Raw genomic sequence first — 143,686 nt, forward strand, 5'->3', positions numbered from 1 at the left:
AACGCTGAACAGTAGCTATCAGTACTTGGTGATTAACAGCCTTGTGAGACTTTGTGAGAGCAGCAAGAGTTGGCTCTTGCATCCACCATTTAAAAGGGATGCTTGAATATGAGATTCTTGTTTCAAAGAGGTACAGATGGATGGCATTGTGTTTATACCATCTGAATGGGTCACAGAACAAGGGATGTATGGCTCAACGAAGTAGAGAGGGACATGGAAGTCCCTCTTCAGGGCTCTCCCAACATTGCTATGTACCAGAAAACTTTGAAAGTTTGATATAACCTACATTGCTCAAATGTTAATAAATCACTCTATTGTTTAGTGTTAAAATGCTCCCCCTTAGCATTTCAAAGGGTCCTATGATATTCACTCCATTTGTTTTCCTTCTCACACTGATTTCTGTGCAATGCAAACCCTTTCACTCACTCTCCCCTAATTCAGAGTTTCTGATCTCCCTAACCCCCCCCACCAAATTCCCTGAGTCGAAAAAATTTGATGTTCCTGTATGTATGTATGTATGTATGTATGTATGTATGTATGTATGTATGTATATCCATACTAAAGAATAGTCTAGAGTTACACTTAGAAAGCTACTTCTATTCTAAATGGCCTTGAAGGTCTCTAGTTAGGAGGAATTTTGCATGTCAGGATTATGATCCCCACCATCTGGGGCTCTTTGCTTTGCACTGGAGTTGGGCACAGGATTTTAGAAACATGTTTTGAGTCTCGGGGAACTACCAAGTATGTTTGAATTGCACCAGATTTTACAAGCCATGGAGCAAATTGTAAATACTTTTGGATACTGGTGCACATTTTATAAATAATCCTGGCAGAGTTTTAATTCTCTAGGACTTGAGGGGTTTGTTCTATTCAATTTTTCATTATTTGTTCATTTCCATGTGGCCTTATTTCTGCAAACACAATTTCTTGAAAAATAGAATTAGGACCAGATTTAGCAAATACAAAAGGATAATTTGTAACATTTCTCTCATAAACTGGTTCTGAGCAAAGGCAAAATGAACTCATTTATACTTAGTGAAGCATAATTACTAATTTATATAGAAACTTTAAAGGGAAAAAAAAATTGAGATTTTAAATTTCCTCAGTCTTTCCAGCTACTGTCCTACATCTTCAGAATGACGAAGTCTCTCTTGATCAGTCTTGCATCCAGACCCAGAGAGCTAGGACACTCGACTGGAGGCAATAATGACTAAGTGGTCCCAGTAAAAAGTTCCCTTGGAGGGAGCCATTTCTTTCTCGAGCACTTTGTAGTTAACTGCACTGGTTCTGCAGTGGGAGAAAATAGCTCTATTATCTAAGGTTGAAAAAAAATTCTGAGCATTTCATATGATTATGTCTTCTCCTCTGCTTAAAATTATCCTTCAAACAGATGTCACAATGACTCACTCCTTCAATTCTACCAGGTCACTCAGTTGCAACCTGCTCATGAAACTCTTCCTGGCTGCCTGTTGAAAATTATAAGCGCTTTACCCCAAATCCTAATTTTCCTTCTCTACTTCATTTTCCCCATGCCATAATGCACACATGCATGCACACACCATGTGCATGAGCATGTGCATGCATGCATGTACGTGCACACACACACACACAGATAGCACTAGAATATAGGCTACTTCAGGAAAGATAGCTTGTCTTTATTGGTAATCCCTATAATCCCAGGTATTAGGCTAGTACCTAGCACAGGGGAAGTACTATAAGTATTTGTGGGATGGGTGCAAAACCATCAGCGACACACATATACTCACTCTCACAGCCACATCAGCAGTGCAAAGCCCACTGTCTTCCCCTCAATTCTGCTGCATTAGGACTGAACCAATATTTGATGTCTTTTTTACCCCTACTTTATTGCTATAAAAGAATTGAGATATAAGAAAGTGCACTTCCTGAGGTCTACATGTTAAAGGAAGTGATTAGTTGAGCTTCTTCTATGACCTTACCCTGCCTTTCTTTCTTCAACAGGTCCCTTCAACTCCTGCCATCTGGCTCCAGTCTCTACCATGACATTCAGCACCACTGAAATTATCCTGATCCTGTTGCTAAGTCCAAATCCATGCTCATTTCTTTCTTTATTTCCTTCCTTCTTTCCTACCTTTTTTCCTTCCTCCATGACTCTTTCCTTCCCTTTCTCCCCTCCTTTCCTTCCTTTCTTCCTTCTTTCCTTCCATCCTTCCTTCCTTTCTTTCTTGTTCATTGCAACTGCCTTCCCTAGAGAAATAGCAAAGACTTGAAAACTAAAATCAAAATATATCTCAAAACTGAATCTCTCTGAGCCATGCATCACCATTCCTGAACTAATCATTCTGTCAGAAGAAACACGACAGTGACTGACCCAGCCCCAAACCATATCCAGCCCTTGACTTCTATCTCAGGAAGAACATCAAAGGTAAGAGATTGGTGGCTGCTTGATGTCAAATCAGTACCCAATTAGACTAAAGAGGTGAGAAGATATGTAGAACCATGATCACAAAATGCCCCCTGCACCCCTTTCTCCTTTTTCATGCCAGTCCTGGGGCTTAAAATCAAGGCCTTATTTCCCTAAACTTTCATGCTCAAGGCTAGCACTGTACCACTTTGAGCCTCTGCTCAACTTGGCCTTTTGATAGTTAATTGGAGATAAGAGTCTTAGAGAGTTTCCTGCCTGGGCTGCCAGGAACTGAGATCCTCAGATCCGAGCCTCATGAGTATCTAGGATTACAAGCACAAGCCACCAGAAGCTGATACCTCTCCGTGTTTTAAAGACAGTTTGGCAACTAAAGCTCACAGAGGTTAAGCCTCTTGCCTAGGACCAGAGAGGCCATCCCTCTTTCGAATAGGTACTGCTTCTCAATGCCTCTCTGTTCCCTTTGCTGTCTTATCCAATCTCTTAAGCTGTCCAACTCTAAGCTGCGCTATCAAGCTCAACTCCGTGGTGACTTTCCTTTGGAAGCCAATATCCATGAACCTTCTCTCCCGACTCCCCCCAACTGGTAGAGTAATACTCCACAGAATAACCTCCAGCATTTTAACTTCCTGTGTATTCCTCCATAGCCCAGAGCTGTCATATGACAAGATTCTGTCGTAAAACAACAGTAACAACAAAAATCCCTGTGAGAACCAGAATACTATAAAGACACTTGCACATCCATGTTCATTGCTGCATTATTCACAATAGCCACATTGTACCAATAGACAAGTAGACCCAAAAACTGTAGTACCCATACACAATGGAATTTTACACTGCTAATAGAAAGAATATTATGTTATTTACAGGAAAATGGATGGGCCTAGGACAATTCATGTTAAGTGAGGTAAGCCAAGTTCAGCGACAGAGACACAAACACGTTTGTCTCATATGCAGAAACTAGATCTAAGATACACTAGAACACAGTAAACTATACAGGACTCTAGGTATTCACAGACAGTGAGACCAAAGGAGGATATTCTTAGGGGAGGAATACAAAAGCACCATGCCTATGTGCCTCTGACTCATATAAAATAATATTTATGGAAATGAACTCCAGGAAATGTATTTTCTTTGTCGCTGTTTTTGTTCTCTTTTTTCTTTTTGTCTTGCTTGTTTATCTTTCTTTGGGAAAGGAGACACAGAAATGGAGAGACAAAGGGTAAACAAATGCAGCAGTGGTACTCACTAGACACTCTGTTGAAAAAGAACTATACAACTTGTAAGTAGAGATAGGAGGGAGAAACAGAGAGAGTGAGGAGGTGACATTGTCCAAAAAGAAATGTACTTCTTACCTGACTTATGTAACTATAAGCCCTCTGTATATCATCTTTATAATAACAATAAAAATGTAAATCCCTGCATCTAACTACTGTCCTCAGAGGGTCCAAGCTATGGCTGAATACCAAAATAAAGGAAAAAAATAAAAGTAAAGTGAGCTCCAATGGCAGTGTTGAACACAGGTCCTAAAGACTGTTGGAAGTTAAAACGGAAACATGACAGAAAAATTAGGATGCTTGTGCGTGAGCGAGTATCAGTAAGAAAAGGCTCTAAGTGCCAAAGCAAGAGAACTGTTCACAAGCCCAAGATTTACCTTTACATAAAAATGTAATGAAGTGGGGCTGGGGATATGGCCTAGTGGCAAGAGAGCTTTCCTCCCATACATGAAGCCCTCCGTTCGATTCCCCAGCACCACATATACAGAAAATGGCCAGAAGTGGCACTGTGGCTCAAGTGGCAGAGTGCCAGCCTTGAGAAAAAAGAAGCCAGGGACAGTGCTCAGGCCCTGAGTCCAAGGCCCAGGACTGGCCAAAAATAATAATAATAATAATAATAATAATAATAATAATAATAATAATAATGAAGTAACACCATATCCCAAATGGATCTGACAGATCTATACAGAATCTTCCACCCTACAGAGACCCAATACACCTTCTTCTCAGCAGCCCATGGATCATACTCCAAAATAGACCATGTCAGAGCCCACACAAAGAACCTCAGCAAATACAAAAGTATTGACGTCATCCCATGTATTATATCTGACCACAGTGGATTAAAGGTAACCCTCAATAACAACGGTTACCACAGACGCTATACACATTCTTGGAGGCTAAACCCCACACTGTTATCCAACACTTGGGCCACAGACCAAATTAAAGATGAAATCAACAAATTCATAAGCCACAATGACAATGAAAATACATCACAAAGAAACTTATGGGACACAGCTAAGGCAGTACTGAGGGGCAAGATCATTGCCCTCAGAACTCACATTAAAAGAATGGAAGCAGAGCAGGTGAACAACCTCACGATGAAACTAAAACAACTGGAGAAACAAGAAATGATTGAATCTAAAATGATTAGGAGGAGAGAGATCACAAAGATTAAAGAAGAGATAAATTTGATTGAAAATAGAAAGACCATTCAACAAATAAATAAGACTAAAAGTTGGTTCTTTGGGAAAATAAATAAAATTGACAGACCCCTCGCAAGAGTTACAAAAAAAAAGAAGAGACTCATATACATAAAATCAGGGACTCCACCAGAAAAATTACAAGTACACACGATATTCAAACAATCATAAGGAACTATTTCCAGAACCTCTATTCAGTAAAAAACAATAATTTTACAGAAATCGATCAATTCTTACAGAAGTATAAACTGCCCAAACTGAACCAAGAAGAAATAAATCATCTAAACAAACCAAAAACTTACAGTGAGATACAGGGGGTAATCAAGAAACACCCAACAAAGAAAAGCCCAGGCCCAGATGGATTCACCAACAAATTCTATAAAACCTTTAGTGAGGAGCTAATACCAATAATCCTCAAACTCTTCCGCGAAATAGAAACAGAGGGAGAAATTCCAAACTCATTCTATGAAGCTAATATCATACTCATTCCCAAACCAGGCAAAGACCCTACAAAAAATGAGAACGACAGACCAATATCACTAATGAACACAGACACAAAGCTCCTCAATAAAATATTAGCTAACAGGATCCAGAAACTGATCAAGAAAATTATACATCATGACCAAGTAGGTTTCATCCCACAGTCACAAGGATGGTTCAACATCCGTAAATCAATCAACGTAATTCACCACATAAACAGAACTAAAATCAAGAATCACATTGTTATCTCAGTCGATGCCCAAAAAGCCTTTGACAAAATACAACATCCATACTTATTAAAAGCTCTGGAGAGAACAGGAATAGATGGAACATTCCTCAAAACAATAAAAGCCATATACAACAGACCAACTGCTAATATCATATTAAATGGAAAGAAACTTAAATCATTCCCCCTAAACTCAGGAACAAGACAAGGATGCCCACTCTCCCCACTTCTTTTCAACATAGTGCTGGAATCCCTAGCCATAGCAATAAGGCAAGAGGAGGACATCAAAGGGATCCACATCGGCAAGGAAGAAATCAAGTTATCCCTATTCGCAGATGACATGATCTTATACCTGAAGGACCCAAAAAACTCAGTCCCCAAACTCCTACACCTAATAAACCATTTTGGCAAAGTAGCAGTATACAAAATCAATCCACAAAAGTCAGCAGCTTTTCTGTACACACAGAAAAGGAAATTCTGTACAAACAGAAAAGGAAATTATGGAAACAATTGCATTTACAGTAGCCAAAAAGAGAATAAAGTACCTAGGGATCAACTTAACCAAGGACATGTCAGACCTATTTAATGAGATCTATAAAAATCTAATAAAGGAAATCAAAGAAGACACAAGGAGATGGAAAGACCTCCCATGCTCATGGGTAGGCAGAATCAATATAGTGAAAATGGCCATATTGCCCAAATTGTTATACAAATTCAATGCAATCCCTATCAAAATCCCAGGCACATTCTTCACTAAAATAGGCAAAGCAATTCTAGGCAAAAAAAAAGCAGTGCAGGAGATATCACAATACCAGACTTCAAGCTCTACTACAGGGCCATCATAACAAAAACAGCCTGGTATTGGTATAAAAACAGATCAGAAGACCAATGGATTAGAATTGAAGATCCAGAAATAAAACCGCACTCTTACAGTCAGCCGATATTTGACAAAGGAGCTAAAGATGTACAATGGAATAAACATAGCCTCTTCAACTACTGGTGCTGGGAGAACTGGGCAGCCATATGCAGAAAACTCAAAGTAGACCCAAGCCTATCACCATGCACCAAGATCAACTCAAAATGGATCAAGGACCTCAATATCAGACCTGAATCCTTGAAACTACTGAAGGACAGAGTAGGAAAGACACTAGAACTTATAGGCACAGGAAGGAACTTCCTGAATAGAGTCCCAGGGGCACAACAAATAGGGGAGAGACTCGACAAATGGGACTACTACAAATTAAAAAGTTTCTGCACAGCTAAGGACCAAAGCAGAAAGACAGCCAACCATATGGGAAAGGATTTTTACTAGCACAGCAACAGACAAAGGCCTAATATCTGTCATCTACAGAGAACTCAAAAAACTAGCCCCTCCAAGCCTAATAAACCAATTAGGAAATGGGCAAAGGAGCTAAAGAGAGACTTCACAAGAGAAGAAATAAAAATGGCAAAGAAACATGTGAGGAAATGTTCAACATCCCTGGTAGTAAAGGAAATGCAAATAAAAACAACCCTGAGATACCACCTCACTCTACTTAGAATGGCCTATACTCTGAACTCAGGCAACAGCAAATGCTGGAGGGGGTGCGGGGAAAGAGGAACCCTTCTCCATTGTTGGTGGGAGTGCAAACTAGTACAACCACTTTGGAGAACAGTATGGAGGTTTCTCAAAAAGCTCAATATAGACCTACCCTATGACCCAGCCATACCACTCCTAGGCATCTATCCTAAACAGCAGGTCCCAAGATACCAAAGACATTTATTTGTACTTCCATGTTTATCGTGGCACAATTCCCAATAGCCAAAATATGGAAACAACCCAGATGCCCCTCCACAGATGAATGGATCCAAAAACTATGGTACCTATACACAATGGAATACTACATAGCGATTAGGAATGATGAAATATTGGCATTTGCAGGGAAATGGTCAGAACTCGAACAAATAATGTTGAGCGAGACAAGCCTAGAACACAGAAAACAAAGGGGCATGATCTCCCTGATATATGACTGTTAACAAAGGGAGATGGAGAGACAGTAGAGACCAGGTCTGTGAAACCAAAAACTGCTTGTCAAATGGTATTTCCCACAGGATTGGGGCAGCGACCCAACAGTATGTAACTAAAACCAAACAACTACTCAACATATAAAGGTAAAAAATTTACCTCTCAATGGAATACAATAGCTCAAAAGCTATGTATGTACGTTCATATAAGGCTACTGTCGACATATTGTCTAATATCGACATTACATTTAAAGCCCTAGGCAAAATTTTCTTGGGCTTGGCCACGTGGGTACTTTATATGTTCTTGATACATTGTGTATTGTATATATGTCTACCTGACCTAGAGAAGGAAAAGAAAAACAGGGCGTAAGATATCACAAGAAATGTACACACTGCCCTACTATGTAACTGTATCCTTTTTGCACAACACCTTGTCAAAAAAAATTGTGTTCAATTAATAAATAAATTAAATTAAAATATATATAATGGCTGAAGCAAGGTGTGTGTGTGTGGCAATGTGGGGGGTGGGGGGGGCGATCTGCAGTGTTGAAGCTAGGATTCAAACTGAGATCTTCTCTCTCATAGTCAAATGCTGCTTACAGTCTTGTAAGATGTAAAGCATGTGGTTGCCTTAATCAGCTCTGTGAATTATAGATGTCATTCTCATTTTAAGAGCTTAATTAATAACTTTCTCCAGTATAACTCTGTCTTGAAAGAAGATTAGGAATCAATATATGAATACAGTATTTGCTGAAATAAGTTATCTTGATACTTTCTGTTGGCAGCTAAGGGGCCAGGGGTAGGTAGGAGAGAATTAAGGAGTGCACTGCTTCAAAGCCATGAGCTAACAGGGTGCACCTGTGCTCACTGTGCTCCAACAAGGCCATTCCCTGATGCCTTGTCTGGCCATGGGCAGAGCTTGCCAGTACTTGAACAGCTGCTGAAGCTTGTGTTTTGGTCAGCCCTGTTGCTCTTATAGACCCTTCCAGAAAGGCACCACCACTGCTATGGGCAAGAAAACTGTCTTCCTTCCAGGAAGAACAAGTTATGCAGACAGAATGATCCTGTGCTTCCTAAGAAAAGGCAAAAAGTATGTTCACAAGAGGAGAAACACGAATACCTGTGACACAATGACAATATTTTGGCCTCTTAATAATTTGTTAAAGGAGGTTTTTTTTTCTTTAATGACTCCTCTTTAGAAAAACTATTCTCAAATCTTTCACTGGCCAAGGCAGATCAAGTGCTATTAGCTAGACTGATTAATTTTACATCTGTTCCAGCACAAATAGCCAACAGGCATATTATTTCCAGATTCATAAAGGTTAGTGAATAGCAGTGGAATTAATTCTTGAGTACATAGGAGAACATGCTCTTCCCCTATTTATATCTCATTGTGGTTGTTTGTTTTTTCTCTATAGATAACACTCAACCAAGCTATTCACAGTTCTTAGTTTCTAACTAAAGCAACCTGACCCTTTTTTAAAACTAGAGCTAAAAGATTTGGAGTTCTCGAAAATCACTAGAACTATGATCTTACTTTGGGCTTGGATGAGCTCCTAATACCATTAACTATTCCAATTTTACTAACATTTAGTTTCCCTCATAGGATTCAGCCCTAGACTCAATTCCCCATCCAAGTCTAACCTACCCAGGAGAAGGGAATATATATTTTAGGTATTACATTTCATTAGTTACTTTATCATTGAATACTATTCAAATAGAAAGAACAGAAGGCTCCTAAGGCCTTCAGAGAATATAGAGATGGATTAATTATAGGTTTTGCCCCCAAGAAATTTATAATCTAGCAGGAGGATAAGATAGTAAGCTATGATAGCTTACATAAAAGAAATTCAAATAAAATCTAATGTGGATTCAAAAGAAAAAGATGGGTTGACAGATAGAGGTTGCTGCAACTGAGAGGGCTTTGAAAATTTTAACGAGAATCTATCAGTGGGGAGAAGGAAGAATGGAACATTGTAGGAGAAATCCTCAAGAGCAAGAACACATGGGACTCTCAGCCTATTGCTCTATAAGAACTGCATGACTAGAAGCCTTTCTTTCTTTCTTTCTTTCTTTCTTTCATTTCCTCTCTTTTGCAAAGACAAATTGAATACTACAATGGTACCATAAAATTTTTTGAATATTTTGTTTGGCTTTAATCATCACTATTTTTATCACTAATTAGGAAGAATATTTTTAAATCAGTGAGAACAACATTTAGAAAAAAGAAAATAAATAAATCACATTTGGCTCAATGGATAATGTAAGTGTAAATGCATTGGTGTTTCTATTATCTCCCAGTTAAGCCCAAAGATGTGATTCAAAACCAGTTGATGTGTGAGAGCAGCTCAAAGGCAGAACTCACCCTCGATCCATGCAAACCTATCACCATGCGAAGATGCTGCTGCTACCCTGCCAAAGGTTATCCGGCAATCTCTTCCCAGAGAAATGGTTTACAGCAACTTCATTGTGATATTTCCTCACCCAATTTGCATCTTTCTTTTCCCATTGATGTATTTCCTTCAGAAATGTCCTTGCAGAGGAAAAGCAGGCATTAAATAATATGCATGATAGTAACTTGCAGAATTAACTATAGCCATGGATAGGAGCTTCACTCAGTATAGGAAATGCAAGGGCCTTGGATGGGGACCTGGACATCCTCCTGGGACCACTTTCTGTACCTCCCTAGGTTGCTCTTCCTATAAAATAGGGCTAATTCAATTCAGATGGATAACTCAAACATGATGAGAAGATTAATTATTCAGGGTTGGTTGAGTGCTTTCAATATGAAAAGCACAATGTATGTCACAAACAGGCCTGTGACTTCAGGGGAGACAAAAGGAAAGCACAGATGAACTTAAAAAAAAAAGGCCCTATTCTCATGTAAATATGCCATAATAAAGACCACAGAAAGGAAACTGCAGGAAATATAATATATAAACAATATTTTTCCATGAGGAGTCAGCAGATTTTATCAAGTTAATAAATTACTACAATAGAGTATATAAAATCAAACTCATGCAGAATCAGACCAGAGAATATAATGTGTGGCTGCTGGGATTATTGGTAGGTAAAATCTCATTGAAATTTGTAGAACACTGGATCTGGGAGATTTTAAAATCAGGCAAGGATGATGACCCAGTTTGGGTGGGAAAAGCTGAGAGAATCTCAAGGAAGGATACAGCCCAAGGAGAAGTCTCTGGAGGTACAGTTATTTTTAACCTTTCAGACTTACACAACACAAAGAGAATTCTGAAAAGTGAATGCAAAAGGAAACATTTTAAGAACTCCGGTGTCCTCTTCTCATTGTCATGACCTTAGAATAAAATTTCAAAGGAGACACAAAGTTCACATGCAATTAATTTTGGATTTGAAGAAAATAAAATCAGGCTTGCTTTTCTTATCTTTACTAGTATGTGAGTTCACAGTTGATGAATGTTCTCTTAGGACTGTGATTTGACTAAGAAATCTTGGTAGGAAATAAAGGCCACAGCATTAAATACATAACATATTGTAAGTAGATGGGCCAAACTTTTAAAATTAAAATGTGTAGAAGCAGTAAGAACTGTAGGGGGAAATAAATATACATTAGCTATGGCCAAAACAATGCCACCTAAGAACTAACCACAAATCCCATGGCAGATAACAGTGCACACCTGCTTCCACAATCCTACAAATCATTTGGGGTTATTCTGCTTCACAGATGACCCTAGATCAGTTCCCTGGGTCTCATATCCAGCAGGGCAAGCCAGACCATTTCACCTCATGAGTCAGACTAGAAATTACACTCCATTTTTGTCAGTCAAAGAAAGGAATATGACCAAGATGAAAGGAAGTTCACTTCATCCATGCCATTAGGATCCTGGAAGGGTGGAAGTGTAAAAAGAGTGAAGAACTGAGCCCAAGAAGCAACTATACTGTGTTTCAATGTGGCATTTTACAATAGTCACAGTTCGAAGCCAGCCTAGGCAGGAAAGTTCGTGAGATGATTATTTACAATTAGCCATCAATAAAATCAGAAGTGGAGCAGTGACTAAAATGGTAGAGTGCCAGCTTTGAGGGGGAAAAAAAGCTCAGGGAGAGTGCCCAGGCCCTAGGTTCAAGCCCCAGGACAAGCACATACATACACAACACAACACAAAAATGGTCCAGAGTCACAGACTAAGATATTCCTGAGATATAGATACAAACTTTTAACTTAATAGTTATTACAATGGTGATACTGAGAGAGAGTAACTTAAGTCTCACTAAGGCTATTCAGGGAAGAGTGAAGCACTATTAAATACTGTTATGAATCTTTATCAAATCAACAAAACTCACAACAGACTCTCAGAAAAGTTACCTACTGAATAGCTTTTGAGTTCAGCTGCCCAGAGAATATTTTCTGTAATATCAACAATGCTTGTGCCATACTTGTCTTTTATCATGACAATTCTTAACATACAACACAACTATAACCAATCAGATAGAAATAATTATGGTGTTCTATTTTAGTGGAGAACAAGCATTCTTTCACACTGTAGGCTACAAAACAAATTTAAGTTTTTAAGAAAACCTGGCAATATATATCAGGTAGTTAATTGATTTGTGAATATATCAGATCCTTTAACTCAGTAATTCCATTTCTGGACATTTAACTAAATTAGCTATAATAATAAAAAGGCAAAAAATCTACCTATATTTTCATTAATGAAACATTTGTTAAATGAATAGATAATGTTTCTTTCTCTGCCATGGAATATCAGTTAGCTGTAAAAAAAAAAAAAAAGGCAAAGCAATCATTATGATTGATTGATCATGTTAACATATTCAAGATGAGTACATTGACTGAAATGTAGCAGATTAAAAACTAAATTATATAGCATATATGTATTTCCATACTATACATACATTTCCTATATATATAGGAATGTATAAAAAGCAATGTTTGTTAATAATTGCTAATAATGGTAATCTCTCGGAAGAGAGTTTTAGTGGACGGATGATGGTTACTTTTGTTTTTTTCTCCATGCAGTTCTACATTATTTTGGATTAATTATAGAATGTGGATTGCTTTTATTCATTATTTTCTTTTTTTGTTATTTTTTTCCTTTATTGTCAAAGTGAAGTACAGAGGGGTTACAGTTTCATATGTAAAGTAGTGAGTACATTCCTTGTTCAACTTGTTACCTCCTCCCTCATTTCCACCCCCCCGCCTCCTCCCTCCCTTATTATTTTCAACTAATAAAAACCCTTTGCAACTCTTTTTTGCTCTTTCTGTCCTCATACCATTTGAACAAAACTTTGCTGCTTTTATTTGAGACTACAGATAGTTTTAAATAAGGACAGAACTGTCCACCATTTGGTCTGATTTTTAGTTACTACAAGTGCCTGATTGCTAAATTTACCATACTTCTAAACCCCAAATCCTTAGCCAGATTGCTTTCACACTCTTCCCATTATCTTCCACATTCTTCCAGGGAGATTTCCCTCTTCCCTCTCCAAGGCTCTTCATGACTCATTTCACGTGCAGTCTCCTTTATTTAAAAAAAGAGGTGGAGAAATCCTGCTTTGGCTCTGAGAAAGTACTTCCCTCTCCTCAGACTTCCCCACTACTTAACACTCTTTTCATTGCCCTGAGAATGCACTGGCTTTTCCTGTGGTTGCAGTACGAGTGTCTCCCCACCCCAAGGGTAGTGAAAAACTTCAATAACTCTTGCCAACATCCTCAAGATGCTTTCTTCTCAGCTTCATCACCCAGAAAAATTTTGACACTAGGTAGAGACAATAAACTGCCTTTTTTTCTTCCATAGAATAATAAACAGTACAAACTGCTGGGGCTGGGAATATGGCCTAGTGGCAAGAATGCTTGCCTCGTATACATGAAGCCCTGGGTTCAATTCCCCAGCACCACATATATAGAAGAGGCGCTGTGGCTCAAGTGGCAGAGTGCTAGCCTTGAGCAAAAAGAAGCCAGGGACAGTGCTCAGGCCGAGTCCAAGGCCCAGGACTGGCAATAATAATAATAATAATAAATACAAATAAATAAATAAACAATACAAACTGCTGTCCTGATCCACTCCACAGTAACCAACCCTGAGCCCCTTTTCCTTTCATTACCCTCACCAGGCAGCCCTAACTCCTCCCACCTGAGTCAGCAACACTGACAGACCGTTGACTATACATTGAGAAAGCGAAGAACTGTTGGGAATGGTCTGAATTCCTTCTCCCATTTATACTTATCCTCAACCTCTAACTACATCTGCATTCTCCCTACAGTGGGTGCCCTTGGCACAACAGTGGCAGGGGAGTGGCCCTCAGTGCCAGGAGCTCTGTCCTTAGCTGCTAAGAGTGCAGGTTGTTTCAAGTTCACAGCTACTCCCATCCCTTGAGCAAAGCCTCACCTCAGCCACACAGGCCCCACTTAGCCTGTGCCCTATGCCCCACCTCCTTGGAAGGCAAATGAATGGCACAGGGCAAAATGGCCAATTTCCTTCCTGCCTCCATGGCAAAGGCTTGTGCTACTGGTGACAATACAGCATCTCCTTCCAAGATGGGTAGCTTGGCAGTCAAGATCAAACAGGCTGAGTTTGTTAGGTTTTTTTCCTCCTACCTATCCTACTCCTGTTGTCCTCTTCTGAAAGTGTCCCACCACCACCAATAACAACTCTGAACAAGAATCTCTGTCGCTGCTGTCCCAGGAAGCACATCCTAAAGCACACTCCTGTCAGTGTGGAAGAAAGGGTTCTTCTGTCTACAACCAACATCCTCCGGATCCTATCTTGTCTGCTTGTCAGCTGTCCCAGAGCTTCCAAACCGTGTCTTCCCTAAGTTTCTGAGCTGAATGAATATAAACAGGACCAGCTTTTCTTACAACTAAACCCAATGAAAAAAGTCTTACATCTCCCTCTCATTTTCTTTCTGGCCTACATAGATAAGACACAGCTATTGTTTTCACGTGTTTTTAACCTCCTTAGGGTGGTGTAATTCTTCAAGATACACTATGCTGGAAAAGAAAAAAGGATTTCAGGAGAAAAATAAATTCCATCTTTGACATGTCTGAGATGCCTATCATTTTAAACTTAAAATGTCTATTTTGGGAGTTGCTAACGAGGGTCTGAAGAAGTTATGAGGTGGTAAATGTTTACCTGGCTGTCTGTGGGTAGGTGGACTCATGTGTATACATGGACATCGGCTTTTACACATTTTATGCATATTTAGGATATGATTTATTATAATAATAAAATATATAATACTCTATTGTAAATCCCCTCTTACCAATCATCAAAAACCGTTGTTTTTGTTGAATTTTACAAAGCTGTTGTATCTGTGGCAAAACTGTTATTGGAGGTGATGAATGAGTAGAGTTAACATGAATGTTGGTGGATATTGCTATTCACATTAAGAAGTAAGAGAACATGAGACAGCAATGTGGGAAGACCCACCCTGAATGTAGGAGACACTATCACATTGCCAAAGTTTACATGGAATAAGGGTAGATAATGGAAAACACCAGCATCACAGCCATAATCTCTCTCTCCCCTCCTCTCCACTTCTCCTCTCTCCTCTATTTCTCTCCACTGCTCCTCCCTCTCCACCCTCCCCCCCTCCCACCATCTCTTTCTGTGCTTCGTAGCCACCAGGATGTGAGCTGTTCTGCTCTGCCATACCCTCTGGACCATGACAAATGTCACCTCTGAAACTGAGCAAAATCATCCATTGCTCCCTTGCATTTTTAGGCCAGGTATTTTGCCACAGCAACAAAAAGTCTGACTTGCACAATAGATAACAGTATATTACCCCCCCTCAAAAAATGAGGTTTTTATGATAGATTTTCATTACTTAGGTTACTACAGAGTCTAAAGGAACATTAGCCTATTGTGAAAATAAGATGACATACATTTTACAAAGTATAATTCATGCAGTCTAAAGTGCTATTGGGTATGTGTAAGGAACCCCATTACTTCAGATTATGAAGGGGGGAAAGCTCTCCCAATACCTCATATGTTAAAATGTGAACTCAATGGGTTTTTGTGCAGATGAAGTACAATATATTTAGTTCAAATTAGGCCATTTTACTGTACTTCTTTCTGATGATAATGTTTAATCTTAAGTCTCCCAATAGGAAGGGATATAGTATGTCATATCTTTTTCAGCCTGATTTTTCATATAACTTTCCCTACCATTAGTCCCTACCAGAGTATACAAATTTCTTACGTTTACCAAAGGAATTCTTGCTACTTAATTTGCATAGAAGAGAAATCGTTTCTAATAATTACATCTGTCAGGCTAGAAGCCCATCACTCAAATGTTAAGAAAACTGTCTACTGGAAGAACCTGGAAATTCTTAGAAATGCTAAGAAGGAAACAGGTTTAAGGGGCAGCTTGATTGAACATGGTTGAGTGACTGTTATACAGTAAAGAAAGCCATTTGGAATGTAACCAGTGTTTGGGAAGGATTGTACAGGGTGAAGTAGAACTTTGGGAAATAGAGGGAGCATTGTTAAGGTAGTACTGGCATGTAGCCAAGGCTCTGAAAGTGATGTGACAGGAAGACAGAGACAGCCCATGACGGTAAGATCATTATATGTATCATATAGTTGTCTCTATTGGTAAAAGAGCACATGCTTGCCTGGTAAGCAGGATTCTAACGATTTAACTCTGGGCACAGAGTCAGGGAAAGTGAGACCAAGAGAGGAATATTGTCACTAATGTCATCATTCTTCCATCTTCATTCCCACAAAAAGCAAGTCCATCAATATCATATATATATACATCAAATATCATATATACATATATGCATATGTATATGAACAAGGAGAAATAGGACAAAGTTAAGTATGTTTACCATTTTATAACCATTACATTCTTTTTAAAAATCACTGATGTAGTGATCACACTATTCCTGGCCTGCTCAAAACAAAATATATATCATGCTGTTCTATAGCTTAAGTAAATTTATGCAGATTCATAAGCTCTTATCCAAACCTCATAGAGCCCAATAGATATACAACATAGTACCTGGCTCCTCCAGACTCTAAGCCTTATCTTTATTATCTCCTTCAAGATATTTTCTAATGTTTTGTAATTTAATCTGGATTTAATTTTGGCTTCCTTGTCTATATTCCTGAAGTCTTTCTGCTGAAATAAAGGCATTTATAGCTATCATTTCACTTCTAGGAACTATAGTACTAGCATCCCACTTTCCCCACTCCTTTCATTTTGTTTGGTTACAGTGCTGGAGAATAAACCCAGAACCTTGCACATGCTAGGAAAGTGCTCTACTAATAAGCTACATCCCCAGCCCTTCCTTTTCAAAGTTTTGTTCTCTGTAAGTAAACATTTCAATGGAGAACTTTTATTGTAGCTCATCTGTAAAATTTCTAAATTCCTGTTTTTCTTTAACCACAAGTTGCTTATATTTTCAGTTTCATTTTCAAAGCATATGTACAGTTGTCAGAGAAAGTGATTAGTAAGTATATTGGTTCTTTGAATTTTTTTATTCTTTGAATCAGACTTCTTTTGCAAACTAGCAGATCTTTTTTGTTGTCATTGTTTTGCCAGTCCTGGGCCTTGGATTCAGAGCCGTAGCACTGTCCCTGGCTTCTTTTTGCTCAAGTCTAGCACTCTGCCACTTGAGCCACAGCACCACTTCTGGCCATTTTCTGTATGTATGGTGCTGAGGAATCGAACCCAGGGCTTCATGTACATGAGGCAAGCACTCTTGCCACTAGGCCATATTCCCAGCCCCCAGATCATTTTTTTTTAAAGACCACATATAGTTAAAAGTCAGTATAGTGTTAGGACTGGGTTTCTGTACTTATCTATTAGATTTTCTGCATCAGGATATAAATTTCATACATCCCTAGTCAGATGTGTCTATTCCGCCCCTGAAATGTGGAGTTAAAGACTATAGGCATAAAATACAAATGAGATTTCTGACATCTATGAGAAAGGATCTAAAATGTTTTGTGAATTTATATGAGATAGGATCTTGGGTATATTGGGCTAGATGTATTGAATTGGGGCATGGCTCAGGTTAAAAATATAAAATTTCATTTTCTAAAATTTTAATTCTATGGTTTGACAACCTTAAAGACAATATATTTCTGTAAAACTGTTCAATACCTTTAGTAGTGTTTGGCCACTAAGCCCCTTTCTCCTATGATTAAAAACTCCCACTAAAATATCACACACACACACACACACACACACACACACACACACACTCCTAAGATGAGCCTAGTTTTAAATTTTGACTTGCAATTGTTTTTACTTTGTAGGATACGAAGATCTATTTTAATTACATTTTAATGTATTATTACTTAGAGCCCTTCTTTATTCCTTTGAATGTTTTCCCTATGTTAGCACATTAATAGGACAGTACCGTCTCCATGTTTTATTGTTTTAGAAACATCCCTTAGTAAGCTAAAGTTGGGTTTTCCCCAGTTAAGTCAACAAATGAGTTAAATGTATTGACTACTGTGATGCATTTTTATCACCTTTTGTCTTTTACACTGTCTTCCCCCATTTTCCATTGGCTTTCGCTAATTTTTACAGGAGTATGTTTCTCTCATTTACAATTTATTTCTCATCTGCCTGTCTTACTTCACTCCAAATTACTGAATTGCTCCATTTTTTAATATTTCTTGTATTTACTTTAAATATTAACCATATTTTACCAGAAAAAAATATAGCAAGTCTTAAGATTCTTTCTTGTTCTCTTGAACATCAAAAGTCCTTAGCATATTACAATTTATTCAATTATGATTCTCATCTTGTCATATCATTCTACCTTGCTATGGTATCACCTATCCTTTGCTACAATATTGCTGCAAAACAAAGACACACACATACACACATTTGGCAAAGGTGCAGTAACAAAAGTGGAGCTGGAACTACTCAGTCATTACTTTCACAAGCTTCAGCAGGAGTCTGATAGCATCTCATTGGTCAGTTAGTCACATGGCCAAAGGCAGAATGAAGGGGAAAGAAAATAAGCTCTGCCCTCACATAACAAAAGTCATGAACTTAGGGAGTAAAATATTGAGACTTAATACAGTAATCAACCTATTCATTTGCCTTTTCTTGCCTGTTGAGGTATTTTTATATCTTACATTTCCCTTCTAGATGACTTTTTCTTAAGTGTATCTTTTATGGATAAATTCTTAGAAATTCTTGGAAATATTTTATTTTGCTAGCACTTCAGAACTACATTTTAGGCTAAGTATACCATTTAAGTCTTAGGCTGAGTATACATTTACATCCTCTTTACTGTGGCAAAGAATTCTCATGTCTAAATTTTATTTCTTTCCAGGCAGTGTGCTCCTTGAGTCTCTAGAATTTTTTTTCTTTAACATCACTATGATGTCCAGATATTTGTTCCACTATGTAGCCCAGGTTAGTACAGGGTTTGATTTCACAATCCTGCTCAGTCCCCCTCAGTGATGGGATTACACATGTGTGTCACCACACCTGGCTTTGACTTCATTTATTTGATCTAGTTGGACTACAGTGAAATCTATAACCTGTTTCTATAACTCAGTTACTCAGCAGTCAGCTTTTGTTTTAATATTGCTTTCCTATTATTTTCCCTTTTGCTTGAGTTTCCTACTAAAACTCTGCTTCCAACTTGTGCACTCATATGCATGTGTCCTGTTAACATAGTGAGATGATTTTGCATACTATCATTTAATTCAAATTTTCTAATCTGTATGTCCAATCTGAAATTTATACCAATTGAGCATATTCACTAAGCAAATTTTGTGCTCATCAGATTTTGAAGTGGATTTTGTAAGTGAACTCATTACTTTTTATTTGCAACTTCATATCTATTTGAAAATCTATGTAAATTGAATGAGTGTGCTATACATAAGTATTTTTAATTTTCTTGAGTTTCTATAAATTAACTTTACATATTTTGAGTACATGTTCTGCTGAGTTTGAAAATACTGCTCATGGTCATGAACCAGGTTTTGTTTTTCTCTGCCCATCCAACCTTTTCCAATCTTCTAATTTCCTATCTTTCCTTTTATCTCACTGGATCCTAAACCAAGCGCAGAACCAAATCATAAGAGAGAATGTCTTTCTACTCTAATGATCTGAAGAATTATTTTATACTTACTAGGAAGTTTCAGAATCAGTTGGTTCCATTCTAGATCAGGAACTAAAACGCACATTGCTATGTGTTTTCTATCATCATCATGCTGTTTCCTCAAAACAAGGTTCTAGGTAGTTGAAAAGCAGTAATTGCTTTAATGCATCCTTTCACAAGAAGTCACATTCCAGCCCTTGCGTTAAAAGCAGCAGACTTGGCTGTAGTATCTGATCTTTATTAGTATTTTTGTCTACTCCATCAGGGCCAGTTTCTCCAGTGTCATCACTGCTTCTAGACTCAGATACCAGGAATTCCAGGGTATCATTCAGCTTTAACTCACTACATTTTATTCCATTTGAAGCAAGGACATATGAATGTGTAAAATGAATGCCTTCTAATTAAACACCTATATAAAATATTCAAACACATACACACATGTATCCACAACCAAAACACTCATCATATATTTTCTAGCCCTAAATGACAGACCGTCTTCTACTAATTTGTAGCTTAGAATTCAATTTCTTCTTAAGAAACTCCAGTTACAACTTATTAAAACTCAAAATGCTTTTTTGGGGGTATGGAGGATGAATGACTTTCAGAACAGCCCGAGAGTTGCGAATAAAGAAAAACATTGCTGTGTTTATTTAGAGAGTATTACCCCTTGGAGCCAGCGTTAGCACTAATGCATTTTACATTAGTGTGCCGCATCAGGAAATTCTGACTTTTTGGTGCCAAGGGGGTAATTAATATCAGTTCATGTTTTCAAAATGGTTGTGTTTATGTGGGAATGAGGACTGAGAACTAACATGTAGAGCTTGAAGTATGAAAGCTTGCTGTGAAGAGAGTTCTTGGGAAAGAAAGGAATACCAAAATTAATGAACAAGAAATAGGATTTCTTTAGGTAGAATGGTATCAGCTCCCAAAACAAAGCCACACCACACTTCCTTGCTCTTAGTTTACAAAGCATTAGCAGACATAATTCCTTAGTACAAATGACAGAAAAAGTAAAACCATAGTAGACTTAGACAGTATTTTGGTTATCATTGCTAAAAAGTTACTGCTATCATTCCTAAAAAGTTACAAAATGTGATCACATGTATAAGATAGCAAATGAAAAAAGACCTTATTCCAAAAATATCCTTCCATTGCTACTATAACTTTTAGGCAAAATCTCAAAGAACTAAAATGGTAGGTGCCAAGTAAAAGAAAAATCCAAAGATTTTTCAGTTCCTATTTATGTAATTCTCTGTAAAATAGAAAGCATGGTATCCATAAAAGTTTGAAACTAGATGCCAGAAGTTAAAAATATACTTTCCAATTATGAAAATCAATTGCTATTAAATAAAATATTCAATTCATTCAAATGATAAAACAGCATGGATAACCTCAAAAGAAATTACAAAGAAAAAATTGCCTACTTCACTAAGAATATGAACCAGCTGGGCACCGATGGCTCATGCTTAATTCTAGCTACTCAGGAAGCTGAGATCTGAGAATTGCTGTACAAAGCCAGCCCAAGCAGAAAAAAACCCCTTGATTCTTATCTTCAATTAACCACCCCAAAATTGGAAAATTGAGAGTCAAAGGATAAAAAGACAAATGACTCAAAAGCAATACTTACAAAACCATTTGGTGTAAACCAACTGAACAACTCATGGGGGGAGAGGGGAAGGGGGGTAGGGAGGGAAATGAGGGAGGAGGTAACAAATTGTACAAGAAATATACCCACTGCCTTATGTATGAAACTGTAACCCCTCTGTACATCACTTTGACGATAAATAAGCAATTATTCAGAAAAAGAAAAAAAAAACCTGGAAGTGGTGCTGTGGCTCGTGATAAAGCTCTATCCTTGAGCACAAAGAGGCTCAGGGACAGCACCCAGGCCCTGAGTTCAAACCCCACAACCGCCAGCCCCCCGCCCCCCACAGACACACAGTACCAAATGACGATAAAGTATACTACACACTCAATACATTCGTCTGTCATTCCTGAAAACCAATTCCATTGTACCACGGTAAAATTGGCTATCCACTGCTAAGTTTCATAAAGCCTAGTGAGAGACAGAATTGCACTCCTTCCCAGTTTTCTCCTTTTGTTTGTGCTGGTCCTGGGGCTTGAACTCAGTCCTGGGTGCTGCCCAAGTTTCTGTGCTCAAGGCTAGTGCTCTCACTTTTCGACTTTTCGCTTGGGTTGGGGGTTGGGGGGCAAAGGGGAGCTAATTAATGGGAGATGTCTCTCTGGCTTTCCTGCCCAGGATGGCTTCAGCCATCCTCAGGTCTCAGCTAGGATTACAGGCATGAGTCACCAGTGCCTAGCTACTCTTCTTTTTAACTAACTGCAATACTGGGGATTGAATCCAGGAACTTGTTCTTGACATGCAAGACCTATGCCTGCCCTGTACCTTTTACTTTCATTTTGCTTTTAAAGTAAGATCTGGTTAATTTTGCCATACTCGAGATTCTTCTGCCTCAGCCTCTCAAGTAGATGGGATTACGGGCAGGCATCACACCACTGTACCCAAATGGTACAGTATTTTTCTAATCTATACAGCTAAACATTCTAAGATACAATCTTCAAGATCATGGAAAAGAAAAAAAGGAAATAAACCACACTTTTAGGAATGAGTTCTAAAAGCTGCACACATCCATTGCAGTTACATCCTTCTGGCCTTAAAGTCCTAAAACTATACCAAGCTATAAAAAAAGATGTTAAAGTCTCTAGGTGGGCAGCCACATGTCTACCCAAAACACGGGATTGCTTTCAGAAAAAGATAACCAATTTTCCCCATCCCCCAAAACAGAAAATTATGAATCAAAATATTCAAGATTTTATTACAACCTAAATATATACATGTATTATTCATATACCTAAGGTATTAAAACTATGGATCTCTATCAGGACAATAACATTTAAAAATATTTATGCAAATATGACATAACCATGTATTAAATAAGCATGTCTCTCAAAATATAGATAGATATGTTAACACATTTGTCTGCATGTATACATGTATTTATGTAAAATAAAAATGTTGCCACTCCATTCTCAGAAGTTTCCCAATGTGAGCAATAACTTACATGGTCACCCTACTGTAGATCTAAACAGAACTAAGGAAAATTACATTTCACTGTGAATTATATTTCAGTGTTCTTCAGGGCCTTGCACTGGGTCAGCTTGCTTTCCTTGACTCGCTGAGCCATGTCTCCAGTACTTCATTGTCTACTTTTAATGTTTAGTTATATAAACAATTAAGTAAGAGTTTTCCATTAGTTTCTTAATTTTTCCTCCTTACTTATACACAGGTACTAACAGGTAACCTAACTCAACAGTACATAGAAATTAAAGACTTTCTCAATTTTCACTAGAAAAAAAAATTAGGGTCTATTCATTCTACATAAAAATTTATATTAATAGTTTTTACTATTAAGAAGCCAATCGTTGTTTGTATTTTGCAAATCACTTTTATCCAATACGAAAACAAAAATAACAACAAAAAACATGTTAGGAGAAACAAAACAATCACAATTTCATGGCAATTAAGTAGTTAAATGAATCTAGTTATTCTTTCTGATGGATTTTTCCCCTTAATCTATAGTTACATAACATGATTTAACCATAATTAATTTTTACTGAAAGGAATAAGATGGTATCTCAAATCATTAGAAGAAAAACTGTTTATTCAATAAATGTTTAAACAATTGGTTATCCATATATGGAAAAAGCTAATGCATTCAATTATATCATGTACAATAAACTTTTAAAAATGACAGCAAATATGAGGAATACTTTTTATAAATTTGCAAGTTAGGGAGGTTGCAAGCCAGATTCTTTTCTATATAACATTATAAAACTATAATACAATGAAAGACATAATAACCAAAGTTTAAAAATTGAGAGACCTGAAGCACAAAGGATTAGTATGTACATACAGAACCGCAGTGTTATATATGTGTATATCTGTGTGTGAACATGTTCTGTGTGTGTATATATATATATGTGTATAACACATAGTACATATAAGATATTGAAAGGCATATCAGAAAAATTATCAATTAAGCACGTGGTATTATGGTCAACTTACAAATAAATCAAATAATCAAAATCAAGTTTAGAGATAACATTTTAAAAAAATCTACAAAAACAATGCCAATAAATGAGTGCTGTGGAGGATATATTTTTAAGGGTGATATTTCTGTCAATGTTCATAGTCTTATACTTAGCATATAAAAATGTACTGTATAGGAATATCCCAAACCATAGAAAAAATCTGACAGAAAATTTATGGGAACTATTTTTAATACTGATTGAAATAATAAAAAAAATTAAAGGATGCACAGAAATAGGTATTATTCAAGGTTTCTTTTCTAAAGAAAAGTTTCTAAATGGTATAGAATTTTACTTTAAACCACAATATTTGGTGGTTATGTGAATAAAATAAGTTGCAAGAAGTGCATTTTAAAAATTATTACAACAAATGATACACTTTTAGGGTATTTCTGTTAATCTTTCATTTAACATGAATTAGTTCAAAAGGAAAAAAGGGAGTATTTTACAGGACAGTGTCTCAGTTTCTGTGATGGTGTCCAGAAAGAGAAGACTAGCTACGAACTGTAATGTAAATAAAATGGATTAATGAAAAACAAGCATTAATTATACCCTTTTCTCCACTTTGATGTATGTTTAAATATTAGCCTACAAAAATTAAAGTCCAAACAATGTGCTACCTGAATAAAGCTACAGAATAATTCCAATACATTCTCAAACAATGAAACTAGCAAACTTGAGTGTTTTAAAATGATCTGTCAATAATCACTATTCTTTGCTTAGTAATCCTTTGCTTCTGGAATAGTATATGATGGTAAGCTATTCATTAAAATGCATTTTGATTAAGTAGGATTTTGGTTTTATAACATATAATCCATTGGAAATGTCAAATTTGGTAGAAAGTTACTGGCAAAAAGTTATTCTTCTAACTTGGTATCAAAGGAGTAAGGTAATTTTTGTCACCACCAATTAAAAACTTTTACAAAATAGGATTGTTATAAAACAATTAAACCTTGCAAATGCACTAGTCTCCAGGAGCAAAGTCCTGGAGGAAATTCTGCTTATTAAAATTGCAATTTTAGTTTCCATTAAAAGGAGAATAAGACAACAGAAGATGGGTTGGCAAGACAAATTATTTCTTAATGTCAGTTGAGCTTGTTTCAAATGAGATAACGTATCTACACCAGGTTGGGTTCAGTATAATTTTGTCTCCTCAACTCATTTATCTAATTCAGTCATCTTGATTATAGCCTCATGGACTTCATTTTCACAGAAAGAATTCTGTAATAAACAATCTACACAACATTCTGATTACTGAACAGTTAATTCTAATTAACTTGGGCATGGCAAGAGAATTTTGATAAAGTCCTCGAATACAAATACAGTCTGCTTATACTGGACTAACTTATATAAAAACCCATCGCACAGTCTCCAGACAAAACAGGAAAGTCAAAGAGATCTAATTTAAAGAAACAAATGAGAAAATTAAAATCACAAATAATTTATTCTTCCGTTAAGAGTTGATACAGTTTTAAATAGTAACAAAGTACACAGTGGTGGAAAATTGGCACAGAACCTATAAAGCATTTCAAATCACAGTATGGCTGTCTATGTTGTATCTGTTCAAACTTGATGTCCATTTTCTATTGAACAAGTTGGAAAAAATCTATTATGATCTTAAAACACACACATTCTCGCTCTCATACACACAGAGACACTGATATTCCTTTTGATTACAGTATGTTGCAAACAGTATGTTCTGCTTATTCAAATTTATGGCACCCCTTCTGTTTTGTTTCCAGTTAGAAGTGGAAAAAGCCAATTCAATTATAAAGAATACATCTTATTCCCTGGGCACAACCAACTGTGATGAAAATAGCAACTTACCTTTGGGCTAGATGTTTTCAGATTATGCTTAAATAACTGTGGTTGGAAATTTCTCAGTGCATGCTTTCCTGCCCAGTGCAATATCCCCAAATTGAGCTGAAACAATCAGCAGACATAGGCCAGTCTCAAATAATGATTAAATATGCTATGCTTACAAAGAGACTAAACTGCAACCTCTATGTTTTCATTTATCTGAATAAACTCATCAACAAGAACTTTCCTAGACATCTGTTGTATTATCCAACATGAAAAGGGAAAAAACATAAAAGCATTATTTCCAGTTAATAAAATTGAAATAAAGGTTTGTAAAGTCTCTCAAACTATTTTGTTATATAAACCAATTCTTTTAATGTTAAAAAATAAAATTACTGGATCAAGGTTGACTCTTCTTTGATATCATCTATAAAATGTCTTCATATAACTTACTAAATTCCCTGATTATTCAAATAAGGTAAAATTAACGCTTTCATTTTCAGTTATTGCTATTTTAGAAGATTCTCACTTCCTTTACATGAAACCAAAAGATTCCTCAGATCCAACATAAAGTAATTCTTATTGCATCATATTTTGAAACGGTTTTTATAAACAATCTTTATAAAAAAGATTTTAGTCCACAAAATTGGAAGGCTTTAAAAAAAAGTCATTTTACTCAAAAACTGTATCAAGTGCCCTTGATTATCTGATAGATAAAAGAACTTGGATTCTCCTCTATGAGAACATAACAGTGGACATATGGTATGCTTTTGTCTTTTCCCTCACCTTTATCTTCATGGTAAACCATTTGAGAGCAAAACAATTAAGCATTTACCACAATCTAGTCCACATTAACAGAGGATTTCTGATGCTGTCCAGTGCGTAGTGTACCGCATTGCATATTTACCACATGAAATAAACATAATATACAAAATATTGCTGCTGTAAAAAGTGTACATTCCCTCCTCCCCTTACAAAAGAATCTGTGGAAAAGTATTAAATTCCCTTAACCTTCATAAACATACAAAGCTGTTCACACCTTTCAGTCTCTAACAGTTCGTTTGAAACATGGTTCTGAAATCTCTGCAAATTGGTTATATCATTATATTTTCTGTCCAATGTTGCCATCTAGAGTAGAAATGTGAAATCAGGAGTATTTTTGAGCTAATGAAGCCTTTTACAACTAAACCACAAAGGCTGTTAAGGGATGAAACACCCACTTATCCAAAAGGTTATCCCCAAAACTAGATGGAATGGAAGGCTGTCTTCATAAGGAGGTGTCCACAGTGCTGAGGTGACAATATGGCTACTAGTAGATACTGGATTGGAATGTAAGTACTTTTCACTGCTGGTAATTTCCATACTGTCCCTAAAAGATAAATTTAAAAAAACAATTATCTCAGTACAGAATTATATTATAAAACAACACTGTCTCAAAGCTCTTTATATACTAGGTACAGAGTATCACTGTGATATTATCTCCTGATGGTATATTCAATTGCAGGTGGATTTCATAGTCCAAAATATACACAGAACGAGCAAATGGGCCTAGAATACTAGTTATGATACTGGACACTTAAATATCTGGTAAATTTTATTGATTTTCCAGTGGTGAGTTCTATTTCTAACCTTTAACTGGTATATAATTTGTACATAAATAACATATTAGTGTGACAACCTTGTGAGTATACAGTTTGCTATAATTATTATCAAAAAAGAACTTGAAAAACATTTATGAAAAGTGACAAGTGAAGACGGAAAGGTATTTGGGAGATAAACGTAAAGAATTTTCTATCAAAACTAAAGAATTTGAGCCTTTCCCTTGGACTTCTCTTCTCCCTTAGGCCAAAGAGTGTCAGTACAAGTTTTCTGACAGGCATCTGGGACATAGTATCAAGGAAAGGTTTTGTTTTTATTGAAGATGAAGCACAGAAGCTGACAGGGATAGGGAAAAAAAATGAAGACTCAAAATACATAAAGCAGTAAAATTCGATGAGTAAGGGATATAATGTGTAGTATACATGTAGAAAGATTAGTTTCAATGAGAAGCATTATATTTCCCTATAAAAATGAAGAAAAACAAGATATAACAGAATGTATAATTTAAAATTTCATAAATGTGTTTAGAATAAATTTTTTATAAAAGCACATTTTCCAGTAACAGAACCCATATCAATGTGACTCAAAATATTCAAGGTAAGAAATACTTCGGTATCCTAAAGACAGTACCCTGAAACCGTACATTTTCATAGAAGTACATTTGATAATCTGTTGAATGTTAACGTATACACACATTACATTAATATAAAATCCCTTAGTTAGATTTGTATATTATATGACTATATTCAGGCAAATTTAAACCAGTAATCATTCTGAAGCATTTATGGTTAAAATGATACCACATCTGAGTTTGTTTTAAAATATTTGACAATGGGGCTGGGTATATGGCCTAGTGGTAGAATGCTTACCCTGTAACACATGAAGCCCTAGGTTCGATTCCTCAGCACCACATACATAGAAAAAGGCCAGAAGTGGTGCTGTGGCTCAAGCGGCAGAGTGCTAGCCTTGAGCAAAAAGAAGCCAGGGACAGCACTCAGGCCCTGAGTCCAAGGCCCAAGACTGGCTAAATAAATTTATATATATATATATATATATATATATATATATATTTAGTAAAAGTAAAAATGTAGTGTTGAGAGGGCAGAACAACAATGGTGAAATGAAGTTGGGAGATGGGCACATAGGTGTTCATGACACTTGTCTCATTTTTTTTATGTACCTAAAGACTTCTATTGAGTTCAAAACTAAAAATTAAGGTTCTTATTTAGTATACTAAAGTTTATTATTTCATTGTTACACCACCTAAATACTGAAAAGAACTGTTGAAGAGTAACATCTACCTTTCAATCATAATTGCTTTTCTGTTAATGGCTATCTTTGTTCCCACCTATGATAGTTCTTAAATGAGAGAGGACATAAGGCTTTTAGAATTATAAGCCAACAGGGTATCCTGTAGTATGCCGGTGGCCCCAGCTACTACAAAGACTGAAGACAGAGAACTGCTAGAGTTGAGAAGTAAAACATGGTTAACATGGTGAGATCCTGACTCAATATACACACAGCAGTGAGCCTCAATGCTGGACGAAAACACTCCCTTGTGGCTATTTAAAGTGAGATAATAATAATGAAAGAGAAGTGCACACATATAAAGGTGAAAGAAGAGAACGTGAAAGCTAAGAGCTTCTTTGCTATTGTAATACAAGCAATAACTCATTTACTATTGTTATGAACTGCCCAAGGACAAAGACAAGGTCTTACCCATTCTGATACCCAAGTTATCAAAGAATGTCCAAAATTGCCTTCTGCAAATTTGTGTGCCAAAAAAATTACATCTGAGCAATTATAAACATTTTCAGAAAAAAATTTTAAAAGATAAAAAGTAGAGATACTAAAAAAGGAATAAAGCATAATCAAGGATTGAAAGATAAATTCTATAAAAGTTCAGAAAGGAAAAGAACTCCACAAACTAAAATAATTAGAAAATAGTAAGATTTGGATAGAAGAATAGTGAGAAATTCAAATAGAATAGCTAAAGATAAAGAAGAAAAATACAGAATACTTAGAGAAGTAAAAAGAAAATACACAATAATAAAAACTATATTAGAAGGCAAATATTAAAGTAATAGTAAGAATAAGAAGTCTAAATAATGTTAGTAATAATTATCTCAATAACTAAGACCTTATCATATGTCAAATATTACACTAAATACTTTCTGTTCTGCTATAATGTATACAGTAAATATATTACCATTTTTTTGCCTGAAGAAATAGGGTACTCAATGCTTATGTAAGTTGATCAGATACTTGCCACATTCTTAGAATATGCTCATCACAACCAAGCCTAAAACGATCTGTGTGTTTGAAAATATAATAAATTCTAGGGAGCTATAGATTTCAATTTGGAGCTACCAGACAATTTCCAGTACTAACTTACTTTACTTGACAGTTTTCTTGACCTTAGGCAAAAAGTTACCTAACTTTAAGTCCTACTGACAAGTAAATATGAACACAACTCTACTTCAAAAAGTTATTTGAAGCCAAACACTAATGTTTCACATCTTTAATGCTAGCTAACAAGATGCTGAGATCTGAAGACAGCCTGTGCAGGAAGTCCATGAGACTCTTCAATAAACCATACAAAAACAAACAAGCCAGCCAGAAATGGAGCTGTGGCTCAAGTGGTACAGCACTAGCCTTGAGCAAAAAAACCTCAGGGAAAGCACCTACATCCTGACTTCAAGACATAGGAACAGCACAAAAAAAATTTTTTTTGAGCTCATATAACCATAAAAATGCTCTTAACTGTAATTCTAGCTACTCAGGAAGCTGAGATATAAGGATCATGGTTCAAAGCCAGCCTGCACAGCAAAGTCTGTTTGTTGAGACTCTTAGTTCCAATTAAGTACCTTCCCTCCCCCTCTGCAAAAAAAAAGCTGGAAATAGAGCTGTAGTTCAAATGGTAGAGCACTAGCCTTGAATACAAAAGCTTAAGGACAGAGCCTAGGCCCTGAGTTCAAGCCTCAGGGACTGGCACCACCACCACCTCCCCTCAAAAAAAAAAAAATGCTTTTGCCAACAGGCGCTGGTGCCTCATGCCTGTAATGTTAACTACTTAAGAGGCTGAGATCTGAGAATTTCAGTTCCAAGCCAACCTGGGCAGACAATCAAGAGACATTCTTATCTCAAATTAATCAGCAAAAACCTGGAAATGGAGGCATGGCTCAAATGTTAGAAAGCCAATCATTAGTATTAAAACAAAAAACTGATGCTGGCCACCCATAGATTCCAAGAATACAAAATGTACTGAACTCACAATACACTATTTTTATACGTATATACCTATGACAAATTTTACTGGACAAAGTAAGAGATTAACAGCAATAACAATGAAATAGAACAATTATACTAAATACTATATAGCACATACTTTACTATAAACTACACACAACCTATATACTATTAATATATAATTATACTATTATAGCATATGTTAGTATATATTTTATATATGATGGTATGTATATATAGTATATACTAGTACAGTATATACTATAATATACATAACATATTATGTATTCCATAATATATGCTACACTATATATCCCAAATATTGAATATGCTGTAATAAAATGTACTATATAACTATATATAAAATTATAATATACTATATGTTATTTACAATATAAAATTATACATAACATACCAATATAATATGTAAAACTATAGTATATTAATATAATACAAATTATATAATAACATACTTTAGTAAAAATGTGATTTATTGAGAAAATTAAGACATGTAATATTTCAAACTGTAGCTGATTGTAAATTGAACTACAGAAAGAAAATCCACAGGGATGAGAGGAACACCATGCAGTCACTTGGACAATCATGAACTCTGGTCACTTGTACTTTGTCATCTCGCTGAACTACTGTGTAGTTCTAATTGAACACTCTAAGCCTCAGTTTCTCTTTTTTTCTTCAACCATTATAAAATTCCCCTGACTACAGTATCACGAATTTAAAAAGAAGGCAATATGAAGGAACATGCTGCAATGAAAACTAAGGTAACAAAAAAGAGAAATCAATGGATTCAAGAGCTTTTCAGGAAGGAGGCTCAAATAGATTTCGCTATTAATTAGATGGGAAAGGATGAAGAAAATAAAGGAGGAGATAGGGAGGGAAGGATAAAGGAAAGGAGGAGTGTTTGTTGAGCTGCCTGGAGCATCAGATATTACACTGGATATTTTAGCTTGGTGCCAGTCTCCCCTCTTTGATAAGGAATGGAGAAAAACAAGCAGTTTGGGTGGAAAAATACTGTGAATTCATTTTGATTATAGTAAATTTATATATATATATATATGTACACACACACACACACACACACACACACAATACAGCTAAGTGGAAATATCCAGTCAGTATCTGGTTTTTAGAAGATAGAAACAGACTTAGGAACAGGCTTAGGAATTAACAGCATAGTAAACTGAAACTATGTCATAAATAAAATTGCTAGGCCAGAAACCTGAGCAATGCCAATCATTTAAATTTTAACTAATCAGTTAAAAGTCTTAGTATTATTTCTTCACAGTAACTTCTCTAATGCTTGTGATCAATCACTCACATTTATGAAGTAATGCTCTCATTCATTTACTTCCTTACTTAGTCATTAATAGTTAACTGACTACATTATTATACTCTACTAGGTACTGGAAACTCAGCAGTAATAAAAACAAAATAATGCCTTTAAAGAACTTACTTTAGAAGTGGTTCATAATAATAAAAAAAACTAGTCTTAATAAATGGAGAGAAGTACCAAGCTAGAAAATTAAAGTACTCTTCTGCTCCAGATGGATTTACCCTCCAACTTCAAATATCCCCAAACGACACAAAATAACTGTATTCAGGATACTGGACAGAAGCAACAAAGGACAACAATCACTGAGACATGGAAAACAAATGAGGTGAGCCCTTTGTACTGAAGCTGACTGCCCTGAGAGTTTCCAGAGTGCTGTACATGGAAGAGAACGGAGGCTGAATGTCTGCCAGAGGCTCTGAAGGAAGGAGATAAAAGTTTAAAGTGAGAAAAAAGGTAAGTGCAGCTAACAGGACATAGCACCAGAGAAGAAAGATCTGCACACATGGAATTGTGAAGACCTACAGAACCTTCAGTATTCAGCACAGATATACAAATGAGCAAGAAAAAAAAATATCTAGAGCCAAGGAAAGACATACCCACAAAGATTATGGGAATCGATACTTGGCACTCACATGGGGACAGAAATAGGGTTTACACCGCCACCAGCCACACAAAGACTTACTATTCAAATGGAAGAGTAGTGAAATGGCTCTTACCCGAATAGGCCTGTATAAACCCAAAACTAAACACTGCTCTGGTCCAGTCCAAAAAAAAAAATCTTAAAAGAAATCCTAAAAAGAATCTTTAATTGAATAAGTTGCATCCAAGACAGACTTAAAGAAATTTCTAGGAATATAAATATACCCATCATCCAACAAAGTAAATCTCATAATGTCTGGAAATTGAGTCCAAGATTATCAATTATCCATATGAAGGAAAACATGGTCCTACAGTAAGGAAAAATGTCAATTAACCAAAACTGACCTGCAAATAACACAAAAGCTAAAACTGACCAAAAAGGATATCAAAAGTTACACTTTCATTTCATATGCTCAAAAATTTAAGAATTATAAAAGATATAAAAGACCTAAATCAAACTTCTACTAGAGATGAAAATTATTACCAAGATGAAGTATATCTTAGAAAGATTTAAAAATAGATTAGATAATAAAAGAAAGCTAATAGGGTAACTTCAAACGGCCATATACATGTAATTAAAATTAAAAGGGAAAAACTTTTGGCCTAAAGTTTTCCTGATTTGATGGGGTTCTAAACCTAAGTAAGACTGTGGTGACAGCTGCACAATATTGTCAAAAAACTAAAAAACCAGTGAATGGTAGAGTTAAAGAGGTGAATTGTATGACATAAATTATAATTCATAAAGCAGATTTTTTTCAAAACGAGGACACAAAATCAAAATAAGGCAGAAAAATTGGAAAATAAACAAACCCAGACATGACAAGCAAAAAAACTCAATATGAAATACTTCAATTATTTAAGGCCCACATGTAAACTAAAAGTACTGTAAAGAAGGAAAATTAAGCCAATCTAATGCCAATATGAAGAAGCTATATTATGATCAAAGTAGATTTCAGAGCAAACATTAGCAAGCATAAAATTTTAATAAAGGTAAAGGAATAAATTTATCAAGAGATCTTTGAAAGTCTAAAAACTTACTTACCAAAAATCTTCAAAATGGGGGGCTGGGGATATGACCTAGTGGCTAGAGTGCCTGCCTTGTATTCGTGAAGCCCTGGGTTCAATTCCCCTAGCACCACATATACAGAAAATGGCCAGAAATGGCCCTGTGGCTCAAGTGGCAGAGTGCTAGCCTTGAGCAAAAAGAAGCCAGGGACAGTGCTCAGGCTGAGTCCAAGCCCCAGGACTGGCCAAAAAAAAATCTTCAAAATGTAATGCCAAAATACATGAAGCAAATATGGGCCAAATAAAGAGGGAAAGTGACAAACTTATAACCAGAGGTTTATTAATAGCTGTTTCTCAATACTATGTGCAAATTAGCTAAGATATAGAAGACTTGAACAATACTATTAACCCACTCTGAGTGATCAAGAATATACCCTCAAAGACTTTATTCTGAACCATAAGACGAGTCATACTAAACACAAAACAATTCAAGTTGTAAGTATGATCTACTAGAATTCTTGTACACTGTTAATAAGAATGTAAGATGTTAACTATTTGGGAATAAAGTTTGACAGTTTCTAAAGTTAAACATATACTGACTTTATGATCTACTTCAGGCATTTAGACAAGAAAAATGAATATACATGTGTATAGAAATCTGTACAAGACTGTTCATAGCACTTTCTGTGTCAAAGTTACAGCTGGAAATCCAAATGTGATGTATATATCAATGGATAAATTGTGAGACAGTAATATAATGGGATACTAATTAGTCAGTAATAAAGAACTATTAATAAACATAATATAAATATATACCAAAATAATTGCAAAGTGAAAAAATACAAAAATACAGCATACTATACCACTTACTAAATTCCTGGACAGAATTTTGACCTGGTAGGAGATCAGTAGGTTATCCAGAGACAGGATACAGTAAGAGATTTTAAAAGGGCACAAGGCTACCTGTTTATTTTGGTTTCGATGATGGTTTTTCAGATGTATAGTCAAAATATATCAAACTGTCTGCTTACCTTGTAGTTTACGTACATTAAACATCACAAAGCTATTTCTAAAGAAGGGGAAAAGAAAGAGTAATACAATAGAATCTGTTGCCTATTTTAGAGATTTAAATAGTGATGGCACTGCAGGTATGGGGGAAGGGTTTTAGGCAGAAGAGGGTGCAAAAATTTAAAGTTCTGAGGAGAAAATTTGCTTGGTATGTAAAAGAACATATAGCTCAAAGTGATGCAAACAAACAGGGCTGAAGCAGCAACTCCTGTGCTGTAACATAGTTGGGTGGCATGAGTGGAGGTGAGAACTAATCAGGTATGTTTTGGGGGGTAAATAGAGGTATGCTTATTCTCAGTGAGAATGAAGTCACCAAGGGTTTTTGGACAAAAAGATGGCATAATTCTGGATTCTGGATAATTCTGGATAATTCTGGATTCTATGTGGAGAATATCTTCTTGAAGAAGAATGTCAAAATCAAGAAAACCAGAAGGAAGATACTACAGTAGTCCAAGAATAGCAGATACAAATATGACTGGGTAAGAGAAGATTATAAAAACTGGCTAGATACTGGATTTATCTTGAAGGAAAACAGGATAAGATTTGTTACTCAGTTGAATGTTCAAATTTGAAAACGTCGCAGATGACTCCAAGTTTTCAGCCTGAGGAACCAGAATATTAGTGCTGTTTACAGAGATGGAGAACACTTGGTACAGAAGCATCTTGACAAGATTTTTCTTTCTCAATTTTCTTTAAACTACCAATGTAATTAGTAGTATTGAGTTCAGGAATCTGGTTTTCCACTTCATCATCTATCTTCAAAGATGAGCATACTAATTTGCCTAAAATTAAAAAAGCTAGTAGGTACTTGTGCAGGGGACAAAGATACGCTGGAAGGATAGATCAAGGTGCAGAGACTGCTGCACTAGATAGCTAACAGGGTCCCTTCCTGATTATCTTCCAGTGGGGAAAGAAGCAAGGTTGGCAATTACATAACAACATGAAACATCTTCCTCCACACCATAGTCCCAAATTCTTGAGAACACAAAAGAGTAGAATAAATAGCATAAATAGTATAAAGTATATATATATATATATATATATATATATAAAGTATATAAAGTATAGTATAAAAACACATATATCAAACATGTATACAAAATGCCAGCCACTGCTAGGCATTTCACATTGCTTAAAATGCTTCAGATGCTCTACAACGAATTTCAAGAGTTGCCTTCTGAATATAATCCTAGCATAAACTTCCAGTCTTGACTTTCCTTCCACATACTTCTGCCTTGCTGAACAATATATCTTAATACTAGGCTTTTGTGAGTGCTTTTCTTCTTCAGCAGAATCTCCTTTTCCATGTCTACCTAGCTAATACTCAGCCTTGAAGTCAGTAATTATGTATGAAATATATTTTAAGGGGTGAAATATTTTTTCTCTATATCTGAGATTGAAGCTCCTTCCATAGATCTTTACTTTCTTTATCTATCTCAATTTTAGCAAAGAACTTAGGTTCATGTGCTGAAAATTTAGTCCCTAGTATGACAATGTTAAGAGGAAGTGGAATTTTTAAGAGGTAGAGTATAGCTCATGAAAGGTAGAGTTTAGAGAAAGATTAATGCAAATCTTAGATTACTTCTCACAAGAATTCTTTTGTGTATGTGTTTGCCACTATCACACTCTTGCCACTGTGATGCCATCTGCCAGACACCCTCAAAAAAACTTGAGGAGCTATCAGTATCATGCACCTAAGTCTTCAAAAGTATGAGCTAAATAAAACTTATCTTAAAAAGTACTCAGCCTCAGGTATTCTGTTATAGCACTGTAAAATGGACAAAAATAGGAATGAGTCACTGTGAATTTGAGAGGTGAGAACAAAACAGTAGAGTGAAACCGAAGCTAAAGACTTATTTTAAGAATGAGAAAGGAAGATGTGTCAAATAGACCAGGTGCTCTAAAAGTCACAGAGATCACTCCATCTGGTAAATAACAGATTACATAGCATAAGTGGAAGAGTAACAAATAATTGTTAAATGAAGTAACAGATTACTAGAATCTCATTCTTAAAAATTTAACCTTGGGGGCTGGGAATATGGCCTAGTGGCAAGAGTGCTTGCCTCATATACATGAAGCCCTGGGTTTGATTCCTCAGCACCACATATGTAGAAAATGGCCAGAAGGAGCGCTGTGGCTCAAGTGGCAGAGTGCTAGCCTTGAGCGAAAAAAGAAGCCAGGGACAGTGCTCAGGACCGGAGTTTAAGGCCCAGTAGAGGGAGGAATGAGGGACAAGGTAACAAACAGTACAAGAAATGTATCCAATGCCTAACATATGAAACTGTAACCTCTCTGTACATCAGTTTGATAATAACAACTTAAAAAAAAAAAAAGGCCCAGGACTGGCCAAAAAAAAAAAAAAATTTTAACCTACGGATTAAAATGAGTCTAGATATTATCAGCTCAGAAATTCTCTTTACTTATTAGCCAAGACTAATCTTACTTTGAAAACTTCTACCTCATACTTTGATTTTACTTTTTATTATTTAGTATTATTTGTCTTATTTTGTACAGTTTTTTAAAAATATATGCTGACCTTAACCCTACTATTTAAGCCTCTTACATATCTGTGGGTCTGTATATAAAAAGGAAGTATCAGGGGCTAGACTGCAGCTCAGTGGCAAAGCGCTCACCTAGCCAGTGCAGGGTCCTGGGTTTGATACCTAGTACAAAGAAGGAAGGGAGGGAGGGAGGGAGGGAGGGAGGGAGGGAGGGAGGGAGGGAGAAGACAAAAAAAAAGTAAAAGAGTTATAGACTTGAGAGAAGGTTGCAGAAAGAACCCTTACACCTCAAAGTCTCAAGTTGCAGCATGCTGTTCCTTACATTAAAGCATCTACACTGGCTGGGAGCCCTAGTTCCACACTAAAGACAGTTCCATACTTTAAGTACCTTGAATGGAGACCAGTATGCCCTCACTGGAAAAATCACTACACAAACCTGAAGCCAGTCTAAAGATATTACAAAAAAATCACTTCCATACTAAGTCATTGTTTAATAAATGTATTATGATATTCATTAAGCAAGGACTATGGCACAGAGTATAGAGTGAGTCTGAATCATTTAATGAAAATAGAAAACTACATTCAAAAGAATGCTGAGACTTACTTCTACACATTGGAAAACATATTTGAAAAGAGAAAGGAATATAACAAGGGAAAAATAATATCTGAGGTAGTAGACTGCACAGAAGGACGCAACAGAGAGGGTAAAGTTTGAATTTAAAGAGTCACGATATTATAAACATAAAGGAAAAGTGGCAGTTAAGTGGAAATGAAGTGAGGAAAAATAAAAGCATGAGCATAGGCTCCAAATCTCAGTAGGTGGAGACAAAGTCTTCAGCAATGAACACGAGGAATATTTTTAAAATACATATGGAAATTATGTCTGAGTAAGAGAGACAGAAGGAAGGAAAGAAGGAAGGAAGGAAGGAAGGAAGGAAGGAAGGAAGGAAGGAAGGAAGGAAGGAAGGAAGGAAGGAAGGAAGGAAGGAAAGAAGATGGGGCAAAGCAGATGTCTTATTTTAAGGTATGTTTTAGATGTTAAGAATAAGTATGACTAAACTGTGTTAGCTATCTAAGAGAGAGAATTAAAAGTAATAATACTTTTTTTGGTTAACAAATATACATTAAGGGCTGGGAATATGGCCTAGTGGTAAAGTGCTCGCCTCGTATACATGAAGCCCTGGGTTCGATTCCTCAGCACCACATATATAGAAAAAAGCCGGAAGTGGCGCTGTGGCTCAAGTGGTAGAGTGCTAGCCTTGAGCAAAAAGAAGCCAGGGATAGTGCTCAGGCCCTGAGTCCAAGCCCCAGGACTGGCAACAAAAACAAAAAACAAATATACATTATGAGTTGGGAGCTAGATGCATGATGCATTGTGGTATACTCCATTAATCTCAGCACTAGGGAGGAGGGTCTCAAGACCAACAAGCCAGCTGCAATCACATAGTATAATCTGTTACAACAAGCTAACAAAAATCAAACTAAATACTCCCGCCCAAAAAGGAAAGAGAAGAGAAGGGAAAAATGAGCCTTCAAGTAAAAGCTATTTAACCTAATGAAGAGAAAAGGGAGAATAAAAAGAAAAAGGAACAGTATAAAATAATGTGGCAATTCTACAGCTGGTCTAATAGAGCTTACCTGGTCATACCCATAAGGCCTCTGCTGGGGTGGCTGTGGTGGTCCAGGCTGTGTTGGTCTGTATCCCCCATACTGTTGACCTTGTCCCTGTGGATAGTTAGGATACTGAGGACCTGGACCACCCTGGGAGGGACCTGCAAGATAATGAACATAAGCAAAAGCCCAGGTAAAAATAGAGGCAGTCTCTGAAGATGAGAAAGGGTATAAAACTAGATGCTACTATATTTTTGCATTTGAACTACAAAGTAGTTTGAAGCCCTGATTTCTCAGTATTTTGTGAATTAAATTCCAACGGTAATGAATGAAAAATATTGGGCCAGGCACGGTAGTGCACTCCTATAATAGTACAGCCATATGCCTATGCAGGCAGTAGAGCTTGGGAGGATTATAGCTCAAGGCTAACCTACATTTCTATCCCCAAACAAGCCAGGCATGGTGGTGTGTTCCTGTTATTTGAGGTACAGGGGGAAAATAGTCAAGAAGATCTCAGTACAAAGCCCGACTTGTTAGAAACATGAAAGCCTGTCCAAAAAATAGCTAAAGCAAAAAAGGAGTTGAGGGTGTGGTTCAAGTGTTAGAGCATATTCAAAGCCCTGAGTTCAAAAAGAATTAAAGCCAAGAAGCCTGGCTCAAGCCTGTGATCCTAACTATTCAAAAGACTGAAATCTGAGGCTCATGGTTTGAAGCCAGATCAGGAAGGAAAATCCATGAAACTATCTGCAACTAACCACCCTCTCCCCAAAAAAGCCAGAAGTAGAACTGTGGTTCAAGTGGTAGAGCGGTAGCATTGAGTGGAACAGCTAAGGGAAAATGACAAGTCCTGAGTTCACGCTCCATACTGAGACCAAAAAATAATAATTTTTTAAACAGGTAATACTTGTGGTTACTACTATGCTAGTCCTGGCTATTATTAAATACATACATCAAAATGAATTCTATTTTAAAAGCCAGGCATCATTGACTCTTAGCCATCCTAGCTATCCAGGAGACTGAAACTGAGAATCAATGTCCAAAAGCAGCCCAGGAAAAGATAAATCCAAGATACTCTTATTGCAAATTAATCAGCAAAAAGCTGAACAGGGAGGTATGGCTTTAGTAGTGGAGTGCAAACCATGAGCCCCAAAGCTAAGCAAAAGCACAAGGCCTAGCCCTAGTATCAGCACAAAAAAATATACAAGAAAAGATTTTGGGAAATACAAGCCAGGTAAACTCTATGATGATAACAAATTAATCTATTTGTCTATGGAAGAATTAATCAGTGCAAGCAAGATGCAAAAAAGAAGCCAAAAGGCAGACCCAAAGAACAGTAAAATAATTTCTGAATAAAATTTAGACAATAGTATTTATAGTTGTATTACTTTAGATCTACATTTGCAATGACCAAAAGGACCATATGGCCATACTTTGTATCAACAAACTTATTATCACAATATTTTAATTTTAAAAACTATTAACACTTGAAAAGTCATAGGTTGCATGTGAAAAAGTTAACTCAAAAGTAACATATAAGAATCAAGTTCTACAAATATGAGGGTTTAGTTTGATTTGCTAAACAAATATATATTTCACAAACAGCAAAATTATCTTTGGTAAAGAAAGAACTAAGCTCAAGGTTTTGAAACGTCAATGTTTTCCTTTGCAGCCATTCAAAAACTTACATGAAAACAAGTGATTGTAAAGGGAAGTGGAAAAGAGAAGAAAAAAATTTCAATCTCAAATAAACTCCACCGTTGATTATTTTATAAAATTCTCAATTTTGTGATCAGAGCCTATGAATAAGCATAATGGGAATTTTTCCATCAGAATTCCTGATGTATTGTAAAACAGCATTTAACTATTTTAATGAGGGTTAAGTTTTCTTCTACCTTCTCAAGTCACTGATTTAGATACATTTGTTTTCACATAAATTCACTAAAATCAGAATGCTGTATTTACTCAAAGTACAAACACTAAACAGTCATGAAAGGAAAATATCATCTGGGAAAGGCAGGAAAGTTATTTTATGAAAATGATAACCCCTTGGACTATTTCTAAACTAGAATCAAGGAACAAACCCCTCTTCAGGATCTGATTCTCAATATCTGAAAAAGTTTCAAAGTGTATACGGAATGGTAAGAAATGGCCAGCCTCACCTTGGGATTCTTACATTTTCATAGGTAGAAAGAGGTGGTAATGGTAACAGAAGTAAATCAATACCAAAAAGAGTAAGACATTACTCCTGTGAAAAAGGAACCAAATTAACCAAGAAATGTTCCTACTTCTACATCATCTGTATCTAAAATGGTGATAGTAGCCTAAATTTTTTTCTCCCAATCTAATAAAGAAATACATACAATCAAATACAATTAAATTTCTAAGTAGATTTTTTTTTTTTTTGCCAGTCCTGAGGCTTGGACTCAGGGCCTGAGCACTGTCCCTGGCTTCTTTTTGCTCAAGGCTAGCACTCTGCCGCTTGAGCCACAGCACCACTTCTGGCCATTTTCTGTATCTGTGGTGCTGGGGAATTGAACCCAGGGCCTCATGTAAACGAGGCAAGCACTCTTGCCACTAGGCCATATCCCCAGCCCCTATCTTTTTTTTTTTTTTTATAGTGCTAAATGATCAAGGACCTTGTACATGCTATAAGCAGTAGATAAAAATACACTTCTGTGAATGTATATTTTTTAGCCAAGGACAAAAAAAAAATCTTACTTATGTGTTTTAATATATTTCTTTTCATTTGTACTAAAAAATTAATTTTTTGGTAGTAACAATTGTTTGTTTTTAGAAACAAATTCTCTAACTCAATTATAAACATATGCTTAGTAATCACCCACTCTTCAGTTTTTAAGCACATACAAAGCTAGGCTGGGTCATGAATATCAAATAGGTCTGAGAATTCATTTTTCTTACCTAAATGACCATATACCTTACCTTTCATCAAGGAACCATCTCGTTTGTGGTTCTTTGTGAATGGATGACTAGTTCATCTAAAAAGAGCATTTTTAAAGAAATATTCTAATAGTAAACTGGGTTATATTATGACATTCCAAAAACTAACCTATAAAGCAGATGTCAAATATTTATTTCCACATTTCTAAATAGTAATTATGACTTCTTTGGTAGACAACTAAAGCGCACTAATCTATTACCATAGCCTTGTTGTTGTCCTGGGTAACCTTGCTGCCCAGGATACTGCTGCTGCTGGGGTGGGTATCCTTGTTGTGGAGGTGGTCCTTGGTAAGCATCTTGTTGCTGGCCATATTGTGAATTTCCTACAGGATAAATAGAGAAGATTGGGGGGAAAAGAACCACTAAGAAGTATGCTTAATTAACATTTCTTCCCTCTAAGATGCACAGCCAACAACACAAGAACAAAATTAAATGCCATATTGATTTTTAAAAGTTAACAAAACAAAGAAAAAACTCAAACCAAACAGAAGGATTTCGGCCAAACAAACTGCAGTTAAAGCCAATTGTGCAAGGTTGAACTGCAGCATTTTCAGCGTCTCTGCCATACGAGCATTACATTTACTGGAACATCACAGTCATAGATCATGACTATGCTAAATAAAGTAAAAAAGACAAAATTAAAGACAGCTACAAGAGCACACACTAGCTACACAAGATCAGCAAGCTGTTTCCTAAAGGCACTGTACTTATATGTAAAATTATACATATGTAAACACACAAAGAGGAAAAAATTGGATTGGTGGATCTGTGTTCAAATTGAAAATGTCCACTAAAGAAAAATCTTATTTTTAAATGTTTTAGTCTTTTTATTATTGTTAGAAATGGCAAGTCATGGTTATACATTTTAAATATTTGTAAGGAAATTATTGTGATTGCTCTGGGCTTTCAAGACAGCCAGCAAGTAGTACTCTACAAGAGCTCTGCATGGGTAGAAGTTGTCTTATGCAAGAATTGTCATTCCTGTAGAAGGGGATATATATGTGTGTGTGTGTGAAGGTATATAGATACCTCCTTCGTAGTAATGTTGTGAGGAATCCTCATAAGGCCTATCGTAGCCTTGTTCAGGATACGACGGTTGCTGATAACCGTAATCATTATGACCTACATCAATTCGACAAGAGACAGGAAGAAAAGTTAATGGCCACTGAGTGAAAACCCTAAAAATATTTAAACTTTCAGATAAAACTGAAAAAAAGAAAATGGAAATACATAAAAATAATTTTTATTGCATTAACTGTTTAACAATGTGATTGTTTTCATAGAGATAACGTGCAGTCTTTTTTAAGAGTCAAAGGCAGTTTAAACTTATTCTCTTAACTATGCCCACTGAGGAGAGAAAAAAAATTATCTTTTATTAAAACAAAAAGAATGAAAGCATTTAAGCCTTTCACATGTAAATAACAAATTAGAATGAAGTAATTATCATATTTTGTGAAACACCTGTTTTGCTGGTCTCCAATTCCACAGCATATGCTAAAATCAGTACAAAATATAAGAGGACTGCAAGTTTTTTCCCCCTGAAAAAAACTGACACAAACCACACTAACATTTTCTTACACAAAGTGTAAGTAACTCAAAGTATTTTCAGATGTAAAAGTATATGTTGTCATTTTAGAAGTCCTTAGAAAATATGTCCAGAGTACCATAAACAATATATCTTCACAAAATACTGTGTTGACTGTTAAGTACATTTTTAGTTTTATGACATAATATTCTTTACCCATAAGGTAACTAGATCTGATCTCATCCTTCTAAGTTTCAATGTAGGAAATAATCTTTCAGATTGCTAAAACCTAAATTTTACAAGAATTCCTAAGGATGAAGGAATGCAGTTGCAAATAAATTTATTTAGTGCCCTAGCATTTGAATATTTCCAAACTACTTCATCAATATATGTATATCAAAAGTTGGCAAAGTATGATCTGTAGTCTTTAGACATTTATAGTTTTGTTAGGATACAATCAGTCATACCCATTTTTAGAGTACTGTCTACCACTTACTCTATATAGAGTCCATTAGTTGAGAACAAGACCACATGTCTTGCAAAGAATAAAATTTGTACTACCTGACCCTTTACACAAGTTTGCCAACTCCTCATCCATGCATTTATTAGCATAAAAATCTGGAGCAAAAAGTCCAATGCTATTAAGAAAAAAATTGTTGCTATAAATAAGAACACTCCACTTATAATGTCAGGAATTTATAAACCTATGTAAAAATGATATCATTTGAATAAAAAATCCAAAACTATGACAAAACACATTGTAGTAACTGTAAAGTTTTGCATTTACAAAATAACATCTAATTTGAATGGAAAGATTACATCTATAACAAGACAAATTTCACATTTCAGAACAAGGTCAAATTCAGTACAATTATTTAAAATATATTTTTTAAGTTAAGCAAAATGATCATTTAAGATTTCTTCATACATACACTACAACCACATAGGTTTCACACCTTTTCAAAATATCTACAGTGTTTTATCAGCTTACTAGTATCTCTAAATTAAAAACATGTTAGTACTATCTCTAAGGAAAGAAAAAACAAAACAGATTCTGAATAATTCAAGACAAAAAAAATCTGAGATCAAACAATGTCATCATTCTGGTCAGAATTACACTATCACTAATAATCACTTATTGTATGTAAAATACAACAGGTGTTTGCTCTACCTATATAGTCAAAGTTTTTGCACTACAAAGTATTTCTGAGCACCCATATATACTACTATGCTTTATGCACTGGAGAAATATGACAGGTGAAATGATTTCTCAAATACACCCAATTTATTTTGTTGCTGGCTTACATTAGCTTCTAGTGAATGATTCCTAGCTTTAATAAGCTTCTTAGTTTCTTCATTTGGTAAATTTACATTAAATCACAGGAGCTTACTACATAATAAACCTTTTGACACATCTTTTCAAACCTGTCGGGTTTTTTTTTTCCGTTTACTAAGTTTGGATAACTTTTCTTCAATATTATAATATTTTCAAACAGAAACTTCACAGGGAAAACCTACTTAGAGTCTTACTATTCAGATTTTCTTAAAGTGCAATATTCCTTCAACTATCAGTTATTCACAATCTACCTTCCTGCTTGTGAAAGAACAAAGCTACTAAATAAAAATCTGCTTCCCAAATGCCTTGCTTATTGTAGCTACATAATGTATACAATTTGTCTTCTTTCATGTTTCTCAACTGTAAGTACTAATGCATATAAATAATAGTTCTCTGAGAAGAATGTAACATAAAGATGGTAAAACTTGGGGGAAAACTCAAGAAATATAATCTCTACATACCCACACAATGCAAAAAGTAAAACAATGGATGAACTTTATAGTAGGTGAATAGCTCCATAAAACATGTTTAAAAAAATGAAATCAATCAGAAATATTTTCTTTGGTTCAAATGAGTAATTCCAATGTAAAAAGGATCCTGTTTCACATAAAAAGGATTTCAAAGACAGACTGATTCCTGATGGAATAGCTACATAATATATACTTTGAATTATATTATCAACTAATGGTATTATTTAGATAACTTAAGTGTTTTTAAAACGTAGAAGAAACAAATTAAGAGTTTCTCCATCTTCACTGAAGTGTTGTAAATCACTTTCTAAATTAATACTGGGCAGAGGTAGAAAATGGGAAGGGTAATATTAGGAGAGATTACCATCAGGGTAATACTGCTGGTTCATGCCTTCTGGAGGACCTTGTCCACCATGACTGTATTGGTCCCCATAATAGTCTTCCTGGCCTGAGTACTGCTGTGGTGGGCCTGAAAAACCACAACCAGTCAAGATGTAAATAATCTGTTTTGTATGTCATCAAAGGCTTGTTTCTAAACGGATGTTATGAGAACTTACTTTTCAGCTACACATTCCTCTCTAAAGCCTTGGCATTTCTGAAACTAAATTATTCATCACACATACTCATACACACACACACACACACACACACCACGCAGTTTCACACATACTAACTAAAATAAATGGCCATACATTTAATGTCAAACAATACTAACTCAGAAAAACATCATGAATTTCTAAAACAAGAGGCTCAACTTGGTAGAAAATTAATTTCTTTTTTTTTGTTTTGTTTTGCACTTTTAAGCCACTTTTTCCTAGAAAATAACAGATAAAAGCAAGCCATACCAGAAAGTTCTATCTACTTCATGACTCTTTGGAATTACAATATATACAATCTTTTTTTTTCGGGGGGGGGGGGGGCAGTGGGAAAGATAGGGGAATCAAGAAACAAAATAAATCTTTGCTTTGCTTAGATAAAAAATTCATTAAAATTTAAAGTCTTTCAATTACCATTATTTACATGAAGCAGGAAATTTTCCCAGTGGGATCTTACCCTGTTGAGGTGGTCTATAGGGAGGAATCTGTCTCTGACCCATCATGTGATTGCCTTGGTTAACCTGACCCATCATTCCCATGGGTGGCTGCTGTCCTTGGTAATGCTGCCCTCCTCCCTGTGGCATATTGTATTGCTGAGAAGGAGGCTGCTGATGCATCATTGGACCTAAAAATAGATATACCATTGTGCAGATAAGTTTTGGGCATGCTATTTCAATATTTGAAGAGAAATATAAGGTTTTCTTATAACTTAAGATACAATGTGTGTATATATATATATTCATAAAAACTCACTTCAAAGGAAAATAAGTCTTAAAGACCACATGCCTAAAATAATATGCAAACAAATAAAATAACCTATGCATGGTAGTTAGCCTGATATCCATTGGAAGAGTAGTCTAGGCTTTTGTTTTGCTTTTTAAAAAGGGTTGGTAAATGGAGAGAGGAAGAGTAGCAGAAAACAGTCAAAATATTCAATGTATATTTGTAAAAATGAAACTAGGAAAAAAATGACAGGATGGGTGGAGCTGGGTGAAGTTGGGTGGGGAAGGGAGAGAATGGTGAAAAGAGTAACAATGACCAAGATGCATTATACTCATAAAATGACATGTGGAATTGAAACCCCTTTGTGTAGCTACTTTAAAAAAGCAAAACAAAAAAACCCATGAATATATTTTTGATGCACTATGTATTATTTACCTATGTAGCCTTTCTCAAAACAAACAACTAATTACCCTTCAGCTACATCCCTAAAAGACATACAAAGTAAGCTTTATAAAAGTTACACAGCAAACAGTAATCAAACCAAGGAAAAGAAATTAAACTTCTGGGGGCTGGGAATATGGCCTAGTGGCAAGAGTGCTTGCCTCGCATACACGAAGCCCTGGGTTCAATTCCCCAGCACCACATATACAGAAAACGGCCAGGAGTGGCGCTGTGGCTCAAGTGGCAGAGTGCTAGCCTTGAGCAAAAAGAAGCCAGGGACAGTGTTCAGGCCCTGAGTCCAAGGCCCAGGACTGGCAAAAAAAAAAAAAAAAAAAAAAAGAAATTTAACTTCTGGATTTCTCTTGTATTCTATTTTTCAACAGCCTATTCAATAATGTTAAGGTAGGGAAAGTACAGATATAGTTACAATCAGATCAGTACAATCTAATAAATTTTAATTGCACAAAATTTTGAAGTCTTCTTTGGCCTTTTCCAAATCTCTTATAAGTTTTGTAAACCAAAAAGGTTTCTTGAAATCAAAGAGTTAGGGTACTTCTTAATAAATTACCACTATGTCATGCTGCCTCACTTGTTCTTTACTCCCATCTTTACTCCCAGGTGCTTTTGAGCACCTGGGCAGAGGACTGCAATAAGCTATAGGGTCAGAATTAGAACTGCATAATTTCCACAGTGAGCAACATCAGGATTGTGTTGCTAAATTACCATGGCTATAGTACCAGGCAACAGTAAAATTACATTATATAAAATAATTAACAATAGCTATGAAGTTCCATGTTACCAGCTTAACAGTATAAGCAGTTCCTTGAAGGCTCACTGGGCCTTAGGTGTAGGGTCCTCCCTATTCAAACATTATATCCATTTCTTTCTCAAAAGTGTACATGAGTCATCTCTCAAGACTCCCACTACATAGCTATAGTATAGTCCTCCTTTACTAACTCGGAGACATTTTCAGAGATTGTAAAAAAAGCAAAGATTAGAGAGTCTAGAAAGTTTTTATAGGCAAAATTGCTCAGATGGGCCAAAAGCTCACTGTTTAATTGTTTAAAGAACGGGCACTGGTGGCTCACACCTGTTATCCTCAAAGCCAACCCCAGCAGAAAAGTCCCAGTGAGACTTATCTCTAATTAACAACTCAAAAACAGGAAGTGGTGCAGTGGCTTAAGTGGTAGAGTGCTAGCCTTAAGCACAAATAAAGTCAAAGACAGAGACCAGGCCCTGCGTTCAAGCCCTACAACAGACCAGAGAGAGAGAGAGAGAGAGAGAGAGAGAGAGAGAGAGAGAGAGAGAAAATAGTTTAAAAAAATCAAGCAATCTTTCTATCTACAATAGGAGAACAATGTAAGCAGGAAGAGTTCAGCCCCTTTCCAAGGTGAAAAATTATTTTACCTGAAGAATTTCTTTTTCAGAGTTATTTTTTCCTCCTATTCAACTTCTCTTGTATTTCTTTTCCAATTCTTTTAGTCCTTCTTTCAAATTTGGTTATCATAAATAAATCTTTTTTCAAAGGATACACTCACTGGGGCTTTTCTCTCAATAGGAAAAGCAATCTTAACAGCAGGGACAAGGAGCCTCAGAGTAAAAAGAATAAAATGCACACTTAAGCTTCCAGTTACCTGGTTTCACCTTACTTTCTTACGAATTCCACTATCAGAGGAAGGATTTCAATGTTTAGGTTTTTAGGTGAGGAATCTCAAGAGCAAGGTTATACAGCTAATAGGTATCAGTTGGAAGAAGACAAATGTCCAATTTGCTTTCACAGCACATGCATGTCCTCCTAAGCTTTCCTCAAAAAGGAAGATATCCCAAAGTGCACAGCTCAAAAGCAAAGTTTGTCAAATATAAAGGGCTTAATTAAATCCGCAATTTTAATATACATACAAATATAGTATTGAACACAAACATCCATAATATTAGGAAAACTGAGCATTTATGTACAAAGGCTTTACTTTTTGTTTGCCAACACTATCTAAAGAACTCTTGCCTTGAGGCTGGGAATATGACCTAGTGGCAAGAGTGCTTGCCTTGTATACACGAAGCCCTGGGTTCGATTCCCCAGCACCACATATATAGAAAGCAGCCAGAAGTGGCACTGTGGGTCAAGTGACACAGTGATTGAGCAAAAAGAAGCCAGGGACAGTGCTCAGGCCCTGAGTCCAAAGCCCCAGGAATGGGAGAAAAAAAAAAAAAAAAGAACTCTTGTCTTAACTGAAGGCAGTAATACAACTAAAGCATACTCTAGGTACGAGAACCAAAATTAAAAAGGAAATATCATAATAGCTAGGGGGAAGAGGACAAAAAGATATACAACAAAATTCTAAGCATTACTCTAAGGCTTTTCTAGGGGAAAAAAAACATTTCTAGTTTAGGTCCTAGACAGAAAGACCATACCATTTATGCTTTATTTTGGGGGACTGTCAGCAGTTCCAATCCCAAAGAGCTCAATTACCATCTATTCTTCTTTTATTCTCCATCACTTCCTCCCCCTAAGGACTCCAAATCAGTCAGGATCCAGTATAAAACCAGAGAGAATGGAACAGGCTAGCACAACTGAAACGAAGCACTTTCCATGGTTTCCCATTGAAGATAAAAGTTATGACTTTATGACTTCAACTCTGGTTGTTTAGGAAGCATATTACTTTCTCCCTGATTAGAAAATACACTACACAGGCAATTTGTGAACATTATTACCTCCTGAGACAACAACGGAGTACAGTGCCAAATCTCAAAATGCTTCCCAAAGTAAGTTCCAACAATATATACTGCAGAGTCAAGTAGGGTTTCAAAAGGAGTGTATTAGAAACAAGCACTATAAATAATATGGCATCATACGCTACTATGTGTAAGAGATACTCCTTAACTTTTACATAAAAGATTTTGATGCTATTTTGATGCTAAGTGCCCTATGAATTGTGAAGAGACAAAGATTCTACTAATGCCTTCATTGCTCAGAATATATATTTTTTCAAGTATCTAGAAAGGAGACAAAACAAATATCACCCTCATCTCATTTTGAGATTTATACTTGATTATTCTATAAGTGATAATATCTTATCTCAAACACATGTAAACCATTCATAAATTAGTGTACTTCACATTTCTGGAATCCCTTGCTTCAATGTGGTGGTTAATACTTAGTTTAATCCTAAATTAGAAGTCAAAAAGAAGGATTTTTTAACAGAGTTAAGTCAGAAATTGGATTTAGATATACCAAACCCTAGGCTAGGAGCCACAGTGATACACAAGAGAGCACCATTCACCAGTTTAGTAAGTTATGATTAGACAAACAAAAAGAAGTGCTTATAGATACTGTTCCCTAATCAGTGAAAAAGTATGAATGATGTAAATTAAAGTGATATGGATACAAATAGTCACATCGTCAGATGCAAAACAGTATGTTAAGAGTTCCCTGAATTATATCAGTAATCTAAGAATTATCATTAAGTAATAGTTTTAAAATGATAGGTAACATTTAATGACCACTTATTATAAGCCAGGTACTAGCTACAGCTTTACAAGCATTATTATTCACAAATCTTATCAACCAGGTAGTGTTATCGAGTTCATTTTTCCAACCTGAAAATTTAATGCTGAAAAATGTTCTTATTCACAGCTGCACAGCTACAGAATGAGAACTCCAGAGCCCACATTTCTTCACCACTATCTGCCCTTCTTTCCACGTCAAATCATACTTCTCCCATGTCATTATCCCTCAGAGAAACAGTTCTACATAATGTGTCTCTACCACTATACCATAAAAAACTTTATTTCTTCAATCTATCTTATAATCAGAATTAAGTTATGGTGGTTAACTATTTTAATCCCTATTTCATATTCACTACTAGTTGTTCTTTAACCACTCAATCTCAAACTAACTGATTTATAGCTCCTACTTGAAGGTAACACAAATGGCTTATGTTTAAGAGAAAAGAAAATCCCTGGATTCCAGAAAAGTCAGTTTATGTACTGCCTATGTAAACAGTCATTTAAAATAAAAAGGGCTCTTATGTAACCAAATTTTACGTCTGTCCACATAAATACTAGTTCAAAGTTCCATGATGGATGTAACTCCAAGGACAGAACTGGATCCAAATTACTAAAATAAATATCATTATCCCAGCTCAGAAATTCACTGAAACTAAGCACAAACTTAGCTGAGTTAGTAAGTTACCAATGAGACAGTGAAATCTTGACAAATTTTAGTAGAAAAAAATGGCTCATGAAGATACAAACTTTTAAAACATGTTTTTAGAGAAATTCTCGTAAGTCTTAAAAGGAATAAAAGCATAACTATCAATAAGGTATATTATCAGTAGTTTTCGTAATAAAGAACAGCTTTAAAGGCACCTGATCATATTAACCATTTCTTAAAAGTTGTGGTTCTCAACCTCAGTGACTGTTCCCCCAGGGACATTTAGCAAAATGTGGAAATATTGTTGGTTGGGAGTACTATTGCCACCTAGTGGGTAGACGACAAAAATGCACTGGACAGTCACCACAACAACTGATGGTCTACCTCAAAAACATCAAAGGTCCTGAGTTAAGAAACATCCTGGATCTCTAGGGCACAATTTTAATCCACAGACATCTTTTAAAAAGTTAGTATAGGAACCATATTATGCATCTTACATCCTAGTCAGAAATAGAAAAGAAATGCATAATGTGGTTTAATAAGTCTAGCAAAATAAAACTTTATATATAGTAGCATTGCTTAGGTAAATAACTCATCTTGATTCCTCATATTGTTATATAATACCATATGTAATACTATATATATTAGTATATATAGTACTATACTATATAATAATATTTGACAAGTTTATCATCTCCATTTTTCAGTATATCTCACTAAAATTATAAGACATTCTTATAAATACCTAAATTCAAATACAGTATTTTATTCTATCTTATATTCTTAATCTTGCTACATTTTTTAAGTGAAATAGCTTTAAGTCGGCAATATGCCAAATAGTTTAACATGCAATTAGCAGAACAGAGCACCACTTACTGGTTCTTAGTTATTCTTCACAGGATACTTAAAAGATCATGGTACAGTTTTATTCACTGATATTGGTAGTAAATTGTAATGGACTCACAGACTCTAAGAAGCTAAAAGTACAGCATCTCTATTGGGCATTTTAATAGAGCAAAACATCTCACAACTACCTTTCAGTTCTGGAACACAGCATCAAAAAACATTCATAAGTCAAAAGAAAGTCAGAAATGATTATCTACCCTTAGTAAGTAAAATGTACTTATAGTGGATGACAATGGTACTTGCCAAAACAAAAATTTGTATTTTACCAATTTTCTACTTCAAACGATGTTTGCTATCCACTAGTCAGTTCTAAAAGCAATTCAATAACAAATAAATTACCTAAATGACAAATAAATAATAAGCTTAAAAAGCCAAATTGGGACTAGGTGTAAAGGAACATAGCTGAAATACTAGCACTTGGAAAGGTAAGGCAAGAAAATTCGAAGTTCCAAGTCAGCCTGGAATAAATAGTGAAATATAAGTCTTAAAACAAAAAGAGAGGGGGAAAAAAGCCAAATTGACAAATTTAATTTCTAAGCATAAATAGATTTAAACTAGCTTCCACCTCAATGTTGCTCTTTTACAGGCGTGATTGTACAGAGCATGGGTCACTTCAAACTCACTATAATCATTTTGCTTCCAAAGGCTAACAGAACTAGGCACAATGATGTATGTGTTATCCTAGCACATCGGATCATAGCCAAGGCAAGAGGATCAAGAGTTTAAGGCCACCCTGGACTGCACATAGACAAGAACTCAAACCCTCTTCCTTTCCCCAGAAAGGAGAATATAGCACTCTAATCAAGACAGACATAATGCTAGCTACCTTGGTTTGGTTGCATATTCATATTTGGTCTGGGGCCATAGTTGCCCATCGGTTGCCCTTGACTCATTGTCATCTGATTCTGTACTGGCATGCTCTGTGATGATGGCACGGAATGGTTGTAGCCTCCCATGGATCCATGGCTACTTGAAGGCATATTCATGGAACTGTTTGTCATATTCAGTTGATTGGGTCCAGGTCCCTGCATAGGCATGTGGTTAGGCCCTTTGGAGAAAAATGATGAGAGTCAAAATTAAAAAGACAGACTTACATACAATGAAATACTTAAAGAAGCATCACCCCCACTATAATAATTACAAAAAGATGGAATAAATAGCTCAAGTGGTAGAGTGACAGCCTAGCAAGTGTGAGGCCCTGAGTTCAATATCCAGTACTACAAAAAAGTATACAATAAACAACAATTTGATAATTTAATAAACATCAAATAGTAAATGGTTGGGCTGGGGATATAGCCTAGTGGCAAGAGTGCCTGCCTCGGATACACGAGGCCCTAGGTTCAATTCCCCAGCACCACATATGCAGAAAACGGCCAGAAGCGGCGCTGTGGCTCAAGTGGCAGAGTGCTAGCCTTGAGCGGGAAGAAGCCAGGGACAGTGCTCAGGCCCTGAGTCCAAGGCCCAGGACTGGCCACAAAAAAAAATAGTAAATGGTTTACACAAGTGAAAGAAAATACTAGAAAGTGGATATTATAGTGTTGCCATTTTAGAGGTTAAAACACTGATGTTTTGGGAAAGCCAACAATATTCTGAAAAGGAACACTGAAGGAACTAGCTTTTTATGCAGTGAAACATAAAGCTGTAGTAATTAGAAGTGTGTAATAGTAACAACATAAATTGACTAACAGACCAATGGACCATAGATCTAAAATATACCTCTCTCCCATATATTATGTATGTATTATATGTATATAAACATATTATGTGTATGTATATTATATAACACTAGTAAACAATGGTAATACTAAGCATTAATTGGCAACAGAAAACTAATTTGGTAACCTGTACTGTTATACTGGGTTGCCATCTGCAAAAAAAAAGTGATGGGTCACTACCTCATTCCTTTTACTATAATAAATTCTGTGTGTGTGTGTGTGTGTGTGTGTGTGTGTGGTGTGTACTTAAAAATTCTTTGAAGGGCAGAGCCTATTTAAGCATACTACAGTGCCTAGAGCCATTTGAAACATGATTAATTTATCATTTTTAAGTCTTCCTACATAAAAGGAAAAAAATTGAAAAATATTTTTAAAAATTCCTAATACAATCAAAAGATAAAACTAAAAAATGTGATTCACCAAGAGGAAGCCTATAACTGAGCATGTAAAGGAGAGAACTACCACCACAAAACAATGGGCAAAGGACATGAATGACAAGTCCAAATAAAACTACATACAAGCTCATATACAAATAATGTAGAACAAAAAAGCAAACTAAAACTCTTAAGACATAACCTCACCTTTCAGGTTCTAAAAACATTAACTCTTTTGCCTCATGGTACTAGCATTTGAACTCAGGTCCTCTACTACATCAGCCTAGCTCCCGGCCCTTTTGGTTTTTCAGCTATTTTTCAGGGTGGGTATCAAGTTTTTACCCAGGGCAAGTCTGGGACTCCTGATCTCCCAGTGATCCTCTAACTACATCTAATGACTAGGATTCCAGATGTGTACCAACACACAGCCAGCTTGTTGGTTAGGATGAGATCTCACTTTATGCCAGGGCTGGCATTGAAGTGTGATCATCTCCATCTCAGCTTCCTAAGTAGCTAGGAAGGCCATGTCTTGTCCTCAAAAATTAAGCTTTAATTCAACTATACTATGAAGAAGGACATACTTTCATACACTGTTCAAAGAATGCAAATACAAGTCATTACTATTTTTACAAAGTAATTTGTGATAAGTAGCAAATATTTTTAATGTACAGACCCAACAATTTCCATTCTAGGAATGTAACTTTATAGATATGAGTTTTAGAGTACATGGATGGATGGGTGTAAAACTATACATATGTCACTGTACATATATTTTATAGTCATATCCATAGAACCATAACTAGTGCTATCAAAATACTAGAAGCAAATTTTATTTCACCAGAAAGGAACTATTCAAGTAAATTAGAGTGTATACCCCCAAAAATCAACCAAAAAGAATGTGGCAGCTTTTTATACACTGAATGGAACAATTAGTTCTGAACTAAATATTTATGAGGAAAGAAAAGATAAATACAACGATTTAATGTGTGCTACTATTTGGGTTTACTTAAAAAGAATAAATTTTAAAAGAAAGGATACTTTTTTTTTCAGAGTTGTTTTGGAGACTTATACCTCTCCAGAACTAAATGTTTATGAAGGTTAAGTGCTATATTCCTTTTGATACCTTTAATTTGGGTTCCATAGCTATGTATTACCTAGTTGGATTTTTTTTTTAATCAGTATTAGGAACTGTGATTGAGGTTATTTTGCCAATATCAAACACATAAGTAGCTTTGCAACTTAAAATATAGAACAAAACAGTAAAACTAAAAAAGGAAATAGAAAGTCCAGTTGCAAATTTGCATTTAGAAAAAAGTTGATTGAATGTCATAAGGAAATACATTAAGAATACACTGTTGCTGGGCTTTTGATTTCTGTTACATACATTGTTAGAAGAGTCTCAGAACCTGAAACAACTGTTCTGAGACTCTTCTATGTTCTGGACAATCTAGGCCACAAATGGTTGGAGATTTCTAGCTTAAGAACAGCATAACTATTTCAAAATACTTTTACACAAAAAACAAAACCTCAGGCTGACAATAACTATATACTTCTCCAATGCTTCCTTGATCTTAGGTTTCAACATTACATTAAGCATTGACTCAAAATTCTAATCAAAGGAAGTACCCTTTATAAAAAGTTACAGAACTCTGGTTTGGGAATATGGCCTAGTGGTAGAGTACTTGCCTCGCATACACGAATCCCTGGGTTCAATTCCTCAGCACTACATATATAGAAAAAGCCAGAAGTGGTGCTGAGGCTCCAGTGGTAGAGTGCTAGCCTTAAGCAAAAAGAAGCCAGGAACAGTGCTCAAGCCCTGAGTTCAAGGCCCAAGACTGGCAAAAAAAAAAAAAAAAGTTACAGAACTCATAACTAGTTCTGTTCTTATATGACAACATCCACTAAAACTATTCTTCCAGTTCTAAGAGCAATGTGTTCCAGTGAGTTAAACTACAAAGTAGTCTTATCTTTATTCTAAACTCCAAATGACTTGGGGTCAGCAATGTTCGGAAACCTCAGTAGAGCACAGAAGAGAGCCAGTGAATTGCCATTCACTACCTCTACAGGATCAGTCATAAAGCAATGCTCTAAACCAAACTATTAAGCCTTGGACACCAATGCTACCAACAACTGTTCTTCAATAGTTGAAGAACACACAATCTGAAGTAAGCTAATTACTAATTTTAACAATAAATCATTCTGTTATTCTAACTTACTTTCATTACTGCTAAGTATAGTGTGCTCTTGAATTTTTGCTAATGAAATAAACTTTTATCTGGCCACTAGTGGCTCACACCTGCACAGTAATCCTAGTTACTGAAGAGGCTGAAATCTGAAGATCACAATTTGAATCCAATGGGGGTAGAGAAGTCCATGAGAATCTTATCTCCAATTAACTACCAAAATAAGCTAGAAGTGGAGCTGTAGCTCAAGTGAGTACAAAAGCTCAGGGACAGGGGGTGGGGATATAGCCTAGTGGCAAGAGCGCCTGCCTCGGATACACGAGGCCCTAGGTTCGATTCCCCAGCACCATATATACAGAAAACGGCCAGAAGCGGCGCTGTGGCTCAAGAGGCAGAGTGCTAGCCTTGAGCGGGAAGAAGCCAGGGACAGTGCTCAGGCCCTGAGTCCAAGGCCCAGGACTGGCCAAAAAAAAAAAAAAAAAAGCTCAGGGACAGTGCTCGCCTTGAGTTCAAGTCCCAGGATAGGCACAAAAATAAATAAATAAATAAATAAACAGCCTGTCTTTGAAAATACTCTAATAAAGGTAGAGACTATTCTGGGAACACTTATGGCTATGAATTGCTGCTTTTATTACAAAAATAGGAAATGTTAACAAAATAAGCAACCAATGGACTAAAAGTTAAAAATAAATAGAATAGCTCAATATATGAAAAGAAATTCCTTTACTTTTAGCTTCTAATTTTGCTTCAAAGCCAATTTACATATTTAGTTTTGCTATAAACACATACACTCATATGGAAATCTAGATTCAGCCTCAATAATACCAATGACGAAATATGAAATAAAGCAGCATGCCAAAGACTACTCTGTCTCTTCCCCCAAGTGTTTCTTCTGGCATTACTATTCTAAGATCAATAAATTTTTAAATAAATAAAAACTCAGTGAAATGGAGCTTTTTATAAACAGATTTTAATTCTTAAGTCCCAGCACAATGGGTTTGTTTTTTTTTTTTCCCAAAAGCCAACTGTACTGCATAGTTTCAGACAGACTAAATTTAGCCAGTTCTGTTCATCAGAGGAATGCTGTGTGTCAGCTACATCAAAGCCCAAGGGCAGCCTGATAAACACTGAATACAGGTCACGTAGCTCTGTAGCTAACAAACTCTAAGAGAGCTTGTACTCGGGGGCATTCAAAGCAGTTTTGTCATCAACAATCTAGTATCCCTTGAGCCCCCATGTCGTTTCAGTTGCTAAGCAACTCTGGTGTTAATGTCTTAGAGGAGAAAAACTTACCAGGCATCTGGCCGTTCATCTGGTTCTGCATGTGTGGAGCAGGAGGACCCCCACCTACCATTCCATCTGAAGGCATGTTGTGAGAGCGTGGAGGTGGGGGAGGGCCACTCTGACTCATTCCTCCAGGACCCATAGGCATATTCTGTGTGGGTGGCTGAAAGAAGACAGTTTAGTAAAACAAGAGAAACAGTCAGACTAATGTATTAAAGATGCATATGGAGTAGCAGTTGCCTATATTATTAAATTGGAAAGAAACAAAACAACAAACACATTTCAATTTCTTCTAATGAATTTTAATGACAGAATTATTAACATCATATTTAATGCCCGCCCCATTCCTTTACAAGATGGTTAGTGTAAATCCAGCATCTGAGCACCTCTGAATAGTAGACTGTGATTAAAATGTATTTAATTTCAACACTGAGAATAAAGTCTTAACAGTCTATACCCATGGAATTCTCATTTATTCTTAAGGATTTATAATGTGTCTATGGTTGTTAAGGTACAATTCTTCATTAATTACAAAAGAACCAAATGCTCAATAGTAAATCTTTTATGCTCTTTGGATATGCATGAAAGTGATGGCAAACAGGAATGTTTTAAAACACAAAGACAACAGTTCAGCTCAACATTTTTGTGCAACTACTGCTATAGATTGGAAACATTACTGATGGCCTCCAAGGGTACAGAGACAGCTGCCTCTAAAGGATGCCTTTGGCAAATTTCCTAATGAAATTTTGAAGAAAACCACTGACTAACCTTGAGAGTTCACAAAAGGGAAAAAAAATACACAAGATGGTTTACAACACCTGGCTGGCTCACTTCTTGGGATATTTTGGTAGAGAAAGTAAATGGTTAGTTTCTTTCCAACCCCTTGTTTTTAAGTCTGCAAGAAGATGGGAAGACATCATTCCTTACAAACCTGTTGTCTTTCTCTGCTTTTCCATGACCTGAACATAACACCAATAATTTCCTCCCATCTTTTTTGATGGTCAGTTAGTTACCATGAACCTTTGCAGACTTTGTGGACACAATTTTCTCTGGTACAGTTAATATACGTTTTTCTTTAGAACAATGGAACATGGAAGTGTTTGATGAATCACTAAAAGTAACAGAAATAACCATGTGCTACTCCAGAATTTATAATTTTTTTAACTGCTAAATCCAGATAATTCCTCTTACATTAAATTTCTCACTTTAGTTCTCTTAAATTCTTTAAGTTTTATCTTAGACACTTCATAATATGATTCAGTTTTCACATAAATCAACTGTCATAAATCTTATTTTTTAAATCTTTTCCCTCTCACCCTTCCTTTATATGTCATCCTTAATTTTTTGTAATTCAACTCACAAAACTACCAACAAAGAGGAATGTGTATCAAACTAACACTTTCCTAACAAGACAAAAAAATCCTCAAAAAGTGTAACAAAATGTTTAAAGAAACTGAAGAAAAATTTAAGCAAGGAAAACAAGAAGGGCTATATTCTGAGAAAAAGAAAGAATATGTAAGACAAGCTTCACAATTACCTTGGTATTTGTCTTGAGTTTGGTACATGAGAAGTAAGAGAACCAAAGCAGAAAGGGGCAGTTGAGAGGTCTTGATTAACAGCAGAAAACTAAAGAAAAAAGTCCCAGAGAGGAAGAAACAAAGAGGAGAAAATACATAAAAATGTCATTAGAGCTGACTGCTCGTGACCCATACTTGTAATCCTAGCTACTCCAGGAGACTGAGATCCAAGGATTGAAGTTCAAAGACAGCATGGGCAGAAAAGTCCCATGAGATTCTTTACTCCAATTAATCAGCAAAAGGTCAGAAGTGGGAGCTGTGACTCAAGAAGTAGAGCACCAGCCTAGAGTGAAAAAGCTAAGTGAGAGCAAGAGGCACCAAGTTCAAACAGTAGCTACTCAGGAGGCTGAGATCTGAGGATCACAGCTAGAAGCCAACCTGGGCATAAAAGTACATGAGACTCTTATCTCCAATAAACTACTTAGAATAAAATCAGAAGTAGCACTGTGGTTCAAGTTGTAAAGTGCTAGCCTTCAGCACAAAGAGGCTCCAGGACCAGTGCTCAGGCCCTGGACTGGACCTGGACTGGAACAAAAAAAGACAGAAAGAAAGAAAGAAAAGAAAGAAAAGAAAGAAAGAAAGAAAGGAAGGAAGGAAGGAAGGAAGGAAGGAAGGAAGGAAGGAAGGAAGGAAGGAAGGAAGGAAGGAAGGAAGGAAGGAAGGAAGGAAGACAGAAAGACAGAAAGAAAGAAAGGAAAAACAATATTAGGTGAACTTGGACAAAGTTAGATCAAGATTTTACTTGAAAAGCAATATAAAAATAAAAGGGAGGATTGCCTAATAAAAGGCCCAAGGTTCCATACTCAGAAACAGAAACACATAAGGTAAAGTGGCAGTTAAGCATAGAAATATAAAATATAAGACAAGAGTAACTCATTTTATTTCAAAGAAGCAAAGGATGAACAACAAACTAAGAGAAACTTAAGAACCATAACCAATTCAGATTTGGGGATAGCCAGACTTTAACTGAGCTTGATATTTTTAAGGAGGCAAAACAAAATAGAAAAAAGAAAAAGATAGAATTTCATTAAATCCTAAATTTTAGAAATGAATCATGTAAATTCCAGCACTAGAAAACACAGTTACTGAAATTAAGGAATCAATAACAGCAATTTATATAAAAATGCTAAGGTTCTTGCATTTTCAGCCAGTATTATAAAGTATAAATTTATGCAAGAAACTAATAAACCAAGAGCAAATAAGGTACTCTCCAAAGCAACATACATACATATTTTAAATGTGCAGTCAAGCCAGGAGTGGTTGCTCCTGGAATCATAGTTCCAAGCTAGCTCAGGCATAAAAGTTCAGGAGACTCCATCTCAATCAATGGCTAGGGGGGCTGGGGATATGGCCTAGTGGCAAGAGTGCTTGCCTCGTATACATGAGGCCCTGGGTTCAATTCCCCAGCACCACATATACAGAAAATGGCCAGAAGTGGCGCTGCGGCTCAAGTGGCAGAGTGCTAGCCTTGAGCAAAAAGAAGCCAGGGACAGTGCTCAGGCCCTGAGTCCAAGGCCCAGGACTGGCAAAAAAAAAAAATAAATAAAAATCAATGGCTAGGCGCATGGGTGTTAGCCTGTCTTCCTGTGCTACAGAAAGAAGCTCAAAAACTGCAGGCAATAGTATGCGCCTATCATCCCAGTGACAATACAGGAAGAGCACAGTCCAGGGAGGCTCAGGCATAAGGTTGACACCCTATCTTGAAAATAACCAACACTCCAGCCACTGGAATGGCTCAACTGGTAGAGTACCTATTTAGCAAACACAAGGCTTTGAATTCAAATCCCAAATACCACTAGACAAAGAAATAAGAACAAATGTTTGGCTAAGATCTTATAAAAACTGTAAAACATAATTGTTTGCTTAATTCAATGAAAGGCAAGGAAGTAATAAATAGAAAACATCTAGCTGTTAAAATTCAAACACTATGTCATATTCTACAATAAATGTAAATGGATCAATCATTCCAATTAAGTAACAAAGATTATCAGACTAGATTTTAAAATATAAAACTATAGTCCATTACAAGAAAACTAACCAAAATTCGAGGGCATAGTTTATTGGTAGTCGTATGATACTACTGTATAATGGCAGTCTACATTAAATTGTACATATATCCAAACCACAAAATATGCAACATCCTCCCATATTTTGGTTAGAATTTTTAACAAGTACGAAATTGTATACATCTCATAATATAAAGACTTATAAAGCAAAAGTTGATAGAACTAAATAACAGTAAATTTAAGATCTTAATATACTTCTCTTAGTAATTAAAAAAGACTAAAAGCAAATCAACAAATATCAAAAAATTGAAATCTTGTAGAATTTGTTGTCTGAACTTTAAACTGTACATCAGTAATAGAAAATCATGTGACAGAAGCAACCACGATGGAAATCACAAGTAGTTAACTAAATATGAAAATGCAAAATCAAAATTTGGGACAGGCTGAGCATGGTGATACATAGCTATAAGCCTAGCACCAGAGAGGTTAAAACAAGAAAATCATGAGCTCCAGGCAGGCAGGACTACATCGCAAGGCGTAGGAGAGGTTAAAGCAAGAAAATCATGAGCTCCAGGCAGGCAGGATTACATGGCAAGGCCCTATCTCAAAATAACAACAAAAAATGTATAATCTATACTTAGGGACAATTTATATTTTAAAATGCATATTTAAGAAAAGGAAGGGAAGTGGAGGTATGGCTCAAATGGCAGAATGCCAGCTCTGATCAAAGAAGCCAAGCAAAAGTGTGAAGCCCTTCATTCAAGCCCCAGTATCAACACTAAATAAACAGGGCTTAGAAGTAGTTCAGTAGAATACTTGTCTAGCATGGGTTTTGAAATGCCTTGAATTTGATTCCTAGCACCACAAAACAAAACACCTGGCAAGTTGAAAATCAACTATGTAAATGGCTAAATATTGAGACTATTCTTTGAAAATATTAAAAACTGACAACCCCTAGAATCAAGAAAAAAAGATTTTAGGGGCTGGGGATATAGCCTAGTGGCAAGAGTGCCTGCCTCGGATACACGAGGCCCTAGGTTCGATTCCCCAGCACCACATATACAGAAAACGGCCAGAAGCGGCGCTGTGGCTCAAGTGGCAGAGTGCTAGCCTTGAGCGGGAAGAAGCCAGGGACAGTGCTCGGGCCCTGAGTCCAAGGCCCAAGACTGGCCAAAAAAAAAAAAAGAAAAAGAAAAAAAGATTTTAGAGCAATTACAAAGGGAAAAGAAATCAATACATATCCAGAAACTTAAGGGGGCTGAGATTATGGCCTAGTGGTAAAGTGCTCGTCTTGTATACATGAAGCCATGGGTTCGATTCCTCAGCACCACATATATAGAAAAAGCCAGAAGTGGTGCTGTGGCTCAAGTCACTGAGTGCTAGCCTTGAGCAAAAGGAAGCCAGGGACAGTGCTCAGGCCCTGAGTCCAAGGTCCAGGACTGGAAAAAAAAACAACAACCAGAAACTTAAGATCGTGTATTTGATAATTTAGGCAAAATGGACAATTTGAAACATATAGACTGACACAAAAAATATGAAATCTGAAAATAAATCTCTGAAAATAAAATCCCTTTAACACAAGTAGCTACTCTGTCTTTTCTTAAAAGAAAATGATTTAGAAAAAAAAGAAAGAAAACGATTTAGAACTCATTAAGAAATAGACAATACCTGATATAAATAATAATACTTTCTAAAAATCTTGCACAGAAAATAAAGGCCAATTTCTGATTCTTTATGAAGCTACCAAACCCTGACAAAGATATAAGAAGGAAAATTACAGGCCATGTTCTCATGAACACAGACAGAAAAATGCTAACAATGTGTTAGCAAATAAAATCCAGACTTGTAACTACTTATAACAAAAACTCTCAAAAGTATTCTTAATCAAATGAAACAAATTTTTCTAGAATAATCTCTAGCTGGACTTCCCGCTTTAATCCGTGCTCCTTTTATTATACTCTCCAGAGTGGTCAGAATGACCTGGTAGAAATATATCAACTCATTTTTCTACTCAAGAAATCCTGCAGCAGCTTCCAATCTCACAGTAAAAGCCAAAGTTATTACAAGATTCCACGAAAGGGTTTATCACCTGTCCATACAACCTCTTTACCTTCTTTGTGTCAGCCATAATAACCTTCATACTGTTCCTTAAACAAGCCACGTAATTTCACCTCAAGACCATATCACTGCTGTTAAAACACTTGTGTGTGTGTATGTGAGTGTACGTACATGTGTGTACTGGTTCTTGGGCTTGAACTCAGGCTAAATGCTGTCCCTTAGCTTTATCATTCAAGACTGAAAACCCTATGACTCAAATAGTTGACATGTCACCTTTCTTTTTTTTGTTGGCCAGTCCTGGGCTTGAACTCAGGGCCTGAGCACTGTCCCTGGCTTCTTTTTGCTCAAGGCTAGCACTCTGCCACTTGAGCCACAGCACCACTTCTGGCCATTTTCTGTATATGTGGTGCTGGGGAATTGAACCCAGGGCCTCATGTATACGAGGCAAGCACTCTTGCCACTAGGCCATATCCCCAGCCCAACATGTCACCTTTCTTAGTAAGGTCTAGACTGACTACTCTATTTCATATTACAATGCCCATTCCCAAACCCCAATATTCCATTTCAAAGTTTTTAATACACTACTACATGATGTTTATTTAGCAATATATGTGTTTTGTTCACTGATGTTTCAAAGATATTAACTACTATAGCCTACCATTTCAAAGATACTAACTACTATAGTTGAACAAGAAATGGTATTTAGTAGAGAAATTAAAGCGCTCTCAAATTTAAATGATTTACAATAAAAATAAAAAAAACTCTGACAAGTAAATTATTGTCAATGTTTCTTTAGCATATAAACATATCATTACAAAACATAATTTCTGGTTTCATATATGGTTAGTATAACTGCCATTAATATAGTTACCCACAAGGAGGCACTAAAATAACAGAAATAAATAAAAGATTCAGAAATATTCAAAATAGAAATGTTATGAAAATCTTCCTAAAGCTAGTAACTTTCATATACATAAACCAAAGTCAAGCAAGATGGGAACCAAAACTCTCATCAGTATCATACTCACTTTAGTCCTAAATTAGTCTTCCAAAAGTGAATTCTACATATATCCAAAAGTTTCCGAAGGTCTCCTCTAAATCATTCGTTCTTACAAAAAAAAGTTCAGGATGACACAGGAAGCCCTGGATCTATATGCAAGCTTACAACTAACCAATAAATTACCTCAACTAGGTCGACTGGCATCATATTATCTTGTCCTTCCCCAAAGGATAGTTCAGTCTTAAATACAAAACCTGGCCTGTGGAATTTACATAATTAATATTTCCTATTTATTTTTACAGGATGGTAATTCCCCAAATTTTCAAAAGGCTGGGTGCCAAAATGATGTATCTATTAACTATATATTCCCTCTAGTTTCTGGTGCCAAGATCCACATTGAATTAAACCTTTATTTTATGAAACAGCAATTTCCCCACATTACAAATCTATATATCATACAGTTCATATATCATATATTCCAGCTCTGAAAACAATTTTATCCAACCTTCAGGAAGTAATTATTACTAAGCAATCACACCTTATTCATTTATAATTACATAGTTTGTGAGACAATGTCTCTCTATGTTGCCCTTTTAGCCTCCTAAATGTGGGAATTACAAGGTACACCACCATGCCTAGATTATTTAATCTTAATACAAGAAGTAAATGCCTTTATATCTTCAAAATATACTTAAAACAAGTAGCTGAGTGCCAGTGGCTCACAATTGTAATCCTAGCTACTCAGGAAGCTGAGATCTGAGGACCAAGGTTCAAAGCTAGCCCAGACAGAAAAGTCAATGAGACTCATTTCCCATAACCACCAAAAGGCCATAAGTAGAACTGTGGCTCAAGTGGTAGAGTGCTAACCTTTTGCAAAAAAAGCTAAGGGACAGTACCCAGATCCTGAGTTCAAGCCCTAGTACCAACACAAAAACAACAATAAAGTTACCAGTGGCTCATACCTATAACCTTTGCCACTCAGGAGTCTAAACCCTAGAAGAATGCAGTTCAAAACCAGCTTGGTCAGAACTCCATCCTTAATTAACTAGCAAAAAGCCAGGTTGGAGTTGTGGCTGAAGTGATAGTGTTAACTAGTAAGCAAAAAAGTTCATGACCTTGGGGGAGGGGGGGAGGGAGGAGGGAGGAGGGAGGAGGGAGGAGGGAGGAGGGAGGAGGAGGGGGAGGAGGGGGAGGAGGAGGAGGAGGAGGAGGAGGAGGAGGAGGAGGAGGAGGAGGAGGAGGAACAATAATAATAAAAAAAAACAATAAAGAGCTTGGCACACAAAAGGAACACCATGAGTTCTTACGAATGTATGGTAAGTACTTGCTCAATAACTGAGATACACCTTGGACCCAGAAGGTAAAAACATACTGCTCATTGAAAAAAAATAGTTAATTAGACTGTGTGACACCTTGGAGACACATGATTAGCTCAGCAAAGCTCTGACTTCACCAATGGTTTAAATCATTGAGACCCTGGGATGCAGTGGAATCTTGAAAAGAGCCCAGCTTGAGGAAGCAGGTGACTTGATCATGCCTTTGAAGAGTGCATTATTCCCTGCCCCTTACTTCTCTACACCATGGCTCCTGTGACCGCTGCACTTCTCTACTATGCCCTTCCAGTGGAAAATACATATAGCAACACCAATATAATATTCTTAATAACAAAACTAAACCCAATTCTGAGCCTGTCCATGTAATCACCAATGTACTGGAATAAGTAGATACAAAGAATGAATGATGTTAAAAAAAAAAAAGACTAAGGATACAGTAAGCCCAGTTCAAGGGTGAAAAAAGAAACTATACAACATATGACTCAATTTCTATAACAAATAAATGGAAATTAAAAAAGGATAAAGTGAAATAAAGAATCCCTAATACAGGGCTGGGAATATGGCCTAGTGGCAAGAGTGCTTGCCTCGTATACATGAGGCCCTGGGTTCGATTCCCCAGCACCACATATACAGAAAATGGCCAAAAGTGGCGCTGTGGCTCAAGTGGCAGAGTGCTAGCCTTGAGCAAGAAGAAGCCAGGGACAGTGCTCAGGCCCTGAGTCCAAGCCCCCCACCCCCACCCCGGACTGGCCAAAAAAAAAAAAGAATCCCTAATACATACACCAACCAATACCATACAGGAACCATTATTGGATTCTGAGGTAGGCAAACATTAAAATACTTTGCTGTTTGAGATAAATATTAAGAACTGAAAACACACTGGGCATAACACGATGAAAGGAATTATGGTTAATTCTGTTGGATGGATAGTAGTCCTATCTGCTACAGATACACATTTAAGTATTTTTTAGTGAAATCATATTATGCCTGTTGTTTGCTGTGCAATAGATCTAATTAAAAATAAAATAAACGGGCAGGTAAGTTAATGTATAGGTGAATGGATTTAACTTCATCAGAGAAGAAACTGGTTTAGGCAAATTAACTGGAATTAAATATGAAAGCAAAACAATAAAGATTTTAGGGGCTGGGAATATGGCCTAGTGGCAAGAGAGCTTGTCTCATATACATGAAGCCCTGGGTTCAATTCCCCAGTACCACATATATGGAAAACAGCCAGAAGTGGCGCTGTGGTTCAAGTGGCAGAGTGCTAGCCTTGAGCAAAAAGAAGCCAGGGACAGTGCTCAGGCCCTGAGTCCAAGGCCCAGGACTGGCAAAAAAAAAAAAAAAGATTTTAGACAATATAGAATACTTTCAAGTTCTCCAATTAATTCAGGATTCACTAAACAAAAATATACCATATAGTTCAATAAAGACCATCAGTTTCATACTGTTGTAAAGATACTTACTGCTGGTAAAAGAGACTGCATATTTTGGTTAGAATCAGCTATTGTAGCAAGATATACCAAGTTTGTATGCAACATCTGCTGATACCTATATTAAAACAAAACAAATACTAACATTAGAAAAAAATCTTTTCATGTTTAAATACAAACAGCATTCTAATCATTCTTACAGTTCAAATAAGAGATTTGTTACCTATCAATACCACTTCAACTGTTCCTATTTCCTCTGTAAAATAATTGCAAATAATAAATAATGCAGTTAAGTAACAGAAAACAGAGATCTTACCATGTGCTAAACAGTTACATAGTTTTAAGTGCACATAATATTCAAACCAGCACTATGACTATAGCTTTTTTTTTTTCATTTCATGGATAACTTAGAGGTTGCTAACTTCTTTAAGACTGCAAAGCTGGTAAATGGAGTAAGTGACATTGCAATTTCCACACAGTATTTTTTTAAACATGAAGGATTCAATGCCATATGCTTATTAACCTTTTCCTTCTACCATTTTCACTTTGCCCAAAGCTTCAGACTCACATATAAAAAAAAAAATCCTCTTTTGAAGCATCAGAAAGGGGGTAGAAAATCATTGATTTGCTTGTTCAATTAATAAATATAATGTAAATCTACTTCGGTAGGTTCTTCATCTATCTAGAGGAAAATGATCAAGTATCTTCAAAACTAGAAAAATATGCAACAACATAGAGATGAAATGGTAAGACATTAACATAACCAAGAATTGACTTCAAAATTTAGTTAAGGGAAGTGGCACTGTGGCTCAAGTGATAGAGCACTAGCCTTGAGCTAAAGAGCTCAGGGGTAGTGCCCAGGCCCAGAGTTTAAGCCCCACGACTGACCAAAAAAAAAAAAACAAACAAAAAAATTAAGTTAAATTCTCAATACTGACATTCGGTAGTTAAACATACTTATAAGTGAGCTTAGCTAAATATGAAACCACACTAAAGTGATAGTAATCCAGGTACCAGTGTCTGCATGTAGAGAGAGTTCATAAATGCAATATAAATAAATCTGTGTCTAACTGTTAAGATGCTATAAAATTCATTTAATGCAAACAGTAACTACAAAGTACAAAATAAGTCAAAAGAATTTTATTTAGATAAATGAAATGAAGTCATGTTTGAAATCAACAAATAAAAGGAATCATAGCAAATTGTTTGGTACCTATTTTTTTCCTGAAACAATTTATTTCACCAATTGTTTTTGGAAAAACTTTAATTTTCACTAACCATAAACTTTCCTACTAGGTCTATACTTTTAATGTTTTCCTCATATATTATCTAATCAGACATAACAAATTATTGTAATGATCCCTAGATAAAGACCATCATATAATTATATTATACTAACTTTTTTTTTTTGCCAGTCCTGGGCTTGGACTCAGGGCCTGAGCACTGTCCCTGGCTTCTTCTCTTTGCTCAAGACTAGCACTCTGCCACTTCAGCCACAGTGCCACTTTTGGCCGTTTTCTATATATATGGTGCTGAGGAATCGAACCCAGGGCTTCATATATAAGAGGCAAGCACTCTTGTCACTAGGCCATATTCCCAGCCTATACTGACTTATTTTAATGGTAATGTTTTTAAATGCTTCAAGTAGCACTAACAACAACAGATGAAATTATTTTGTATAAGTTTTGATCTTAGGAAACAGGGTTTCACAACTTTCTATTATTTGAAAACCAACCAGTTCTTTTAACTAAAACACCTAATTCATCTTAAAGTACTCCTTAAGTTCTCCCTTACTTCTTTGGGTACTAATATGTTTAAATTATACTCAGATATATTTTTGGAGGTCTATTGACTACCCCATCAAAAATAAATATACTTAATCTTAAGAAGCATAACTTGTGGCTCTTTAACAAAAAATATTATGATGATTGGTACTTAATAAGACAATTTTAGTAGACTATTAAGTGCAATCTAATTTACAGTCTCATCTGACTAAGTCAAAGTCCCATGAACTTTTAAGTATCTATAAACATAGAATCACTTACGGAGAAAATGTTGACATTTGTCCAAACTCTCACAACCATAAAATATTTTTCCATTTTAATTCTCAAATTATTTTAAACTTACAAGGAAGTTTCAAGATTACAAAAGTACTCCTTTCTTTCAGATTTCCTAATTGCTAAGTGTTTTTTCACATTTGTACTATAACTGTTTCACATATTTTTTCCAAAACCATTTGATAGTTGCAGACATAATTCCCAACACTCCTAATACTTCACTATGTTAATTTTTCCCAAACAAGGTCATTCTTTATGAATATAAACATCATAATGAGGAAACATTTACATATTATTATCATTTTATCCACAAGACCCATTTAAATGTCTTAATACCTGCAAGTCATTTTCCTAAGTATAATAAAGGAAAAAAACCAAACAATTTAATTGGGTTTTTCTAACTTTAATAGTTTTCTTCTCTTATTTACTTACAGACTTTGCTAGTTTATTAATTTTCGTCTTTTTTTCCTCCCTTGAAACAAGCTTCTATAGCCCAGATTAGCCTGAAAGTTGCAATCCTCTTGGCCCAGCATTCCAAGTGCTGAGATTACAGGCAGGTGCAACCATATCTGCCTTGAGTAGGTACTTGCTTTGGTAAAATTGGACTGTTTTTACATACTCATCAAATAAGCTTTTTCTCAGAGGCTTATTCTAACAAGGCTCAATGATGGATATGAGCAAAATCACTCATATATGCTCAGATTTTCTTCATAAATTTGTATATAGGTCACCGAAATGCAATTGAAAACAAATTCTAGCAGAATCTTGACTGCAGAGATAAAAATATTAAATGAACATTTTCCTGGGAAACATTTTAATTTATTATGGGTCTACATCACTGAAATAGGTTATAATCATGCACAATATTTCAGTCATTAATGGATTCAATATATTATTACATATACAATGTTGCATACTGCTTAATGATATTATAGATATCTGTTTATGTAATTATACAATAACAAAATTTAAAAAATGTGTATCTCAGTATGTATCCTTAACTTTAAGCAACACAGTGTTGCTTCCTATCATTTTTTAAAATCATTTTTTTTAACTTTTTGTCAGTATGGGGCTTGAACTCAGGGCTTGGGAGCTGACCTTGAGCTCAAGACTAGGGCTCCTCCACTTTGAACCACAGCATCACATCCAGTTTGCTGGTGGTTAATTGGCAATAAGTGTCTCATGCCCTTTCCTGCCAGTGCTGGCTTTGAACCATGATCCTCTCCTGAGTGGCTAGGCTTACAGGCATGAGCCACCAGCTAACATTATTATTTCTAAAATATTATATTAGTAAAAGAAAACTGAATACATAAGCTAAGGGGAAGCAGAAAACTTACTCAACATGGTATACTGATGACAGTAGTTATTCAGTGAGTGACAGACACGAAATATATGCAACATTTTGTTTCATGATGGTACTATCCTAATACAGATATGTTCAAATACCTATGATCTTTAATCTATCAAATGATCTTATTTCCCCCAAATTCCACTAACAGCTACATCAATTATGAAAATTACTATTAAATTTACTGAAATCAATCCGAAAAAAAAATCCTTTACCTAGAAAGTATGAAGAGTACATTTATTAGACAATAGTAATGCGTTTTATAAACTAAATACCTTTAATCATAAGAAATAATTCTTTAAATCAGAGTTAATTATAAAAATCTGAAGTTGCTAAAACCACTCTGTAGAAAATGCACAAACCAATCACAATCAAGTAATAGTACTTTCTCATATACATGTTACTAAAATGTAAAGAGAAGATATGAGCATATACCTCAACAAGTGATTCTTTGCATGTCTTGTAGAAATGATTATACTAATCAATATATACAAAGATATTACCTGTGAAAGACTTTTATTAGGTGGTGGGCAATATAGTGTTCATTCTCTTGACATGTTTATATTTTCTAATTTTTTACAATGCATAAGCTGTTTTCAAATAAGAAAGCTTTGGCCAGGTGCCAGTGGCTCACACCTGTAATCCTAGTTACTCAGGAGTTTTAGATCTGAGGATCATGGTTTAAAGCCAGCCCAGGCAGAAAAGTCCCCTTGAGACTCTTATCTAAAATTAACCATTCAAAAACCACAAGTGGCACTGTGTGATTCAAGTGGTAGAGCGCTAGCCTTAAGCACAAAGAGGCTCAGGGACAGCAGCTAGGCCCTGAGTTCAAGCCCCACAACCAACACAAAAAAAAAGAAGAAAGCTTAATTGTTAAAAAACACTGCTTCAGACAAAGCCACCACATCTGAAGGATATATTTAATGCAATAGCATCAAGTCCCACACAATTATTATTTTTTCTCTTTATTTTGCTTTTACTTTTTCTACTTTGAGTAATAACATTTATTAAGGTTGAAAGGAGACATTTTTCCTTCATTCATAAACCATTCTGATCATGTGAAAATAAGCATATGTAAAGAACACTAAGAATGAAATTAAATCCACCAAAGCTGGACACAGTAGCACAGGCCTGTTCTCTCAGCCATTCACATGTGGGAAAGTTGAGAATACAACTAGTGAAAGAGTGTTCAGTGCATTTCTACTGGTTCAAATTTGAGAACATTAGTTCTAGTTCTATCTACCTATAACATGTGCCAGTGAGTCCAAAAACAACTGAACCTGTCCTATACTTTAAAATCCATTGGCTTTATCTGGGGTCCTTAAAAGTCATAGCTAATAATATTTATTCTCATCACTGTCTCCTAATTTTAATCAATTCATGCCTACCTTTAGGTAGTGATTCACATAAACTACAGAAAAATAGCAGCTAAAAAATTTTTTAGGAATTTTTCAAATTTGTACAGACAAGATTCATTTAAAAAAACTATTTCTAAATATAAATTACAAAATACATAAGTGATTAGAAAATAAAATAATCTAATGCCCAGATATTAATATTAAACAGCTGCAAAAAGAGAAAGGGAATTGGGCTCAGAAAAATGGGTGATACTGAATTTGCCTAGAAGAAAGGAAAGGATAAAACATTTTATGGTACAGTAAGAAAGTTTGGAAACTGAAAGCCTGGCTCAAGCAGTAGAGTGCCTGCCAGCTGTGATTAAAATAATCTAAGTGAGCAGGAGGCTTTGCGTTCAAACCCCTGTACCTACACAAAAAAGGCCCTACTGGAGCCACAGCTCCATTTTCAGTAGTTTAGTGGTTAACTGGAGATAAGTCACAGATTTTTCCTGCTGGGGCTGGCTTCAAACCGCAATCCTCGTATCTCAGCCTCCTCAGTAGCTAGGATTACAGATATGAGCCACTGGTGTTCCGTTCCAGCAAGACATTTGCTGGTTATACTTTTCTTCCTATGTTGGCATCAAACTTCAGTCCTCTGGGTCTAACCTTCCTGAGTGGCTGGGATTACAACCTAAACCACATGTGCACCAGTTTAAAATAACGGGTTTGGGTTGGGATGTTTTTGTTTCATTTTTTTGTTTTTTTACAAACATCCTACTTTTCTAATAATCTGATACATGATATACAAAAATTCTTACAAGATAGCTAGTTTCTACCATTATTGGGGATGTCCTGGTCTCACAGAGATAACTTCACAGACTTTTCTGCCCAGGTTGGCCTCAAACTTTTGTCCTCCAGTTCAAATAAAATATGCTGAATAAAATATTCTAAAGCTATGCTGTCCAATACAACAGTCAGAAGACATAGTGAGCTATGGCTAGTCCTTAATGTTAAGACTATGTTAAGAGCTAGTGTGGACACACAGAATATAAAATCTTGTTGATGCCTTTCTATTGATTACATAATGAAATAGCAGTATTTTACAAATACTGAGAAATAAAATGTATTATTATTAATTCCACTTATATCATTTTGCTTATTCACTACAGCTTCTAGAAAGTTAAAATTACATATATGGCTGGCACTTGTATATCAGGACAGTGTTGCTCTAGAGATGCTTATTAAAATATTCAAGTTATTGAATATTAGATTCTATTGGGATTCACTTCAGACACATCTCTTCTAAATAAAAACTAGTGGTCCTTAGAAATTAACCAATTCTCAATTTATTCATATAAGCTTTGTTTTGTCATCCATATTTATAGAAGCATAAATATACTACATATGTAAAGATGTACCTTTCTTACAGATGGAGCCATATACAAACTTGACATATATATGCATGTATGTACATATTTCTCGGAAGTTCTGGGGACTGAATCTAGAGTCTTGTGCTCCAGGTTCATACCTTGCCTTATAAAATAAGAAGTAGAAAAGACAGACACTAAAACTCTCTCACAAAGAAATTCTTCTTTTGTAAAAAAATCACCCAAAATACAAAACCTTGTAAACAGCTGTTCACAGAGATACTATGAAGCAAGAATTGGCAATAACCCAAATGTCCATTACTGATGGATAAATAATGTACAATGGAAGATTGGCAATAAAAAGGAACAAAGAACTGACATATGCTTCACTGTGAATCCTGAAAGTATTATGTGAAATTTAGAAAATAGGTAGTTATGAAGGGATAAGAGATTAGGGAGAAGGAATGGGGAATAACTTCTTGAGATGATATTTCTAAACTTGACTGAGAAGACATTAGCATAAATCTATGAATATATTTTTAAACACTGAATTGTACACTTTAAAATAATTCCCAATCAATGAAAGCTCTTACTAAAAGAAAAAGACAAAAACTAACCCACAAAGAAAAATGAAATCAAAAAATTTCTTATCAGTCTTACTGAGAACACTCTGAAGCCTTTCCTTTATTCTGATAGTCCATTATACACTGAATAAGATGGTTATTTTCATCCAACATCTGAAATAAAATTAGAAAAAAAGCATGTAAATATTATGTATCAAGTAAACTAGAAAATGTGAAAGATATTAGTAAATACAGCCCAAAGTGGATACCTTAAAAAAATACTGTTATTCCAAAACTATCATTATTGAAAAGCATGGACACACAAAAAAATGAAATTCTCTTAAAACTCCTTTTAGTTAATGTTGCTATTGTATAAATATTTTTAATTTCACTTCAATAACAAATTCTAAAGGGAGATTAGTAGAATTAGCTTTTTGCCAAAGTTTCATTATGTACTAAACTATAAATTTCTGTAAAAATAGGCAATAGTTCATATAATCAATCTTTTCAATAGTGATTTCTTTTTTCCTTCCGATTTCTAGAAACTTTTTATCTATACAGAAACGGATCACTTGGGTCTTTTCCAAATACATTTTAAAGCTCACCTCCCACCCCCCAAAATGCCTTACTTTACACTTTGGGAATTGTATAACGTTAAGTCAATAACTTTTTTTTTTTTTTTTGGCCAGTCCTGGGCCTTGGACTCAGGCACCATCCCTGGCTTCTTCCCGCTCAAGGCTAGCACTCTGCCACCTGATAATAACTTTTTAATATCTCTATTCTGATTAATCCCTCTGAAGCACAGAGGGAAAACACTAAAATCTTTCACTATCTCTGCTATGTGTAATAGTATAGTCAATTAAGAGTAAACATTCAGTCCAAGTCAGTTTTGATGTATTTTCACGCTTTGTGGTAAAGAAACAGTCCTCAGCCAGAATGAAGTCAATACATGAAAACTTCAAGCCAGGAGCCTTGAGAAGGCAGATAGCTGCTAGTTTCCAAGCTTTATAACTGTATTTTTGTGATTCTCCAAATAAGAATGCAATAATAAAATACAATGGTTTCTATGTACATACACTTTATATATAAATTGTCTCAAAAGTTTTGAAACAAACAATATACTAATTGATCATTCTATCATCTTACAGTTCTAAATGATCCTGACTTTGAGGGTTAAATAATTCAACTAAGTTAAGTGGCACTGAAAAAGAGTACTTACTGACTATAGCAATCAGAAGGAAAATTAAGTTTATGTGCCAACTTTGCTATCCCTAACAAATCACTTAAATCTTCAGGAGCTTTAAGATCAAAGGGACAAGAGATTCCTCCTGAAAACATCCTGGTGTTCCAGGATCCAGCCAGAGTAAAACACAATACCACAATCACACTAGGTCAATAATTTAACTCTTCTAATTAACATTAAGATCCATTTAACATTAGCTGTGACTTTTTCCTGCACATTTATCATAATCTTCACTTGTTGGGAAAATGTGCCTTTATAATAAGCAATTATTTCTTAAGTACAGAAGCCAGATGCCAAAAATGTTTCTCTACAAAAATGCATTAATCCAATAATGTTATTCACAATGTATCTTCTCTACTATTTTCCTCAACCTAACAAACTTGACGTTTAGACTATATGTCTCACATCTATCAATTTCCCAAAGGAAAAAAATGAAGCACTTAATTTGGGATCTATTTTCCTCTTACCAGAGAACGGAAAATAACTGACATCATTCTCCGAACTAATCATGATAACGTAAGATTTATATAAGAAAAGCTCTTTCATACGAAAAACTCTAGGAAAATGAATAGAAAATAGTGAATCAACCCTGTAGGAATATTGTGTGTATGTGTGTGCGAGTGATGTCAGGATGCAGACTCAGCAAGGCATGAAAGCACTACATTTCCAGGCACTGCTCTGCTGGCATGTTCATAAAAATAAAGCAACAGTTGGGCAAATGTCAAATGCCCAACCAAGTTCTACGAAGAACTGAGAAGTAAACAGAAACCTATTAGCACGATCTACGGATGTAACAATGAAGCCCACAGTGTAGTAAATGTTGACTTTGTTTTCACTTTTTCTTCTACGGCAGAGAACAAAAGGAAAACATTTAAGGTAAGATGCTAAACTTAGCTGGTGAGCAACTTTTGAAAGTCTAGCTCATTAAGTTTTAGAATGCTGGAACAAGAGGATAACGGAGAACCTTTGTGTCCATAAATGACAGGAACACAGCTCCGCACTGTCCTCTCGGTTAAGGACACTGCAAACTCGTGTTCAACGCACAAGTTCCGAGGGGCAGGGACCGCGCCCGGCTCGCCCAGTCACCACGGCGCCCGCAATAGGCACCCCGCAAACATGTCCATTAGATGTAAATGAATAGGGGTGAACCAGAGAGAGGGAGGGGGGGGAGTCTACCCCTCAAGTTCACGGGGCCCAGGGGTTCCCCACGGGCTGCCTCTCTAATTCTACCAAGGTTCTAAGTGAAAGAGAGAATGAACCCACCCCCCCTCCCCAACTCCACCAGTTGTAGCTGGGTGACGAGCAGAGTTAGGACTCCCCACCCCCCCACCCCCGGGGTCGGGTCTGCACGAAGCCGCCGGAGCGCGGAGTGGGGCGGGGCGACGCCAAAGTAACTGGGCGCGCCGCGCGGGGCCCGAGGGGCGCCGGCTTCAGCACGCCGCCGCCGCGAGGCGCACGCGCCCGCCGCCCGAACGCCGCCCCATCCCAAGAGAAATCGGGCGGCGGTTGCTTGGGGGCTTTTTTGTGCCCGTCGGAAAGAGCCTGAGCGCGCCGAGGGCTCGGCGGAGAAACCGGTTCGCCCTCTTTCCGCCACCCACTCGGGGCTCAGCTTGCGCGGCTCGGTTCCCACACTCGGCGGCTTCCCAGCAGGCCCGCCTCCGTCCCCGGCCGGCCGACTCCGGCCCTCCCGGCCTGCGGTGTTCCCCGTCCGAGCGGGACGCGACTGGCAGCCCTGACCCCGAGAGGTTTCACCTTCTGAATCGCCGCGGGTGTGATCTCCCCCTTGCCTCGCTGCCTCGGGGCTGCGAACGCCACAGACATGTTGCCGCCGTCACCGCGATTGGCAAGTCCCGTGCGCTCCCGGGGAACGGCAAACTGGGGGAGAGACGCCGGCCTCCCGGGCGGAACCACTGTGGAATGCGGGAAGGGGGGATGCTGCGGGGCCGTGCACGCCGCCGGCCGGCCCAGCCTACAGGGGGAGCCCTGGCCCTCGGACACCACGTTTGTGTGTGCTTCCTACGAACTGCAGTCCCGCTGGACCTCCTCCGTTCCAGCCCTTCCCCGAACTGGGCAGCCAAGGCATCACGGCACCCCCGTACCCCGGAGAAGGTGGTAGGGCCGCGCCCCAGGCCGCCGTCCGCTCGAGCGATTCAGGAAATGGTCCCGCCGCGGCGGGAGAGGCGGCGGCTAGGGCAGCCCCTGCCACAGGAAATGCGAGCGGCCCGAAGCGGGCCCGCCCCCTTCGCGCGGTCCCTCACGCTGCTCTCTCCACAGCTCACCGGCGTCCCTCGGCCGCGGCTCGGGGCTCTGCTCGGGACCTTCAGGTGTTTTGTTTTGTTTTGTTTCCAACTTGGTCCTCGCCCCTCCGGGGGAGGAGCAGGCGCTCCGTCCGGTTCCCGCTGCGCGGAGAGGGGAGGAGGACGGTCCGGAGCGGGTGCCGCCCGGGAGCTTCTGCGGAGCTGAGTCGGAGGAGGAAGGAGCTCGGGGACCGCGGATTCGCTAGTTTAAATGCCTGGGCTACGCCCGGAAGGCGCACCACACCGAGCCCGGTCTCGCCAGCTCGCCAAGTCATGCAGAACACATGGAAAGTAGCCCTCACCCCAAATCTAGACCCGGAGGCTGTTCCAGCCTCGAGGGCGGGCGGCCACAGGGAGGGGGCGGCCCCCCGGAGAGCCAGAGCCCGCCTCCGGGGTGTAACCCCGCGGCTGAAATGCGGGTGGGTGTGCTTCTGTCGCAGGATCCTTGCCTTTAAGCTTTGCGAGTGAACGCCCTCACTCTTCCAGTCAAACATCCTCAGTGGCTCCAAGCCATTGTGCGGGTGCAGAAGAAGAAGAAAACTTTTCAAATTAGTGAAAAACACACGCAAATGTAGGCAATGTGTTGCTGTAGGTTAATCTGTAATTTTAGGGGTAATTTCATGTACGACAAAGGGAACGTGCATATGAAATGTTAAGTCAGTACCCCAGTTTACGTACCAGTACCAATATTGTCAGTACCTCAGTGTATGTGTAGAGAACAATACATTTTAAAAATCTGTTTCAAAGAAACGTGTTGTTGTTGTTGTTTTTTAAAGAAAAAGTAAATAAATTGTTCAACCAGAAAACTTGAAGGGAAATTGAGATTAGGTTACATGGGTCTCCCCCAAATGTTTAGAGTAACTGCGTAGGGCTAAGGACATTCGAAATGCCCATGTAGCAAGAATAGCCACAGCCTTTTCTGTGATTCTGTCTATGCCATGAAAACATTTTGTGTATGTCTTGTACATGCGTGTGCCGGTTATGTGAAATCTGTTGGGGAGCATTAGCCAAAAAAGCCCAACCAGAATTGCTAATGATTTGAAAAAAGACACTAAAAAAAGGCTCTTCCTTACCCTCCAGCTTCCTTGGTTTAAAAAAAAAAAAAAATCCCCTTGCCTTCTTAGGAAAAGTAGAAAAATCCGAGATAAGGATGATGGAGAAGCCTGGGGGTGGGAGATGGGATTAGGGAATAGTTTGGAGAATGTTGTAAATCTTGTCTTACTTCACCCTTAATTTGGGGAGGAATCCTGAGGCAGATTGCATGGTGGGAGAATTGGGAGGTAAAGGAAAATAAAGAATGTATGGTATTTAGTTAAGGAAGGAATGGAAAGTTAATCTGAAAGGTTAGCCTAAATCTGGGAAATACTGTTCAAGTTGGCATAGGAGGAAAAAAACAAAAAGTCATCAGGTAACTGTCTCCCCAACTAGAAAACTCAATCCCCATTATTTAACTGCTTTTGAATTGAGATATCTGAAGAAAGAACCCAGGTCACAAGCGTGAAAGGATTTCAGAATAATCCTAATGGAACATATCAATGTGACACAATAACTAGAATAATCCGCATGAAAAATTCTTGATTATTCACACTAATGACTGTAGACTGATGAAACTAAAAAAACTTGAAAGTAGAAACACTACGTTGTACTGTAATAGAAAATTACATTTGATTTTTAAAGTATTTCCATTTTTAATTTGTTTTATGTGAATTTGTCTCCTTAAGTAGATTTCAATGAGGTAGTAAAATATTCCTGGAATACATTCAGGATTTACAGCAACTATAAGCATGGGATTAAACATTAATTTAATTCCTCCAAAATAAATCATGCACATGCAGATAATGTAGATAACTTGGCTTTCTTATAAGAATTTCTTTAATATTCATTTATAATCAATAGAATACCTACACAACAAATTTTGCTGGTATTTTAAGCCACTGTGCTACCATAAATTCTTAGTATATATTAGGAAGGTGCAGACCAAGTCAGTATGCTCATAATTGGGCTCAGAGCAAAACCCCTTAGGTAATATCCTTCAAAATATTTCTGCACACAGTCTCTGGCATTTGATGAGTCAATTTGAGTTGTGGCTTCCACAGATGTCAAGACTACAAGGAGAACAGCATATATTTATACAATCATATTCCAGCCAGAACAAATTATTTTTTCCAGTGCTCCATAAAAGACTTCTATTTCTGGTACTCCAGAAAAATTCATTCAAAGTGGACTATAACAAAACCTAACAGGAGCATTTTCATGAATTCTTACATTGTCAGACATTGAATGAATTAAGGGTACACTGAACTTTGAACTATAGTTCAAGGGTTAGTGATGTAGGGAAGTATTTTTTAATATAGATTTCTGTGTGTAATTTTATATAGACTTCATGTTGAAAATGGACAGGTTTGGAATTCCTGCCTGTTTCATCTATGGCATGATATTGGATAGGTCATTTTTGTATTTTCATGAAAATGTGATGCCCAACTGCCAGATGTGGTGGAAAAGGATGTATCCCCAGTGTTAGGGAAGTGGAAGCAAAAACACTGTGAGTGTGAGGCCCTCATGGAGTTATGTAGTAAGATTATCTCAAAGAAGCTGCTAAAACACTATTAGAAATAGGTGGGTTTTGCTTTTTTGGGTTTTTTCATTAAAAGACTTTTGCAGTATGAAGGGTTGAATCTAGGCCCTTGCCTGTACTAAGCAAGTGCTCTACCACTGAGGTACATACGTAAGCAGTTTATTTAGCACTTACTATGCACTAGCCACTGAAATAGTGATTACGATTACATTGGATTATTAATATAGTTTTGATTGAGGTAAAACCTAGAAAATTAAAACATATTAAAAACGGTATTATAAATTACAGGAGCAAAATTTTTCCCCATTTAATGCTGTTATCTGCCCATGTGTTTGATGTACTTTACTTTTAGTAATATAACTTCTTGAACTACTTCACAATTTATAGAGAGGATTATATTATATTATGATGGCTGTTAACTAATTGGATGATTGGATGATAGGATCTACTAGACAGCATAATTTCATCACCAGAAATATAATCACCTTCTATCCCCTGGAAACTGATGGTTAGCTTTCATAACTGCATAATAAAGGCTTCAGATAAGAGTTAAAGTGGATAACCCAACTATCCAACTGACTTTATGATACAGAGAGTAGCCTAAATTATTAAGACGGGCCCAAGGAACTCTTACCTGTCCTAAAATGGGGAATGTGGGGGCAGAAGAATCCAAATCAGAGACTGAAGTAGGATTCTGGTGGATAGGGAATTGATTTTAAATGGCACCATCATGTCTTCATGGTGGAGAAAGGGGAAGTCCCACCTCCCAGGTGATGATAGCCTGTGCCTGAATTCCTTAGAGGAAGGGGCAGGATGATAGGTTACTGGATCTGTCAGTCCTATATCTTGAATTTGGGAGAATCTCCAGTTTCCTGTGACCCTGCCCCTGACCCTATTTTAGGATCAGACCAGCTTAGATACCATCATGCCAGGCAGTGTCTCCTGTCTCCTTGTGTGCAGTGTCTCCTGTCTCTCTTCTGGTCAACATGGTATCCTACTTCAGCTCTACATTGGAGTTGATCTGGGTTGCTGGTATGGTTTTTCTGCTCTTTCCCACCTCTCCTGCTCTCATGGCTCAGTTTTTTAACAGTGCTAAAGTGTATTCGTGGGGCTGTAGGTCTTCATGACAAGAGTCCACCTGCAGATGCTGGCTCTCAAATAAAGACTCCCAATTTGTCTTCTCAAAATGTGGCTTCTCTGTATCTCGGCGACTAGATTTACCTTATAACAAGACTTGGGATCTTGAATCAAGTAGTCATTTCTACCTATGCAGATTCCTTGACTTAAGCCGTCTGAGGCCTATTTCAAATATCTGACCTCCAATCTACAAAAAATATAGATAAACTATATATACCTACATATAAATCAATAATAAAAGCTATAAAATATGTGTACATATAGTAGATCACAAACATTATGGCATTTTGTTAGAAGGACAACAGGCCAAGTATGATGGCATGGACATGAATTCCAACAGTCAACACACCAAGGCAGGAGGATTATTAGTGGTTCAAGGTAAACCTAGCCTACATACCAATACTATCTCAAAACAAAAATGAAGAAGGCCTGGAGGAGGAGAGAAAGAAGATAAAAACTAATACAGTATTGTTTTCCAATATAAAATCTGTTTGAATTTGACAAGAAGAAGTGAAATGTTTTTCATATGTGACACACTACTGTCTAATACCTCTAAACTTGTTAGGGATTCATCTTGGCCTTAAGGGGGAAAGGGCGAGGAGAGCGCTCCCGAGACGCCACCCTTCCCCCAGCCCTGGGGCAGTGTGGAAGTGAGCCATACCTATCTCCTTCTGGGTCCGGAACCAGAAGGGGTAGCTTTGAGACCATCCCCCACCTTGCGCCAGCGAGCACACAGGGCGGTACTATGGGAAGTGACATTAGCCCATGAGGGAGGTCCTTGGGAGCTGCTCTTGGACAGACAAGCTCGCCAGCCTATCGCCAGCTCATGCTCAATCCTCGTCATCACTACTATATTACTGTGAGCTCCTCCCGAATAAACCGGATTGTTCTCCGAAGCGTCCCTGAGATCCGTCTGCGCCTGGCTTCCTTGGTGGGTAAGGAGGGAGAAAAAGGGGATCTCGTTCGGCCATGTGCACCTTAGGCTAGTCCGTGCCCCTCGCTCCACCTTGGCCACCTGCTGGTCAGGTGCCCAGGGGAGAGGGTGAAAAGGGGAGCACTGATAAGGGAGTAAGCTTAGCATCCCCGCACCAGGAGAGGTAAATCTAGCCCGGCATAAACTAACAGCACAAATAGAATTCATTTGCTTTAAAAGAAAAATAAAAGGGATTGGAAGTGTAAGCAGTAGAGTATTTGCCTAGCATGAATGCATCCTTGAGGTCAATTCCCAGCACCATGAAAATAGACCCAAAAAAGTTAAAAGAGAGAAAAAGAATAACATTATAGGGAAATAAATTTTATGGTAACTGACACTTGTAATCCAAGGACTGGGGAAGTTAAAATAGGAGGATTGTGAGTTCAAGACCAGCCTGTCTACCAGGGACAAGACTCAAGTGGCAGAGCACTTGTCTACCTTGAGTTCAACTCATAGTACCAAAAAAACTAAAATTTAAAATGCACAATACTATTGAATGATGTTGGAATTGTTAAGACATTGGGACTTTTTAGGATGAAAATGCATTTTGTATTATAAGATGGCCATAGGACAAAATGTTATGGTTTAAACATGAAATGTCCCTCACAGGTTCATGTGTTGAATGCTTGTTCCCAGCTAGTGGTGCTATTTTAGGAAGTTCTGCAAAGATGCAGGACCTAATTAAAGGAACTAGATCATAGGGGTCATGACTTTGAAGATAATATTTGGCACCAAATCCCTGTCTGGTCTCCACTTCCTGTCCACTATGAGATACTCTCATCTGCTCCTCCTGCCACCATAATGTACCTCACCACAGACCAAGAAATGCTGAGCAAAGTGACCATGGGTTGAACACTCTGAAACTGAACCCAAATACATCTCTTATGCTTTACTTGTTAGCTCAGATATTTTGCTGACAACTATACCAGTATACTAAAAACACTGAATATCATTAAAATATTTCTGACCTCCTGGACATTTCAAACAGTATAAGAAACCCTCAAGGACTCCAACATCAAACTCCTTAGCAAAAAAGAAAAAGAAAAAATAATTTTAAAAGCATGACTGATATACCTATTAAATCAATAGGGAAGATAAAATAGAATACTAAAATAATATTCAATTAAGTCCAGAGAAGTCAGAAAAAGAAAAATAAACATTTGAACTAGGTCAGTAGTAGAGTATGAACCTAGCATGTCCTGGTTCCATCTTGAACACCAACAACAAAAAATGAAAACTTATATAAAATAATAAATAAGATAAAACAAAAGAGTAAGATGATACATTTCAGTATAAAAATACAGAAGGTCACAATGAATATAAATGGTCTAATAAAAATTAGAAGGCAAAAATTGGGAGAAGCACATTCTAAATTGTCAGGATTTCAGCTTACAAAAATCTACCTTCTATAAAAGAAAAAAAAACTAGAAAAATTTTAAGTTAATTTTTGACAAAATATAAAATTAACAAAAGGTTTGTCAAGAGTCCTGTGTATTTAAGAAAATATTAGGAAGAATAGCCTTTTTTGGTTTATAATGTGCCCAATAACCATACAATACTCCCAGGCTCCAAAGTATGCTTGAAAACCAGCAGACTCACAAGCATAATAGTTATGACATCAGCAGCATAGCAGTCTCTAGAGGGGGGAAAATAGGCTTAGAATTTATAGGACAAAAAACAAACCAAATCCTAGCAAGGAACCAGTGGCTCATGCCTATAATCCTAGCTCCTTAGGCAGTTGAGATTTAAAGATTGCAGCTCAGAGCCAGCACAGGCAGGCAGGTGCCAGAGACTCGAATTTCAAATTAACCACCAAAAAGCCAGAAGTGGAGGTATGGCTCAAATGGTCATGTGTCAGCTTCAAGCAAAAAAACAAAAACTAAGGGTCAGCACCCAGGCCCTAAGTTAAATACCCACTACCATTACACACACACACACACACACACACACACACACACCCCTATTCCTAGAGTTAATTTGTCCTAATAGGTGACTATCTGGGAAATCTAGACTCACAGACTAAAGATTCAAATAAATGAAAATTTTTACCAGTTGCTACAACAATGAAAAGAAGGACACTTTGTTATCTTACCCACATCATGCATTTTTTGTTATTTAAATTTATATATTGTTTCTTTTTAAACCCATAAGATAGATTACAGTTTTTGATTGAATTAATAGTTATTTTAAATTATTTTACATTTTTCCCTGTATATCTTCTGCTTCAAGAACTTTTTTTTTTTTTTTTGGCCAGTCCTTGGGCATGAACTCAGAGCCTGGGCACTGCCTCTGAGCTTCTTTTGCTCAAGGTTAGCACTGTACTACTTGAGCCTCAGTGCCACTTCTGGATTTTTCTGCTTGTGGTACTGAGGAATCAAACCCAGACCTTTATGCATGCTAGGCAAGACCTCTACCATTAAGACACATTCCTAGCTCTTAAAAAAACATTCTTTAATATTGTTCATGTGAAAAACACATTGGTGTGCTTTCAATTTTGAACAGTATTTTTACTCTATAGAGAATATCATGTACTTATTTTCTAGCATGTTGAATACAGAATTATTATCAGAAATTAGATGATTGTCTTCTTATTGCTCCTTGTAATATGCCTTTTTTTTCTTCACATTGCTTCTAATATTTTTCTCATTGTCTTTGGTTTCTTCTTTTTAAATGTTTTTAAAATTTATTTTTAAGTAAATTTAAATTGGCCTATCTACTTGAACTTATGTATAATTGTATATCATGTATTACTTATTGAAAATACTGGTTCAAGAACTTACACATTTTTGTAAATGTGATATCACAATTCACATTTTTATATCATCAATCTCATTAGGCATCTTTATTCATTACATTAAAAGTTTTAGAGACTTTCATAATCACCATGAGATTCTCAACCTTTAAAATTTCTAAGCATTCTGACTGGGTAGAAACATGAAAGTTTCCATTTTTATCTTTGGAATCAATTAAAATCTGTTATCACTGTTTTTCTTGAAATGACAGGCTCACTTTATTCATCTTCAGATGTGTGCCAAAATATCTGACTCTAAATAAGCAATATGTTAATCATTCTTTCTTATAAATATTCTATGAGAAATGGAGCTAGTTCAGTCAGCAACTCATGGATTTATACAAGTGCCTGGCACCAGTGGCTCACACTTGTAATCCTAGCAATTTAGGAGGCTGAGACTTGGAAGATCATGGCCTGAGGCTAGCCTAGGCAGAAAAGCTCTCAAAACTTCTCTTCAACCTGTTTCTGGGTGCATTGGGATATGCCTGTTATCCTTAGATATGTGTGGAGAGCCTGCAGTTAGAAAATCAGAACATTTTCACAAGGCTCAGTCTCCACTAAGGGGAGCTGGACAGGGTGGTGCGGGCCTGTGATCCCTGCATTAATTTCTTCAGTTAAAACATTATCTTAATTTTTTGTCATAAGCATTAATTTGATGGACTATTTGCCTTCATTGGTGAGCCATTAGCTCATAGGATATTTTGCACACAAGGAAGAAAAAAATGGAAACCAACACTATTATGAAAATTATAATTTCATTGCTCCAAATGACAAAAGAGCTGTCAGACAAGTAGAAGGAAAAGAAAAGAAAAAAATATAGAAAAGCTTAGAATTTGAAAGCAAAAGGACTGAAATGTTACTATTCTCCTAACAAGTCCATACAAAATATCTGAGGTCCAGTTGCACAAATACCATCTATGATATTTGGAATGTTGAAGCAAGAGGAAGATCACCTGTTCAAGGCAAACAGGGGCAACTTAGCAAAACCTGGCCTCAAAATGAAAAAAACAAAAAAAAACAAAAAAACATTGTGGTTCATGCCTGCAATTCTACACACTCAAGAGACTGGGATCTGAAGATGGGAGCAAACTTAAGCAGAAAACTCCATGAGACTCTCATCATCAACTAACCACCAAAATGCTGTAAGCAGAGCTGTGGCTCAAATGGTACAGTGCCAACCTTGAATAAAAAAAAGCAAGTGGGAGGAAGGGGACACTCGCCAAGCCAGTCAGATCAATGAGGATCAATGGGGTGATTGATGCCACAGCCATATTCCCCTCCTATCCAATTGTAAGTGGTTGAGGCCCTGAATTCAAGTCCCAATCTTGGCACATAGACACACAAGGCTCAAGAATAGAATGTGTGTGTAGCACGTGTGAAACCTTGTGTTCAAAAAATTAAAATTTAAAATCTAACCTTTTGAAGGCCTCATCTATAATCACTAATCCTTCCTGTCAGTTTCATAACAGTGAGTGGCCTGGTACCAGTCTTAGGGTAACACTGAGATGGAAAACTGGGAGATAGAACAGGGCAGGAAGAGTAGTGGAGTTTCTCCACATAAAAAACTCACAGGCATTGCTAACGTTGAATGGGCAGAAGGATGGGACGACTTCCGGAATGGAGGACTTCCGGTATGCACGAGAGCTTCCCGACAACTTCCGGGAGTTAGCACGTGGTGGCGCATGCACAGTCCACTAGCTTGAGTTGCTTTGAGGTTGGGCGGGCATCTTCATAGTCCAGTGTGATGGCCTCTCGCTACGACAGGGCAATCACTGTCTTCTCTCCAGATGGACACCTCTTCCAAGTGGAATACGCTCAGGAAGCGGTGAAGAAAGGCTCCACTGCGGTGAGACACGCCCGCCCCCCCCCTTCCCCCATGGTCCATCCCCCACCGCCTTGGCCGGCCTCCTCTCCAGCCTCAGCCCACCGCTCAGGAATCAAGGCGCCAAGACTGGAGAAGATCCTCCCCAATCCCCCCCTTCCCTTGTGAAAACTATCCATTCTTTTTATTGAGGGAAATTTTGCTTCTGAGATTTGGATAAAATTTAGTACACTTCACTGGTATAGTTGCACAAAACAAAGTTAAAGAGCAGAATGGAGGAAACCTTGATTCTAGAAGATATATGAATCTTGTGTCCGAAAATAAAGAAGACATTCCCAGCAGACCTTACATCAATACTCATGTCCTACTTCCTCAAAAATTCACAGAACTATACATATAAAAGTCATGCTTCTATGTTGGAAGCCATTGTTTAATAACAATTATGAATGATGAGAAATAAAAATTAGGGGCTGGGGATATAGCCTAGTGGCAAGAGTGCCTGCCTCGGATACACGAGGCCCTAGGTTCGATTCCCCAGCACCACATATACAGAAAACGGCCAGAAGCGGCGCTGTGGCTCAAGTGGCAGAGTGCTAGCCTTGAGCGGGAAGAAGCCAGGGACAGTGCTCAGGCCCTGAGTCCAAGGCCCAGGACTGGCCAAAAAAAAAAGAAATAAAAATTATCCAAACCTGCTCCACAAATATGGACTAAATTAATATAGTATTAAGTCTTTTTACATAAGGAAATAGCTAAATAGACTAATTCAAATATATGTGCTAAAAGTAGTTTACTAATCATTCCCACCTCAGTATTTGGAAGTCTTTTAGAAGCTCAGAACTCTTTCACTGCTTCCCTTTTATTCTTAAATAATTCTGGAAGTTTCTTGAGAGATTGTTCTTTATACTTATGTATCCATATTACTGAAAAATGTAGGCACTCATGGTAACTATGATAGTACACTTTTAATGTTGCTGCCAAATTCCAAGTACTTTGAATAATTTTAATGATTTACAAAAATTTTAAAGGACCCTCATGGCTTAAAGATCTTTTACCCATAAACTTCCAAGACCTAGCATAAAAACTCAGAAGGATCTGATTTAAAATCACAACAACCCCCCCCAAAAAACCCCTCCAATTTCATGAATGTGTTTGTTTTACATTTTGGAAATTTAGACAGTAGCTATGAAAATACCAAGAGCATTTCTATATCTACAAGTGTCTTTACATATCAACTTCATAATGGAAGGAAATAATTCACTCTAATTATAAGCTGATTAAATGATTAACTTTTATAAACTTAGCAAAAATAAAGTGCCTAAAAGTTAACTACAAACAAAAACTATTTTTAAAGTATTTTTTTCTATTTAATTAGGCCCACTAGTTTAGCTCTTATTTTATAAGTAATTTTTTTAGAAATGTAAATTTAGGAAAAGTCTGATGTAGCCTAAACCAAAAGGGTACCATTTTGATAAAAACAAAAAAGTTATATAATCCCCCAAATGGCATGTAGCATATGGTTAGAAAATAATGTCTAAGTTTTAGAGCCTAAAATAAAGGGAGTAATGGGAGAAGACTTGAGTGTAATAAGAAACCACATTGGCTCATTTAAAATGTTTTAAGAATGTTATAGAACTGATTGATAGTTCCTTTGTAATGAGCTGTAAAAGGGTAAGGATATAAAAATACCTATAGTGGGCATTTATAAAGATACATTGGAAGAATGAGACTTTCAAGATTCTGAAATTACAATTTGCATTGTCTTACAAGTTATTCATTGTGTTTCCTTGAGGGTGCTATGACCTTTTAAGTATGGTAAAGTTTATGCTGCACTTGTTTGTTAAAATAGGTTATAAAATACTATATCTATACACAGCAGTTAATATGATGAGTTAGAATTAAACCAGTTTTAACCAGTATGTATATATGATATTATTTACTTTTATTTTTACTGTAATATAAAAAAAATCTATGTGGGCCATGATTATGTGTACCTAGATTCTACTTCTTTGACTTTTCTGGCAGTGCAAAGTGGTGCCTGTTGGCTGTTTTCTTTTTGCTTTAGGTTCTGTCTCTCTATAAATGCAAAATGTATTTGAATAACATTTGGGGAAAGTAATACCTTGCATGTTAGGAGAAAACATGAATCTCCATATTCTCATGAAAAAGATAAGATTTATTATCATTCCTCACTCTGTGCTTTTCCTGACCTCAAACTTAATGGCACCATATTTCCTACTTTATCAAATCTTCATTCCCATATCTTCTTGTCCAAATCTTCCAGAATCCTCATCCACTTTAACTGTCCATGGAGGGGACAAACTTATCCTTTCATGTTGGTTTGCTGATTGGTGGTGTGTTTCTGTGGTGTTGGGAATTGAACCCAGGGTCTGGTTCGTGCTAGGGCTACACTCTGCCACTAAATCATACCCCAGCCCTTGCTTATTTTTTAAGAACACATTTTTTTTTTCTCTGTCACAATGTCTGAACCACTTGTCATCACGGATCCTTTTTCTGACTCTACCAAGCACAAGCATGGGGCTATGAGTTCAGTCCCCTGAATTCAATCCCCAATGACACCAGCTTAAAAAAAAAAAGGGAGGGGAGCACATGGAGGATGTTAAGTGTATCTTAGACAAAGGATGAAGGAAGACAAGTATAAAAGATAACTATATTCTATGAATTACAAGCTATTTGGGATGCTGAAATAAAAATAGGAGTAAAGCTAAAAACGGTCATCAATATGTTACTAGTTTGTTTTATCTTATTCCAACTCATCCCCCCTCCCAGCTTTCTGGTGAAATATTTTGTTGGGGGTGAAGAGGGACTGGACATCTCAACAATGGTTTTGAACATGTTAGGGAAAGAGTCTATTAGTGAAGTACATCCCCAGCTTTGGGATATTTTTAGTTAAAATCTTTATTGATGTAAATAGAACATCACATACAGTTGTAACCAATAATTCATAGTAATCCCTATATATTTCCCATTTTCTACCAGTGGTAACATTTTACAAAACTATAATTCAGTATCACAACCAGGATATTGACATCAATACGCCACATATTTTATTCAGATTTCCTCAATTTGACCTGTACTAATTTATATATTAAATTCTATAAAATTTTATTAACTGTACAATTTGTGTGAACAGTGTGAACAGTTACAGCTCTTTGGTTTTCCCTCATGTTGCCCTATTCACCACACATTCCAATTCATGTCTCCAATCCCTGGCATCACCCATCTGGCCCTCCAGAACAGAAATGTTAAATGAATGGCATCATGCAGTATGGAACAATTTAGAATTTTCTTTATCCCTTTAGATCTGTCCATGTTTTTTCACACATCAATGTTTCATTGCCTTGTAATCGTGATATGGTAATATTTAAGCACATGTATGTTGTTTCCATTCTAGAGCTATTATGAATAGAATTGTTATGAGCATAATTCTGCAGGTGTTTTTTTTAGTAAAAGGTGGGTATAAATTTTTCTTGAAACTGCCAGATGGTTTCCCAGAGTAGAAAACAATATATGTTTATCTAAATTAGGGAAGGGAAGGAGAACAACAAAATGGTGAGACAAAGGACCAAAGGGCAAACCAATGCAACAGCAATACTCACAAGACAATATGTTGGAAATTAACTTTATAACTTAGGGGGACCGGGGGGAGGGAAAGTGTGTGCAAAACAAGGGAGGGTGTAACATCATTGGACAAGAAATGTACCCACTACCTTACATATGTAACTGTAACCCCTCTGAATATCACCTTGACAATACAATTTTTTGAAAAAGAAAACAGTCTCCATTTTGAAGGGATGAATGATCCAGTTTCTCTGCCTCCTCCACATTTAGCAGTTTTACTACTTTTCAGTAAATGTGTAAGGAAATCTCAGTATAGTTTTAATTGAACTGGACATTATTGGCTAATGATGGATGGATATATTTGTATGTGTTTAATTGGCATTTGTATATCTTCTGTAATGAAGTATATCTTAATTTCCTTTGCCTATTATCTTTATTTATGTATTTATTTATTTATGCCAGTTCTAGGGCTTGACATCTGGGCTTGGATGCTGTCCCTGTGCTTCTTTTTGCTTAAGGCTAATATTCTACCATTGAGCCACAGTTCCACTTCCAGATCAGTTTATAATAGTTTATTGGAAATAACAGTTCATGGACTTTCCTGCTTTGAACTGAGATTCTCAGATTTCAGCCTTCTGAGTAGCTAGGATTATAGGAGTGAGACATGGGTGCCCAGCTCTAATGATTTATTATTTACTTATTTATTTTTACTGTTGAGATTTGACCATTCTTTATAGATTCTAGATAACTAGCCCTTTTTCAGATACATGGCTTGTAAGCATTGCAGCTTTTCTTTTCTTTGCCTTTCATAGGGCTTGAACTCAGGGCCTGGGCCTTGTCCGTGAATTTCCTTTTTTTTTTTTTTTTTTTTTGGCCAGTCCTGGGGCTTGGACTCAGGGCCTGAGCACTGTCCCTGGCTTCTTTTTGCTCAAGGTGCTTAACACTCTGCCACTTGAGCCACAGCGCCACCTCTGGCCGTTTTCTGTATATGTGGTGCTGGGGAATTGAACCCAGAACCTCATGCATACGAGGCAAGTACTCTTGCCACTAGGCCATATCCCCAGCCCCCTGAGTGTCTTTTGCTCAAGGCTAACGCTTCACTACTTGAGCCACAGTGCCACTTTTGGCTTTTGATGTTTATGTGGTACTGAGGAAACAAACCCAGGGCTTCATGCATGCAAGGCAAGCACTCTACCACTAAGCCACATTCCCAGCCTACAGCTTACTTTTTAAAAAAATTTATTTGTTTATTAATTGAACACAAATTTTTTGACAAGGTGTTGTGCAAAAAGGGTACAGTTACATAGTAGGGCAGTGTGTACATTTCTTGTGATATCCTACATCCTGTTTTTCTATCTCTTCTCTAGGTCAGGTAGACATATATACAATATACAATGTATCAAGAACATATACAGTAGCCGCGTGGCCACGCCCAAGAAAGTTCGCCTAGGGCTTTAAATGTAATGTCGATATTAGACCATATGTCGACAGTAGCCTTATATGAACGTACATACCTAGCTTTTGAGCTATTGTATTCCCCTGAGAGGTCAATTTTTGACCTTTATATGTTGAGTAATTGTTTGGTTTTAGTTACATACTGTTGGGTCGCTGCCCCAATCCTGTGGGAAATACTATTTTACAAGCAGTTTTTGGTCTCACAGACTTGGTCTCTACTGTCTCTCCGTCTCCCTTTCTTAACAGTCATATATCAGGGAGATCATGCCCCTTTGTTTTCTGTGTTCGAGGCTTGTCTCACTCAACATTATTTGTTCGAGTTCTGACCATTTCCCTGCGAATAACAATATTTCACCATTCCTAATCGCTATGTAGTATTCCATTATGTATAAGTACCATATTTTTTTGGATCCATTCGTCTGTGGAGGCGCATCTGGGTTGTTTCCATATTTTGGCTGTTGTGAATTGTGCCGCGATAAACATGGAAGTACAAATGTCTTTTTGATATCTTGGGGTTTGCTGTTTAGGATAGATGCCTAGGAGTGGTATGGCTGGGTCATAGGGTAGGTCTATATTGATACAGCTTACATTTTAATAATCCTCCCATAGACTTTACAGGGCAGAAGACTATAATTTTGATGAGGATTTTTTAGCTATATTGTGTCTGTGTTTTATTATTGTACAACATATTTTCCTGTTTTTAATCGCCTTTCGCTTCCTAAAGAGACTAAGTTAATTCTCCTATAGAGTTTCTCACTTTCTAGATTTGCCTGATGGGCTTCCTTGCCTTTATAGGATTAACATTTAGAGAATTATAACAAGCCAATAAATATAAACTTGTTGGTCACAAGAAAACAGAAAAGTTTGCTGAAAGGAAAATAGAGAAGGACTTCTTTGAGGTTAAGGGGTAACTGAAATTAATAAAAGAGGAGTTGTAGGGAGAAGATTGTCTCACGTGAAGTCTTGGCAGACAATAACAAAATTGTGTTAGATTAAGCCTTACAATCAGGTGGTGTAGCCGGTGCTTGGTGAATAAGGAAGAGTATGAGGAACTATGAAGAAGCGTTCACAGCTAAGTGCATTGGCAGGTGTGAAAGGATACTAACAAGACTATAATCTACTGCCCTGGTTGTTTTGTGGCGAGTACATGGAGGTGCATTGGAGTCTGGCGAGTACATGGAGGTGCATTGGAGTCTGCAGGTATCCAAGAGAGGTAGGAAATGAGAGTAGAAACAAGGTAACCTAATTAACCACTGCAGTAGTATATAGGCCAGGGGGGAAAATGGTGGTTTGTTATACTTACCCTTCTTGGTGATACAAGCAGATCATTTTTGCAGATCAGATGGAAACATGATTGGAAATGCATGATGAGATGGGAGAAAGTTCAGTAAAGAATGAATCTTGAATGTCTTTCAAAGACCCAGAAGTTAAAGCTTGGTCCCCAATGTGGTACAGTTGGGAGGCTGTGGAACTTTAAGAGATAAGGCATTGTGGATTGGAGGTGATTGGAGGTGTGCACTTGAAAGAGATTGCGGGACCCCATTCTTCCTTCTCCTCTTTGCTCTCCATGTTTATCAAATGAGCAGTCTGTTCTACATGTAGTTCTCACCATTGCTATTTGGCACCCTAATCAGAGGTCGTCTGCATTTTCCTGATCTTGTACTGGAGTGGAACCTCCAAAACCATGAGTCAAAGTGAACCTTTTCCCTTCATGAGTAAGTTGTCTTCCTATTTTGTTAATTGTAATGAAAGGCTCATTAACATAGATGGCAACCAGGCATCTAGCTTAAAGACTGGAATCCGTGGGGACCTAATTTCTGTCATGACTTGTAGTTTTAATTGTGCAGATAGTAATTTAAATATATAGGAATGCATAAAACATTAATTCATAAATACTCTAAGACCTAACACATGTTTTTGAGCTGTAGTCGTTTTTTTTCTATGATTATCTCATGTTTGTTAATAAGTCTTGAGTGTTTTGTTGTTGTTATTGCTGTGGACTTTAAAAATATTTTCTTGCATCAGTATGGGAAGTTTTAAAATTTTTTCTATTTTGCCCTTTTCAGAGAAGTTATAAAATTTATTATTTTTAATTTGGGGTTACTGCTTTATGTTATTTTTCTTCTTTTTACGCATCTCTATTTATACATTTTACTCTATTGGATTGCGTAGATTAGCTTTTACTAGAAATTACTTTTTTTTTTTTTTTTTTTTTTTTTGCCAGTCCTGGGCCTTGGACTCAGGGCCTGAGCACTGTCCCTGGCTTCTTTTTGCTCAAGGCTAGCACTCTGCCACTTGAGTCACAGCGCCACTTCTGGCCGTTTTCTGTATATGTGGTGCTGGGGAGTCGAACCCAGGGCTTCATGTATACGAGGCAAGCGCTCTTGCCACTAGGCTATATTCCCAGCCCTAGAAATTACTTTTAATTATTTGCTTAAAAGCAACTCCTTACTCTTTTTTCTCTTTCTTTTTTTCTTTCTTTTTCTTGGTCAGTCATGGGGCTTGAACTCAGGGCCTGGGCACTCTCCCTAGCTCTTTTGCTCAAGGCTAGTGCTCTATCATTTGAGCCACAGCTCTACTGCATCTTTGGATGGTTAACTAGTTGTAAGATTCTCAGGAACTTTTATGCCCAGGCTGGCTTTGAATTGCAAGCCTCAGAACTCAGCCTCCTGAGTAGCTAGGATTATAGGCATGATCTACCAGCTCCCAACTTGAAAATCTTTTATGCAGTAAATTTATGTTAATAATTTAAAAACCATTTAGAATTATTATTCTCCATAACCATTCATTTCTGCTTATTCCTTATTTTTCTGTTTAAGTTAAATTTCGTTTTATACTTAATATTTGATTGAACACTTTACCTGTTTTCAATTGCTGTAAGTGCATGAGGCTAGGTACTTTAATAAAGAAAAGAAACTTTATACTGGATATTCAAGGGCATCAGTTTGGCTCTTGTCAAAGGAGTATAGGTGATGGTATCCTGATAGCAGGACCATGTGTAAGAGAGAGAGCTCACATGGCCGGACAAGAAGCCAGAGAAAGGGGAGGAGACAGACTTGTTTTTCTGATAAAACTCTCTGAAGCTAGTGGCTCACACCAATAATCCCGCCTACTCAGAAGACTGAGAACTGAGGATCAAGGTTTGAAGCCAGCTTGGGCAGGAAAGTCTCCAAAAAGCCAGAACTGGAGCAGTGGCTCAAGTGGTACAGTGTTAGCCTTAAGCACAAAAGCTCAAGGACAGTGTCTAGGCCCTGAGTTCAAGCCCCACGACCCCCAAAAAAAGACAATCAAATCTCTCAGGAGAATTATCTCAAGGTTCTCATAACAGCCGTGTTCCTTCTGAGGGCAACCCTCAGTCACTTGTGGTCCTGTCACTAAGTTTACCCCTTAAAGGCCTCACACTGTTAGACTGAATACTAAGTCTCCAGCATATAAAGCTCTCATCTTTTTCTTGGCAGCTTTTGGCCTCTCTGTTCATTCTAGTTTCTGCAACTAAATGTCATAGACTAAATTGTTTATAAAGTAACAGAAATTTATTTTTTACAGAATTTCAGTCCTAAACATTTAAGATCAAAGCCAACTTGGTCTTAGTTTCTTCTTTTATATAGTAGTACTAGAGATTGAACATAGTGTTACACAGATAGGCATATGTTGTACCAACCATCTATACTTCAATCCCCTTACATTATTTTTTTTATCACTGCCATTACCAGTCACTCTATTAGCACTTTGTATGGATGACCAACATCTTCTTTCACTTTGGTAAAAATTGTACTATGTTTAGATAGTGCCTTTGAGATATTTTATGAAACCAGAACACTTTTCTTTTCTTTGTTGGTTGAGTTTTCTTCGCATTTTCTACCTTTTTGGTCTTTGTTTTGAGTTTGGGGAATGGGCTTCCAGAAAGCCTGAACTTACACCATTATTAACCCAGAAGCCTATATATTTTTATTTTTATGAAAGGTTTAACAACACACCCTTTACTTTAAGTCGCATGCTAGAATAACTTTGTTAGTTTTACATTTAAAATTCATTATTTTCTGTTTGACTTGACAGGTTGGAATTCGAGGCACCAATATAGTTGTCCTTGGAGTAGAAAAAAAATCTGTTGCCAAGCTTCAAGATGAAAGAACTGTGAGGAAAATTTGTGCTCTTGATGACCATGTTTGCATGGCTTTTGCAGGTACTTATGGACCTACATTAACAATGCACAGTATTTTACTGTGGTATGGAACACATGGCTCCTGATATTAATTAAAATTTTTGACATGTTTGTACAACATATGTAGTTATATACCCAGCTCTTACTAACAACAGACAATACATCCGATTTTTAAAAGGAAATTATAACTCTGTTGTTAGCTGGAATAAATACCTGATAATGAACTTTGATAACATTCTCAGAGCCATGATTTTTCCTTGTTTTTAAATCCCCCAGAGTAGCTCAGTCTTAAACAGTAAGCCTCATCTCAATTTGTATATCACATGTATACCACTCCATGACATGAGAAATGAAAAATGTGTTCCTTCTCCGGTGCTAGCCTGTGATGTAAAAGTCATTTTTTCACCAAGCCTCTGCAGTGAGTTTAGAGCTTGGGAGAAGTGTCGGCTTGTCCTGAACCTATGTCTACTGTTCTGTCACCAAGGCTACCTAGCTTATCTAGTGGGGGAGGTTCAGCCTCCCCTCCTGTACAGAAAACTGGATCACGAGCAACAGACTTTCTAGCTTCTCACTGGCTTTCTGTTTCTCCACACTCTTCAGCTGTCCTGTTTCCTGCTCCCCTCCCACCATGGGTCTCAATATTTGTCTTCTCTTCCTGTGCTCTGATTATAGCCTCTCCTTTTTACCTTGACTCTTCTCATTCACAGAATCAAATAGAGAGAGCTTCTACTCCTCCAGCTTGCCTCACTTCTCTAAAAAGACATACAGACTATGTTACTCATGCAGTTTGGCAAAATATTTTGTCACTAGAATCAGTTATAATACTATTCCTCTAACTATATTAGTCTCTATCCTTATCCACTTGTGGATCATATTCACATTGTAAAGAGAAAATTTTGAAATATCCTATCTGATCATATTTCGAATTGCATGCACTTTTAATCCACAGGGTAGATTAAATCAATCTCGCCATTTCCTTCTCTGAATTAACCTCTTAAAGAGAAGAAAATTGGTTCTTCTTTATTTGACTGTTTTGGTTAAAATTCACACCTTACCTATGAGTGTTAAGGTAATTAAAAACAGTGATATATTCAGACAGCTTCACTGTTGACTAATATTAACTCCAAAGATTAAAGATTATTTCAGGTATATAGAAATACAAGTTCAAATGATGTCCTCAATCTCAGCTTTCTGAGTAGCTAGCATGTAAGTATGACCCACCAAGCCTAGCTATTACTCTTCTGATAGAATACATGCTATTTCTTTTTTTAATGTTAAGAATATGGAAACAAGAGACCTCCCTCTTGTTCTTTTCTTTTCTCTCTTTCTTCTTTTTAGTTTTGGTGATTCTGTCTTTTTTACCTAGGTATTCAAGTGTACATCGTTGGAAGGGTTGAGTGGAGGGTACAGAATGCGAGGGATCAGGGGTGAAAAAGTGCAGCAGTACAGCTCACTGGACACTGATGGAGCAAACTATACAATTCATGGTGGAGACAGGAGGGAGGGACCAGGAGAGACCAAGAGAACAGAAAACACTGTATGAAAGGAAATAAACTCATTACCTGATTCATGTAATTGTATTCCCTCTATAATAACAATAAAGTAAATTTTTTTTTTTTTTTTGGCCAGTCCTGGGCCGTGAACTCAGGGCCTGAGCACTGTCCCTGGCTTCTTTTTGCTCAAGGCTAGCACTCTGCCACTTGAGCCATAGCGCCACTTCTGGCCATTTTCTGTATATGTGGTACTGAGGAATCGAACCCAGGGCCTCATGTACACGAGGCAAGCACTCTTGCCACTAGGCCATATTCCCAGCCCAATAAAGTAAATTTTAAAAAAGATTAATTCAGAAGATGATTGAATGTTGTAAAAGCAAGGTCAAATGGTTTTTCTTCTTAAAAATTCTTACTTTTTAAACCTTAGTCTTGATGGAATAACCTAAGAAATAACCACCATCATTGCATTAAACACACTTTGAATTCAATAGATACCTGTTTGAAACTAAAGTAACATTTCCTTCTTTCCTTCCTCCCTCCCCCTTTTTTTTTTTGCCAGTCTTGCGCCTTGGACTCAGGGCCTGAGCACTGTCCCTGGCTTCTTTTTGCTCAAGGCTAGCACTCTGCCACTTGAGCCACAGCGCCATCTCTGGCCTTTTCTATATATGTGGTACTGGGCAATCAAACCCAGGGCTTCATGTAAAAGAGGCAAGCACTCTTGCCACTAGGCCATATTCCCAGCCCCCTTCCTTCCTTTTTTTCTTTCCTTCTTTCTTTCTGTAGAGCTGAGGATTGAACTCAGGGCCTTGCACTTAAGAGGCAAGTGCTGTCCCAGTGACCTAAATCCCCAACCCAAAGAACATTTTCATGTAAAAAAAAAATCTAGCTCACTATTAGCATTTTGACTATCATTCTCAATAACTAGTTGCTTAAAAAACTATACAAGAATGTCTAAATCTCCAAAAGGAAATCAACATGTAACTGGTAGTTTTTTCTATCATAATCCCTTCATAAATGACATTGAAGAAAAAAAATGGATGTGCTAAGAAAGGTTTGATGCAGTTAAAATCTTTTGACACCAGAAAATATGATAATACAAAAAAGATACATTTCGTCAATTTTTAATTATTTTTACAGGACTGACTGCTGATGCAAGAGTAGTAATAAACAGAGCACGAGTGGAGTGCCAGAGCCATAAGCTTACAGTTGAAGACCCAGTCACTGTAGAATATATAACTCGCTTCATAGCAACTTTAAAGCAGGTAAGCTTACATTCCCATAAATGTCTCCGTTTGTTTTCTTTTCTGTCTTGTAGGTCCTGTCATAGAAATACTATAAGAATGAACTCAAATAAACCTATTAAATGACTATTCTCACAATTATTTCAAACACTCAGGTAAAATGGATTAGTTTTATCACAGAAAATCTTAATCAGTTTCAATTCTATGAATTAAATGAAATTTTACAAAAGCAGTAAGTATAATCTTTTAAGGAGAGTTCTGCATTTTTACAGATGAAGTAATAACTATTCTTTAAATCTTACATAAAAACCAAAACATACCTGATCTGGCTTAGGTATAATTCCTTCTAAATCTGTGCATAGATAAATGTTGATGTTTAAGTACAATTATGATATGTTAAGTAAAATTATGATGCATTATTTCCACTTGTTTTATGTATATTTTGTATATTATAAACATCATCCTTGTAGGTATTTTCTTATTAACTGTATTACAATTGACTGAGCCAATTTTATTGTTGAACTAGCTGTACCTGAGACATCATCAACTTTGAATTTCTCCTTTTTCTTTATTTCACAAATAAATGTTACATCATTACTGTAGTAGTTGTTTTAATTTGTGTTTTAAGATTAGTAAAGATGAATTTTTTTCACATGTCTGTTTGCCATTTGAATTTTTTTCTGTGATACTTGTGCTCTCACACTTTCTGGACAAGTGTTCTTACCATGTCTCTAGCTCTTTTTTGAATTGATTATCTTGAAATAGGTTCTCACTTTTTCCACAGGCATGGACTGTGATATTCCTGTTTTACATTTCCCACAGTAAGTGGGATGACAAGCTCATTCATACCACCATATCCTCCTTCTTCCAACTGAAAAACCTGTCTTGCAAACTTCTTTGCCCAGGCTGTCTTGGAACTTCAAAATTCTCCTAATTTCAGCCTTTCCTATAGCTGGAATGACAGTCCCATGTCATCATAACCAGCTCCTCATTTAGAAAGGGCTCTCATACGCTTTTTTCCCAGGTGAGCCTTGAACTGTGACTCACCTTCCAAGTACCTGGGATTACAGATATTAGTCATCGCACCTGGTTAGTGTAAACTCTCTTAGAAGTGGCAATTCAGTCATTGAGACTGTGCCTTTCCCAAGGCTAGTGACTCACACCTGTAATTCTAGCTACTCAGGAGGCTGAGATCTGAGACTACTGTTTCAAAGCCAACCTAGACAGGAAAGTCCATGAGATTCTTAGCTCCATTAAAAAAAAAAAAAGTGGAGCTATGACTGGAGTGGTAGAATGCTAGGCTTGAGGGAAGAAACAAAAACATGCTTTTTTAATCAAGAGAGGAAGGAGGAAGAATACAGTTGTAACATTTACTGCACGTCCTAATAAATAAGAGAATTGAAAGGAGGAGGAGTTGGGTTGGGAGGGATGATGGGGGAGAATGATGAAATAAGTGACATTGATCAAGATGCATTGTACTTATAAACTGATTCATTGAGTACTAACTCCAGGCAGGAAAGTCCAAGAGATTCTTATCTTCAGTTAACCACCAGAAAACCAGAAGTGGTGTTTCTTTAAGAGCTATAATTTTGGAATTTGATTCTGGCTTTTGTAATTCTTACTGTCTTTAGGAAAGCTGGCTTTTTCAATTTTTCTTATACATAATATGAATATTATGGACAATACCTATTTTGGGTTGCATAATGCATAATTGAATATATTTCTAGCAGATTTTCTGGCAAACCTATTATAATTTGTCTATTATCTATGTAGAAATATTTTACAAATTCTCTTGTATATTCTGAAGTTTTAAATGATGGACTTATGACAAAATTTCCCCCTTTAGTATTTTTTAATGTTGTTTAAGCTGTGAAAGAAACTCATATTTTCATATGACCTTCCTATTTTATTTGCTTTGATTTTGCAGGTTGCTACAAAGGTATCCACCGAAAAGCATACAAGAATTTCTTCTAGAATTACTAAGGCTGAGCACAGAACATTATTGAAACATAGTTATAAGTCTGTCATAGTGAGATTGCCCATGGAGAGACTTGGGAGATCTGGGACAGAAAATAGATATCTCATGTGTGCCTTTTGTACCTCATTTTACCCCTATGCATATATTAATTTTTCATTGGAAAAAGATTAATAAGTAAATAGGGAAGGTATTTCCTTAAGATATCCTTGCAAGGCATCATACCTAGGTATGAAATGGAAATATTGGGAAGTACAGAGAAATTAAGATTAATACCATTTTTTGTTCAATACCAATTCTGAGGACTGAATTTCAGGGACTGGGCACTGCCCCTTAGTTGTTTTTGCTCAGGGCTAGCACTCTGTCTCATGAGCTACAGCTCGACTTCCAGCTTTTTGCTAGTTAATTGGAAATAAGACTCTGATGGACTTTCTAGCTGTGGCTGGCTTCAAACCTTGATCCTTAGTTCTCAGTCTCCTTGAGTAGCTAGGATTATAGGTGGGAGCCACCAACATTCAGCATAGCCCTTATTTTTAATAAGGCTATTTATATTTGTATCTCAATTGTCTGCATTCAAATTTTGAAATGGCCTGTAACAATACAAATAATATAGCAAAATTGAAAAGCAAGGTCCAATATTTAGATAAGGCCTAGAGAAAAACTACTGTAATGTTAATTGAAGTCACAGAGTTGTATACAGCATTAACATACAACCACAAACTGTTACCTATATAAAGTGGCCTACATATTTAGTCCTCAGCTTTCTGCCAGGTGCCTCTGTATGACTTTAGGAGCACTATTCTCAGTGGGAATTCTATTCTTTGAAGCGAGCACAAGTCCAAAAAGTCCCCTGTCACTAATACAATAAGAAATGTAATTGGTTTCCAGCACTGCATTGTCTTTGAGAAGAAAGAATAATTATTCTTCAGGAGAAACAAAAGGTCCTTTTACATGTGACTGAAAGAAATGTTTCATTCGGCTTTTTAAGTAGAGATAACCTAGCATAGAGTGAACAAAACATTTCATAATAATAGTATCAAGTAAGAATACTTGATAATAATAGTAACAATTAGTGTCCCTCAAGGTAGAACAAGGATGTGCTTCCAGAGCACAGCTTATTGAAATAAGCTTTACTGAGAGCCAAGATGATATGGCATAAACCCCCAATCTTCTACTCTATTAAAGAGACTTCAGTGTAGTAGCTATGCTGCCAAAATGTACACAAAGCAACAAAACACATCTTAAGGCCATGTGGAAGCAAACTTGTGATTTTATTTTCCTAACTATGTACATTAATTTCTTTTAAGTTTTGTTATGAGTTGAAATTAGTTCAGAGGGCTGGGAATGTGGCTTAGCAGTAGAATACTTGCCTAGCATGCATGAAGCCCTGGGTTCAATTCCTCAGCACCACATAAACAGAAAAGGCCAGAAGTGGACCTGTGGCTCAAGTGGTAGAGTGCTAGCCTTGAGCAAAAAGAAGCCAGGGACAGTGCTCAGTTCCCGAGTTCAAGCCTCAGAATACGCAAAAAAAAAAAAAAAAAAAGAATTCAGAAAGAATTCTAAAATTGTATATTATACAATAAGACACTGGGTGCTGGTGGCTCATGTCTGTAATCCTAGCTACTCAGCAGGCTTTGATCTGAGGATTGCAGTTCAAAACCAGTCCTGACAGCAAAGTCTGTGAAACTCTTATGTCCAGTTAACCACCAGAAAACTGGAAGGTGTGCTGTGGCTCAAGTGGTACAGTGCTAGCCTTGAGTTGAAGAGCTCAGGGACAGCACCCAGGCCCAGAGTTCAAGCCTCATGGCAGAGAGAGAGGAGAGAAGAGAGAGAGGAGAGAGAATAAGAATCAAACTCTGCAGGCAGAGACAGGTGGGTTGTCTAGGTGAAGTTAGTAGGGAGGCACTATCTGAGAAAGAAACTTTAAAAACAAAAAGATTAAAGGCACAGTTTTAGGAGTAGAGCACTTGTCTAGTAAAATCATGGTTTTGAATTTAATCCCTGGTACAGCAAAAAAAAAAAAAAAAGGGAAAAAAGTATATAGATAATTTCTGTCAGCAATGCTTTATTTGTTATACAAGTTTTATTGGATAAGTAATAGTGTTATCCTAGAAATAAATTTTATTTTTCAGAAATATACCCAGAGCAATGGAAGAAGACCTTTTGGTATTTCTGCCTTGATTGTAGGTTTTGATGATGATGGCATCCCAAGATTGTATCAGACAGATCCCTCTGGTACCTACCATGCTTGGAAAGTAAGTAATGAATTTGTTATTTTTTCAGAACTTGAATAAATAAATGCATTATAAATATTGTTTCCAGGGAATATTCCAAAATGATGTACACAAATTTAATCGGTATAATCACTTAGCCAAAAAATGATTATGAATAATGAAAAACCTATTAATCAAATTCTTTTCCTTCCTTTTAAAAAGATATGACAAATGTGTTTATAAGTGCCCAAGTAAGAGAAATACTATATAGTTCCTCATCAGTTTATTTTTCCATGTTAATATGTTAGAATTGTGTTTTAAGATGCTTGCTTTATGTAAAATAGTATTTGCTTCTAATTAAGAATTTGTCCAGGCATCAAAGTCACATGCCTCCTGGATACTAGGAGGCTGAGATCTGAGGATCAAGATTCAAGGCCAGCCTGGGAAGGAAAGTCCATGAGACTTTGTATTTATTTATTTATTTTGTCCTGGTCCTGGAGTTTGAACTTAGTGCCTATACACTGTCAATGAGCTTCTTTTGCTCAAGGCTGGCACTCTACCACTTAAGCCAGAGCTGTACTTTGGGCCTTTTTTTTCTGAGGGTAGAGTTCATTGAAGATAAGAGTTTCACAGAGGGACTGGGAATATGGCCTAGTGGCAAGAGAGCTTGCCTTGAATACATGAAGCCCTTGGTTCGATTCCTCAGCATCACATATATTGAAAACGGCCAGAAGTGGCGCTGTGGCTCAAGTGGCAGAGTGCTAGCCTTGAGCAAAAGGAAGCCAGGGACAGTGCTCAAGCCCTGAGTTCAAGGCCCAGGACTGGAAAAAAAAAAGAGTTTCACAGACTTTCCTGCCTGGGCTGGCTTGAAACAGTGATCCTCAGATCTCTTCCTGCTGACTAGCCAAGTCTACAGTTGTAAGCCACCTTCACCCAGCTTTCTATCTCCAGTTAGCCATACATCACAGACAGACAGACAGACTCTCTCTCTCACACACACACACACACACACACACACACACACACACACACACGAAGTGGAGCTGTGGTTCAAGTATTAGAGCACCAGCCTTGAGTGAAAAAACTAAGGGACAAAGCTCAGACCCTAAGTGCAAGCCCTAGTGACCACACACACACACACACACACACACACACACACACACACACAAATTGATGACCATTTAAACCCACCCTGAAATATTTAATATACCCTCTATTCTAGTAGAGTCAGAGCCCCAAAACTCTGTTACATATTTAGCTGTTAGCATATTGCCATGATCTCCATAAGATTCTTGGATCCTAGAGAAGTTCATTTTCCAGATGAGCTGTTATTTTTGTGTTAGTATCCACTTACTAATGTTATTTAAAGATACACTCAAATCCAATACAAAAGTCTAGGGACAAGAGAAACTAGTAGCAGTTTCCAGAAGTGAGTTTTCATATGTTCTTTTAGGAAAGAATAAAACTGTTACAGGATTTCCTATAGGGGATTTTGACTTCATTAAAAATTTTAAGTACACAGGCTTTATACAGTTATATTTTATGAAATTTAAATCTGAAATATAAACATATGAAAGCACATACAGGGCCATATGTATAATACATAATCAAAATGACTAAAGTATGGTATATGAAGGGATGGGTTTACATAGCATAATAACTTTGAACAATTAACAGGTCAATGAATTCCAGGACGCTGAAACATGTCTTGTCTGAGGGGGTGAAATTAAGAGGGCAGACAAATAGAGAAAGGAATGGTGACAAATATAGTCATACCCAATGTACATATGTGAAACTGGAACTAGGAAACTTGAGACTGGTAGGGTTGGGATACATGGGTTGGGGGAAGAATGATAGAATGGATGACACTGTTCAAGATGCATTGTACACTTAAAAGGAAATGCTGAATTGAAACCCCTTTGTACAACTATTTGGAGCTAATTTAAATCAGTGCCCAATTTATTTTACTATGACTAAAATTCAGATAAAGTAATAGGAAAATATTGCCATTGTTATGTAAAGAATTTTGGTTTAAACTGACTATTGTAATATATTGTTTTATAGTAGTATCGGTTTTATAACTGATTTAGGTTTTAGGCTTGAGGACTTTTTTCTTTTTGGTATTGGTCCTGTAGCTTAAACTCAAGAGCCTGGACACTGTCCCTGAGCCTCTGTACTCAGGCTGGCTCTCTACCACTTAAGCCACAACTTCTCTTTCAACTCTTTTGGTAGTTCAGTGGAAATGAGAGTCTCACAGACTTTCCTGCCAAGGCTGGTTTCAAACCTGGATCCTCAAATCTCAACTTCCTGAGTATCTATGATTACAGGCTAGAGTACCTGGCTCTGATACAGTTTTATAACAGTTAAACAGACCATTAAAACAGTAGATTATAATCTTGCAACAAATGTCAGTTGTACATTTTATATCTACCTAGGTCATCTAATTAGTAATCAAAAAGTATAGATTTATCTGATGCAAATATATTTCCTGCCAATAAGAAATCTTCTACACGTACAAGATTTCTTGTACCTCCCAAATCAATAACTTAATGAAAGCAAGCTTGAAATATTTTGAAGCCTGCCATCTTCTGTCTGCATTTGTTATTACACTATCACTCTTCATTTCAGTATCATAACACGACATAATACAATTTCCTAGTTAACATAATTTTTCAGATTGTAATCTGATATCTTTTTATAGACATCCAGAGAACTATCTTTTATGTTGTCACAGTCACTTAAGAATCTTGTAGATATTTAAACTGTTGGAAATGTGGTTGATCATGACTTCCATCTGCTCCATGGCTGTGCAATGGTAACTTTAAGCCACATGTGGAGTGGTGAGAGTGTGAACAGCCTGTGTGTATACACACACAGGTATACCATCCATACTGTGGTCATTTTGTTTTTTTATTTTTTTTGGCCAGTCCTGGGGCTTGGTCTCAGGGTCTGAGCATTGTCCCTGGCTTCTTTTTGCTCAAGGCTAGCATTCTGCCACTTGAGCCACAGCGCCACTTCTGGCCATTTTCTGTATATGTGGTGCTGGGGAATCAAACCCAGGGCTTCATGTGTACGAGGTGAGCACTCTTGCCACTAGGCCATATCCCCATCTCCTGTGGTCATTTTGTATGCCTTACATATTGTATGCTCCTATGATGTTTTAGATGAAGGAAGTACAGTAGAACTTAAATAATCTGTAAAAAAAATATAAAAATCTTTCAATTTACATACTTATAACAGATTTGAGGCTGAAATGATTTTTATGTTCGGTTCACATTCTTAGTTAATGGCAATTACTGGGAGATATCAAGAATAAAAGCTTAATTTTTTCTATTACATCATGCTACCTTCAGTAGGAAAAGTGATAGAATAGAAAATAGATAAAATAGAATGAAATCTGATTTGATTTTACTTCTGATTTCTTTTTTTAGTATTAACATATTAACTATGAGACTCAGTTCTTCATGGTTTGTTTCTTTCTGTGTTTCATTTATTTTGTTTCTTACCCTGACTTACTGTACCAGATGTTCTGATTCAGTATTCTGGTTCAGTGGACACTGGGGATATAGTTATAGCACCAGTGTGACAACATATTGCAGTGTAGAGGTGCAGTTTAACAAGATACCAGAAGAGAAAATGTGTAATTGTTAGTAGAAATTTGAAGTGTGACCACATGATATGTTATAGAAATGAAAACAGAAATCGCTGATAGCAACAATTTAGTTTGTTAGGGTTTGTTACTTAACACATGACAAAAAGAAATGTACTCATTACCTGGTTTATGTAACCCCCTCTATACATCACTTTTACAATAACACTTTTTTAAAAAATCGTCCTTAACATGAAAAAACTTTTAGGGATCAAATTTAAGGCCTTACACATGCTTGAACTACACAACTCTTACTTCTGAAAATCTGCACCATTGATAGTAATGCTCTCCATTCATTTTTCACCATACATAGGAGTGCTAACAGAGATCCCCAGAAAATCCTTAGAGTTCTAGTACCTCTTTCCTGATCCCATTGTCTCATAGCTACTTTATTTCCACTGATAATCAGAACAAATCACACTATCCTTATCTTTATTGATTCAGTGGCATGCGGAGTCCAGACTAGATAAGTAGCCATTCTAATTAAGTCAAATTATCATGCCCTCTAATAGAAATATGCCCTGCCCCCATACACAAACTTGGGAACTAGAACCTTCTCTAAATTGTCTGAACCAAACGGGGTCAGGATGCAGAAATCTTACAAGTAGATCTTTGGAGTACTAATAAGACTCATGTATTCTTTGATCTCCACATCTGTGATCTCAGAAGAAATTAATCACTGGTGCTACAGCCAATATCAGGTAAAACCTGATTTTAATCAGAAGCATTGGACCAAGGAAATGTTTAAAGGACCCAGCATTGTCTGTGAAAGTTAGGAGAACCCAGAGAGCAGAATCTTAGATCCTGCATGAAGAAAGGATTTGAAAAAGGAATAATAATGTGATGAGTTACATAAGAAGAGAACAATGAAATGACTGGAGTAGATAGAACTCAAGTCAGTGGTGACCTTGTCAAGAGCAGGTTGGGTAGAATGATATAATGAAAGTCTGACTGGAAAGAATTTAAGGGAGAAAAGACGGAGAATCTTTCATTCATCAAGTAAAAGCTATCAAGAAAGAAGGTATTTACATGATCCTACATATTATTAGCCACAGAAAGGAAAACAAACCTTTTTGGTGGAAGAGCTTTGGTGGATACTACTATTGCTTTCCAACTTAGTATCACCTATAATGGGTAAACTGACATTTGTAACTCCTGATGGGATGCTTTGGGAAGAAAGAGCATCCCTTTATAGTCTTCATGCTATGGGAAGACAGCACCTTAATAAATCTTCAGCAAGCTTCAGAATTACAGATACTAACCATAGGTTTAAATGCTGCAGTGTATAAAACTTGAGACATTTTGTAGGATGCCTGGCAAAGTGTTTGTAGCCCTTTATCTAGTTTCAGGATGCATATTTATTCCTGGTTAAGTACTCTGGTTAAATATTGAAAAGTTATATGCTGTAGTTCAGTATTTTGTCTTTGTAATTTACAGAAATAATTGCAAAAAATAAACTTGTTTCCTTTTGCAAAAAAAATACAGAAATAATTAAAGTTAGGGGATGATAAAGTATGCATAAACAGTCCCAGCCATAGATGTATTCTGATGTTCCAGTAGCTAGAGGTATTATCAGAGAGGTGATTTAACAGTCCGCTGTCTCAGGATTGGTCAGATGGGGCCTTGTTTTAAGAGTCCACCTGTAGATGGGCCTGTCTCATGTCCATTCTGTTCTGGCTCCCAAGAAGACTGCAAAATGACTGCAAGAGATAATGGTTTGTCAATAAAAGACCCCAAATGGCAAAAACAATCCTTAGCAGGAAGAACAGTGCTGGAGGAATATCAATACCAAACTTCAAACTGTATTACAAAGTTATATTAATAAAAACAGCATGGTATTGGCACAAGAACAGGCCTGAGGACCAATGGCACAGAACTGAAGACACAGAAATGAACCCACAGACCTACGGCCACCTAATCTTTGATAAGGGAGCTAAAAAAAAAAAAAAAGGATGGAAGAAAAACAGCCTCTTCAACAAATGGTGCTGGCAAAATTGGTTAAACACCTGTAACAAACTAAAGCTAGTTCCTTGTATATCACCCTGCACCATAATCAATTCCAAATGGATCAAAGACCTCAAGGTAAAAGCAAATGCTCTGAAAACATTGCAGGAACGAATAAGAGAAACACTAGGGCTTCTTGGCACAGGTTGAAACTTTCTTAATAAACGCCCAGAAACACAACAAATTAAAGAAAGGTTGGACAAATGGGATTGCATGAAACTGCAGACCTTCTGCACAGCAAGGGCATAGATTGCAAGATAAACAGAAAGCCTACAGACTGGGAGAAGATCTTCACTGGCCATATAACAGACAAGGGCCTCATGTATAAAATATACTTAGAACTCAAAAAATTAAGTTCCCCCAAACAAATCCTCAAAGAAAGAACTGGCCCATTAATAATTGGGCTAAAGACCTAAAAAGAGACTTCTCTGAAGAGGAAATGAGAATGGTCAAGAGACACATGAAGAAGTGCTCAACATCACTGGCCATAAGAGAAATGCAAATCAAGACAACATTGAGATTCCACCTCAGCCCAGTAAGAATGGCCATTATCAAGAAAATTAATAATAACAGATGCTGGTGGGGATGTGGCCAAAAGGGAACCCTATTACACTGTGAGAGTGTAAACTTGTACAACCACTCTGGAAAGCAGTATGAAGGCTCCTCAAAAGGCTCAGCATAGAGCTTTGTATTTCTACTAAGGAATATTGGAGTAAACTCCAAAATCCTAAGATTACTTAGAAGTCATACGTTTGTTCATTTTGAAATGATACTAATAATTACTTTTTTTTCTTTTTCAAGGCAAATGCAATAGGTCGAAGTGCTAAAACTGTTAGAGAATTTCTAGAAAAGAATTATACAGAAGATGCCATAGCAAATGACAATGAAGCTATCAAGCTAGCAATAAGAGCTTTGCTAGAAGTAAGTGATTTAATAAAGCACTCAGAAAATCACATTTTTTTCTAATACATTTTACTAAACACAAAATGTGCTGATGTGTATGTGTCTGTGTTTTATGGTGCTAGGGATCAAATCCAGGGACTCATGCATGCTGGATATACATTCTATCACATAGCTACATCTCAAACCAGTTAAAATAGTTCTGGTATGTACTTTTTCTTCATTAGGTTGTCCAGTCTGGTGGAAAAAATATTGAACTGGCTATAATAAGAAGAAATCAACCATTGAAGGTAAGTCATTAACCAAGGAGGAAAAAAAATCAATAATATATTTTCACAAAAGTTGAAGTATTGTTGATACCTGTGAATCTTCATTATAAGCATGAGACATCCATTTGCACCCATGACTTCCACTTTGTTTTGGTAGGCTAATAGTCACTAATTTATATGTGGTTTTTGGAAGTAGGTACAGTCTCAATCTCTTTGTGAAGATTTGGTTAGAGAGTCCAAGATCTCTGTATAGGCCTACCAGTTTAGTTCCTATAAATAGGGACATCTACCAATTCAGTCCTCTGTGAGGTCTGAGTGGCATATTCCCTGTGGAATTGCTAGTTCCATCCAGAGAGCAGGTACTTTTCCTGTTTTTTATATCCCCAAATCAAGATCTTCTCACCAGTGTCAATAAGCTGCCATTTTTATACAATTATTGGCCTTCTAGGCTTCTACATGACGTTGCCTTTGTTTATGTCAAAGAACCTCTCCACTTTCTTATTATCTGCTGTTTTCTCCTCCCCAAACCCCATCACCCCATCCTCATCCTAGGGAATAAACTCAGAGCTTTGCACACATTAGACAATGCTCTACTATTCCCCGCCTGTGTCTGTTGGCTTTCATCTCTTTTCTCTACTTTTCACTTGAAAGTATTCTCCCAGTGAATGGACCAGGGAAATAGTATATTTCATTATAAGCTTTTCAGTGTCATCTGATATATATATATATATATGTGTGTGTGTGTGTGTGTGTGTGTGTATACGTATATATATACGTATATATATGTGCATACTGCACAAGGTGGAGGGCTGTTACCAGGATGGAGCTGGCTACCTCCTTAATTTCAACCTGTTCATGCACTGGTGGCTGGATATGAGGGCTCAGGCCTATCATCCCAGCAATCAGGAAGCCAAAGCTGGAGTCTGAAACCAGTCTGGCCTGTATTCAGGACCCTGTCTCAAATACAAAAAATACACATGCTTCAGATCTAATTTTAAATTCTAAGGCTTCTTGGGACTCTTGCCCAAGTAATGTCATACCACTTTATTCAGAGTTTTAACATAACGACCTAATTATTTGTCTATGTAATGTTTAAGAGCAAGCAAGATTTATATGTTATTCAACCTTATTTTCAGAGCACATAGATCTCCCATGTTTCATGTTAACTTCCCTTCATAATACAATGAGGTAACAGCTTTTATGTTTATTATTGACAAAGACAGGTTCTCTGAAACACAGTAGTGCAATACAAAGAATTCTGGACTTGTAACTGGAGACAGAGACCTAATTATTTATTCCTTTTCAGTTTTTAGTCATATAACTTTATGGTTCTCAGTTCCCTTTTATGTAAAATATGGTGATGGAGAGCTCGAGGACAATGCCCAGGCCCAGAGTTCAAGCCCCCTGACCAACAAAAACAAACAAAAAAACTACACTATTGGGCTGGGAATATGGCTTAATGGTAGATTGCTTGCCTCATATACATGATGCCCTGGGTTCAATTCCTCAGTACCATATATATAGAAAAATCCCAAAGTGACACTGTGGCTCAAGTGGTAGAGTGCTAGCCTTGAACAAAAAGAAGCCAGTACAGTGCTCAGGCCCTGAGTTCAAGTCCCAAGACTAACAAAAAATATTTTAAAAAATATATCATGATGGGCTAATTACTAAAATCTCTTTGAAAAATTGCCTTCTAACAAAGTTGGTTATTTCCTTATTAGTTACCAAGATATCTTTTTCATTAATAAGGAAACTAAATTCAGGCCTCCCTATATAAATTTCTCAACTCCATTTAAATATCTTATAGCAACTTTTGTATAAGCTTGGATCTATGTGTAAGACAAGCAATAGAAACTTTAAAAACATTTCACAATTTTAGAAGATAGAAACTTCTTGCTTTCAGCCTAGTGGAAGAGACATAAAACACAGTATAAATCATTTTTATGTATCTCTTTTGACAATTGTGTGAACAGATAGATAGACAGGTCAACCTTGTTAGAGAACCACATAATAGGGTGAGCCAAAGAGAGTTCAATAATGAGTCTTTACTTACAAATAGAAATAAATTTCCTATTGAAATATTTTCAGAGTTACAAGCATATATGATATATAATTCAACATACATTTTGGTTCAATTTCTTTCAAAATGCAATAATAGAAGAGATATCAGAAATCTAATCTTATCCATAATTATCACAAGTATATTGCTTTTGAGTTTTATGAAGCATTTTATTGTGTATTTGAAGTGATAAAATGCAAAATTATAGGCAGAAAATATTTACATGACAATGTAACTAAAATTTGCTTTTAAATTTTTCCTCTTTTCAGATGTTTAGTGCCAAAGAAATTGAATTACAAGTAACTGAAATAGAAAAGGAAAAGGAAGAAGCAGAGAAGAGAAAAACAAAGAAGAACATTTAAAATCTTCGGACGAGTACTAAAAGCTTCTAATGTTTTGTTCTACTTGCTTAGAATTACTTAGCAAAATTTTAGAGGAAATAATTTATAATAAGCATTATGTTTAGATCTTAAAAGAAGCTTTAAGAATGCCAGGTTTGTGGCCATCTTTGGTCTATTACATAGTCAAGCATAGGTTTATGTAAAGATTGTCTTTGAAAGTGTTTTGTTTTCTTCACATAAAACTTTAAGAAGTAAAAAAATCTAATTTTAAAAAGTCATGTTATGAAGTTTGATTTTTCACTTATCTATTAAGCAACTAGCTATCCCAAAATAAACAATATGAGTTATATTCATGAATGATAAAAAACATTCATGTATTGGTAAATTGTTCAAAATTTTGTTATCCTCTGTAAGAACTGTGAGGACCAGTCCACCCTTCAAGATCTAGACATAAGAGTCTGACTTTCTGAATAGAACTCTAGTAGTTCAGGAATTAATAGCAGTTATCAACAAAAGAAATATGAGAGTGAAGAGAATGGGTTAAAATATTTCCCAAATAGTCATCCAGCTGAAGACTCACATCTAGAATATATACACAGATCAAAAATTAAACAACAGTAGAGCTAGTGATCAGTAAACAGGCAATGACAGTGAATAGATACTTTTCAAATGAAGATGTAGAAATAACCAATAAATACATGAAGAAATGTTGAATGTCATTAGTTATCAGAGAAATCCAACTCAAACCCATATAAGATTTCATTTTGTCCCCCCAAAATATCTTAACAGTAAAACAATCAATAAATGTTGGTAGAATAAAAAAGAACCTGTGGTGGGAAAGTTAGTTCAGATACATGGAGTTAGTATGCAGATTCCTCAAATAAGTTGAAAACAGAATTCTGTCCTAGTTCTGGGTGTACACTTAAAATAACCAAAGCCAGTTTATTACAGAGAAACTTGAAATCTATTTTTATTGATGTATAATAGAAAAATCTGTAACCAACATAGGTTTCCATGAATGGATGAATGGATAAAAAATGTAGTATGTATACACAATGGAGTTTTACTCAACCATAGAGAAGAATGAGAACCAGAGAAGATGATGATAAGTGACCAGAGGCAATCCTATAAAAGAGTAAGGAATATAGGCAGGAGAAGAACATGAGCATAAAACAACTATTAGGAATACAGAAGCGGAAAACAGGGAGGTAGGAGGTGGGTAAAGAAAGAGTAACTTGCCTTTGGTTTTAATAGAAAGTAACAGAAAGAGGGATAAAAGTCTCAGCCACATAGACAAACTACCTAGCCCAGCATTCTGCAGGTATTACTCAGGGCACAGTCTTGTCTATTTTAAACAAATGAATCACAATCTGACAAATTACCTAAAGGGAGGAGGAAAAGGGTTCTAGATCACATGGAAGACACCACTTTCCAGGTCCCATTGCTCATTTTCTGAGTGGCCTTTACTCTCTCTTTGTTGGTCTATTATAGCTGCCCTCACTTTTCCTGACTTTATTTCTATACTGTCAAATAATAAGAACCCACTCACACTCCTATACAATTAGAGCACATTGTATGCATATGCAAAAATGTCATAAGGAAACCTTTTACTTTGTATAATTAATATACACTATACAACTATTTTTTTTTTTTGCCAGTCCTGGGGCTTGGACTCAGGGCCTGAGCACTGTCCCTGGCTTCTTTTTTGCTCAAGACTAGCACTCTGGGGGCTGGGGATATGGCCTAGCGGCAAGAGTGCTTGCCTTGTATACATGAGGCCCTGGGTTCGATTCCCCAGCACCACATATACAGAAAATGGCCAGAAGTGGCGCTGTGACTCAAGTGGCAGAGTGCTAGCCTTGAGCAAAAAGAAGCCAGGGACAGTGCTCAGGCCCTGAGTTCAAGCCCCAGGACTGGCCAAAAAAAAAAAAAAAAAGATTAGCACTCTGTCACTTGAGCCACAGAGCCACTTCTGGCCATTGTCTGTATATATGGTGCTGAGCCAGGGCTTCGTGTATAGGAGGCAAGCACTCTTGCCACTAGGCCATATTCCCAGCCCATACAACTTTTTTTTTAAATTTTGTCAGGAGATAGCATAATGGTATGCACCTATAATACCAGCTACTCCCCAGCTCAGGCAGGAGGATCACAAGTTTGAGGCTAGCCTGGGCAACATAGTAAGATCCTATCTCAAGGATATCCCTCAAGGATATAGTTCAGCTACATAATTCTTACCTGTATATGATGCCCTGAGTTCAATCCAGAGTACCCCCCACTCACAAAATCAAATTTTGCTGTTCATAATTTCATAATCAATACTACAATGTTTTGGGTGTGGAACAAACGTTAAAAGCCTAATTCAAAGTTGGTAAGGGTACCCTGGTAGGATGCTAGAAATAAGGACAGAAGTTCATCTCTGAAAATTTTAATTCAAATTTTATTTTACCTCCAGTATATCCAATATGTCAGGCTTGTTATGTGGACCATCAAATAGTTGAGTGTTTACTTATGCTTGGCATTGTACATTTATTACATTTATTTATTGTACATTTATAGGAAGAACAAGCAGTGTATAACAAGTAATCTGCACACAGACATGTGTGCAAATGGCCCACAAGAATGTGCTTTAGTGTCCATAATTCATTTTTTTAAAGATAACGATAGTCTTAGACAAAAAAAGTTGAGATATTAAAGGGTTTTTTTTTGGTAGAAGTGGGTTTTTGCCATTTTCTTTAATTTAGTTTTTTTTTCTTTAATTTACTTTTTTGAAAATGGAAGCATAGAAGTCAATTTTTTTAGTGGAATGAAGAGCTCAGGAGAGATGGTAAAGAATGAGCTTGACTTCCCAGCTTTCCTAAGATCTTAGCCATTGATGGTTTTAATGCTGTAAAGCCAGGACAAGCAAAAGAGCAGAGTTAGAATTTGAATAGGTTGAGTGCAATCATATGGCCATCTTATCAGTGTTTGTCTTGAGCCAAATCACTGTCACATCCTGCAGCTGCACTTCCATTGCCTAGATTTAAAGATTAAAGAGCAGTTTCTAGAAGTAGTTTTACAGTTTCCAGTGCCAACCCTGACTTACATCCTGGCTGCCTTTCTAGTTTTGTTGGAACCATGGAATCTTGTGAGTACATATTCTACCTCTTTAGCATCAAAGCCAAATGATTGTTCTATAATCCCCTCCTGGCCCTGCTTAACATCATAGAGGCAAAGGTACTTCCCAAATGGAAGGCTTACTAAGCAAAATTTAGCTCTTTGAACAAAAAGCAAAAATTGATTACCAATAGTCAGCTCTGGGGCTGGAAGTATGTCTCACACAGGAGAGCACTTGCCTAGCAAGTACAAAGCTATGAGCTCATCCTCATACTGCCAAAATAAAAAGAAACACAAAAATCAGCCTCACTGAAGATTCTTTTGCTCTCACTGGCTCTGTCTCTCTGTGCTTCTGTGTCTCTTCATCTCTCTCTGCCTTGCTATCCTATCCTATCCTCTTCTCTCTCCTCAACTCTCTTCTCCTCTCCTCTTTCCTCCTACCCAGTGATACTGGAGTTTGAATTCAGGAATTTGTGTTTTCTCAGCTTACTTTCAGCTGGCAATCTATACCACTTGAGCCAGGCCTTTATCCAAGCTTTTCGCTGTTTTGTGAGATAATCTCTTGGATTTTTCCGCCTGAGCTGGCTTCACATCATGGTACCCAAGATCTTAGCTTCCTGAATATCTAGAATTAACAGACATGAGCTGCCAGTGCCAGTCTCAGATGTCCTTCTTAACCCCAATGTACATGCAGAAGTCTGCAATTTCCCTTCTACTGTTCTGCATTAAGTCCATTGTGAAGAGTCTGTGTCCTTGACACATGTCTTAATGTCCTATACAAGGGCCTTTTCTTACTATTCATCACAGGGTATTTTTTATTTTTTTAGGGAGAGTAAAGTTATTTTATTAAATCAGGCACATCACGTGTGTTAGTGCAAGTAGTTTAAACTGTACTCCAGAAATTCTATTGTACTTTATATCTTTACAAAATAGATTTCAAACAATTATTTACTTTAAAAAATGTAATTTTGGGCTGGGGATATGGCCTAGTGGCAAGAGTGCCTGCCTCAGATACACGAGGCCCTAGGTTCGATTCCCCAGCACCACATATACAGAAAACGGCCAGAAGCGGCGCTGTGGCTCAAGTGGCAGAGTGCTAGCCTTGAGCGGGAAGAAGCCAGGGACAGTGCTCAGGCCCTGAGTCCAAGGCCCTGGACTGGCCAAAAAAAACCCAAAAAAACAAAAAATGTAATTTTGACGTTAAGCATTTCAGAATAATATTTGCAATAATCTATATACAAGAGGTACTGGGTACCACTGGCATATTAGCATTCTGTGGTAGAGTGGCTTCCTGCAACAGAAAATGATGAAATCAACTATATGACAGTATTTTCTATAAGTCTTTTGTGACTAATTCCTCCATAAACCTAGTGATCCTCCCAACAGCAATCCCAAGTAGCTTAAAAACATAACTTTTAAAATATAAACAATGACTGGCAAACATCACAAGACAAATTATACCCTAAACTCCCATTTCATCATCTGCCTAGATCTATGTATTTCCACAGAACATTGAATCCAATTCACTGACTTTCCCCCCCAGTCTTTACTGACTGAAAATTTTAACTATGTGATGCTTTAGGACATTCTTTGACCTAAATAAACTTTACTGACACAACTATGGTGCTGCATATAACCATAGCTAAGCTTTCACTTCTGTGTTTTAAAATTTATAATATCAAGCAGTGTTTACTTATTGGCAAACATATGGTGTTGTATGAGTACTTGCCAAGTACAAATAAAGAATGGAACTACAGGGCTGGGGATATGGCCTAGTGGCAAGAGTGCCTGCCTCATATACATGAAGCCCTGGATTCGATTCCCCAGCACCACATATACAGAAAATGGCCAGAAGTGGTGCTATGGCTCAAGTGGCAGAGTGCTAGCCTTGAGCAAAAAGAAGCCAGGGACAGTGCTCAGGCCCTGAGTTCAAGCCCCAGGACTGGCCAAAAAAAAAAAAAAAAAAAGAATGGAACTACAACCACATCCTTTAGATGATGTGTCCCTATGTCCAACCTCATCACAATGGAATTAAATTACAACTAAACAGAAGAAGATACTACAGAAAACACTCAAGCATATAAAACTGAACACACTTGTCAATAACTGTTGAATAACAGGTGGATCACTGAAGATAAAGGAATAAATCAGAAAGTTTCTACAATCCAAAGAAAATGAAAACATATCATACTACAACCTCAGGAATACAGAAAAAGCATGTTGAGAGGAAAGTTCATATCTCTGAGTGCCTACATAAAGAGTACAGAAACTTCTCAAGTAAATACCTCACGATGAAAATAAAGCCTCTAGAAAATGAAGAACAAACAGAACCTCAAACTGCTAGATGGAGAGATTTAGTAAAGATTGGGCAGAAATCAATATATTAGGGATCAAAAAAAAAGAATCATAGAATACATAGAATCAACAAAACAAAAAGCTGGTTATTTGAAAAAAATTAAGATTGACAGGGCTGGGGATATGGCCTAGTGGCAAGAATGCCTGCCTCATATACATGAGGCCCTGGGTTCGATTCCCCAGCACCACATATACAGAAAATGGCCAGAAGTGGCACTGTGGCTCAAGTGGCAGAGTGCTAGCCTTGAGCAAAAAGAAGCCAGGGACAGTGCTCAGGCCCAGAGTCCAAGCCCCAGGACTGGCCAAAAAAAAAAAAAAAGATTGACAGACTCCTGGTAAGGTTGATGAAAAAAAGGAAAGAAGAGACTCAAATAAAAATTAGAGATGACAAAAGGAAACATAACAACAAACATCCAAGTAATCAAAAAGATTACAAAAAGAGGGACTGCTTTCAAAACCTATACTCACATAAGATGAGAAATTGAGTAGAAAATGGATAAATTCCTAGAGATATATTTGTTGTCTAAGCTAAAGCAAGAAGATAAAAACCAGTTAAACAGATACATAACAAGAAATGAGATTGGGAAATAAAGAACTTTCCAGCAAGGAAAAGCCCACATCCTCAAGGATTTACAGCTGAATTCCACAATACCTTGAAAGATGAAATAACAATAGTACTCCTCAAACTCTTCCATGAAATAGAAATGGAAGGATCACTACCAAACATATTTTTTGATGCTATGTGGTACCCATCCCCAAAACAGGTTAGAGATCCCAAAATAAAAGAGAACTATAGATCAATCTCTTTGATAAACATAGATGCAAAGTTCTTTAATAAAATACTTGCTAACAGAATTCAACAGCCAAAAAGTTATACACTGATCAAGTGGGTTTTATCCTGGAGATGTAAAGCTGGTTTAATATATATAAACCAATAAACCACATCAACAGCACTAAAGACAAGGATCACACAGTCCTCTCAGTAAATGCAGAAAGTGTTTGAAAAAGCTTTTGACAAAACATGTTTATGTTAAAAGCTCTGGATAAACTAGATATAGAAGGAATGCTAAAGCTATCTATGGCAGACCAACAGCCAACATCATACTAAATGGTAAAATAAAATAAAACCATTTCCTATAAAAATCAGGAACAAAGCAAGGTTGTCCACCTCTCCACTCCTTTTCAATATATCTGGAATTCCTAGCCAGAGCAATAAGACAAGAGAGAAACAAAAAAGGCATTCACTTAGGGAAAGAAGTCCTTATTTGCAAATGACATCATCTCATATCTCAAGGATCTGAGAGACTTGATCCCCAAGCTCATAGAGCTGATCAAGAATTTTGGCAAAGTAAAAGGACACAAAATCAACTCACAAAAACCAGTAGCTTTTCTGTATATCAACAATGTTCAGTCAGAGAGGGAAATCAGGAAAACATTCCTAGTTGTAATATCCTCAACAAAGGGGAAAAAAGAAATATTTAGGTATAAACCTAACCAAGGGAACAAAAAACTTCTACAGTAAAAACTGTAAGAATCTGAAGAATGAAATGGAAAATGACATCAGGAAATGGAAAGACCTCCCATGTTCAAGGATAGGTAGAGTTAATACTGCAAAAAGGTTAATACTACCCAAGTCAATCTACAAATTCAACGCAATCCTCATCAAAATCTCAAATATGTTCTTACCAAGGTAGAGAAAACAATCCAAAAATTGATATGAAACAACAAAAGACCTCTAATAGCCAAAGCAATTTTATGCAAGAAAAGCAATGATGGTGGTAACACAATTCCAGATTTCAAATTCTACTACTGAGATAATAGCGATAGATAGATAGATAGATAGATAGATAGATAGATAGATAGATAGATAGATAGACAGATAGTGACATAGAAACAGGCCAGAAGATCAATGTGACAGACTAGAAGGCCCCAAAATAAATTATATACTTATAATTGTGTTTGGTATTTGAAAAGGAAGCTTCTTAAGTAATTGGTGTTAGGAAAACTGGATATCCATTTGTAGAAAACCAAAACTGTGCCCATTATCTCTCACTTTGTACCAGTCCCAACTCAAAATGGATCAAAGACATTAATGTCAGACCTGAAACTTTGCAACTACTGCAATCTGGTGTAGGAGAAATTTAGACCTTACAGGCAGGCAAGAACTTTTTGAAAACAGAGTCCGAGGGGCATAGCAAATAGTAGAGAGACTTGAAAATGGGGTTATACCACACTAGAAAGTTTGTGTACTACAAAGGACATCATTACTAAACTAGAAGACAGCTAGCAGACTAGATCTTTACCAGCCATCCATCTGACAAGAGCCTGATATCCAGAATATACAAGGAGCTCAAGAAACTAGCCCACAACCAAACTAATAAACATATCAGTAAATGGGCAAAGGAGCTAAAAGAGAGACTTTTCAGAAAAACAAGAATGTTCAATAAACACATGAGCAAATGGTCAACATTTCTGGCCATAAAGAAAATACAAATGAAAACAAGGAGATTCTGTCTGACCCCACTTAGGTTGATCAACATCAAAAATTCAAACAATAACTAATGCTGATTTGTATGTAGAGAAAAAAGAACCCTATTGCTCTGTTGGTGGGAATGTAAACTACTGCAACAACTCTGGATGGTGGTTTAGAGATTCTTAAAAAAACAAAAAACAAAAAACAAAAATCCTAAACATCGAACAACCCTATAACGCAGCCATACCGATCTTAGGTAAACACCTAGAACATTACAAGTCAAAATACCATAAAGATACTTGCACATCCATGTTTATTGCTGCATATTCAAAATAGCTAACTTATGGAAACATTCCACATACCCTACAGTAGATGATTGTATTTAAAAAACCACATGGTACATATGCACAATGGAACGTTACTTATGAAGAATAATATTATTTGCAGGGGAATGGATGGACTTAGAACAAATCACGTTAAGTAAGGTAAACCAAGCACAGAGACACAAATGGTGCATATTTTCATTCACATGTGGAAGTTAGATCTAAAACACAACTGCACATGATAACTTATACAAAGCTATATGTATTTACACACAAACTGAATAAAGGAGGATACATCTAGGGGAGGAACCCAAAGGAATGATTCCTCTGAATAACTAAAGTACTATTTATCAAAATGAGTTCTAGAAAATTGAAACTTTTCAGGGGGAGGGGAAATGGAACATAGGAATGGAGGGAAGAAAGGTGAATAATTGCAGTCATTGTATTCTATATGTATTATGTAAAAAATGAACTATGTAACTTGTGAGCAGGGACAGGAGGGAGAAAATGGGAGAATGCAAAGGAAGGATTGGCATTATCCAATAAAGATTGTACTCATTGCCTGATTTATAGAATTGTAACCTTTTACACAACTTCTTAGTAACAAAAAATGAGTTCCTATTTCAATGCCAAAATAGGCTAGAAGTGTGGCTCTGGTGGTAAAGCAGGAAACACCAGTTTCTGTTTTAAATTCCCAGTGCTATCAAAAAAGAAGAAAAAAGGGCTGGAGATATGGCCTAGTGGCGAGAGAGCTTGCCTCGTATACATGAGGCCCTGGGTTCGATTCCCCAGCACCACATATACAGAAAATGGCCAGAAGTGGCGCTGTGACTCAAGTGGCAGAGTGCTAGCCTTGAGCAAAAAGAAGCCAGGGACAGTGCTCAGGCCCTGAGTCCAAGGCCCAGGACTGGCCAAAAAAAAAAAAAAGAAGAAGAAGAAAAAAGAAAAGCCCAATATGGAAAGGAAAAGAAGGCTAATCACCAGTGTACTTGCTCAGGATAGAAGTCAATTTACTAATCTCATTGGACCTTACTGAACATTGTAGTCATGTGCAGATACTACATGGTCAATCAGTATAAACATGGAAGTGTACTCACGCTGTGATTAAATCAAAAGGGTATACTTCTAGGAGAACTATGTCATTATGCAATATAGTTTAACCCTAGGAAACCTGAAGGGGGACTAATGAATGACATTCCTATTCATCCCTGATTGAAAAGGTCTGTGCAGGTGCCAGAAATGAGCAAGATATGGTCCTTGTTCTAAAGAGGTCATGATATCAAATAAAGAAGTCTATTTTTATGAGTTTCATGAAGTCTGAAAAAATCTGTTTCCATCCCAGTCTGTGAATTTAACATGGTATATGCTGCTTATCGTTTCTGAACAACTTATTTAAATCTTCCCCAGTACATGTAGCACATAACAGTATATTTTTTAAAAAAGGAAATGAAAGGCATTTTGTGTGCTAATAAAAGAAAGCAAGAAGTTAATCAGTTCCAATATCTACCTCTGAAGATAGACTATTGTACATCTCTGAGTGGGTTTGGCATAAATAGATACAATGTTGATGGCTCTTCTCTAAACTATAGCTCACCACAAAAAAAAAAAATCTCTGTCATGCCTATGAGAGGTGGGGATTAAAGGAACAGGGACACATAGTTCTCTCATTGAAAGCAATGTCTATATTATAACTCTCATTTTAAATAGCTAATACAGCCACATGGTACATGCTTCAAAAAATTGTACAATTAAATATCTCAATCTCATTGTTGTTCCCAGCAACTCTCCTTGGACATATTATCAATATATTTCTACAGACATTTTCCAATACACTTTCAATGTATTTTTTTCCTTTATTGTCACAATGTATTTTTTCCATTGGTTATTTACTTTGTTTAATTTTCCACTGAATCTCTTTCTCACTGACTTAGAATAGTTTTTTGTACATTTGTGTTTATCTTTTTCTCATTGTATGAAGGTAGTGATATGTACTAGAATAGATGAAGTAGATGTTTATTTCTCAGTAATAAGACACTGTTTAGAGAAAGCAATCCTCCAGGCAAAAGTAAAAAATCTGAGGATTTTAAACACTTCCAGATTTTTGTATCTTTCTGCCATAAGCAGTCAGATTAGGAAAGTGTTTATTTTTTAATTTTTTTTTATTATTTTTTGGGCCAGTCCTGGGCCTTGGACCCTGGCTTCTTCTCGCTCAAGGCTAGCACTCTGCCACCTGAGCCACAGCGCCCCTTCTGGCCGTTTTCCATATATGTGGTGTTGGGGAATCGAACCGAGAGCTTCATGTGTAGGAGTTAAGCACTCTTGCCACTAGGCCATATTCCCAGCCCCTAGGAAAGTGTTTAAAGGATCAATTATTATACTAAAAAAATTACTCGGGGGCTGGGGATATGGCCTAGTGGCAAGAGCGCTTGCCTCGTATACTTGAAGCCCTGGGTTCGATTCCCCAGCACCACATATACAGAAAATGGCCAGAAGTGGCGCTGTGGTGCTAGCCTTGAGCAAAAAAGAAGCCAGGGACAGTGCTAAGGCCCTGAGTCCAAGGCCCAGGACTGACAAAAAAAATAAAATAAAATTACTCAATGCTAGGCACTGGCAGCTTATACCTGTAATCCTAGCTACAAAATTGCTGAGGATTGAGGTTTGCAGCAAGAAAGTCTGGGAGACTCTTACCTGAACTAACCACCAAAAAGCTCGAAGTAGAACTGTAGCTCAAGTGGTAGAGGGTTAGCCTTGAGAGAAACGCTAAGGGACAGTTCCCAGGCCCTGAATTCAAGCCCCAGTACCAGCAAAAACAAACATACATACATTAAAATATAAGAAAACACCAAATGAACTAAGGACAGAAGAGAATTTTTCTCAACATTCTCAAGGACAATTTTGGAGAATAAAAAGCTAATTCAGTGGTGAAAGACTGGATGCTTTTCCTGTGAAATTAAGGATGCCTGATTTCATAATTTTGATTCAGTGTAATATTGGAAGCTCTAGCCAAAGCAGTTATGAGGAAAAAGCATTCAAATTGGAAAATGAAATAGGAAAATTATTTCTGTACTGTTAATCATCATTGAGAAAGGAAATTAAGAAAATAATTCATTTTCTATCACAATGAATGCAATATGTTGGAACAAAATTAAGGAAGCAAAAGACACACACAGAAATGTAAAAGATTGCTGCTGTTAAAGACACAAAAGAGAAGGATTTCTGTTGTTCATAGATGGAAACATGGTATTGTTAAGATTTCAATACTTCTCAAAGCAAAATCTACACAATCATTGTCATTCTTATTAAAATCCCACTAAGTTTTTTCAGAAATATAAAACTTGATCCTAATATGAAAATTAAAAGAACATTTATTGTCTTTTCTTATTTCTTTAAACTACTGCTCCTCATGATATAATGTGAATACAAATCTCTAGATATTTTATTAAAATGCAGATTCTGCTTCTCGGTAAAACTCAAGAATCTTTTCTGTCAAACTCCCCAGTGATGCCTAAGGTATATTACTATTACCGAGGAACTTGTTAGTTCTCTTAGTACTAGAGAGAAATGCGCATATAATCTTATCTCCTCTTTTCCCTGTGTTATTACAGTGGTTTGTATATGGATAGGATCCCCCAAAGTCTGTATATTAGAGGCTTAGCCCCTAGGGTGGTGGTATTGAGAGCTGCTGTCCACATTTAAGAGGTCAGTTCTGAGGTTATTGAGAATGTGCCCTTAAAGGAGACCATGGAACCCAAGTCTTGGGTTTTTGTTATTCTTGGCTCATTGAGTAGTTTTCTATGTCATTGCCATCTGAAGCCATTACCAGACACTCAAGGGATGATCGTGGACTGCAACTTCCTGTTTATAAATTAATTATTTCAGGTATTTTCTTATAGTAATGTAAAGCTAACTAATATAGTGACTTTAACCTGAATACACATACCTTTGTCTTATTTCCTCCCACTTGTCTGTGTCCTCCCTCAGCTGGACCACACTAGCTGAGAAGCAGAGAACTCCCTGCGCTTCCTCCAGTATCCTCTACTGATTCTACCCCATATTGGCATGAGGTCCTTTGAGCTGCTACCCAAATGTCACCTCATGAGAGACTTTCTTTGACTAATATTTACAAAACATACATCCCCAATACCTAATGCACCCAGACTATGTGTCTGCAAAATATGTATTTGTCTGTATTCAGTTACCTCCCTTTAGAATTGTGAGTTGCATGTTATTTTATTCATAGGGCTGGTGCCTATAACAGTGTCTAGCACATGGCAGATGTCTAATATTCACTGAATAACAGGACACTATTTGTTAAAGTAAAATTTAAAAATCAACAATCAGATGTTTATTTTCATTCTTCTTACATAAAAGATATATGAAATGACTTGCTATGATTTATTTTAACTAGTAGTATAATGCCATATTTATTGATAATGAAGAAAAATAGGAAAGGGGTTTATTCATCAGGTGTTCTATTTTTGTAATATGTATAATCATAGGTACGCTCATTTAACACGAAGTTTGCCTGACCATGGTTAGGATTCAGGGACAATTCAAGGATACCTAACTCAGGTATCAATGCTGGTTGCATTGTGTTTGAACTATGCCTTTTTCAATTTAGAGCCTTTGGCTAAAAGAAACAAGGATTTGTTCAAATGGCCTTATGCAAGGAAACAAAGATTCCTGTGGGGAAATATGAAACTGGGAATAGTACCATTATTATGCCTACTGGGAACTGGCAGTCCCAAAAATTTCAGCATAAGACCTTTTGGATCTTAGCATTAATACTGAAGCAAAAACAGGATCCGTTATTTTCTGTATATCTGTTCCACTCTTTCCTCATTACCATCTCATTTTTATTTTTTCATTTTTTTCTTCAACATACTGGTTATGGAAATTCTTAGATTCTTTTTCCTTACAACTTTCTGGTGTTTAAGCATGGTGAACTCTCTGCCTTTCATTAAATTATAGACATGTAGTTTCACCTTCCATAGCTGACTTCCCTTCTCATTCCAAGGTTTCTAGTTCTGCAGTGTGCTTAGAGCAGCTGGTAATGGTTTGTATCAGTCTTGTATTCAGTCTAAAGAATGGCTATCCTAGAGCCAGCTTCCTGTTGCTGGTCCAGTTAGCAGAGGCCAGCAGCATAGGGTCAGATGAGTACACCTGAGGATGCCTTTAGCATCAGAAAAGTTCTCTTACAAAAAACTGGGAATAGACAGGCATCATGGTTGAGTCACATGCACATGCTTCCTGTTTCTGAGACCTCCTCCTCTTTTTCACTGAGTTACTGAAAATTTCTTACAACTGACTTCAGGATTTCCACCCCAAAAAGTTGGACTCCTGTATCTTTTGCTTTTGTTTTTGATTTTTGCCAGTCCTGAGGCTTGAACTATGAGCCTGGGCCCATGAACTCCTTTTGCTCAAGGCTAGTGTTCTACCACTTGAGCCACAGCCCCACTTCCAGCTTTTTCCTGTGATTTAATTGGAGATGAGAGTTCCACAGACCTTCCTGCTCCAGCTGGCTTCTAACAGTGATCTTCAGATCGCAACCTCTTGAGTAGCTAGTATTACAGGTGTGAGCCATCGGAGCTGGACCCCTGTGTCATGATATCTCTTTCCTGTGATCTATCTCATAGCATCTAGTAATGTTTTACTTTAGTGTATCCAACTGGAGTATAAGCCTCTGAGGCCCAGGTCTGGAACATGATGATGCAGACTTGCTAACAATTCTTTAGACTAACATTTTCCTCTGCAAATAACTACTTACCACAACAGCTTAAGATAACTGTGAAGAAAATTCAGATTAAAGCCTATGGTAACACAGACCTTCACCATGGAACCTACTGGAAAGAAAAGTGTAATGAATGTATCAAGAAGAAAATAGAAATTAGTAGAAAATAGTAGTGGTATTTGTCAGAAGAGAATGAAAGAAGCTTTCCATAGAAAACTCTTTCCCTATCTCTCTTTGCCCAGCAGGAGAAGTAGGCCTGCCATGTTCATTGCAGGGAGACAGGTAGCCAGAAGAAATATTAAGCAGTGGCAACACCATGACAGCATTTCTATTCCATGGTACGATTGTCTTAGTCCTTTTTTAGCTGTTATCATTGAGTACTACAGACTGGGTCATTTATAACAGAAGAAATTGATTCTGTTCCAGAAGATAGGAGTTCAAAGTCAAGCAGCTGCATCTAGTGAGGCCCTTCTTTCTGGTGGGAACTCTTGTGGAGTCCTAAGTGCTACAAGACAGAGACAATTTGCTTTTATAAAATACAAAACAAACGCCACCTTGTAACCTAGTAATCCCTCAATGAATTGATCTACTCATGTGGACACAATCCTTGTACCCAATTACTCTTTAAGGGTCCTACTGTGTCCTACTTCTTCATATCTCACTGTAAAGGTTACATTCCAACCTGAGTTTTATTTATTTTTCATTTATTTTTGCCAGTCCTAGGGCTTGAACTCAGTGCCTGGGCACTGTCTCTGATCTTCTTCTGCTCAAGACTAGTACTCTACCACTTGAACTACAGTACCACTTCTGCCTTTTTGTGTTTATGTGGTACTGAGAAATCAAACCAAGGGATTCATGTGTGCTAGGCAAGCACTCTATCACTAAGCCATATTCCCAGTCCTCAACCTTAGTTTTAGAGAGGATATGCAAACCATAGCAAAAATTTGACTCTTATAGCACTGGTGTCATAAAATGGTGACTCATGAATATAATCCTAGATCCTCAAGAATCAGAGATCTGCGAATTGAGGTTGAGAGCCAGCCTGGGCAGGCTCATTAATCTCCAATTAAGCAACAAAAAGCTGGAAATGGATGCATGGTTCAAGTGGTAGAAGTCAGCCATGAACAAAAAACTTCAGTGTGAGAGAGAGGCCTGGAGTTTGAACACCACACACACACACATGGATTAGCTGAGAAAGCCACACAAAGTTTTCATCTATGGATGAAGCATTCTTTTGTTTTATAGAAATAAACAGGAGACAAATCATGTGAGGAATTATTACATCAAGAACAAGAGAGTAAGTAGTAGAAAGCAAATCATTGCTATTTAACATTTGTCTAGAGTTATGTTTATTATAAAGTATTGGGTTATATGTAATACAAAGACACATGATTTCCAAAATCATTCAACCAACAAATATCAATGAAGAACCTACTGTGGGGTCAGGACCTCTGTTCCAGGCTATAGAGATATGAAAGTGAACAGGAAGCTGGGTGCCAGTGGCTCATGCTTGTAATTCTAGGGACTGAGGAGGCTGAGATCTGAGGATCAGGTTTGAAACTATCCCAAGCAGCAAAGTCTATGAGACTCTTATCTCCAATTAACCACCAAAAGAAAAAAAATAGCTGGAAGTAGAGCTGTGGTAGAGTGCTAGCCTTGGGCAAAAAAGTTTAGGGACCACATGCAGGCCTTGAGTTCAAGCCCCAGAACTGTCACAAAAAAAGTAAACAGGAGAAAATTTTGAAAATCATTCCAGAAGGTAAAAACCAGAAATGTTACTTTTCTGTCATCATTTCATCCAGCTGAGCCCCTTTCATCTTGGCTAGCTGAGTCACCCCCTTGGGTGTGTTCACTTCCCTCTCCAACTTCTTTACTTCTATAGTTCCCATTACTGGCTTCTTCTCTATGCAACTGCTAACTGCTGGGCTTGGTATGGGTTTTGCTCTCTTTAGAGTACCTTTTCTTCCTCAAATGTAAATCCAGTCTCGACCCTTTCAGTGTGATCTCTACTGTGCCAGGAAGTGCAAGAGTAAAGGTTAATATAAGATCTATGCTGGGTTTCACTTTCAAGTTTCATTTGATCTTTCTTGAACTCGAACTCTTGATCTTTCATATCAGAACTGCCTCACCTATAGACTTCCCCATCACTATAAATGAAATCACTCACTGTCTGCCCAGACTCTTACAGTAGAAATGTGAGAGGCAATCTTAGCACTTCACTCACTTCTCACCTTTATTCAGTCTAGAGGTATGATCCATAGAGTTTTACCTCCAGAATATATTGATAAAGGATAAGGGTGCAGCTCAATGGCAGTGTTTGCCTCACACACTAGAGTCCCTGGGCTCAACTGTCAGTGTATAAACATACACACACACAAACACACATACACCAATCTCATATTTTCCGTTACTATTCCGTTACATATTTTCCGTTACATATTTTCTGTTACTAATGCCATTATAATTTAAACCATTCAAGTAAGTCTCCTGTATCTAAGTAAGTAAGCAAATAAGTCATGTATCTACTTTATCTAAGTAAGTAAAAAAGTCATGTAAGTGCTCTTGGCTTACTTTACTACTTCCCACAAGTTTACTTTCCACATAATAATCATAAGAATCTTCTTTTAGGAGTGTATTTAATAAAGAAAATACTGAGCCAGGCACCAGTGGCTCATGCATATAATCCAAGCTACTCAGGAGGTAAATATGTGTGTATATGTGTGTGTATGTGTATGTGTATGTAATACATTAAGAGAACAAAGGAATACTGATGGCTTTCCTTTTAGCCTTCTTTTAATAAGAAACAAAGTATCCAAGGCCAAAGAATGCTGATTACTTCAATATTAGTGCATGACCCAACATTTTGAGTAAGAATTTCTTATTGTAGATTAGAGAACAGGATGGAGGAGCAGGGCTGGAGCTGTAGGGCAGCCCTGATCCAAGTGAGCACTCTTAGAATAGAGTCAACAAGAGTGACAGTGGGTTAAGAGAAATTGAAGGGTTTTAGAGATATTACAAATTTGTTGACAGGACTAACAAATCCAATAACTGAGTGAATTTAGTGGAGAATCCCTGTATAGATTCTTCATTTTTCATCATGGGTACCTGATGAAGGTTGATCTGGAGTGTGATATAGGGATCTTAGGGGGGAAAAAAGCAGGTATGAAAATGAGGCAATAAGAATAATTTTGAACTTGTGGGACATCCGAGTAGAGAGAGTTGGCAAATGTCTACATACACATGAAAATGAAAAATTTCGGTCGTTGCTGGTGGTTTATATCTGTAATCCTTGCTATTCACGAAAATAAGATCTGAGGACTGCAGTTTGAAGCCAGTTTTGGCAGGAAAGTTTGTGAGGCTCTTATCTCTGAATTAGAGAAAAGTTTCTGAGGACTGCCTTGAGCTGTTTTGCAAAACAGCTCAAGGCAGTCCTCAGGCCCTGTGTTCAAGGCCCTAAAACCATCACAAATAAAAGGCTGAGATATGAGGATGCCAATTCAAGGCCAGCCCAGACAGACAATTCCAAAAAGATTCTTAAGGGGCTGGGGATATGGCCTAGTGGCAAGAGAGCTTGCCTCGTATACATGAGGCCCTGGGTTCGATTCCCCAGCACCACATATACAGAAAACGGCCAGAAGTGGCGCTGTGGCTCAAGTGGCAGAGTGCTAGCCTTGAGCAAAAAGGAAGCCAGGGACAGTGCTCAGGCCCTGAGTCCAAGGCCCAGGACTGGCCCCCCCCCCAAAAAAAAATCCAAAAAGATTCTTAATTCCAATTAACCAGCAAAAAAAAGCCAGAAGTGGGGGTGTGGCTCAAGTGGTAGAGTACCAGTCTTGAGCAAGAAAAAAAAAAAGCCAAGCAAGAGTAGGAGTCCTTGAGCATTAGTGCCAGCACAAAAGAAGAAAAAAGGACAAGAAGAAGAAGCCAAAGATAACAGAAGTCATAAACTTGTAGCTAGAGATGAAGTCCTGCAAGTGAATGTGAAAAGTATGGACTGAGAAAAGAAAGTAGCAATGTTTTTAAGCCCCTATTATTTAATGACGAGTTGAGAAGAAGCCCTAAGGATAAGACAAAACATGACAAAAATTTTATCTGTATGGAGCCAGTCTGGAAGTTGAGCATGGGATAAGAGCAGACAATTATTATTTGTCACATATTGACTGTGTATTAACTTCTCTTGTGTGGTCTTGCAATGAATTAGACACAGCGATAAGAAAGTTTACAATTTGGTGGGAGATGATAGACAAGAATACCATGAAAATATCTCAATACATTAAGTGGTATGCAAAGAGTAATTGGAGAAAAAGGAGATTTCAAATTAATTTACAGGAGCCAAGATAGGTTAGTAACTTGAAGGTCAAATAGGAATTAGCCAGGTATAAAATGTATGCGAATGGGAGTTTTCCAAGGAAAGTGACATAATGCATACAAGGAATGAAGTTTGATGAGCTTGGGACATTTGGAAAATTACTATAGTTAACTACCATGCCAATAGAAGGTACTTCTGGGAACATGGCAGAATGATGTTTCCTGGACAATTTAGCAAAGTGCTAGATGACAATGAGCATTGTGTGCCATGCCACTGTTGGAGATTTTTACCCTATGTTAAAAAGTGGTAAGTAGGAGAGTTACGTACATAGCTTTGAGTTTTAGAAAGGTGACCATAGAAATAGAAGGACATAGGTTACGTGGGAGGGAAAGGCATTAGAAGAGAATAAGTAACATAAATAAATAAAAATAATAGGAAAAAAAAGAAGAGGATCTGTGCAAGTTCCCAGTGTCAAAAATACTTATCTTTGGTCTGTGGCCAACAATTCTGCCTTCCCTTCTACTGCATAAATAATTGTCTCTTATCCAAGTCCTCCCATTTGTACACTAGATTCCATCCCTTTTGGCCCTCAAGGACATGGTTCAGACAAATCTCCTTTCTTCATTCCTTTCTCAGTAGTTTTCCCTCCCCAGTGGATCACTGCCATCAGCATGCAAGCATATTGTTACCACAGGAAAATCTCTTTCTTGACTTGTCCTCCTCCCCACTGCCCTCATTGCAACAAAACTTCAAGGTTTTCAAACCCTTTCCTCCTGCTCTTTCTTGCATATGTCCTGACCACATATACACCACCTGCACATTCCAGAGACCTATGTTGTCAAGATAACCAGAGACCTACATTGTGTTGCGGTATCTAATAGATACTCTCTAGTCCGAGTGTGTGTGTGTGTGTGTGTGTGTGTGTGTGTGTGTGTGAGAGAGAGAGAGAGAGAGAGAGAGACAGAGACAGAGACAGAGACAGAGAGACAGAGAAAGGGAGAGAGATATAGAAGGTGAGAGGTGGGGAGGAGGATTGGGACAATGAGTATTGGGGATTGAACTCAGGGCCTAGGTGCTGTCCCTTAGCTTTTTCTCTCAAGGCTGATGCTCTACCATTTAAGCCACAAATGAGAGTCTCATGGACTTTTCTGCCAGGACTATCTGACCTCAATCCTCAGATGTCAGTCTGTAAAGACTCTAGGATAACAGGTATGAGCCAGTTGTGTCTGGGTCTAGTTGATTATACCCATCAGCTCCATTTCACATAGTCCATCGCTTTCTTCATCTAAAATATACTGATTTCTTTGCTTTTAGGACTCCATATCATCTTGATTTTCTTCTTACTAAGGGAAATTCTCTTATCTTTTATTTTTGGTGTTTCTTATCCACCTGATTCATTTTCTGAAGGCAGTATAACACTTGAGAATGCAAAAATAATAAAATAATTTACATTACCTAATAACTCTCTATTTAGCCTTTGGTTTTGGTCAAGTTAAATTGTATTCTTTTGTGTATGCCAAAGTTAAATATTGTAAATACTGTTACAGGGCTCGAGGGGAGGAAATTCCACATCCCTCCAAGAGTCTGCCACTCAGAGACAGTCTCAAGCAAAAAGATGGATTTATTGGGGAAGCAAAAAGTGAACTGAATGGCCAGGGATGCAGCACAGACATGGGAGCTGAAACTGCAACAGTGAAAAGTGGGCTAAATGGCCAGGGACCCAGTGCAGACTCGGGCGCTGACACTGTGACCCCGAGCAGTCATCAAATTGGGTTTTATAAAGGTAAAAGTGTAGCACAGGTGTAGGAGGTTGACGTAGTGAGTAGAGCAAGCAACAAACAAGTTAAGCAAACCACTTACAGAAGCAGAATTTGGGGACCAGGTTTGTCAGGCCACTGGAGGGCTTACAGGTTCCGGGAACAAACCACCTTCCTATGGGGAAACACCATGTGTAACAACCATAGCTAGAAGCATGAGCCTGAGGCCAACTGGAACCACCCAGGTTTGCAGAACAAGCCATGTGCTCACTACCACCGCTGACCAAACTGCCTTTTGCCCCTGCCATATAAACCCTGCCTGAGCCAGGCCCATGTGCGACCTCTCTAATCCTGACTAGAGGGTCCGCCCGGGAACATAGGGGAATGTACTCCAGTAAACTCTCTTTCAATCACCTCTACTTCTCTCCATGTGCTCTCTCCTCGCCTAGAACCTTTCAACTGGTGCCGAAACCCGAGAAGGTGGTAGTGCTTCGCTTCACCACAAGGCGACCTACAGGCATTGCCACTTCTGGATTTCCTCTCTCCCCATCTCCTGAGGCCTCCTCCATTGGGAGCATGGAGCCCGCCAAGCTTGCTAACAGGACTAAACTTGGCCGCCAGAGCTGACCTTGTGGCTTTTGTCCTCGTAAGCGGTGCATATCCAGTTGCCTGGAAGTGACTCCCTAGCCTGCCACACATGCTTTATCCAATTTTCTTAATAGAACCAATCAACTCCAGTCAACTCAGAGTAGTGGGAAGGTTACCACAGAAAGAATGTACCCCCAAAATCTTAGTTTCAGCAGATACAAAGCAGCCTTCCAGCAGGAATCAGCTATGTGTGATGGAGTCCCATCTGCTTTTACCACTATAGAGGTGCTCAGGGTGAAGATGTTCTTGCCTCCAGATGTCTCTCAGGCCATCCTTGACTTCAACCCATATGGAATGGGCAGGGGCAGTGGCTCTCAGGGGCTCCAATAGAATGTCACACCTTCTGCTGGGTTGCTTGCAACTTTCTGCATAAACTGGTGAAAGAACCATCTCTCACAAGTGCAAGTCTCCACTCTTGTACATTTGTTACCAGTCTTTGCCATGCCTCTAAGTTATTCTGCCTCATCTTCTCCAAAATGACTCTGGTATCTTGATCTTAAAGGGGAGCTGATGGGCGAGGATTGTCCATCTTCTGTAACTTTTTGAGGCTGACTCAGGAAGGCTGACCCTACCTAGCCAGGAACTTATAACCTTACTTAGCCTACTTTGCCAAGGGGTTGACAGCATCAGATGTCTATTAAGAGTTTTACTCCAGACTGGAAATTACATACAACAGTTAACTTTTAACAACTGCAGAGACCTCTTCTTGGGCTACAACATTGTAGTCTTCGAGCACTCTGGTTTGCAGAAGCTTTTTCCTGACTGGCTGGGGAAACTGATCTCCCATAGCCTAACAATGCCTAAATTACCATTTGAGGCCTTAGACAGATCTCAGTGAATACATGATCTCAGATTTACAAGCTTCCTTTCCTGAACAGATATGCCAGCACAAAATTCACTCAGATTTGAGTGAATCAGCTTTGAGCAGAGGCAGGAGGTTGGGATTTTAAACTATACCCCCATTTGACAAACTTAGTTTTACTACCCACTATCACAGATGACTGTCAAGTTTCTGCCCAGTTACAAAGTACAGACATGGGAATTAGAAAGTCATGCTTACAAACTATTCTAGGACCTCCAAGCTCCTATTAACTTTTTTGTTTGTTCGTTTTGTTTTGTTTAATTGTCAAACTGATATACAGAGCAGTTACAGTTTCATACTTTAGGCATTGGATACATTTCTTGTACTGTTTGTTACCTCCTCCCTCATTCCTCCCTCCCCCTTTCCCTTTCTCCCCATGAATTGTTCAGTAGATTTACACTAAACAGTTTTGCAAGTATTGCTTTTGTAATCATTTGTCTTTTTTACCCTGTGTCTCTCGATTTTGGCATTCCCTTACAGTTTTCTAATACCTGTATACATGGTTTCTAATGTACTCAGATAAGATATAGAGATAGTGAAGGTACGACCACAAGAAGGGCATACAAGAGGATCATCAATAATAGAAGCTACGGTTTCACATCGCATGTTGAAAGTAATTACAACAGTGATGTAACAGCCATTTCCATAACATGGAGTTCCTTTCACTTAGCATCATCTTTTGTGTTCATAAGGGTATAGCTATTGGGCTCTTGTGATCCTCTGCTGTGACTAGCCTAAATCTGTGCTAATTATTCCCTATGAGGGAGACCATAGAGTCCATGTTTCTTTGGGTCTGGCTCACTTCAATTAGTATAATTGTTTCCAAGTCCTTCCATTTCCTTACAAATGGGGCAATGTCATTCTTTCTGATAGAGGCATAAAATTCCAATGTGTATAAGTACCACATTTTCCTGATTCATTCGTCTACTGAGGGGCATCAGGGTTGGTTCCAAATTCTAGCTATGACAAATTGTGCTGCGATGAACATTGTTGTGCTGGTGGCTTTAGTGTATTCTTGTTTGTGGTCTTTTGGGTAGACGCCCAAAAGTGGGGCTGCTGGGTCATAGGGGAGCTCTATGTTTAGCCTTCTGAGGAATCTCCATACCACTTTCCAGAGTGGCTGAACCAGTTTACATTCCAACCAACAATGAAGTAGGACTCCCTTTTGGCCACATCCCCTCCAACATTTGTCACTGTTAGTTTTCTTTTTCTTTCTTTCTTTCTTTTTTTTTTTTTGGCCAGTCCTGGGCTTGGACTCAGGGCCTGAGCACTGTCCCTGGCTTCTTTTTGCTCAAGGCTAGCACTCTGCCACTTGAGCCACAGCACCACTTCTGGCCATTTTCTATATATGTGGTGCTGGGGAATTGAACCCAGACCTTCCTGTACATAAGGCAAGCACTCTTGCCACTAGGCCATATTCCCAGCCCCCTATTAGTTTTCTTGATATAGGACATTCTTACTGGGGTGAAATGGAATCTCAATGTTGTTTTGATTTGCATTTCTTTTATGGCCAGTGATATAGAGCACTTTTTCATATGTCTCTTGGCCATTCTCATTTCCTCATCAGAGAAGTCTCTTTTTAAGTCTTTAGCCCACTTTTTGATGGGGCTATTGGTTCTTTGCAGTTTTGTTTTGGAGGAATGTAATTATTCTAGTTCTGCATATATTTTAGATATGAGACATTTGTCCGTTCTATGGCCGGTAAAGATCTTTTCCCAATCTGTGGGCTGTTTATCTTGCGAGCTATGTCCTTTGCCCTGCAGAAGCTCTGCAGTTTGATGCAGTCCCATTTATCCATCCTTTATTTGATTTGGTGCATTTCTGGGTCTTTGTTAAGGAAGTCCCGTCCTGTGCCAAGGAGGCCAAGTGTTTCTCCTATTCCTCCGTTTAGTGTTTTCAGGGTATCTATTTTAATTTCAAGCTCTTTAATCCATTTGGAATTGATTTTGGTACAGGGTGATATATAAGGATCTAGTTTTAGTTTGTTGCATGTATTGAACCAGTTTTGCCAGCACCATTTGTTAAAGAGGCTGTCTTTCTTCCATCCTATTTTTTTAGCTCCTTTATCAAAGATTAAGTAGGCATAGTTCTGTGGGTTCATTTCTGGGTCTTCAATTCTGTTCCATTGCTCTTCAGCCCTGTTCCGGTGCCAATACCAAGATGTTTTTATTACTATAGCTTTATAATACAGCTTGAAGTTGGGTATTGTAATTCCTCCAGCACTGTTCTTTCTGCTTAGGATTGTTTTTGCTATTCTGGGTCTTTTATTGTTACATATGAATTTCTGGATTGCTTCCTCTATTTCATTAAAAAATGGTGTTGGGATATTAATGGGTATTGCATTGAATTTGTAGATAGCCTTTGGCAATATTGCCATTTTGATTATATTAATCCTCCCAATCCAGGAACATGGGAGGTTTTTCCATTTCCCTAGTTCTGCCTTAATTTCATTTTTCATGTTTTTAAAGTTCTCATCATAGAGGTCTTTCACTTCTTTGGTTAAGGTTATTCCTAGGTATTTTATGTTTTTTGAGGCTATTGCAAAGTGAGTTGTTTTCCTGATTTCAGCCTCGGTGTTTGGGTCACTAGCATATAGAAATGCCATTGATTTTTGAGGGTTTATTTCATATCCTGCAACTTTGCCAAAGTTTTGAATCGGTTCTAGTAGCTTGGGAGTAGAGTCAAGGGGGTTCTTCAGGTATAGGATCATGTCATCTGCGAAGAGAGAAAGTTTAATTTCATCTTTTCCTATTTGGATCCCCTTTATATTTTCTTCTTGCCTAATTGCTCTGGCTAGGAATTCTAGTACTATGTTGAAGAGAAGGGGAGAGAGTGGATATCTCTGTCTTGCTCCTGATTTTAAAAGGAATGGCTTTAGTTTTTCACCATTTAGAATTATACTTGCTGTTGGTTTGTCATAAACTGCCTTTATTATATTCAGGAGTGTTCCTTGGAATCCAAGTTTTTCCAGGGCTTTTAGCATAAATGGGTGCTGGATTTTATCAAATGCCTTTTCTGCATCCAGAGATATAACCATGTGGTTCTTTACCTTGCTCTGGTTGATGTGGTGGATTACATTCATTGACTTGCGTATATTGAACCAACTTTGCACCCCTGGGATGAATCCAGTTTGATCATGGTATATGATTTTTTTGATGACCTATTGAAGTCGATTGGCCAGAATTTTGTTGAGAATTTTTGCATCCATGTTCATCAGGGAAATCAGTCTATAGTTCTCTTTCTGTTATGAATCCTTGCCTGGTTTGGGGATGAGGGTTATACTGGCTTCATAGAACGTGTCTGGTAGTGAACTTTCTCTTTCAATTTCATTGAAAAATTTGAGAAATATTGGTGTGAGTTCTGTTTTGAAGGCCTTGTAGAATTCTGCTGTGAATCCGTCTGGACCTGGGCTTTTCTTGGATGGGAGATCTCTTATTGCAGTTTCTATTTCAATGCTGGATATGGGTCTGTTCAGAAGGTTTAAATCTTCATGGTTGAGTTTGGGGATATCAATTTTTTCTAGGAAATCATCCATTTCGTCCAGGTTCTCGAATTTGTTGCCATAAAGGTTTGCAAGATAGTCCCTTATTGTGTTCTGAATTTTGGTTGTTTCTGTGGTGATGTTACCTGTTTCATCTCTGATCTTGTTTATCTGGGTTTACTGCTTTTGTTTTTTGGTCAGGTTTGCTAGGGGTCTGTCTATCTTGTTAATTTTTTCAAAGAACCAACTCTTTGTTTTGTTGATTCTTTCGATTTTTTTTTACTCTAATTCATTTAATTCTGATTTGATTTTAATTATTTGCTTTCATCTATTGACTTAGGGTTTGGCTTGTTGTTCTCTTTCGAGGAGATTAAGGTATTTCCATAAGTTGTTGAGTAGCTGTTTCTCCAGTTTGTTGATGTAGGCTGTTTGTTTGTTTATGCTTGTTCTGTTTTTTTGCCAGTCATGGGGCTTGAACTCAGGCCCAAGCACTGTCCCTGGTTTCTTTTTGCTCAAGGCTAGCACTCTACCATTTGAGCTACAGCTCCACTTCTGGTTTTTCTATATATGTGGTGCTAAGGAATTGAACCCAGGACTTCATGTATACGAGGCAAGCACTCTACCAGTAGGCCATATTCCCAGCCCTTTGATTAACTTTTGAAAGGACATCATTTCTGCCATCCCAGCAGTGGCTTACTGCCTCTGGATGCACCATCACTTTTGTCCCAGGAGTGACTTTTCTACCTTTTTGGTCACTGGACTTGAACTCAGGGCCGGAGTGCTGTCCCTCAGCTCTCCAGCTCAAGGCTAGTACTCTGCTACTTTGAGCTCCAGTGTTGTGCCAAGTCGTAAGACCACCACCAAGAAGACCACCGAGACTCAGACATTCTGAAATGCAATAGCAAGGCAAGACTTTATTCAAGCGGGGCCTTGTCCTACCCACCAACACAGTGGAGGTTAGGAGGCAGCCTCGAGCTGCGATTATACAGAGCTTATAAAGGCCAAAGACAAAGTTACAGCAATCAGGTGTTTAAGCAAGCAAGATTACGGGTACAAATCTGATTGGCTCAGGACTCGAGGTATTCTAGGGGCAGTTAGAGTTAAGGATTCCCAGGCAGTTAGAGTTCTTGACCGGCTGGGCCCTAATAAGTTTCTCCTGGGTTTGCTCACAGGGCCTGCTTATTTTCAGGTTCACGTGGTAAAGTGGGGTTCGCGTGGTAAAGTGGGGCCTGACTTCAAAGTCTGGCACTTCACTCTGAGAAACCCAAGCGGTTCTTTAACAGTGATAATCAAATATTAATACTTTAACAGTGATAATCAAACATTAATATACAAATTTCTAATATTTAGTCCCAAATTTTAACAGTGAAAATAAATTTCAAGTTCCCAATGCCTTTTGCTAAACCAGATAGCTTGATGACAGTGCAAACAGCCTATGCATTAAGATACCAAATTTTTCAACCACAAACTAGAGAAATCGTTTTAACTGTTGCTTCTCTTTAAAACAATGCAATATCCTTTTAGACTTTTGGTAACGCCCAAACTAGATAACTGTTTTTGGAGTTTAAACTTAAACTCACCCATTTTTACATCATGCTGACAGTTTTAATCTTGAACTGTGTGCCAAGTCGCGAAACTACCACCAAGAAGACCACCGAGACTCAGACATTCCGAAATGCAAATGAAGGCAAGGCTTTATTTAAGCGAGCTGCAACTGGGGCCTCGTCCTACCCACCCACACAGCGGAGGTTAGGAGGCAGCCTCGAGCAGCGATTACACAGGGCTTATAAAGGTGAAGAACAAAGTTACAACAATCAGGTGTTCAAGCAAGCAAGATTAGGATACAGGTACAAATCTGATTGGCTCAGGGTTCGATTCTAGGGGTGGTTAGAGTTAAGCATTCCCAGCGGTTAGAGTTCTAGACCGACTGGGCCCTAATGGGCTTGTCCTGGGTCTGCTCACGGGGCCTGCTTATCTCAGCTTCGCGTGGTAAAGTGGGGTTCGCGTGGTAAAATGGGGTTCACGTGGTAAAATGGGGCCTGACTTCAAAGTCTGGCACTTCAGAACATGTTCACATACACACACACACACACACACACACACACACACACGTGCAATAAGACCTTAAAGAGCACAAAAATGAACACTGGGCCATATCTTTTCAGTGGCAAGAGATATATCTGCCAATCTTACATTTGCAGGTGATCAAGATTTAAGATTAAACTTTTTAACAAAGCACTTTACTGGGCTTCCATTTTTCCAGGGCTTGCTAGTGGTAGTAAGGCATTTTAGCATCCCAAATACTTTTCTGCTGGAGAAAGCTAGGGGTGGGGGGGCTCCCTGGAGCTAACTCTGCCCACCCACGGTACTTGACTCTAGTCTGTAGTCCAATCTACCAGCCTATTTTACATATCAATTGACCCATTAAGCACCTTCATTTGGAAGAAGGCAGTTACCTGAGGCTGATCTCTTAGCCCATCAAGTGGCCTGACAATCTTAGGCCAATTTTAGCCAGGAGCACTTTACAATTTCAATCTGTTAACTTTAGTTGTTAGTACAATGTCCTCAGCTGCCAGCACACTCCCAACTGCCTTACGGCAGTAGGGGACACAGCACAAAGCTGGATCTGATTTCCCCTATAAAGACTCAAGACTAAGGCAAACACAGAATTCAGAAAAACATATAACACAAAACAGGACAGAGACTTACTTCTGGAAGATTTCTAAGTAACTCCAAAAAGATTTTGTTGTTGTTGTTGTTGTTGTTGTTTTTCTTGGATGGCATGTTCGGCATTGACAAACTGGCTGTCAGAATGGTAGAAAGACCACAGGGCCCTACCCCAGCTTTTTTGTCCACGAACAAGTGAAAAGGCTTGTAGATACTCTCCTGGCCCTTTGGTAAATTCTACATTCTTTTTCTGCTACTTCCTTGTTCCTTCTCTGGCCTCCTCTTATAATATGGAGGTCAGATCTGGCCAGTGCCATCATTGGCTGTTGAGGAGTGTCAGATTGAGTCCACTTCACATTAGTTGAAGAGAGCAAAAGCTGACTCCATCTTCACCAAGATCTCCCCGCCCTATCCAGGGAAGTTCCCCTTCCCTGGGGTAAGATTATGTAAACTGTTGATTTCCTAAGTTGTGGAACCTTCAAGGTTAAACCTGTGCCCTCCCATGAGTAGGTGTATCCGCCTGCATCATGTGAGTCCCACCAAATCCGAGCGCCAATTCTAACTAGAATTATAGGTTGGTTCAAAGTTACTATGAGACAGATTGTAACTCCATTGGCCACCTGCATGTGGCCAGGCATGCTCTGTAAGTGTTGTAAACTCATCGGCCACAGGCACGTGGCAAGCTTGACCATGTGGTGTTTGCCTTTATAACCCAACCCCGAGTGCTGCCCGGGGTATGAGGTCCCAGCTCCCAAGTCTGGGCTGTGGCCCTGGCCATTCAGTCTACTTTTTACTTCCCCAATAAATCCATCTTTTTGCTTGAGACTGTGTCTGAGTGTTGGACTCTTGGAGAGATGGGGGATTCCTCCCACACACACACATTGTGGTCCCCTCCCTTGGAGGGACCCTATTACACTCTCATAGGGCTCAAACTCCACTTCCTTCTGTTCTTGTTACCCAGAGACACCCCACCCCCCAGGAAAGTCTGGCCCTTGAGGATCTTCTGACGGCCTGACATTGTGTCCCTGGAGCAGCTTTTTGGCTTCTGTCCTGGCTGGCTTTGAACCTTGATCCACATCTCAGCTTCCTGATTAAGAGAAGAGGTGTGAGCTACCTGTGCCTGCTCATTTAGTTTTTATAGGAAGGAAATGTAAACATGATTATTGCTAGATATGAAAATCAGGATGATGCTATCTATTGTTGTGTAAGGAGGAGTATATCAAGAAAAATATACAAGGGCACCTTGAAAAGAAGGTGCCCAGTATTACTTCAATGAAGGCTCTGTAATTTGATTGGAGTTAATTGCATACCTGAAACAGAATAAAAATGAGCTTGGTACTAATGGAAGTGTAAAAAATTCTTAAAGCAAACTTTGAGACTTCACCCATGAGTATTTATTGGAGCATACAGCACTATTTGGAGAGAGGAAAGCCCAGACTCAACCATTTACTGCTAGTGAATAGCAAATCTAAAATTCACATTCACTACACTATTTTACTTTGCTGCTGTTATGCCAAGTTGCGAAACGACCATCAAGAAAGCCACCGTGACTCAGACATTCCGAAATGCAAAAGCAAGGCAAGACTTTATTCAAGCGGGCCTTGTCCTACTCACCGACACAGCGGAGGTTAGGAGCCAGCCTCGAGCTGCGATTATACAGAGCTTATAAAGGCAAAAGACAAAGTTACAGCAATCAAGTGTTTAAGCAAGCAAGATTACGGGTACAAATCTGATTGGCTCAGGGTTCGAGGCATTCTAGGGGTGGTTAGAGTTAAGCATTCCCAGGCAGTTAGAGTTCTTGACCGGCTGGGCCCTAATAAGCTTGCCTTGGGTTTGCGCAGACAACAAAACGGGGGCTGCCTGAAAATGGGGTTTACTTCAACTTCTTCATTCCCCCTTCAGGTGCAAATGTTGTATGGCTCCATTCAAATCATCCCCTTAGCAAATATTTACTAAATACCTTTGATGCTTAAGGCAGTGTGGGATCTATGATGAATCAAACATTTATACAATCACAGAAAGAGATGTAATTTGGCAAATTACAAACTGGTTTGCAACCAGCTCGTTGGATAAGTTACTATTTTAACTTCAGTGCTTTTTTATGTTTGAAATTTTTTCAAATGAATTTTTTAGTCAAATGAAGTAATTGGTCATTTATTTATTCATGGTTTAAAGGCAGGAAATGCAACTCTTAGTAACCAGCACAACTTCTTTTCTGACATGAATTTTTCACAAGTGATAGGTAAATTATAAAAGAAGGAAACTGTGACTGAGTTAGGTCATAAGATGAGTTTTGTTTGGTCTTAATTTTGGAACAGTCATGCTATTGTAGCCCTACCTGACCTTGACCTCTTGATGCTTCTGACTCCATCTCACAAGTCTTGCTATCCCAACCCACCAAACCCAACCCAGCTCCAGGAGATGGGTTTTGATTGGACCAGATGAGAAGTGGGAGGCTGACTGCAAAGATAGAAGTTTGGAGACTTCTTTAGCGTTTGTGAATCTGGTGCTTATTGGAGGGAGAAAACTAGCAGCTATAAATATCAGGTTGCCTTTTGTCCTAATGCTTTGGGCTGCTAATAAAAACACTACAAACTGAGTAACTTGTAAAGTATAGAAATTTATATCTCAACATATTGAGAGACTGTGAAGTCTAAGATAAAGCCAGATTTGGTGTCAAAAGTTAAGAATTTATTAGATTATGGTGTTTTTTTAAAAAAAAATTTTATTGTTAAGGTGATGTACCGAGGAGTTACAGTTACATAATAAGGTAGTGAGTACTTTTTAAAATTATAACTCTAAGTGATGAAAGGGGCAAGGACTCTTCATAAAGTCTATTCTAATACATTTTTGTGTTAACTTTTTTTTTTTTTTTTTGCCAGTCCTAGGCCTTGGAATCAGCGCCTGAGCACTGTCCCTTGCTTCTTTGTGCTCAAGGCTAGCACTCTGCCACTTGAGCCACAGCGCCACTTCTGGCTGTTTTCTGTATATGTGGTGCTGGGGAATTGAACCCAGGGCTTCATGTATACGAGGCAAGCACTCTTGCCACTAGGCCATATCCCCAGCCCTATTCTAATATATTTTTGTATTCATTATTGGATTTTGGGGACAGAGTGTCATTATGTAGCTTAGGCTGGCTTCAAACAATCTATCCTAGGTGCTGTATTAGAGTCATGCTGCACCATGCCTGACCTTTTAAACTGCCAAATAATAACTATATTCACTGGTCACAATATAATATATTCATATATGTACACATTTGTGAGATGATAAAGTCATGTTTATTTATTTACTTATTTGGCAGTACTGGGGTTTGAACTCAGATCCCTTCAATTCATGTTGAGTCACTTCACATACTTATAATTTTTGTGGTGAGTGAGGGAATCCCCCACTTACTAACAGCAGTAAGATACAAATTAATGTTCATTTCACAGATGTATACTCACACCCTAGCACCACACCTGGCAGCCTGCATAATTCCTTTGAATATAGTTACTTCCTACAAGCATATAATCCCTGGACAATAGTCTGAAATCAAGTCTTCTTGTCTGACTAGATCACTAGGGGCATGTTTTCCCACACCACCAAGAATTTTTCAGCTGACTACATTTCAGGTCTTACTGCTGCTTGACCCCTAATCAGCTTACTGAAAATAAAACAACAACAAAAACAATAACAGATCATAGTGCTAGGACTTGAGTTTTGAGATGGTTGGTATCAAAAGACCCTGTCTTAATCTCCCTGGAAATAGACCCATAAACAATCAAAATACAGTTAAAGGTGATAGGCTCACAAAAAAATGCAACAAAGAAAAAAAATCACGTTTAAGATATTAGGCAGTTTAACACGAAAAGGCTCTTATCACATAGGACAAAGATAAATACAATAATATTTTCACAGTATCAACGGCAATGCTAATTTTAACGACGCTTTTGACTGGAGCCGTAAGCAGTGACACAGGACCATGCCTGAGTTCTTAAAGAATGACATCTCCTAAATCAGTTACGTTCTCTTAAAAAAAAAAAAAAAAAGGAAGCAGCAGCACGGGAAAGTGTAGTTCAGGCTCTTTTCCGGACCACCTAAATTGGGTACCCAGGAGAGGGTGGAGGTGCAGTGCAGTTAATCCCTCCCTCTTCAGCCACAGCGCGCGACAGGATTTTGGCAACTGACCACTCCCGGGCCCGGATTCTAGGAAGATTCTAACCTTCTCCACGGCCGTCTTCCGTGACGTCACGAGCGCGATTCCTCTCAGTGGCCAATCAAAAGGCTGGATTCCGGGGAAGCCCCGGGCGGCGGCTCGAGCCAGAGCGCGTGCGCGAGGTCTCCGCGTGGCTATATAAACATGGCTGGCAGGCGCTCGTAGCGGGGCTGGACGCCACGGGTCTGGGGCTTCTGAGGTGCTGCGGGTTTGTTTTGGGAGTTTCTGGCGGTGGAGAAAAGGAGGTCGTTCCGAGAGTGCGGTTCCGGAGGTGGGGCGT

General features: G+C 37.4%; 2 protein-coding genes across 7 annotated transcripts; one reads left to right on the plus strand and one right to left on the minus strand.

Annotated features, from left to right (window-relative positions):
• Positions 1-24,458: 24,458 nt before the first annotated feature.
• Positions 24,459-76,536, minus strand: Ss18 (SS18 subunit of BAF chromatin remodeling complex). 3 transcript variants are annotated; one of them, XM_048363075.1, is made up of 11 exons: positions 76,330-76,536; positions 73,432-73,508; positions 66,696-66,780; positions 57,264-57,417; positions 52,525-52,746; positions 45,936-46,103; positions 45,247-45,351; positions 42,581-42,673; positions 41,752-41,874; positions 38,621-38,754; positions 24,459-26,939 (listed from the first exon to the last, which is right to left on the minus strand). In XM_048363075.1, exons 1-11 carry the CDS (start codon positions 76,396-76,398, stop codon positions 26,913-26,915), a joined length of 1,257 nt encoding a protein of 418 aa, XP_048219032.1. In that variant the 5' UTR covers positions 76,399-76,536; the 3' UTR covers positions 24,459-26,912. The 3 variants fall into 3 exon arrangements, with proteins under 3 accessions (XP_048219032.1, XP_048219033.1, XP_048219034.1); XM_048363076.1 differs by lacking the exon at positions 42,581-42,673 and having other exon boundaries at positions 76,330-76,479; XM_048363077.1 differs by lacking the exons at positions 42,581-42,673; positions 45,247-45,351 and having other exon boundaries at positions 76,330-76,479.
• A 9,558-nt stretch (positions 76,537-86,094) lies between these two features.
• Positions 86,095-111,638, plus strand: Psma8 (proteasome 20S subunit alpha 8). 4 transcript variants are annotated; one of them, XM_048363078.1, is made up of 7 exons: positions 86,095-86,196; positions 95,263-95,389; positions 97,981-98,123; positions 102,210-102,332; positions 108,745-108,864; positions 109,071-109,133; positions 111,441-111,638. In XM_048363078.1, exons 1-7 carry the CDS (start codon positions 86,095-86,097, stop codon positions 111,531-111,533), a joined length of 771 nt encoding a protein of 256 aa, XP_048219035.1. In that variant the 3' UTR covers positions 111,534-111,638. The 4 variants fall into 4 exon arrangements, with proteins under 4 accessions (XP_048219035.1, XP_048219036.1, XP_048219037.1 ...); XM_048363079.1 differs by having other exon boundaries at positions 97,999-98,123; XM_048363080.1 differs by having other exon boundaries at positions 95,263-95,275; positions 97,999-98,123.
• The last annotated feature ends 32,048 nt before the right edge of the window (positions 111,639-143,686 follow it).

This window comes from Perognathus longimembris, chromosome 15 (genome assembly GCF_023159225.1).
Source record: "Perognathus longimembris pacificus isolate PPM17 chromosome 15, ASM2315922v1, whole genome shotgun sequence".
Lineage (NCBI taxonomy): Eukaryota > Metazoa > Chordata > Mammalia > Rodentia > Heteromyidae > Perognathus > Perognathus longimembris.

Bases quoted from the DNA above. Each gene is read 5' to 3' on its own strand.
- Psma8 (XM_048363078.1), top strand. From the start codon at position 86,095: ATGGCCTCTCGCTACGACAGGGCAATCACTGTCTTCTCTCCAGATGGA. The intron at 102,333-108,744 runs GTAAGTAATGAA...TTCTTTTTCAAG, and splicing joins GTACCTACCATGCTTGGAAA to GCAAATGCAATAGGTCGAAG. The intron at 109,134-111,440 runs GTAAGTCATTAA...TCCTCTTTTCAG, and splicing joins GAAGAAATCAACCATTGAAG to ATGTTTAGTGCCAAAGAAAT.
- Ss18 (XM_048363075.1), bottom strand. From the start codon at position 76,398: ATGTCTGTGGCGTTCGCAGCCCCGAGGCAGCGAGGCAAGGGGGAGATC. The intron at 45,352-45,935 runs GTAAGATCCCAC...GTGGTTTTTCAG, and splicing joins CTATAGACCACCTCAACAGG to GCCCACCACAGCAGTACTCA. The intron at 26,940-38,620 runs GTAAGCTCTATT...TTTATCTTTTAG, and splicing joins GGCCTTATGGGTATGACCAG to GGACAGTATGGAAATTACCA.